General features: G+C 40.4%; 2 protein-coding genes and 1 long non-coding RNA gene across 7 annotated transcripts; 2 read left to right on the forward strand and 1 right to left on the reverse strand.

The window, feature by feature from the left end:
- Positions 1-2,019: 2,019 nt before the first annotated feature.
- LOC308194041 lies at positions 2,020-5,474 on the reverse strand. The gene is made up of 3 exons (XR_013950197.1): positions 5,049-5,474; positions 3,632-3,833; positions 2,020-3,479 (listed from the first exon to the last, which is right to left on the reverse strand). It is a non-coding gene; the product is annotated as an uncharacterized lncRNA (long non-coding RNA).
- Positions 5,475-5,657: 183 nt separating this feature from the next.
- Positions 5,658-7,983, forward strand: NKX3-2 (NK3 homeobox 2). The gene is made up of 2 exons (XM_080591175.1): positions 5,658-6,304; positions 6,563-7,983. Exons 1-2 carry the CDS (start codon positions 5,893-5,895, stop codon positions 7,039-7,041), a joined length of 891 nt encoding a protein of 296 aa, XP_080447301.1. The 5' UTR covers positions 5,658-5,892; the 3' UTR covers positions 7,042-7,983.
- Positions 7,984-32,210: 24,227 nt separating this feature from the next.
- On the forward strand, positions 32,211-94,788 carry RAB28 (RAB28, member RAS oncogene family). Of its 5 annotated transcripts, none has more exons than XM_080589961.1 (7): positions 32,242-32,634; positions 39,442-39,538; positions 44,793-44,881; positions 51,551-51,680; positions 83,521-83,624; positions 86,488-86,565; positions 87,284-90,601. In XM_080589961.1, the coding sequence occupies exons 1-7, from the start codon at positions 32,557-32,559 to the stop codon at positions 87,479-87,481; spliced, it is 774 nt and encodes a 257-aa protein (XP_080446087.1). In that variant the 5' UTR covers positions 32,242-32,556; the 3' UTR covers positions 87,482-90,601. The 5 variants fall into 5 exon arrangements, with proteins under 5 accessions (XP_080446091.1, XP_080446087.1, XP_080446088.1 ...); XM_080589962.1 differs by lacking the exon at positions 87,284-90,601 and adding an exon at positions 92,776-93,785 and having other exon boundaries at positions 32,250-32,634; XM_080589964.1 differs by lacking the exon at positions 87,284-90,601 and adding an exon at positions 90,608-92,769 and having other exon boundaries at positions 32,250-32,634.
- The last annotated feature ends 49,391 nt before the right edge of the window (positions 94,789-144,179 follow it).

Genomic DNA, 144,179 nt, shown 5'->3' on the forward strand with positions numbered 1-144,179 from the left:
TTATAGAAACTGTTACTCCTATGGCAGTAACACCCTGAGGACCCACTCAGGCTATGTTCACTCAACACCATAATAACACCCAGCAGGAGACACCTTGAAGCCCAAAATCTCTAATTTTAGTTGAGAAAGCACTAAAAAACAAATGGAGCAAGGAATTCTGAGAGGGGAGAATGAGCTTCATAAGGACAAGGAAGCGTGCGTATTTGCAGTCATCCATAATCGACATGTTCAAAGTCTCTGTTCTCTAAGATGCACGCGGAAAATACGGACAATAACTGAACTGCCTGCAGACAATTCGTGTCGTGTTTGCTAATTTTCTGGCGGCCAATTAAATTTGCATATGACCTGAACAAACCAGGGCCATTAATTCATTTGTGAAGTCTATGTAAGTATTTGTATTATCACTGAGCCAGCCAAAAAAATTCATGATTTAATGTGAAAGCTGTGTTTAAATGAAATGTACGGTCACTGTTCATACAAAATGATTGCCAGTGGAAACAACTCCCACGGTGGAGCTGCTAATTGCCCTAACTTCATGAACAAAACACTGGATCCAAGGTCTCTGTGCTCCAACAGCTTGGCCTTGCTGCTCCACGGGTTATGGGGTGTGGATCACATCATGAGTGAGCTGCCCTTGTCCCCCTGCTGCACGGTGTGTCGAGCTGGGTGTCCTGCTTTCAGCCAGAGGTGTCAGAAAGCCCTCAGACAGGCTAGGATCCCTTTGGAGAGCTGACACACCGCAGGGTGAGATGTTTGGTCTGAACTGCCTGGCTTCAGGCTCTGCTCAGAGAAGGGATGGGTGCGCTCCCGGAGGTGCTGCTGGTGCTCATCCTGGGGTTGGGGGCTGCAGATGCTTGCCCAGGGGGAGGAACAGCACAGCCTGCCTGCCCAAATCCTCCTGCGAGGTGAGGTGGCCCAAGGGCATCAGGCACCAAGGGGAGCACCAGGCCACGGCAGCGTAAAGTGTCAGAATTCGCCAGGGCTCCTCCCTTTGCCTCAGTTTGACAGAGATCGGTGTTTACAAAAGACGCTCTTAACAGGAGATTGTACCCCTCTCTCCAGAAGTGAAGGAAATTCATTCTGGAAGGTAACTGCATGGGCCTGGATCGAAAACAGGACAGCAGGACCATGATTATCATCTCTGCAGCAAGTAATGTTTGGGCACCCAAGTTCCCTATCGGAATCCAGGCTCCTGCGTCTGAGACAGCCAGCTCTGCAAGCAGGAATCTGCCCAAGAAATAAATAAAAAAATAATAATAATTTAAAAAAAGGTTCTCTGTCTCCATAATTTAGGCTTCCAATTGAGTGAAAATGGTGTGAAAAGAGGGAATCGTTTATCTTAAATTCAATTTTGGGGGGTAATTGGTGTTTTGTGTAAATTTATAATATATAAGCCCCAAACCATCTCAGATATTAACTTTTATAGGTGATGAATAATAAAGGGATAGAAAAAATAGTATAAAATGACTATTGACTTGCTACCAATAAAGACATGACTCTTAGACAAAGATCTGTAATCACCTTGTAATTGTAAACAGTTCCAGTGTCCTGAGAGGCGTGCAGGTTTGCTTGATTTACGTAGCAGAAAATCGATTGTTTAAAATTTGCCTCAATAAGTTAGTTACCAAGTTAGTCCATCGTATGTGAAAAGTGAATTCAGCTACTTCAAAATTTAAAAAAAAAAAAATAGGATGAATTATTACTTATAGATTGAGGAGCAATAATAAAGGGAACCTGAACTTCACATGATGTTGCACCCAATAAACATCAAATGACTAATTTGTACTTTAAGTGTCCTTAAAAGCCTAAAGACTTGCACACCGCAAATGCATCTAGTGTGTTTTAGCAAATATTTATTAAAACGCTCCAGCAAATAGTAGGCAAAAAATCAAAACAAATAGATGGACCAGATACTGGATGGTGACTCACGCATGACTTCGGCATGTCATTCTGCTTCTATTCTTCTATCAGAAAGTGCAAATAAATTCCACTTTTATTGAATATAATATAATTTGAATATACGTATTGAATTTAACTTTATTAAAACAGATGAGAAGCTAAATACAGGAACAAAAAATCACAACATTTATTTCCCAGAAAAATTCAAAAGCTTTAATTAATGCTTACAAGACGCATCTGGCCATTTGGATACGACGGCTTGTTTTTTATTAGTAAATCAATTTAATCCTGCCCGGGCTGCATTTAACTACTTCAGAAGACGAGGAATATATAACCATTTACTTGGGTAGTAGGAAAATCGGCGTAAAAATAAGGAAAGAGTCAAGGAGAGGACTGACTTCAGGAGATGGTCTTGCCTGCAGACAGCTGTGAGGTTCCCAGCTGCGGGGGCTCCCGGTGTGTGCAGCTGGAGGTGGCCTCCTGGCACGGCGCTGGGCATCGACAAAGCATCTTCTCTCTTTCTTGGGAGCTCAAGGATTGGGTAATCCGTACGGTTTTTTCCTCCTGGGGGTCTTGCAAGGACGGATAGCTCGGGAGAAATGCTGCCACGCGGTGCTGACAGCGAAACGCTGGCAGCTTTGCTTCCTTGCTCGGTGGCCGGGCGTGCCAAACCCTGGCTTTTTATCCTAAAGGTGAAGCAGCAGGAAGGGGATCTGGGTCGGTTTTCCCAGGAGCAGCAGCTCCGAGCGATAACAGCGGGCCGAACCGTGTCACACCACCCGCCAGCCCCCGGTTTCCTCCCGTTCGGTTGTAAGCGGCGACAGGAATGCTCGCATCGCAGCCTCCCAGCCCTAAAGGACACGGGCTTTTCCCCATAAAAGGAGCATGGGAGAAGAAGGGGATCGCCTGCCAGCTATTAAAACCCGCTGAGATAATTTGCTAAGAGTTTGTCAAGTCGGTAAAATTAAACCCCTCGCTGTCAGCGTTATATTTGCACATTCTCCGGGCTTAATATTCGGTTGGGTTCCAAAAATCATTACTTTTTTCCCCTCTAATTTGTAGGTGTCGTGTCCTTCTGTCCCTGCAGTCCATAAACATCTCACTCTCGACACCTCAGCGGGCTCCTGACGTCAATTTACAAAGCGATTTGGGGGCTGAGTGTCGCAGCAGAGGTTTACGCGAGGTCCCCCGGGCACATATGGACGAATCCTGCCTGGGGCTTGTCTCAGAGGCACGCAGTTACAGCTGCGGTTACATCTGCCTGGAAATAGGCTGTTACTGTTTAAGAAATAGGGTCGAAACCCGTTCAAAAGCAGACGACCTGAGATTTTCCTGCAAAACCAGCGAGCTGCCCAGGGCACCTTTACATTCGTTTGGTGCGCAGCCAGGGAGAGGCACGGCCGAGGTAAAAGCCACGAACCGCATCTTCCCCGCCGGCAGCAGAGCCGGAGGGGGGCGAAACCCCCTTGCAGGAGGAATCCCCGTTTGTGCCATTGCCATCTTCCACCCGAGCCCCTGCGAGACCCGGCAGGAGGCTCCGTATTTCTGTAAGCACGTCGGGAGGTAAAACAGGGACGAGTCTGGGGAGGAAAAAAAAAAATCGCATCTGAATAAATACAGCAAAGGTACTGTGTCCCAAGCGCGGGGCAGCCCTGGGCCATGAAACTGAGGAAGGGTTTTGGGGCGGGTGGCCGGGACAGAAGCGGGTCTGCCCGGCAGGAGCAAATCCTACCCTGGAGGAAAAGCTGGAGCATCGCCTTCTCCCCGTGGGAGGTACTCCCACCCGGGAGAGCTTTTTTTATACATTATATATGGGGTGTGTGCCCTTGAGAGAGGTTTTGCAGCCGTCTTTTTCCTCTGCGTGTGTGCCGTCGACTCTTTCCTGAAGCATCAGGGCATCCTGACAGTGCTTCAGCGAGCGAGTTGCATCGCACCTGAAAAGAAAGATGGCCCGGCTGATTGCATTAATAATAATAAATAATAATTAAAAAAGTAGTAGAAAGGGCCGAGGGCAGGAGCAGCGGCGGCGGGCAGTGCGGCCGGGACGCCTCTAGATGGGGCAGCCCGCCCGCAGGCGGCCCCGGGCGCTGCGGAAGGCGGGCGGGGAGCCGGGAACCCTGCAGGGCGTCGGCTGAATCCCGGGGGGGGTCTCCAAAGAGGGTCCCCCCCGGGGAGAGGCAGGGATGGGGCAGAGAGGGGAGGCTTCATGCTCGGACTCCCCTCCGCCGCAGCCGGGCTGGCTGTGCATCCCCCCGGCAGGCTGTCCGTCCGTCCGTCCGTCCGTCCGTCCCGCTGCCCCTCTCCCCCGAGGGTCGGGGCGGGGGGGGGGGGGGGGCTCGGCGGGACCACCCAGCTGGCCCCCGGGCTCCGCAGCCCCCCGCCGGCCTCCCCCCGGCGCTGCTCGCTCCCCAGGCGTTTCCTCCCCCGAAATGTCCTTTTTTTTTTTTTTTTTTTTGGCCGGGAAGAGGGCGCAGAGATAGCCCGGGGAGGAGGAGGGAGGTGGTGGTGGGGATAAAGAGTAAAAAATAAAAAAATAAAAATAGAAAGATAAAAAAAAAAAAAAGGGACGGCAGGGAGGGAGGCTCGGTAAATCAGCGAAGAATCGCAGGCATTGTGAGTTAACCGCAGGTATTTCCAAAAGCTTGGAGGCGAAGCCCCACAAAGCAGGCACTCGGGGGGCTGCAAGCTAGCTCTTCCTCCTCCTCCTCCTCCTCCCCCTCGCCGCTCCCCGAGCCCCACAGCGGCTCTGCCCCTGCTCTGAGCCCACACACCTGAGCGGCGCCTGGACGAAGGAGCGCAGCCCGCTGCTCCCCGTCCCCTCCGCGCCCCAAAGCCTCCCCCCCGGCCCTGCCCCGCCTGCCCTTCCCCTTGTTCTCCCCCCCCCCCCCGCACTCACACGTCCCCTCTGACACCCCAAATTTCATCCCTCGGCTCTCCAGCACCCCTTAAACTCCCCGCGCAGGGCACCCTCCTACACACCTCCTCCTAAGGGGATCGCTCGCGGCTCCCCTCTTATTTCCCTCCATCTCTTAAAAAATCCCCTCGGACGTTTCCCGGCTGCATCGTGGCACGGGCGGCAGAGCCGGCAGCTTCCAGGGGAAATACCTGGGTGGGAAAACGGGAAAAAGAAAGGAGCCCCCCGGGGTTACCGGCGCGGAGGGATGAGCCCTCTTCTCCTCGAGCCAGGCGAAGACCATCTCCGGCGAGGCGCTGCGTACCGAGGCGGGGTTATCTATTGTCTTCATTTATTTTGTCCGCTAAGGACGGTGTGGGAAAACTTTTCCCTCTCGCCAAAGTCGTCGCGAACCGATTCCGGCGGGGCAGGAGGGTGCTGGAGGTGGGCGCCCGGCCGGGCAGGAGCAGGTCAAGGGCGCGTGGGTGCCCTTCGAGGGGCGAAACCGAGCCCGAGGGCCCCGCGTGGACGCGCTCTGCTCCGTTCCCCCGTGCCCCAAAAAAACCCGGGTGCCGCCCTCCCGTCCAGCAGCATCCCCCCGACGGCGCGGCCCCGTCCCGCTGCACACACACACACCCCCCCCACCCGCCCCGCCGCGGGCCGCAAGGGGTTAACCTCCGGGGCGCGCGTCTCCCCGCGGCGGGGAGCCAATCGGCGCGCCGCCTGCGCGCCCGCCGCCCAATGGGAAGGCGCGGGGCCGGCGCCGTCGCGCGGCGGCGAGGGCCGGCGGCGCCGGCGGGAGAAAAAGCAGAGGGCGGGCGGGGGCGGGACAGAGCGGGGCGGAGGCAGCGCCCGCGCCGCCAGGGACCCGCGGCGGAGCGCGGCGGCGGCGGCGGCCCCGGCGGCCCCGTCCCTATGGGCGGGCGGGCCGGTAGCGGCGCAGAGAGGCTGCCCCCGCTGCTGCCCCCGCTGCTGCCCGGCCTCCCGGCGGCGCACCAAGGCCCGGCACCGGCAGCGGCACCGGAGCGGCCGGCGGCGGCGATGCGGTCGCCCAGCTGAAGGCGCGGCGCCGTCGCTGCTCGCTGTCGCCCCGCCGGGCCATGGCCGTGCGCGGCGGCAACGCCCTGACGCCTTTCTCCATCCAGGCCATCCTCAACAAGAAGGAGGAGCGCGCCCGACACGCGGCGGGGCGGCCGCCGGGGCCGGCCGGGGGATGGAGGCTCTGCGGGGCCGCCGAGGGCCCGGTGCCGCCCGCCGGTGTCGGGGCCGGTGCCGCCCGCCCGGCCGCTGCCGCCCCGCGGACGCCGGCGGGCTGGGACTCGGACTCGGCGCTGAGCGAGGAGCCCGAGGGCGAGCGGCGCTCCGAGGAGGAGGGCGCCGGGGGCAGCGGCCGCCCCGCCGAGGCGGCGGGCGGCGGGGGGAGGCCGGCGGCGGCGGAGGCTCAGCCCCCGGAGGCGGCGGAGCGGGACAACGCCGGGCTCAGTGACAGCGAGATGTCGGCGGCCGTCTCAGGTACGGGACGGGGCGGGAGGAGGGGTCGCCCTCCGGTGCGTCGCGGGTGGGAGGCGGCCGCGGGGCTCTTGTGCCGAGGGCCCGGACCGGAGGGGTGGGGGGGAAGGGGTCGGAGACGGGCCCAGGAGGCCGAAACCCCCCCGGTGCCGTCGGGCCCCCGGTGCCGTCGGGCCGGAGCTCCCGGGGCGCGGGGGACCGGGGAAGGGGGCGTCCCGGTGGCTGCCCGCCGTGACCGCCGTGCTGTCGCCCTGCCCGCAGATCGCAGCCCGCCGGAGGAGGAGGACGGAGCGGGCAAGTGCGGGAAGCTGCTGCCGGCGGAGGACGAGGCGGCGGCGGCGCCGAAGCCGCGCAAGAAGCGCTCCCGGGCCGCCTTCTCCCACGCGCAGGTCTTCGAGCTGGAGCGGCGCTTCAACCACCAGCGCTACCTGTCGGGGCCCGAGCGGGCCGACCTGGCCGCCTCGCTGAAGCTCACCGAGACGCAGGTGAAGATCTGGTTCCAGAACCGGCGCTACAAGACCAAGAGGCGGCAGATGGCCGCAGACCTGCTGGCCGCCGCGCCCGCCGCCAAGAAGGTGGCCGTCAAGGTGCTGGTGCGAGACGACCAGAGACAGTACCACCCCGGCGAGGTGCTGCGGCCGCCCTCGCTGCTCTCCCTCCAGCCCTCCTACTACTACCCCTACTACTGCCTGCCCGGCTGGGCTCTGTCCACCTGCGCCGCAGCCGCCGGCACCCAGTGAGGGGCACCCAGCGTGCGCCCCCCGCAGCACCCCGGGGAGCCCAGCCCGTCTCCCGCCCCCCCACCCCGCTTCCCATCCAGAGCCCCAGCCGCAGCTCTCGGTGCCTCGGACAGTATTTATTATTATTTTATTGTTATTTTTATTATTAATATTATTTGGACGGTCCCTCACCCGCTCCTCTCCCAGCGTAGGACTTCTCAGCCACCCCCTCACCCCATCCCCGCCCCGGCAGCCGAGGACTCTTGCAATTCGGCACGACTAGTTCATGGTATCCATGTTGTCAGTGTATTTGGTGTAGACTTTTTTGTTTTTTGTTTGTTTGATTTCGCTTCGGATCGGTAGAGACTCGATCTTGTGTGGGAGAGAGAAAGAGAGAGAGAGAAAAAAAAGGAAAGGAAAAAAAAAAAAACACCACCAACAACAAAACGCCGCGAAACCAAATGCAGCTCCAAAGAGGAGATCAAGGACTCCCTCGGTGGATTGTAAGGAAGCTTATTTTTGACGTCTGTTTGAGTCCTTGATCTTCCAGCTCGTTGCAAACTGAGTGTGCCTTGTATGGTGCTGAATGTAAGGAAGCCTCTTTCAGATCCCCCCTGCTCTTGTTGCCCATGTTATTCCTGTACTCCATGATCCCTGGCAAAGGATAAATATGTCACAAAAGGGTGAGACTTATATCGCAACTCCAGACTTCTTTTTTTTTCTTTTTTTTTTTTTTGTTTTCCTGAGATCTTTCCGTGTTCGGGGAGGGAGGAGTTACGGATTTTTCGCACTTTCCAGTTGTATTAAAGTTGTTGTTATTATTATTTTTATATTCAATGTGAATATTTCTAGTCAGGCTTTAAAAAAAAACAAAAATCGATGTAACGGGAAATCTTAATACCATCAGTGCCTTTCACAGTTCTTCTGCAGCCCTCTCCTTCAGGGGCGGGGATTTCCGATCTGCTCAGCAATGTAATTACACTTTCTTTCATTCAAGGTAACTCGTCGCTTTTTTTTTTTTCTTTAATTTTTTTTCCTCCCTTTCTCTTTTAATGGCACTGTGCACTCAACTAGAGTATTTACTTCAAATGAATTGTGAATGTTTGTAAGCTACCCGCTGTACCTTTTTTTTTTTTTTTTTTTTTTTTAATTTATAAACTTTAGTTTAACACCTCGCTCTGCCGCGTGTGTCGTTTCTGAGGGCTGGCAGGGATTTCCCCGGCGGCTTTTTCCCTCCCAGTTCTGCTCCTTTCCCTCCGTGCCCTGCTCCAAGGGCACCGGCAGCGGCTCCCGTTCCCCTCCGGGGGCTCGGCCGGGCAGGGCACGATGCTGTTGGTCCGTCCGGGACGGAGCAGAGCCCCCAGAGCCCCCCCAGCTCCCGGAGAGGAGGCTCCCGAGCGGCTCCCGGGGAGGATGCGGCGCGGTGCGGGGACCCCGGGACCGCCACGTCGGTTTTCCCGTGCGAGGGGCTCGCCCGCATCCCTCGAAAACCCGGGCGGCTCCTGAGGGAAGCGGATGGTGAGCGTTATTATTATTCCCCCGGGTCTGCGGGTTATTCCCTCCCTGCTGGAGCCTGCAGCCGGGCTCGTCCCGGCGGCCCGAGGCCGCACAGCCGCGACAGCCGCTTGGGGCAGCCTCCTGCTTTGGAGAGCGGCCCCCGGGGCCGGCCCTACAGTGAGCGTCCTGCGAAGGGCAGCTCCCCCCCGGGGGGACGGGACGGGCCGGGCAGGGATGCGCAGCCCCTCGTTTTTCCATCCGATTTTGCCTCGCCCCTCTCCCGGGCACCCCCCCTGCCCCCCCCGGCTCCCCGCAGCGAGCGGCCCCGGGCGGATTTGCAGCCCCACCGCGCTGCTGCCGAGCCTCGAGTCCTCCGAGCAGCCTCAGGAGGCCTCCGGGCAGCTTCCTCAGCAAACCCCCTCGCCCCCCCCGGTCGTAATTTCGCCCCGAGAGCAGCGCTGCGGGCTGCGGCTCGCTCCCAGCCAGGCTCCCCGCGGCGTGGGCAGGGGCAGAGGGGTCGGGGGCGAGCGGGTCGCTCCTAAAGCTGGCGGTGTCGGTGGCACGGAGGGCTCCGCTCTGAGTTCGGGGCTTTAGCTGTGCCCCGCCGGGCGGATTGGGGCCGAGGGAAAGGTGGTTTGTAGCGAAAATCTTGGCGGATGCGGGAGGAACGACATTTGTTAGCCCCGACCCTGAAATATATTTTTTCCTTCCTTCTTTCCCTTTTTATTTATTTTTATTTTTATTTTTATTTTTATTTTTAACTGTCTCCTCCCGCCTTTCCCTCCTGGGAAAACGAAAGCTGTAGGTGGCTGGAGCAGGGATGGCTCCGAGGGGACAATTTGCAAGAGCGGAGGGGCCGGGGGGGGACACGAAATTTCTATCGCGACCGGGGGGGGCTTTCGGAGAAGCTGCTCACTGCCCCTCTCGGGCTCCGGGATGGAGAGGGGGAATTATTTCGAAGCCTTTCCCGTAGGTGACCGGGTTTTGTTATTTTTCTCCGTGCTTGCTGACGGATGGAGCGCTGCAGGGAATCGCCTGATGTGAAAAGAAAGCGTCGGTCACGAGAGCTTCCCCGGGGCCCTTCGGGTTGTGCCACCGGGTAACAGCCGCGGGGCAAAGCCGCAACCTATTTTTCTTTGAATCGAGTAAAATTAAGATGCGTTTTATTCGAGACAGAAATCGCTGAACAGGGTGATCCGGGCGAAGTTACCCGGGACGCTAGGACGAGGTTCGATATCGAATATTTCAGTTTCGCTGCTGCAATCGTTTGGCGTTGGCAAAATCTGGTATTGGAGGAACGTCAGTGTTTTACATCGGGGGGTTTTAACTGGTAATTTAATGGAATTTTACGGCACTTTGGAGGCTTTCCTATTCCTGCTTCTACCGATAATTTTACACTTTGAAATATAAAGCAATCGCTCCGAGTCTTTTTGCCTTTTCTTAATGACAAAATCCCCAGTAAACCGCGCGTAACTGCACCAAGGCCGAAGGAATTAGTCTGGATTTTCGACGGTTCAGTTCACAGCAAAACCCGGGCTCTAGCGTGCTCTCTCCATCCCCCCCGACCACATACTCGGCTCTACAGCACATCCACTGCTGCACCACGACAATAACCTCCCCATCGGTCTGTCCCGGCCTCTCTCCCCGAGCCCGGATCGGTGCAGGAGCCGTGGGAACACTTTTCCATCCGGCCACCGGCAGGCTACGGTCAGAAAGAAGGAAAAAAAAGCAGTCGCAATAGGGAGAGAGAGAAACTACCGCAGCTACGAGAAATTCGATTGTTGAAATGTAATGTAAATTGTGTATATCTTTGCATATGTCTCCACAGGCGCTCGTGTTTGTGTATGCAACACTCGCACAGGCGCAGAGACCAGCCCTGCGACCAGAAGGCTGCCTATATTTAGATCCCTCCTGCTCGCTCGCAGGGCAATAAAACAGGAAACCACGTAGGTTTCCCTTCTCACACGCGCTTGTCAGGTAGAAACCGGCGGAGAAGAAGGAGGCTCCGGGCTCGGGTGCTCGGATGCCCGCCGTGCCCGCTGCCTGCTCCCGACGGCGCGACACCTGCCCGGCCTCCCGGCGGCAACCGGCAGCGGAGGGCAAAGGTGGCCCGGGGGTTAAGGGCCTGTCCCCAGCCGGAGAGGGGCTTTGCAGGCCCCGTTCCGCTCCGCTTCTCCCGTCGGTGGGGAGAGAGGAGCCCCGAGGGCGGCCGCACGCCTGCCGTCGAGGGTGGCGGGGTGCTCGGCCGGGAGGGACCCTTCTCCGCCGTCTGCAGCTGCGAAGGTGCCGGGATCAAGCGGCTCCGTGAGACGGGGCTGGAGGTGTCCGAGGAGGCCGGGCAGCGCTGGGGACCCTGCCCGAGAAGGGAGCGGGGGCGCCGGGCACCGGGGCGGCCCCGACGGGGGCAGAGCGGGAGCCCCGACGCCGGGCAGAGCCGAGCCCTTGGAGGGAGCTTGGAGGTACAAAGCCGGAGCCCTGCGGCCAGGGGAGCCCCGAGGTGGTGGCAGCGGTGGTGGCAGCGGTGGTGGCAGCGGGGAGCTTGGTTTTGGCCGAGGTGATGCCACAAATCCGGGGCGCTTCTTCCTCGTCCCATCCCCGGGGCTGCCACCGCTGCCAGCCTTGACGAGTCCTTTTCTCCCGTCCGAAAGTCGCCCAAAAACGAAATGCGGGCTGTGCCCTGCCGTTGCCCGTTGCAGGGGGAGCAGCACCGGCAGCCAGGGAGCAAAGGCAGCGCGTCCCCTGCCGAGTCGCACGGCGCCGGGACCGCGCACCGCACCGCGCCGGGGCAGCGCTCTCCAGCCTCGGCAGGGCTCCCCCCATCCCCGGGGGCGAGCAGAGAGGTCGGTGGGCGAGGGGGCTCTGCCCGGACCCCCCCGGCCCGGCTGGAGATGCCTGCAGGGCCCTGCGCACCCCGGGTGCCGCATTTCCCCCCGACGGCTGCCGGTGCCTTGGCGAGGAGGGGGCGGAAAGTCCCCCGCAGGTGGGATTTGCTCTTTTTATTTATTCCTTTATTTAGTTTTATTCTAAGTATTGGCGTTTACGGTCTTTCTTTTTTGCAAAATAGGAAGGAGCCTGGAGCTGCCGGGAGGAGGCCGCGGGGCCGAGCGGGAGGGCACGGCCGGGGGGCGACAGCGGCGGTGCCCGGCGCGATCCGGCACCATTCCGGGGCAGGGCGGGTGGGGGGGGGGGCCAGGGCTGCCCCCTCCCACCCTGCCCAGGGCTCGGCCGGGACCCTAGGGCCCGAGCAGAAAGCCCAGGGGAGCTTTAGTCCTGGAGCTGGGAGCGCTCGGCTGCCCGGAGCCCGTGGGGAGGCTGGGGAAGAAGCATCCCAGCCTCCTCGCCGGAGGGCTGGAGAGGTGTGACCCCACGGCTGGTCCCCAAAGGGATCCTGGCGAGCAGTGCCACTGGCGGGGGGCTCCTTGGAAATAAGAGCTGGGGCTGCGGAGCTGCGGCGTTTGCATCCCTTGGGCTCTGAGGTGCGCCCGTGGCTTTTAGCCTCAAGTGAGGCTCGGTAGCAAAAGAGGCCGGCGTTTGGGCTCCCCGAAACCCCCGCCGGTTAGGGACACCGCTGGTGATAAAATATAAATCTCTGTAGCAGGGCTCGTGGATAATTCAAACATTTATTTTAACTATTATTATTGCTCTTATTTATTTTAAAAAGAACCCAAGGCGGGGGCTCGGAAGGCTCCACGCAGCTTTTTCTTACACGGCCGACCGCAGAGCAGCCCGGTGCTCCCCCGCGAGCGACAACGTCCAGAGAACGGGGAACAGGGCTCTCCTGCGACACAAGCCCCGAGCTGAAAAACCGTGGCAAGGCTGGGAAAACGCACAAGTGCCCGATCTGCAGCTTCTCGGGGCCGGACGGCGGCAGTGGGCGAGCGGGGGCTCGGCTGGGCAAGGGCAGAGGGGCGGCGGGGGGGTTGGGGGGAGTTATTTGGGATTGTATTGGGGCGAGAGCCCACGGGGCAGCAGGCGGCTGCTGGGCGGCGCGGCTTGCGGCTTTGTTTCCTCGATTGCTCTGTGGGGAAAGCAAATCCTGCTAGCGATGATGGCTCGGGAAGAAAAAAAAAAAAAAAAAAAAGGAAAGGAAAAAAAAAAAAGAAAAAAAAAAACTGGTTCAGAGGCGAGCCCTGCCTTTCTGCTCCGGAGGGAGGTGGCTGTTTGACGACCCCGCTCGCCGTCGGTGCTCAGCTCCCCGCTGCAGCCGCCCTGTAGCGGGACCCCCCCAGCCCCAGGCTTTTCTCCGGAGCAGGGGCAAAACCCAAACTCTCTGCCCGTGGATCCGCGCTCCGAGCAGCCGGGGAAAGTCTTTGTGTCGCAAAGGACTCGAGTGATAATTAGGGATGAAATGCGCGTGGAGAGGACTAATATTATTTTTGGCTTGGGTGGGAATAATACAGATTTGCAACCCGTAAGAATAAAGCCGGGGTAAGGCTGGGAGAGGAGGGAGGGAGGGGAGGCGGCTCCGCTCGCCGCCGGCAGCACCGGGTGTTGATGGCGAGCTGCGTGCCGGGCGCTTCGGCTTGGGACAGCGACGGGCAAACGCTGCCGTGCTTGGGATTTGCCTCTTGGGGTCTCTGGGGAAGGCGGCCGGGGCAGGGCTGGTGCCGGGGCGGGGGGGAACGGGGCCCTTTGGCTCTCGGGCGGCTGCCGCGAACGGATTTACCGAGGCTGCGGTGCCCAAGGCGATCAGAGCAAACAAATACTGTGCCTCCGGTAACTAAAAAATAGTAATAATAATAATAAAGTGTCCGTTCGCAGCTCCATTTATTCGGTTAGGAACAAATACTGATCACAAACGGGGAATTTGTGCGGCCGCACTGCGTTTTCCCAGCGAGCGCACCGGGAAGGGAATATCTGCGCTCCTCTGCTGCTTACAGGCACCGCTCTGCAGGGCTGCGGGCTGTCGTTTTGTCAAGGGTCTCCGAGGTTGCTTTAATTTCTTACAAATCTGGCTAATTTATCGGATTTAAAAAACCCAGATGATGCCTGGAAGGAAAGGACGCTTTTCCTCTCTCCCAGGGCGCTTTTCCTCTCTCCCTCTTGCGCGCTGTGGGCTCGCGGAACCCGGGGAGCTGCGCGTGGATGGCCCCGTGTCAGGCTGTCGGGGATCACCTTGGCATGGTTTTTACCAGCAACGCCTCCCGAAGACGCTGAAATATCGGCTTCGCCTTTGCGAACAACTGATTTCGCCGAAGAAGGATTAGAAGCGAAGGGAGAAGGCACAGAGAGGAAAAAAAAAAACAAAAAAAAACACACACAAAAAAACACCAATTCAATCTCCAGCCCTCGCCGTAAGGGGGGAACTTTAAAAGGAAAGAAACGACACTTTCTCTCGGAAAAAAAAAATACGCAAGCCTCGCAAAGCGCAAATTGCTCGCGAATTGGTCTCGCCTCGGGAAGGATGCCGTGTGCCAAAAGCCCCTTGGCCAGGAGGGCACCGGGGGGCTCGGAGGGAGCGTGGTGCCGGCCGTCCCTTCGTGCTGGAGCAGGGGGCTCAGACGGGTCCCCCTCGTGGACGGCATCCCCCAGCAGCACCCCACAACCTCTGCCCTCCGGGGGGTGCCAGCAGCACCCACGGGCTCCCCGAGGTGCTGCCGGCCTCCCCCGGCCGGCGGGGAGGGTGCCCTCAATGCCAGGCCTGTGCGCTTGGAGCTTGATTTCGCACGTCAAGGGTAATTTCTCCATACAACTTAATGGACGCGGCTTGACATCCATAATGATCGCTAATCATTCAAATTATTTTTGCTAGCGCCCAGACATGTTCCAGTTGTTGTGATAGATCGCGTTTCACCCATAATGACGGACAATTACCATTTCTAATTCGCCGGCTTTTGACACCTAAATCCACCCACCATATGTGGCTGAAACGCTCGGCGGCGAGGCCCCGATGCCGTTTGCACCGAGCCCCTCTCCTCGAGGGAGGGCCGGCCTCCGGCCTCCACGGCCTCCACGGCCTCCACGGCCTCCCCCTCGGCCCCCTCCCGAGCCCCTCCGGCTGCCTCTTTACGGGACGAACGTCGGAGAAAACCCGGCTGGAAAACCCCCAAACCCGAGCCGCCTCCTCGGGCTGGTTTTCCTGGCTCTCCTCGACGTGAGGATGCGCAGGGGGAGAGAAGGACGGGCTCGGGGGGAGGATCAGCGGTCAAACGAAGGGGCCCGGGGCCACTTTCCGTTAAGAGCATCCCCGTACCGCCGCCCCGTGCCCTGGAAATGCGATGCTCCCGACGGCCCCAGCCCCTCTGCACCCCGGGTGACTTTTTAATCTCTTCCTTTATTTTTCGCGAACGCCTCCGTGCCAAGCGCTGCAGGGCGAGAAGACCCCCCCTCGCCGCCGTCTCCGCGTGCCCTAAATATTTCTGCCGCCCTGACGGTGGAAAAATCCCCCTGGGCAGGGATAACTGCCCGTGGGTATCTCCGGCGCAGCCGCCAGGCAGGGCAGCGAGGAGCAGAGGCGGACGGATGCTGATGCCGCCGTGCTCTGCCTCGCCGCGAACTGCTCTCGGAGGCAGCCCGAGGCCCAGGCAGGGCCGGGGCCAGGCAGAGCCACGCGTGTCTGGGGCAGACCCGAGCCAGGGCTGCCCGCTCGCGACACGCCCGAGACGCCGCGGGATCGCCCTCCGCCTCGTGGGGCATCCCCTAAGCGACCCTACAAAAACACCCGCAGACTCGCCTCTCCCCTTGCCCGTTTCCCTCGTTTCCCCGACTCGCAAAAACTTCGAACCCACGCGAACCCGACAGCTCCGCTTTAACTGCCCTTTTCTTTATTCTTTTTCTTCCTTTTCTCTTTTTTCTTGTTTCTTTTTATTCTTTTGTTTTGTTTTGTTTGTTTTTCATTTTTTCTTTTCTTTTTCTCTTCTTTTTTCCTTTTTTTTCTTTTTTTCCCATGTTCCATTTCCTTTTTTCCTTTTTTCTTTTTCCTATTTCCTTTCCCTTTTTCTTCTTCCTATTTCTTTTTCTTTTTCTTTCTCTTTTTCTTTTTTTTTGTTTTTCTTTTTCTTCTTTCTTTTTCTTTTTCTTTTTTTTCTTTTTCTATTTTTCTTTTTCTTTTATTTTTCCCTTTCACTTTTTTATTTTTTCCTTTTTCTTTTTTCTTATTTCTTTTATCTTTTTTTTTCTTGTCTCTTTCTTCTTTCGTCTTTTTTCTTTTGTTTCTTTTTCTTCTTTTTTCTTTCTTTTTTCCTTTTTCTCTTTCTTTCATTTTTTTCTTTTTTTTTTCTTTTTCTCTCCCTTCTCCTTTTCCTTTTTTTTCCTTTTCCCTTTTTTCCTTTTCCCCTTTTCCCTTTTTTCCTTTTCCCCTTTTCCCTTTTCCCTTTTCCCCTTTTCCCTTTTTTTCTTTTTCTTTTTCTTTTTCTTTTTCTTTTTCTTTTTCTTTTTCTTTTTCTTTTTCTTTTTCTTTTTCTTTTTCTTTTTCTTTTTCTTTTTCTTTTTCTTTTTCTTTTTCTTTTTCTTTTTCTTTTTCTTTTTCTTTTTCTTTTTCTTTTTCTTTTTTTTTCTTTTTCTTTTTTTCTTTTTCTTTTTCTTTTTTTCCTTTTTTCCTTTTTTCCTTTTTTTCCCCGTTTGCTGCAAGGCACACCCCGACGGCAGCGCTGCTGCCTGGAGCCTCGGCGGGGCGGCAGGGGCCGAAGGGAGCGGCAGGGCCGGGGGCGTGCAGCCAGCGGGCTGAGGAAGGGCTGCCGTCGGGTGACAGCTCGGGGCGGTCACCAGGAACTGTCAGCGACCGGAAAGTGCTGAATTTTGACAGATTCTCGCAAGTCCCGCCTGAAGTTGGCACCCCCGAGGTGACTCCAGCGAAACGGCCCCACCAAGAGCAAGCCCGGCGAGCCAGGCACTGAAGTGTTTCGGCCACCACAGTGTCTTTTTAACGAAGAAAGCTGGAGATTTTCTCTTTTTCTATGCATTTCAAATTTAGCACTAGCGTGAGTCGCCTGCCTGAGTTTTCTTGGTTCACAGATAGGTATGTGGGTGAGGAGGGGCTGGCTTCTAATTAAACATCCACGGCATGGCTGTGGTGTATTGCCATTTCCCCAAGAACTAAATGCATCTCTCACACTTTTTACAAGTTAAATATCAGGTGCCGAGTGACCGTCCTCCGTGAGGGAAGGCTGCCCCGAAGCACATCCCATGGCAAGGCGATGGGGCAGCCAGGGAGTGCTCGAGCAGGATCCCTGCCCTTTATCCTTGTCCCCATACCGAATGCAGGAAGCATTGCGTCCCCTCCCTCCCGTCCCTTTGCTATCTGCTGCCCTGGGTGCTTTAACCCCCAGCCCTTTTTTTTCTGGAGGGTCCCCACCAGTGCTTGGACCACCTGGCTCCTCAGCCAGCTTCTTGTCCTTCCTCCTCTTGCTCCCAGTGGATCATCCTGGTTTTAGGTCAACTGGAGAAGTGCATAAGCTTGAGCAGTACGTGGCACCTTGGTAGAGCAGCATCACTGCAAAAATCAGTCCTCGTTCAAGTGCACTGTCTTAGGATGGCGTCTGGCCAGGCCATGGAGCTGAGGTGGGAAGAGAGATTGAGGCATGGAGCAGTGCAGGGTCAGTCTTTCTCTGGGAAAGTCATGAATCCCCCCATTTCTGAACCATTCCTGGGATGTGAGACGGGATGGGATGGGATGGGATGGCATGGCATGGCATGGCATGGGATCAAACTGCTACAACATGGGTCTCACCAGAGACCCCTGGAAGACTGGTCTCATGGGACTCACTGCCCTGGTCCCTGGTGCCAGCAGCAGTGCCTGATCACCCCACCTGCTCCCACCACCAGTGACCGAGCACTGCCTCCACCCTAATCACTACAGTTTTGTAGGACAGGGCCCTCCCTGCCTCTGTATCCTTCCGGTAGCACCAACCACTGGGTGCTTACCTGGCTTTGGGGTGCGTGGGTCAGAACAGGACCTCCAGCCCCAGACAGACTTCTGCAGCAGCAAATGCTCTTATACTTAAGCTCTTACAACATATATATTTTACAAGTTCATGTTGGCTAACTTTCTTCACCCCAGTAAGAAGCCCCAAACTCAGCAGAACAGGGAGTGTTAATTGCCATAGTTGGGTTTGGACATACTGGTACGGTTAAAGGGTCTTTAAAGTCTCCGTCCCTACCGAGACCTTATCAGGTGTCTGGACTCCAGAAAGGTTCATTTCTGCCAGGTCTGAGCTGGAGCTTTGGCCACAGGTTTAAATCATGTTTGCTCTTTCACCACCCTCACCTACACATTAGTTGTAGTGAGCTTCCAAAAGCAAGCAACAAAACCAAACCATAGCATTTAAGAACTAATAAATAAACTTTCCTGTATTCCTTTGACAAAGATTGGGTTCTTACTACATGTGTCGCTCTAGCCAGCTACGGTGAGAGGTAAGTATTTTGAAAAATAAAATAAATAATAATAATAAAAAAAAACACCCTAGATTCTGTTCTCTGCTAAGATAAGCACAGGGAAAAGAAAAGCAAAATTCCAGTGGTCAGTTTTCCCTGATAAATTTGGAAGGCATATATTATTTTACATTCAACAGACTGTCTTAAAACGTAGAGATCCCAGATATCTGCAAGGAAGCAAGACCAGTTCTGCAGCAAATACTGTTTCTTCATCCCTTCTGCAGGGTATTTTCTAGGTATTCGGGGAACAAAGATGTCTCTTAACTTCCTAGGAAGATTTCCACAGGGGTATCAAGGAGAGCACCAAGTCCTCCGTGCTGCCCGCTCCTGCTCCCCCTCCCAGGAGATGCAGCTGAACCAGCCTGCAGTCCCCTGCTGCCCTGGCACATTGCGTCTGACACTGCCATCTTGTGTCCTAGAGTTTAACCTATTATTTACAAAACCAGAGTCTTTGTCACTGTTTCAACGAAAAGGTGTAATTGCAAAGAAAAATCGTAGCTGAGTCTGCAGACAGTCTGATACGTGCTCTCAGAAGGAAATGCCAAGTGCCGGTTTTATTTAAGACACTGAATTTCAATATGTTAGCTGCTAGCCAAAGAGGAAAGGTTTAAGCGTACTTTGAGCCTGTTGGATCTGGAAGGATGAGCAGGTATTTCTGTGTCTATCATGGTTAGACTCAGGCTTTTGCTGAACTCCCAGGTCTCTCCAGTGGCACTTTTCTTCCAGCCATGTTCACCATCCCCCAGGAAGAAACCAGGAAATCTGATTTGCCCTTTGTAGACAAGAGCATGAGGGTCATGGCAATACCTTCCCGCACATTTTCTGTCTTTGCTGCCACCGCTGTAACCTCCAACAGATCTCTGCAGACTCACTACTCTACTAACCATGCAGTTCTGGTGTGTGACTTCAGTGGGTATAGCTGCATAAGAGACAAGCAAAGGAAAAAAATCTCAAACAAGCTAAGACAAGGAAGACGGTACCCTCGCTTTATCATCACTCTTAACACTCATGCCGAAGAGAACTGCCCTGCTGTACACATGGAAAGGGGAATTTACCATGGATTGGCAGAAACATCTGGACAGGGAAGACAGTTGAGGTGAACCAAGGGTGATATGCTTGTTTTATGCCCAGTAGGAAACACCAAAACATTTGGGGGAGCTGGAAAGGGATGAGTGAAATGGGGACAACAGAGACATATCTGGAAATGCAGAAAGCTCGTCAAATTGTGTCTTCACTTTTAAGTTATCTCTCTCTCTCTATATATATTTCTCCTTACAGAGAAGGCCTAGTAGCATGTTAATGAGAATGAACCAAAGTTTATTTAATGTTTCCTGACTTTATTTCTTTCCTTTTTTTTTTTTTTTGTATGCTATGACCTAGATTACTTAAACAGAGTTGTCTTTTTTAATTAAAATAAGTATAGATTGCAAATCACTGTATCCTTTTAAAAGTATTACAGTCACATAAGAATGGTGTAATTAGAGTAAGTGATGAAAACTTTCTGGTAAGGACTTCAAAACACGTCAGATTAATAATGAACAACTTGAGGAAGGCGTTGCAAATAATGTTAATTAAAAATGTCCACGTGCAGTCCCTTTGAGGGCATGTGAATAAATATCTAAGAGCTTCTATTGGGGTCTCAGTTTATACTGAAAATGAGGAAGTCTTTATAATTCATAACTATTTGGAGGTTTTATGAACAGTCTTTCTCATATTTCCCACTGGAAACCATTAGATAATCTGTTTTTATTATACAGAGCCAAACATTAGGCTTAATATTTTTGTTTTAGAACAGACCACAGAATCATGGGGATATTAGCCATCTCATAATTTTTAGGGGTGTCTTAAACCATGTACATTTATTCCCGTCTTGAGAGTTTCTTAATGTTACAATCTTTGATCCCTGTTCTCCTAAAAATGTTGCCCAAGATACATATAAAACAGGCATTAAAGGAGTTTCCTACTCTATGTTTCTTCATTAACCATCTACCTTACCACCCACCAATCTACTGGATTTAAGAGCCTACATAACCGAGTCCGTAAATTAACAAAAACTCCAGGCAGCTGGAGCAACCAAGCAGTAGATGGTACATTGGCCCTAATGTTCTCATGTTAGCACATTAAACAAGCAGGCAGGGAGCTTTTAATTATTATTATTATTATTATTTTTTACAGACAAGGTGCATGTCTTTCCTTGACCTTCTTTCTTGCAAGCCAGTTCTTTTTTGGGGCCAAATCTGAATTAACGGAGATGACAAAAGGCCTTGGATTGAAAGATTATTCTGAGTTTCTGAGGAACATTGTAAATGGGAAGTAATGAACTTCAGGCGCAAACAGAACTGGTGTTCGGTATTCTAACCGATGAGTTATTCAGCATGTCAAACTGACAGCTTGTAAATGTAAATTTTATTAAACGCAGAGCAATAAATATTTCTAAGTTTCTGTCATTTTGAATTTTAGTGGCTCACCTTGAGGCCTCCAGCCTTTTAAATCACAACTTGTACGAGCACAGCTCTGTACCAGTCACTATTCTCAAACGCCTGCTTTTAAAAGCCTCATTATTGCATTTGCTCACAAAACATCCTTGTCAGAATCCAGGTATGCATGTCTCATGTCAGTGATAGGCTGACAGGCTCATGCCCGCTGTTGTGTTTACATTGTATGTTGTATAAAGCTTTCTCCTCTTCATTCTCACTAGGCAGAAAATAAAACAGGGTTAGCCGTGATATCATCCTTCAGACCAGCCAGATTTTCTCCTTTGATCTCACAAAAATGCTTTGCATGTGCATGGCAAGAGTCTGGCTCAAGGATCCTTGTTTTGCAGTTGAGACAGTCACTGAAGGATTCAGGACAAACGAAAACACACCAACACATATCAATTAATGCTAAAATCCACCAGGAAATATTTGGGGAAAGTTCTTGCGTGACACAGTGAGATCAGTGGAGACCTCTGGTAACACTTTAATGCATTAACAGAGCTTGAGGAGGAGGCAGTTTGGTGTAGGGAAAGGATCTCAGGAACTCGGCCAAACAGCTCAGACATTTATGAGAGCAATTTTTTTTTTCAGAAGATTACAGCTGCCACTGAAGCACCAAAGCAAAGTGACAGAATTGCACAGCCTCCAACAGGTTTATGATTGCCAGTGAGAATCTAAAATCCAGCCACTTCACTTGATGTGCTCCAACAGTCACACAGAAAATGCACGTCTGTGTGTGCAGCTTGAGAGTGAGTGTGTTTGCCCAAGTAAGGGAACACTATCAATACAAATATCATTTTTTTTTATAAAAATGGTTACTCTAGTTAAAAGTAACCATAGTAAATCACAACAAACATTTCAAATTGTGTTGCACGGTGAGAAAAATTAAAGACTCTACACGTCCAATTGTATGTCTGAATCTTGGTTCTCTTAGCACTCTAGATGTGTATTTTTTCACAGTATTTAATTTTCATTGTATTCCATAGTATTTCACTTGCAATACACTGTACAAATTTTTTATTTAATATATTGACAAGCTAAAAATTTATTCATGTATTTATTTATTTATTAATCAGCAAGAATTTCCCCTGAGAAATAACTTAGCAAAACCAACAGGTTTAGATTCTATTAGATTATTCTATTATAGTCAACAACTATTAGATTCTACAGGGATATATGATGAAAGCCTCAAGACATTGAAAAGAACACCTAATATCTTATTAGTAGCACCTGCATATCCTCAAAACCTTAACAGCGGTCTACTTGAGTACAGAACTAGTTACGTAAATTCTGTCATAGTCTTTGCTTTTAATTTTTCCTGGTGTGCTTCCCCTTACAATCTCTTACTCACTGACCATTTTCTATACTCCTCTGGCTGCTAACAGTTTGGCTGACATAGATCTGACATAATCACATCATAAAGCTAATCCAGCTCTGTCAAGAACACCTATAGTTTTGGCAGTGGTAAATTAAGAGGCCTCAAAGATATGAGGAGGAAATTAGTTTGGGAGCACATAGACTAGCACTGAATGGAAGCATTTTGGGTAAGTCATGAGTTTTGATAACATACGAGAAGAGAGTTTTGCAAATCAGTTATCCCAGACACTATTTTGATGGTCAGACTCACTTAGGTATTATTAGCAGTTCATTCTCATTTTAGTTTGTTGTGTGCAATAAGATAGATGGACAGAAAGTCTCTGAAACTCTAGCCCCTTGTCATTCCAGCTGAGATACATTATCTCTGAACTGCAAGCTTTACTGTGTTAAATAACACCAATAATATCCAAGAGAGTATGTTTACTAGAGCTATGACAGGCCAGCTGCTGAATTTGTCCGCCCTCCCCAGCTGCCCAGCCAGGACATCAGCTGCCGGCTTGCTGGGTAGCCAAGATGGCAGGAGGGATGGATATGTGCCCAGCCTCGCTGCTCACAGGGGGCTGAGGTGTGACTGAGGTATGGGTACACATTCATTTTTCCCAAACCTCCCGTGGTGGTGGTAACCGCGGGCAGAGGTGTGGTAGAAAATAACGGAGGGAGCGGGGATGATAACATCTCGAACTGCTGCAGCTGTTTGCGCTCCGATGTGTCAGAGCCCTCTGTCACTGGTTGGTGACAAGAATGCCTCTTGGGCACAACAGACATTTCAGAGCTGATTAAGACTTGCTACATTTGGTTATTGAAATGGGGATCACTTTTCTGGCAAAGCACACGGGGGTATTTAATATCGCAGTCGTCTTTGCCTCTGTTTGCTGACAGGTTGCGCTGACGTGGCTCGGCGGATGAGTGGCTGGATGGTTTGCGGAGGAAACATCAGGCCCATCGTCTCGTGTAGTCAGCAGCAACACATAGCGTGAGTGGGAGGCTAATAAATGACACTTTACAGACATTTCAAACTCATTTTGGACTGGAATAATTGTCTGGTCAAGAAAATCAAGCTCGGTTGTCTGCAGTCAGTGCAAACCTATGTCTCCATGAAGGTGTCACAGAAAAACATGCATCCAGCTAAGTAATTAGACTAAGTAATTACTTATATATATATTATAAAATCAGACTGAGGTGTACAACTGACTGACTACATTGGTTGTATAGTTAAGGCGGCCCAAAACTCCTTGTCAGGGATGAGGATTTCAGTCCACTAAGTGATTTACACAACCAAAGCCATTGGCTCATATTTGTTCCATAAAAAAATGCAACTTGCAAGCTAGGCATAAAGAAAGAAACAGGAACTTGCCACAGTCATAGAGCAGAACCAGGAAACAACGAGGCAGTTTTATTCAACAGGATAGATGACTGTACTGGATCACCAGTACCTTCCAGTTAAGATATTTATAGACAAGCAGGTGGAGCTGTGAATGAGAGGAGTAACAGATTTTCATCTCTTCACATCCGAGTCTCTGTGTAATTGGACTGATTTTTCCCATACAGTATGGGGTCTTCTTGAAGAGCTCTGCAGATGCATAACCATGAGCATAACGAACATCATTAAAGACTGCAGAGATCTCTTGCTGAAAAAAAAGCTGCTGGAACAGAGGTTCAGGTTTTTCCAAGCAGATCATAACCCAGGCTATTTTTTCTGTGCTATTCAGAGACTAGTAAAAGAAAGCCTAAGAGTCTAGGGAACCAATTAGTTTAGAGCACACTGAAAGCATGGTTGGCATGTGCTGTAGTGAACACAGAATTGCCTGTTTAGATAGAGCAGTCATGACTGTAACACCTGCAGTTTAGTGACGGAGATAAATGTATTTCTGGAGAGGTCAAGGTAGGAGGCCCTAAGCTCTAATCTTGCCTTTGACGCTGACATCATGTAGGACTTTTAGCAGGTCCGTTAGGCTTGGCAGAAAAGGGATGGTAGTGAATTTCCCAGGTCAAGATTCATTCAGCTCATGTATGTGCAGTTCTTGGGACAGATATCAATAAGGAATGGTAATTGTTGGAGAGGCCAACCATAAAAATGTTGAAAAGGATAAATTCACTATCATGGACATTTTAACAATCGTTTGCAATTAATAATTTCTTCAGAAAACTGAATTTTTCTTCTTGTTCACGAATTGTTCATAAGTAGATCATATCTTCACAGATTGATAGACTATATAAAAGCATTTACTGATGTACTTCCAAGGGATTTCTCTTGGCATAAAGTGCAGTGTGAGAAAAGAATAATTAATAAGGACCCCCAGGCAAGTAGAAAATAGGATACATTGCAACACAGGTTTATTTCAGGTAGATTGTGTCAGATTGACGTGACAGTTTTCTTTGCTGAAAGATTTTTTAGACAAGAGGTATATAGTAGGTATCATCTATGTGGACTTTGATAAAGACGGGGCAGCTACTCATCAAGTTAGAAAGGTGGAAATCAGTAAATGATCTGTAAGATGGGTGGATTAGCTAAAGGGAAAATGATTATGGTATTACTGAAAGAAGTATCATGTTGGAAGGGTTGGGCTACCTCAAGGAGCTCTAAGCTTCAGCTGCAATCTTGCATTTCTTGATGAGGTGACTACAAAAAGAAGGATTAGTCTGACTAATTGATAAGAGGATGTTCAAAAGCTATAGCAGTGTCTCAAGATATTGGGCCAAAAGAACTGGTTGACTGTGGGATAAGATTCAGCCATATATAAACAGCTGCACTTGGAAACTAGCAACTGAATCTTCAGGAGAAGATAACACACCATAGCTAACAATTAAATAAGGGAATGCATTGGCTGCTAGGTCTATTGGAACTATCTGTCACCCCTGTGATTTATCTTTGAAAAAAAAAAACACAAATGCAATCCTAGCATTTATCTGCAGAGAGACTTAAGACAGAGAGAAGGGAGTTGCACAAAAGACTGCTGTTATCTGACCCTCTAACGTACTTACTCGGAGGGACTGGTAAATTGGACTAGAACAAGTGCAGGGAACTGTTAAGATGATCAAGGGATAGGGGACACTGAAGGGAAACTAGACTAGAAATAAAAGAAAAGACTGAAGGGCAGTATTTTGGTTAGACTGATAAAATTAAAGATTAAAGAGTACAAGACTGCTGAAGCTACAGGATGAATAAAGCATCAGACAGGAAGCTACAAGACAGTTTAAGCACCAAACATAACGACAGAAAGCTCTGATCGATGAGTTTAGCTTATGGTTTAATTTGTAGGCACTAGTTTTGGAGTGTACTGAGTCTGGCTGGGATGGAGTTAATTTTCTTCATAGCAGCCAGTAGGGTGCTATGTTTTGGATTGTTGACTAAAACAGCATTGATAACACCCTGATGTTTAACAGCATTTGTATAACTTCAAGGCCTTTTCTTTTCCCCATTCTGCCAACCTAGCGAGTACGCTGGGGGTAAGCAATAGGCTGGGAGGGGACACAGCCAGGCCAGCTGACTCCAGCTGACCAACGGGATATTCCTTACTGTATGATGTTCGGCAATAAGAGCTGGAGGAAAGGAGGAGGAAGGGAGAACGTTCAGGACTATGGCATTTGTCTTCCCATGTAACTGTTACATGTGTTGAGGCTCTGCCTTCCATGATGTAGCTAAATATCTGCCTGCTGATGGGCAGTAGTGAAGGAATCCCTAATTTTACTTTGCTTGTGTGTGTAGTTCTGCTTCACTTACTGTACTGTCTTTATCTCAGCCCATGAGTTTTTCTTGGTTTTGCCCTTTTGATTATTCTGATTCTACAAGAGGATTACTGATGACTCAGGTGTTTTCTTCCAATCCTGGCTTCTTAGATGCTATAAAATAGGCCAAGAATTATTTTCCTTAATTGTTGTAAAGGGAAGAAAACTTTCATGGCATGGCCTTTCACTAGACTGTCATCAGGCCAACACTGTGAGAAAGACAGCTTTCTCTGTTATTCGAACAAGCACTGTGGTTTATAGACAAGGAACAGAAGTTCTTCTTGATCCCTGGTGTTCAGGCAAGAAATTTCAAATTTACGTGACTCAGTAGCAGTTAGACTTTCTTTGTGTGAATGCAAGTTGCCTCTCCTCTAGATAAGTTATTGTTCTGAAGGTCTTTCTGACCTCTTTTGTTTCCCTAGCTGTTGTTGTAATTTACCCTGGCTGTAGCTGAATTTTCTGCTCTGAGTTGGCTAGCGTGCTTTCCTTCAACAGCGAGAAAAAATGTTTACCACAGTGAAAATGTGGTGTGGCTTTAGTAGCAAATATGGCTAATGGAAAGACCAGAGAACTTGTTTGTGAGTTCACACAACTGGAGAGCAAGTTTCCAATGTGGGTTTTTCGGGTTAGCTGCGGCCAGAATTACTGTTGGTGTCTTAAGTACTGGCCAGGTGTTATTTAGCTATTTCCCTTTTCACAGCGCAGGGAAAATTTAGCACCTTACACAAAGAAAAAAAAAAGAAAAAAAAAACAACAAAACAACACCATACTATTTAATTTACTCTTCTCTCACCAGCACAGACTGGGTAGAAGGAGATGTGCTGTTTAGGACCAAACGCCTTGTTCACTTTTGCGGTGAGGAAGATGAGGTTAGCCTTCTCTTAAACATTTAGCTTGGCCTCCATACTCTTGTGCCTGGTGAACCTCACTGGTCCTGTTTTACTGGTTATTTTGTGGGGAACAGCTGGCTAGCGGTTCTTCCCTGTTTTATTATGCAATGTAGTTCATAAAAGTTGCGGCCTTCAGTTTAACCATATTCCTGTGTGGAAAGTCTTGTTCACTGCAGCGTCTGGGCCAGAGACATTTACATCACTGTAATCAACAAGCACTTAAAGCAGTTATTCCTTAAACAACCTTGGCTTAGCAGAAAGCAAGATGGAAGAATGCCCTTCCAAAAGCAAGGATTTCCAACTTGAGTAGGAACTGTTTTTTTACATGTATTAAAAACAAATGATTATTTGCCATTTCCGTTCAGTTGCCAGTCTAGTCAGCTGTGTTCATCACTCAGCCTGACTCAAGGCACAATAATCAAACAGCACAGAAGAAAGATGATCTGGTAAAGACATTAGAGATGATACCAATGAAGAAGAAACCATTTGTTGCTGTTGTTTGTTTGTTTGTTTTGTTTTTATTTGGAAATCTCTACTGCAATGAAAACTAACAACTGCTTTCTAGTCTGGTCTGGAGCAGGGTGCTAAGATCAGCATAATAATAGATCTGTTACTTATTTTTTATTGATGCACATACCACCTATTTCTGCAACATGTTCACTTTTCAAGAAGGACACGTTCCTCATTCAAACAGATGTAACAGGAATTTCCATCTTGAAGATTAGGAGGATCTATGGATCTCAACTGCAAAGGACTTGAAACAGAAGAACTGGTCTGAATGAAGTATGTTAGGAAATGTGTGTGTGTGCAAGCACAATAAGAAACAGCAGAACAAAAGTTAAAGGAGGGGCTTGTACTGGTAACAGAGGCCACAGTTCCCACACAATCAAACTGAGAAATGTGTTATTTCCATCAAGATCTGAAGACGACAGCATCAGTGACTTGCTAGCTAAAGACCCTGAATTCTTGACGAGGGTGGCAGAAAGGTTGCAGAATCTCACGCATGCCGTTCCTTTTTCCATCAGTCCAGATTTCTACCTCATGGAGCTTGATTCACAACTATTACCAGACTGTGAGAAACGTCCACAGGTCTGACACAGGGAAGGATGACGCAAATGATTGATTCTTACTATGGATATTTCCTATGAGAGTAGTGATTTTAGTTTGCAGCAGCAGCAATAAAAATAAACAAACAAAGCCTTGTGGACTCTTGAAAGTCTCAGTTGAAAGTGGAAACCTATGTTGACTAAATTTAAGCCTTCTGACATTTGGTTTACTCTTCTCAGCAACCTCTCAGGGACTTCTGCAAGGTGTTTCAAAATGCTAAGGCTCCACTGATCAAGAACCATCACGTTAGGGAATTGAAATTCCCTCCCTTTATCTGAAGTATAGACATAGAAAACTCTACATACTGTTTGGTTTCATATACTGAAGAAGTTGATTTAATTCAGTAGAAAATGTTAAAGCCAAGTAATAGGCCAAGACGTGACAGAGGATGAGGTTACAATTAGTTTCATATTTAGAACCTAAATGAAATATGGGGATTTGCAAATTGCTTCCATATAACTTATAATTCAAAATATTCTCGGGACCATCAGGGGAATTTCTTCATAAAGGAATAATATAAAGTACAATGTAAAGTAGAGAGTATAATGAATAACAAAAGAGTAAATATGAAAATACTGACTGAATATCTACTAAACACTATATAATTTTCCATGTCATTGGGTGTTCCAGGCATTTTTACATGAAAGTTCTATTCTGAGGCACTGCTCAAGATTTTTTTCTTAGTATTCTAAAACTGCTGAAAAAAAAAAAGTGACTGCAGTGTGTTCAGTTTGTTAATTCCAGGTCTTTTCAACAGAGTTCATAATATACTTCCTTTACCTTTATAGTATCAGACAATCCAAGACTAGCTTCTTTTCACCTATAAAATTTGTTGACACTGAGCAAATAACAAACTAGTTAAGATTGCAATGACAAAAACATTTGAATTTCTCCCTAGAGGGCCTGCTGGAACCAACAACCTGTATCACTCTGTAAAATAACCACAGCACAGTGCTAATGTGCTTACTGAACATTGACAAATAAGATATATAAAGACTTGTACCCTGATTGTCCTCTCTGTTATGGTAGTATAAATCAAAATAATGGTAAATAATCCTGTTTGGTATTTCTATTTTCAATTAAAGCTTTAACTGCACCAGGCAGCTTTAACCTCATACACTGGTTTTCCTATGGCCATAAAGGATTTTGGTACCTCACTGTTTTCCATGCACTTAACAACTGCAAGGAGGCTTCGGGAGTTGAGCTGTCTGCTTATGTTACCCCTCTGTCTCCTGGGGTAGTTTGCATTCACCTTTTCTGGTGGTCAATAACAAACATCAATTTTTTACCCATAACAAGTTTTTTTTTTATTTGCAAAATAATGCTTTAATATATAAACATTTATTTAAGCAGATCAGTTATGCAGCCTTAAGACAACTTTAAGGACATGACAAAATAGTTCTGTATTGTTCACTCACTTGGGTGAGGAAGCTAACTTTTAATAAGTTCAGATGATTTTCTAGAGGACAAATGAATGTACTGTAGGAATAAAATTAAGTTTGGGGATATGTATTATAACACAGATGTTTCTTTGTCATATTTCAAGTGAGAATGCATGGAGCCTAGAACACCTTCCCCTCTGACTGTCCTGCTTTTGCACTTGTGGCCCCAAACCACGCTAAATTATCTTAATTGTCTTCTCTCAGAAACGAAAAAGCAGTGGGGAATTTTTATGTCTCTGGGGTTTAACAACCTGCCTCCCTCATGCCTTCTCCTCAGCCTCCGCCCCTGCACCCCGAGGGGAGCAGCACGTGCGCCCAAGGGCTGCCATGCCCCCCCTGCCTCCTGGCAGGTGCCCTGTCAGCACAGGGTGGCCATCCTCCCCCACGGCCCAGCTCCTCCCCTTCTGGGCTGGGAGCCCTGATCTCCCAAAAGTGAGTTCTCCAAGGGTTGGGGCTGCTGTAAGGTCGTGGGACCTGCATGGAAAAGCTTCCCCTAACAGAGCTACGGACCTTTGTGAGGAAAAGTTTAAAGCTGAGCTCCTGGTGGAAAAAAAAAATGGAATGAAGGATGAGGAGCCTGGCTGTGTTTTCACTTGCTAACCCGTGCTATGAGAGCACTGATATAAACATCTCTTCTGGAGGAACGAGGAAAAAAACGCCCTTTTTGTTCATGAGTTTTAGGTAACTTAATTGGGAAGCTTTGAATTCATCCGTTCTGTTCTTTCTTAAGGTGACTGAGGCAGAATCAGGAGGGTTGTGGATGGTTCCACCAATATTTCCAGTGGTTTACTGAAGCATGTGTCTGCCCTGATGAGAGATGTGGAACTTTTAAATGCCTAATGGTAAGTGTACAACAGCTCTGTGTCAGAAGTCTTCAAGGAAAATTCCACATTTGTTGTCCCCATTGCTCTTTCTCCTGAGAGCTGCCATTCAGCTGGGCCCTGGTGCTGATCTTGCTGAAGTTCCTACTTAGGATAACTTGCAGTATAATTAGGCCAAAAGATGATTTGAAGTGGAAAATAGTTGATGAGTAACACGCTTAATTTGTTTTCAAGTATAGAGAGAAAGTGACATAGATGTGTGTCTGTCTGGTTTTCCATTAGAAATTAGTCTCTCTTTTTTTTTTTTTTTTTTTTTTTAAGAATGTCACTGGGAAAGCATTTAGCCTCAATTCTGCAGATGCATGAATACATGAGTAATTTCTTTTTTTTTTTTTTTTTTTTTTTTTTGCATAAGGAACCTTGATCCCATTGAGGATTCAGTAAAACTGCATACTCGTAAGATTGGAAACTTCTGGCATACATTCCAAGCACAAAACCTGAAAGGGATTGAAACAGGAATTATTTCTATTCAGATGTTATACAAAGTTGTTTTAAATATTCATAGCTTGTTAAAGTACATCTATACTTTATACAGCTTATGTTGTCTCTTTTGTTCAACTTGCTTAAAGCCTGTTCAAAGAATTGTTATCACTTGTCATACTGGAAGGATATGTCAAGTAGGGGAGTGTGGTGATCTGGCATTATCGCATGTTTTATGACTTTGGAATAAAGCAATACGATTCTTAAATTTACATGTAAAACCAAGTTGGGAGATGTAGCATGCATTTTGGAGGACAGTACAATGAATAAAATTATATCGACAAATTTTATAAGTAAACTGAAATATAGGATGAAATTCCATGGGGACATGTAGAAAGCACCACAGTTAAATAGGAATAAAACCTTAAGTGTATGAAATTCTGATAACAGGAGAGGATTCAGAGGTTGTGGTGTGCTTTTTTTTTTCTTTTTTTTTTTTTCAGTAAATCAGAAACAGTATGAGTCAGCAATGTCATACCGTGAAGAAAGCAAACATCATACTGGGATATATAAACAGGAGTCTTGTATGTAAGACACATGAAGTAATACTTCCACTCTACTCAGCACGTATAAGGCCTCAACCAAAGTACTGTGTCCAGTTTTTGGCACAACACTTGAGGAAAATGGAGAGGGGCCAAAGGAAAAAACCAAGAATAATCAGAAGTCTAGAAAAGACAACACAGGGAAAGACTGAAAGAAGAGGAGTTGTTTAGTCTACAGAAAAGAAGACTGAAAACATACTAACAGTTTTCAAATATGTGAAAGATTGCTGTAAAGAGAAGGATATAAACCATTGGCCATTGTGCATAACAAAATAATGGTTTAAAATTTGGTTGGGGTAAGGTTTTACTACCACTTATCTATAGGGATAAAAAAAGTTCCGAGTAGATAGCCTAAGGAAACTGTGATGTCTCTGTCTGGTGGCTTTTGGAGGCTAGAGAAACAGCTGTCAAGAACGGCTGAACTGCAACTTGAGGAAAATAGGCTGGCCTAGGTGTGGTGCTTGCTATTGTATTTGTTTTCTATGCTAGTACAACATTTTTAAATAAATATTAATCTATCTTGTTGCTGTGTGAAAGCCCAACCAAACAACACAACAAAGAGCCTTAGCCATGCAAGATGATCGAGCTAGAATGAAAACATAGCTCCACTGTCAAAATACATTACTTTCTGTTAAGAAGGCTCACAGACCATGTATTTTGTGCTTCCAAAGGGAATCTCCTGGGGACTTGCTCATTTTTTATTTTCCTTTTGTAAGTCTTACAGTGACCGGTCAGAAGGTGCCTTTCACTGGAGGCCTGTAGGCTAACAAGGTATGCGAGGACGCGGCAGGACACGAGGTGGCCATCCCAGTGGGACAAGCGACATGAAGTAAGATGGTCAATGATTTGGACTTAGTGAGCTGCTGGCTGGGTGCAAGATGGTTGAAATTGCGCCGGTAGGTTATAAACTGAGTTTGCCTTAATCCAGCGCTTCTTAACTAACTTTCTTGGACATCTGTCGTTTCTTATACATTAAAAAAAAAAAAAAAAAAACGCCAAGGAAAAGGTTTGAATTGTGTGGGAATTACGGCAGTGGGAAAGAAGTATAATTATCTGAGTGCATAACTTTGTGACGTGATGATCGCTCAGACCAGGAATTAATTATATGAGCGCAGAACTTCGTCATACGTGACGATCACTCGGACCAGGAATTAATTCTGAGCGCAGAACTTCGTGACATCCGACGAACTACCGACCCGAGATCCCTCGGGCCGGGCGCGGGGCGCTCCCACGCCGAATGGCGGCAGCGGGCGGGCGGCCAGCAGCGCAGCCCGGCTCCCGGCTCCCGGCTCCCGGCCCCCGGCCCCGCGCTCCCGCCACTGCCCCGGGCGGCGGGCAGGCGGCTGAGGGGGCAGGGGCGGGGCGGGAGGCGGGGCCACAGCGGACCGTTAGCCCCGCCCCCGAGGCGTGGCTGGCGGTGGCCCCGCCCCCGCCCCTCGTTGCTTAGTTACAGCGCCGGGCGTCACTCGGCGCCGGGCCGAACCACTCTCCCACCCGCCGCGGGGGGGGGAGGAAAGAGAGCGAGCCGCGGCTGCTCCCAAGTGCGGCTGCGGGGCTCGCTGTCGGGATCCCCTCTCCCCCCTCCCCTCCGCTGTCCCGTTGGTTTCGCCCAGCGCGGCCCTTAGCGACGGCGGGGGCGCCGAGGGAAGATGGCGGCTCCGTGACCGCGCCGCCGCCGGCTCCGTTCCCCTTCCGCCGCTGCGCCCCGCGCCTGCCGCCCGCCCTCCCCGCCGGGGCCGGGGGCCATGTCGGACTCGGAGGAGGAGGAGGGCCCGGACCGCCAGCTCAAGCTCGTGGTGCTGGGGGACGGCACCTGTGGTAAGGTCAGTGCCGGCCCCGCCGCCGGCGCCCCGGGCCCCTCCCGGCCTTCCCTATCGCCTGGCGCTGTCGCGACATCGGGCGGCGTGACCCCTTCGGGTGGTCGCCCCGGTGGAGCTGCTGGAAGGGCGCTGAGGTGGCCTGGGGGTGCCCGGCAGGCTGCGGGGGCCGAGGGCTCGGGGCCCGGCCCGCGAATCCGGTGCGAATCCGGTGTTCGGCCGCAGCGACGAGCGGGGACAGGCCGCTGGTGGCTCTGTGCAGGGTGGTTCCGGAGCTAAACACCTGCACAGGGGTACGGAGCGTTTTGCAGCTATTCCGGTTACTGTTTCAGGGTTTGGAAAGGCACCTCTGGGCTGTTTTAGAGTGTTTGTGGCTTTTGTTTTTATTTTGTTTCCCCTAGTCGATATAAGCGTCTTTACAAACAGTTTCTGAGTGTATGTAAACATCTTGTGATGTTTGCAAGGTGCTTGTGATCATATCTATTGTAATACGTAGCCTAAATCGCTTTGTGAGTTGCACCCACAAATATTCCTTTGATTGTGTATTAGACAAGTGTACTTCTGTCATTAACTTGTGTATCTGAAAAATACAGTCATACCTCTGTCATTAACCTCTCATAATGAAGAGGGGCAGGAGGTCTTCCTCACAGGTCAGATGTAAAGTAGAAATATTCACAGAGGTGGTTTAAACGAACTGCCTGCCATTAATAGAAAGAAGCCCTTAGCAAAACCATGCACGTTTTCACTCACGCAGAGCCCTGTGAAGAAACAAAAGAAATGTTGTCTTTAATGATTCTAAACCCAGCCTGAAGTCGTGTTGTGCTCATGTGAGTCAGTAGGTACAATTCCAAGTGACTGTGTGAGGAGAGCATAATAAATGCCTAGGACTGACAGCCGGAGTGCTGTTTCACTGGTAGCTTTCCCCAGGAGTCTTCTATTGAAACTGAGGAATCCTTTCACTACTCCTGTTCAGCACCACGTGGCAAGACCTCTCGCCGAACATGGATTTTCAAGCATTCTTGAGTTTTGATGTGTATGCCTGCTGGTTCCTACCTCTCACTCAGGAGCTGCCATTCATTGAGTCTCCTGCAGGCTCTAGGAATCCTGTACTTCAAGTGCAGCTTATTTTCCATGAGCAGCAGCTAAATTGTGGTGGGCTGCTTTTCCTCCTGTCCCCCCTAGATGATGCTGTAATAGAGGCTTCTTCCACTCATCCTGATGGCCTGGCAGCAAACACTGCAATAATATATTTAGTGTAAGATATTGGAAAATAAAGAAGTGATTTGGTCTTGAAATGGAAGGGTAAATGTGCATAGTGCCATTTCAAGCACCTCAGAAGACTAAATTGTTGAGGTTCCTCTCCTTCATTGCTTACTAATTTGTTTCAGTTGTTGAAGCATGTGTATATGTCTATATGTTTTCAACTCTGTCTTACCTCTCATGTCTGTGTTACAGCTGGTCTGTATGCCGTACGTACTTAGCTTCACATTTACTGTGCAAAACATTGATTTTTCTCTTCTTCTGTCACTGGGACCATTGGACAGGAGAAGTGTAGGAAATAATATAATATGTCTTTGAAATATCACATGTCATGTGTTTAGTGTGAGATTTTCAAATTTGACCTTTTCTCATTGCTTGCTCCCTCCTGCCTTTAAACAAAGTTATTTTACTTATTCACTCTTGGTCATCTGGGGCTGGCTGATCTTCAGTTTCCAGAAAAAAAAAATGATGTTTTTGTGCATCAGTGAGCTGAAGGTGAAAACTTGCATTCTTTTTCCTCTTCTGGTATCACACATCGTGTAGAAGCAATGTGATTCACGTTCTGTGGACATGCTGATGGCAGTTTTAAAACAAATCAGTATCAGTTCTAAGCTAAGGGTAATGTTTATGTTTCCACTAGCTAGGAATTCCTGTCTGTGAGGCAAGGGAGGGATATTGTGCTTCTTTCTATTCTTTTTTTTTTTTTTTGTGTGTGGTTTTAGTGAGTGGTGGGATACTTTGGGAGTTGTAATGCAAGGAGTAAGCATGGCTGGAGCAAGCTCGAAGGAGATAAGATTAGTAAAGGAAGAAGGAATGAGAGGGGTGTGAGAGTAGAATCTGAAAAAACGTTAGAATAAAATGGAGAGAGTAAGGAAATGGTAGGTGGTTGAAAACAAAAATTAGGAAGGCAAGATTGGTCAGTAAGAGAATGGTTTTCTAGTTTGTGTAGGTCACCAAAATCAACCTGAAGGCAGATCTGAAACTGGAGGTGGGGATAACTTGATAAAAAAAATCCATCAATTATTAATAGCAATCAGTTCCTCGATTTTGATGACAAGGAGGAACATAGTTGCATTAGGCTGTTGATGAAGGTTTTAAATCAACCCACTCTTCCCAAGTCCAAATGATTTTCCATTAAAATAAACCAGCAGTGCAAGTATGAATTGGGGTGTGGGGGGTTGGAATGTGGTCATCTAGATATTTCTACTCTTGATGCACACGGATTGGTGTGATATTGGAGTATATAATGGTGCTGATTTGAACTAGAACTGTTAAATAAAAACAGTTGTAGTTCAAATTGTAAAAATTGCTAACATTGTAAAAAGTTTTGTGCCTCTGGGAGCTATTCATGGTCAAGGAGGTCCTGAAAACCAGGTGTGTGGGAGGAGGAAAGCAGCCAAGGTTCTGTCTTCCTGCTGTCCCTTGCAACTGGAAACCGAAGGGTGTTAGCAGAGACCCCTTCTGTCTTCCAGCAGGTGGATGATGATAAAGTAGCAGGTAATGGTCAGCTCGGTGTGGGAACTTGCAGGAGTTGAAGCACAGGCTGGAATACAGAGGGTTGTTCTACTCCCTTGAGGATTTGGTGGGATAGCATCTTTATTTATTTATTTTTTAAATTGTTCTGCTAATTCTGGATCTAGTTGTCATGCTTGGGCTCGAAAACTTGGTAAATGTTGACCAGAAGTAGCCGCTGTTCAGTCTTGCAAATGGAAAACTGCATCAGGTCTCGTGTGCACGCTGGCCCATCTTCATAGCCTGGCCTATCTTCATGTCTAATTTGCGAAAGTTTTGGTATTCTCTACTTCAGCGAGCAAAGTTTCATCAGTAGTTAGGAGTGGAAAGGCTTCACCTTTAGATGACAGAACTGCTTCCTCTGTTAGTATTCCTCAAAATACTTCCCTACTTCCCGCCTCTCACCCCGCAAAGCGAGGCTGTTCTGTCAGAATTTCTCTGTGTTGGGCAAATACGAGTTTTTGTGCTAGGTGAAGCATTTCGTTAGTTGGCCTAACTTCTTCACTTTGCATGTCTTAAGCTTCTTGCCAGTAGGGATGGTATGTGCACATTGCCGCGCTTGGAGAAGTAGACCTGGGTGTTTGAGAAGGGAGGGAGGGAAGGAATAGATGGATGTTGCTGATGGAAAGTGGGTTTTCTCAATTGGTTGGTGAAGTTGGTATGTGAATGGAGATTTGTGACTCTAGGACTCTGTGCTTGCATCCTGCTGAATTTTGGCTTTGGTTTTAATTTCTCACAACTATGATACTGTCCTCTGGCTTCACTTTCTGAAAGTGTTCTTCTGTAGGAATCTACTCAAAGAATTGCCTTTGGCAGGGTGAGTAGTCGGAGCTGCCTATCATTACTTGTTCTATTTGGCTCGGCTGCTACTATTTCATCAATGTTTTTTCTTTTTCTGTTTCTCAGTATGTAGGTATTTAGGAACGGCGTGTCGGCACAATTTATAGAGTTAGCTGATCTGCACTGAAAAATACAAACAAGAAATTGTCTTGCCTCACCTGCAAAGTTTAATTGTGTCTTGGTTTATTTCCAGAAGAACCTCCCAAAAAGCCCATTGTATTTCACGATTAGAATAGTGTATTTTTTTTTATATTTGTAATTATTTTTTTTTTTTAGCGTGCCTTGATTGCTGTGGGTTAGAACCCAGAGAACTTTTATTATCTGAGAGGGGTGTTTGTAAGATTCACTAGTGTCTTGCTGTTCACAACAACACGTGAAGATTGTTTGAAGGTTATTAAGAGAAATGTGCAAGCCTGCCAAACCGGGTCTCATGGCAAGTCTGCTGTGAGAGGTGATGGCTTGGTTGTCACAGTAGAGATGTCAAGGAATGAGGCCTTCTTGACAGCATGATGAACCTCTGATGAACCATATCTTTTTTTTTTTTAAAGTGTTCTGATCATTTTAGTTCTATTTAAAGCTACAGTTCTGCTGAACCATTATTTAACTTCCATTGTATTTTTACACAGATCATACCCATCATATCTTTGCAGGCAAAGCTGTTATGCAGAGTCTTTCATGAGAAGCATGGTAGAGAACAATTTTAGGACTGAGGGGAGTATTTGCATTGTAGAGGTACCTGGATATACATTGAGATAACTGCTCTGGCTGGTGTGGAGGAGTTTGAACTGTTGCTCGTTTTGTGGATAAATGGTTTTTCTGTGAATGAATAGAGAATTCCAGTCTGGTAACCCAACGCCTTCCGTGAGCACTAACATTCATTAGAAAAAAATTAAAAAGGAGTTAGTCAATGATTTTTCTGCTATAAATTCCTTTGCATTTGAGAGCACAGTAGAAGAAAACTATTTAAGAGAACTTTGCCATGCTGTTGATTACTTGCCGCTATTATGGGCTGGCTGTTAATTGAATGGATGTTGTTTATTTTTACTAACACCCTTAGAAGCCCTCAGGGAATATTGAGTGTCACAGAGTGATAAAGCTAATATTTACCGAGCCCTTAAAACAAGAAGGGAGTGGTTGCTTATATCATGGGGATCTAAATTAGCATGTTGGAGAATACAGCACGCTGTGATAGAGCCATATGATATTTTTATCTGTGCTTTGGTACTGGTTTCCTTTTATGAAAGGGAAAAATTCAGGAAGACTCCACAGTGTATTTGTTTCTGCAGTGTTCTTATTCTTATCTATATCTTTAAGGTCCGAACAGATTAAAAATGTCTTGTAATCTAGAAATTCATCTATTAAGACTTTCGATAGTGTTTATTTTTAGTGTTACAGTCTAAGTTTGTATTGAATTTAATTTGTGCGTGAAGTTGGTAATACTGTTACATAGCTGTAGGCAGAAGAATCTTCTCACGATTCATCCTCTGTGGTCTTTATCCTTTCCACAGTGATATAAATATATAAGCATACTTGTGCTATTTCTAGTTTACTTGCCTTTTTTTTTTTCCCCATTTACTTATTTATTTTTAATTCTCTCTGGGCTTGAGTTCAGTGAAGTAAATGAAAATGCTGCCATAGTCTTTAAGTGATTTTTTTTGGATTACTTCCTAAACTGTATCTTCTGATCCCAAAATACCACTTATGTGTATTCCTATCACTGTCATATTTAATGTGATTAAAACCAAGAAAACAGTATATCATCTGTTATTTACTTCACAAGTAATTGTGTAGTTGAATAGATGTTTGTCTTTTCACACTAGAGCTTTAATGCTGGAGCTCTTGTGGTCATGTTTTCGTGCAGAAAAAGAGTAAGTTACCTTTTCTTCCTGTGTGTGCTTGACACATTACTAGTATAATTTAGATCTTTGTTATAACAGTTCTATTAACAGAACTTGCCTATTCTCATTATTTTTAGAACTGTTGGCGCTATTTTGCTATTGCATTTTTAACTAAATGTGCTCTAACAGCAATTTCTAATAACACTTCACGTGAATCCCTTCTTCAGGCCTTGCTGAACTGAAATCTGGAGAAAAAAAATTCTTTCTTGCTTATTTATTTATTTTTTATGACTATTTTTTATTATTGTTCCAGGGCTTTTGTGAGGCTCTCAGGCTTCCCTCCCGTACATGCAAAAGCATATTTTTTTATCTTTTTCTGCAATTAGTTTGTTTTTATAATTTCAGATGTCACACCAACAAGAAATTTCTAAGCACGTGCCACAGCTGGATGTAGGATATATGTTAGCTACCTGGCATTCACGTTTAATACAGTATTTTATTTCTTTTTCCACAACATGAACTCGTGTATTCTTTGTAATTGCATTTCTCTCCTTTTTTTAATGCTAGATTATGGGGCTTCTGTCTGTCTAGAAGTCTTAAATTGCTAGTGAAGGATAGAAATGCCTTGCTTTGTTACTTTATGTAAGTTGGGTATCCTTTCAGCAGTATGTAGCAAAACCTGATACCAACAGTGTATTTAATAAATCCATATAACATAAATTGAAGAAATAAGATTCCAGAGCTCTCTTTAGAGGAACGTTTCTGTAAATATGCATTCTTAACCTGAGTTTAGTAGTTTCTCTGTAAAAATGTGTGCAGTCTCTCTTCGTATCTTAGACAGCATGTAGTTGCTGATCCGGAAGCTTTGATGTCCAGGGGCAGGAATCCTGCCACACTTCGGAGCCCCTCTGGGACTCTGCACTGTGCAGATATCCCTTCCCTCACACAAAGTTGGTCTGGGATCGTGGTGTTCTGCAGCAGGGATGGACCCTTGCTTGGGAAATGAACACTTATTAAAAACAGTGAGCTGTGCAGGTATGGATATTGTCACTTAGATTTGAGTCAAGTTGAGCTTGCTGTTGGCACCTTACTCAATTTTGTGTAATATTTTGTGATATGAATATCACAGTGTCTTTGAAATGCAAAGGAAATATGCGCCTTGCTGATTTTTGTGTAAATTAGTAGCCATTGCCACCTGCTGTTACTAAGTTGAAGCTGGCTGGAATGCTTATCAATATAAATTCATGAACACTGGCAGCATGCATTGATGTAAAACTTCTTAACTGTGTTTTGTACTCGTGGTTTAATATCAAGTGTTTTGCTGTTTAAAATGACAACTTAATGTGATATTGTTCTTTTTTAGACATCCTTAGCCACACGTTTTGCCCAAGAAACTTTTGGAAAACAGTACAAACAAACCATAGGACTGGATTTCTTCTTGAAAAGGATAATATTGCCAGGTAAGAGAATAAAGATTCTTAATGCTGAAAGGTTGAGATGCAGTAAGACTGGCAGAAACAGTCTTCAAAGTAATGTATACTAAATAAGCTTAGTAGAGTGCTTTTTATGGCAAAGTAAAATAGACTATTTAGAGAAAATTTACTTAGTATGTTCTTGCCAGGTGACAAAGGGTTATGTATTTGCAACATATCTTTAAGTATTTAAGTTAAGCACTGCATTCAAGTAAAAGGAATGCTATGCTATCTGTATTCATGATTTTTATTATCTCTGCTTGAGCGTACTCTCTGTTTGTGTGAATAGTGCAGCATAAAACAATGAAGTAGAACTTTAAATATATTCATTGAAAATGTATATGTGTTTTGAAAGAAATAGTTTATTATTATTATTATGTTTTTAATGAAATACACAACTTGTATTCGGCTTGTGTGTGAGAAGCATAATACAGCTATGGAATCGCAGCGCTCTAATATGTGAATGCTGTTTTATGCAAGGCAGCATGAAATTGCTGGCATTTAATAGACCACTAAAATTTAGGGTCCCTCGGCACTCATAAAAATACAGTTTGAGCATTCAAGATGTTTCACTTCACGACGGCAAAGAAACTATTTAGATGCCAGTTGCAGCACACTGCATGGAAAAGGCAAAGAAATAATTAAAAAAGAATAGTTGCTGCTAGAAGCTTGTTTCTGAACAATCGGAGGTTTAAAATAAGGCTTTTCACTGATTGGAAACTGAGCAACAGAGCAAGCATGGAAGTTTTTTCAGTATAAGCAATTCTTCCTGTTTTCTGAAATAAAAGTTGGAAAAAATATGTTTAATGGTTAAAGTTGTAGTGAGATTTGATAAAGTTGATGCAAATTCTGTGTTTTTTCCTTGCGGGTTGGTGGGAGAAGCAAACTCAGATATTTAATATTTCAGCTGTAACCTGACGTCATAAGAAAATACAAGATCCCTGAACTTATTGTGTTAAAAATTATATTGCCAATAATCTTGTGATTATATGTTACTTTGCATAAACAGAGCAATCTAGTCAGAATATTCCTGTAAGCACCGTTTTGGTTTGGCCACTTTGCTGTACTTCTTCAGTATCTGCTGAGCAATATAGTACCAAACTTCAGTGCTTATTTCTCCATATCATCAACAGAATGCTTTTCTTATTGTCCTGCTCATTCCTTTAAAAATATCAGAATGCAGATTGCTTACAGCAGTACTTGCAAATGGAATGTGTACACAAATCATGCAGTGTGAATGCTTAGAACTTGTATTTTGCAAATTTTTTTTTCCAGCTGCTAAGCATACAGAAGCTATTAGTACATTACTGGGATTCTAAATATTCTTGTTGAATAGAAAAATTAGAAAAATATCAACTGTTGACCCATTTATAATTTACTTTGTTCTAATTTATTTAATAAAATCAGAATGTAGATGCAAATAAGACAACAACAAAGTCTTCGCATCCATTTTCCTTGTTTATCAGCAACAAAATACTAACAGACAGGGAATGTTTTCATATTTAGGAAAAAGCATTTTTCTATAGGTTGTCATTCAGTTTTTACCTATGCCTATGAATGTACTTAGGGAGATATAAATTTGTGTGTTTTATAGGTAACCTGGACTGGTGGGGGGAGTGAGAGGAAAGTAAGGGGGGAGGTAATATTTCTAAATACTGGTATGGAAAGCATTACTTAAGTAAAGGGATTTTTCTAATTTCTTGATTAGTTCTGGGTTTGCAGAGCTGCTATGTTTACTTGTAACGTTAATTCGTACCACTGCACGGGATTTATAATCTGTATATCTGTAGGTAAAAGAGCCCTCATTTCTCTTCTTTAGTAGGATAGTTAACAATTAACTATGTTACAGTGCTTGAAATGTGTTTTTCTCCTTTAAATGTAAGCAAACACTTCAGAAGTTAAAATTACTGATTTCTGGAATTGCACAGAAGTTTATATAACGATACATTAGAAGTCCATTTTAACTTGTAAAATAAAGTACTGGTATTATAATTTTTAATAAAAGGTCTATTTATCTCCAGTTCTTTTAGTAACTGATGCAGTCTTACAGTGAAAAAGGAAAATACTTGGTAAAATGGTATGAGTTAATACAAACAGCAATTTGACTACTATTTATTTGATTACTATTTACTTAAATAATGATTTAAACTGATCTTTGATTAATTATGTACAATATGATGTATTATTCAGGTGCTGAAAAATTCTTTTCATGCAGTTTATTTGAAGTATTTTTCTCAAATGCAAATCAATTTCAGTATATTTTGTGATGCAGTATGTTGTATAGTCTGGATGCAACCACGGTGCAGATTTTAGTGCTTAAACAGCATATGTGTTAATCTGAGGTTCTGCTGATAGAGACCCTTAAGAGCCATAGTCAGAAACTTTCAGGAGGGTTGTGGATGCAGTCCAGTAAACAAGATTCTTCCCTGAAAAGGATTTTTTAAGTCGTCAGTGCAAGAAGTGGGCAGACTTGTGTTTTTAGCTCCATCTTGACTGTGCAGCACTTCGAGTAAGGTTAACCAGTGCACCAAGTGTACCTCTGCAGGGTCGCTGTTGAATCATCCCAGTGGCTTTAGTTCATACCAAAAATGATCTGGAAACCTGCACTGTGTTGCCTCAGCTATTTTATCTTTGTGCTTGAACAGAGTAAAGAAGTGTTATAGTTTTCTTGTTCAGTGTATTATTATTGTTCTGGGATTCTTCTGTTATTTTTGTTGTGTGTTAACTTGGTTTCTAAGAGCTGTCTTAATTTATGCCTTGTTAGGTTCTCTTTATTTTGTTCCTGTTCTCTCCAGTTTGTATATTCCTTTTTAATACATATTAAAAACAAACAAAAACATAAGATTTCAAACTTTTTGCAGAAAATTTCATCTGTTGTCCTCATAGTTATTAATTGAATATTTGCTAGGCAAATGATCTGGTACTTTTCCTTCTGTCAAAATAATTTTAACCTCCTTCTTTCTCCCCCAAAATCAATTTGAGCACCAAGCAAATACTACAGGACCTGTTTTTTAAAAAGGGGAAAGTAAAACATTGCACAAGGGACAATCACCATGAATTTCGGTAGTTAGCGAGGTCTTAATAAAGAACCATTTCATGCAAATGAACATTCCAGACTTTTTTCTCCAGTCTTTCTTCCGTTGTTAGTAAAGGAAAGTAAATAACAGTAGATTTTTAAGTAGAGGAGTCACTGGCAGACCATTTAATTTAACGTCCTGTAATAAAGTTTCCCAGATAATCTCCGTATCCAGGTACTAAGCCCAGTTTGCTGTGCATGGTTGCTGTTCTTGGGGGAGAGATAGAGAATGAAGTTAGATTTAAAGCATTTGAACACAAAATTAGGCATCCGGAAGTTATTGGGTTTGAAAGTGGTAATGTTTCTAAAGCTTTTTTTTCTAAATAGATGGTATGAATGATGTGCTAAATTTCCAGTAGACTACATGCAACCAGATTTGGGTAGAATACTTCAGCATTGTGGGCTTCTTGAGCACGTTTAATTTGTTTACCCACTGAGGATGCGTGGTCACTTCAGGCTGTGGCAGCTGATAAGACCTGCTTATCCATGGCAGGTGCTCTGTGGAAGACTTACCTGCATTGTCTGCAGTCACTCCTGCTCTAAGCTTTAAAAAGAATCAATTAATAAATTGCAGTAGATGCACTGTCAAAAGAAACAAACTTCTTACTCTGTAAAAGGTTGCCTTTACTGGACTGGAGTGTTTTACGTATTTACTAAGATCCATTTGGAATTTCTTTATCTTAACGTTAGGTAAAACTTAATGCAGCTTAAAAGTACTCTGACCATATTGTCCCATGTTCATCCCTGCATATTTGAGACCAAGTTACCGGCTTGAGAAATCTGTGCTTTTAACCAGATAAAAGCAAGATGCATCATAAAAATGTAGTATATTTAATACCACAAGTAGCATATATTCAGCTATATAGTTCTAATTTGTTCTTATAGTCACTGAGTGCTGGGATATATTTCCATGGAGTGCATTCACTTGCATAACTAATGTGCAAGGTGGTTTGTTTTAAACTGATGGCTGAACAGGTCACCTTGTATAAAATACGGTTGTTAATAACACAAAATAACTGAATTAAAAGCATACCTTGGAATCCCCAAATACCCTTTTCACTCAACTCAAATTCTGTGATGGGAAATTTCTGGCTATCTATATATTTAGGAATAAAATTCATAGGGAGTTACAATTGTTTTTGAGTACATAGGATTGTTATTAATGTGGTTTTATGGAGATTAGAAAAAAATAATCAGATCTTACTGCATTAGTTTGGTACTTCCAAGTAATCAGTACAGTTTTGTAGTTCTCACTGCAAAATGAGTCAGATTATACTTTAAAATCTGTAAGCATGTCGTGACAGATTTCTATGTGCCCATGTTTAGTCTGTGGGTTTGCAGGATATGTATGACTTGTAGAATATTAAATATTCTGCATTTACAGTGAATTTTTTCTTGTAACTATGTTTTGAAAACCCGTTAACAGTTTCAACATAGTTTTAATATCGATTCTGAAGACTGTTTAGAGTAGAAAGGAAGATCTGTTCTTGGTGCAGATTCTTGGAAGATGAAATTATGTAAATTACATTCGGCTTAGTTGCCTGCTTTGGGGTGGTGGATGGAGGAAATAATCATAGTCTGCATCCTCAGTGTAGACTTGTATTGGCATATCCAGTTTAATCTGTCAACTATATAATTCTTTGTAGTACTACTAAGAGCATCATTACTAAAATACAATTACTCTGCATTTTTCACACTTCTAAATTTTCCTCTCAGATTTTGGAGGTGGAAGAGAAAGGGGACACAGTATTACCTAATGTGGTTAGGTTGATATTAATTGCATTAACTTTCATTTCCAAGTGCTGCCCTATAGAACTTGCTTTCTCTGCAAAGTTTTACGCATTTCTTTAGTAAAGTATGTTGTATAATTTCTAGTTAGGAATCTTTATGCAATTTTAATTCTTTTCTGCGAGTTTCCTATATTGGGATGTTAATATTTAGCTATGGTTTTATGGCATTGTAATGAACTACCTGGACACAAGTGACTTTTTTTCCCAAGTGATAGTCATCTTTATCTTTAAATTTGGTTACTATTTGTGCTATACTCATAAAAAGCTATTGCTGTTGATATGCTATGTTGTATTACCTGCCATGATAATATATCTTTAACTTATTTCTATCTCAATTTTCCAGGTTACACAATATCTATATAATTTTCTTTTCCAGGAAATTTGAATGTTACTCTTCAAGTGTGGGATGTCGGGGGGCAAACAATAGGAGGCAAGATGCTGGATAAATATATTTATGGAGCTCAGGTACAGTATAAATGATGATAATTATATCTGTAGCAATTATATAGAATTAATTAAAACTTTATGCTGCAAGATACCCATAATTTTGAGGATATTGTTTTCTAGATCTCAAATGTTGAATCTTTCTTGAATCTAAACTTAATTGATATAAATATACATTTTTTTGGTGTTGATTTAAAAAGAAAAGGAACGGTGTGCGTTTGTAGATCTGAACAACTCAAGAACAGATGTATGTTTCCATGCTTTTTGTCTTGAGTTAAGAAAAGCAATCATACTAAATAGTAAGAGCTATTTGGATATCCACATGGTAGATATAGTGGCTGCTTTTAGAGCAGATGCCTCCTGGGGGGAAGAAGTAGAAGGAGGAAATTAAGAGCAATCCTACACCATTAAACTCATACGTGCAACTGAGGTTATAGGAGAGCAAACAAAAGGAGGCAACCAGGTAGCTAAATGTTTTTGCAGAACTCCAATCCAATGAAAATTTATTTTATTTTTAGGTTAACTAAGCAGTATAAAGTGAGTGGTAGGTTTAGGTGAGGGCTAAATGCTATAATAGTATCTTGAGTTATGAGCTGATTTAGGAGGATGCACTGTATGCCAGACTTTCTAAAATGATTAATCCTAAAATGTACTCTGTTATTTAATTTGGAGCTTGTAATAAGAACAATAAGCACGATATGTTTCATTATATATTACATTTATCAGAAAATAAATGTATTTTTTTCCTGCAATAATTTATGAAGTATGGAATCCTAAAACTTGATTTGGATAGAACCTTTGTGCTGATAAGTGCAGCACAGGAATGGCTAATCTTAAGAAGATTAGGAATTACTAACTGATTGGATAAAGATAAACTTAATATTTTGTCACTTTCAAAAACAAATGTGTTTTTAGCCGTTGCATCTGTTTTATAAGTTTTTCTTATTATTTTTAATAAAAAACACTTTGCTGCCCTGCGAAAGATATATCAAGCAACAGGAGAAACTGGCTTCCATGACAGAGAATTTGATTAATCACAAATTGTTGCCATATGCCCAAAGTGAACTCAGTGAATGAAATAAAAGGCTGTTAACCTTTTTCCTGCACTGCATTTGGTGATAAACTCAGGAGTTCCTTATTCCTTGTTCCTTGATAGTACATCAAAAATTAATGCCAGTACCCCAAAGTAGGTGAAAAAGTTGATATCAGTAAGTCTAAAGTCAGAATAATATGACTTTTAGCCATTCTGATCATATTAACAGCAAAAAACCCTACATCCAATCTCTTCTTCGTTTCTCTTCTATTAAACCCCCTCCACATCATTGCAAACCTATTTTTTTAAGGAACTAATGGCCGTTCTCACTCCTGGTATTGGTGAACAATGTCAATTTCTGTAACAGGCTTCTTATCATTGGAGCTGACTTTCAAGACACTTCTCTATTAGTTTTGTAACAGCATCTTTGAAAGACAGATTAAACTGATCTTTATTTTTCAGCTATTCATGAAACACCATGAATAATTCTGAAATTCTGCTTGCAGTTTATTTCCAGGCAGAAGCTTATTTCATGTGGAGCATCTGTAGCTTTGTAGAAGAAATAGGGGAAAGATGAAGTAGAACAAGTAGGAATACTTAGAAGGCAAATTCCTTCTGTGTACATAGAAAAATTCCTGTGAATGGATGGCAAAGCGACAAGAAAGTAATTAGGAAGAGCTAGCATGGAATTATCAAGGGTAAATTTTGCCCAACCAATTCGATTGCCTGCTGTGGTAAGATGACCAGCTCTGTGGAGAGGAGAGCAGTGGATGTTGTTTACCTTGACTTCAGCAAGACCTTTGATGTAATTTCTCCTGGTAGTCATACAGACAAAATGTATAGATGTAGATTAGATGGATGGACCATAAGGTGACTGAAAAACTGGACAGACAGCTGGACTTAAAGGGAGGTGGTCCACAGCTCTGTGTCTGGTGTCTGGTTATGAGTTGCATTCCTTAGGGGTTGATACTATTTCATGTCTTATTAATCCTGTGAACAATGGAACAAAAGATTGTAGGTTTACAAATGATTCCAAACGGGAGGAAGGGTCACTGTGCTGGAGGTGAGGGCTGATACTGCAAGAGACTATGACAAACAAAAGGAATGGGTCAACAGAAATGTTATGAAGTTCAGCGAAGGCAAATGAAAAGTGCTGCACCTGAGACAGAATAACCTTGGCCAACAGTACAGGCTGGGAATTGACTGCCAGAGAGCCAGCTGGAGAGTGTCCAGCGGAGGACCACCAAGCTGCTTAATGTACTGGCGCATCACACGTGAGGAAAGGTAGAGAGAGCTGTGACTGAGTTTGGAGAAGATAAGGCTCATCAGTGTGTATAAATACATGAAAGAAGGGGGCTAAGAAGACAGCCAAGCTCCTTTCAGTGGTATTCAGTGACAGACAGTGGTCACAAACAAACACAGGACCATCTGAACATCAGGAAATACTGAGGGTGTACTGAGGGTGACCAAGCACTGGCACAGGTGAAAATGTGAAAATAACATTTCTGTAGATTTGCAAGGTATCATAATGAGGTTACTCTACTAAAGTTAATATTAGAAAAAAAAAATTACAGTTTTGCTCTAACACTTCATGAACATTAAAAAATAAAAGGAAAATTTAGTTAATTCATACTGAAATCCCTCATAAGAGGAGGGCAGCTGAGGATAAGCCTGAAGACCAAAACAAGTGTTTTTAGTTACTGCTCTCTGTAACTTTCTTTTATGTCCAAGATTTATCACAATAAAATTGACACCTTTTAAATGGTGATTGTCCAGTATTCAACCAGTCAATATATTCATACTGTTACGACACTTCCATAATTGCAGTTCTGTTGTATAATAGCACTGCTGCTGTTTGTGTAGTAAATATTTCAGGACCACTCCTATCTCTCAGCTGTAATTGCTGACCCTATCCATGTATCTAGTTTAAAGTATCTTTAAAAGCTGGCATATGCTACCTCATAAATTGGCTTGTTAATAGTAGTAAAAGTACTGCAGGCTCTACCTTCTCTAGGGACCAGCAAATCATTTCTGCAATATTCTAAGTTTCCAGTGGCCTATTTTTTGAACATATTCTATAATTCTGAAACAAAAAGCACTCACATATGCACTAATGTAAGCAAAATGTCTCTATTACTGAACTGCAATTATGCAAGCAGGGACTATTTGCCACATTGCTGGAGACTAGAGAATTAGTATACTGTTCTCGGCATGTTGTCCTCCATATGTTTCAAACCTTTTTCATGGCAGTGAAATGTGCTAATTATTTAAAATAATAATAATAATAAAAAGCCAGTGTTAATTTTCCATCTCAATTCCTCATGCATAATAGGGAAATAGCAGGCTTTATACTGTCTACTCATTCCATAGTAGTCCATATGCTGTAAGTTGGTGGAAAATAATGCATTTTTTGGGAAAGCAATGATGGGTTTTCTATCTTAAATAAAAAAAAAAAAAAATTTTAGATGTGGAGTTATGGCTAGTCCTTTATTCACATCACATTAAGTTGCTTACAAAGTGCTTTTTTGACAGAACTTAGGCAGGAAGTATTTTTTGTGACCTGGATGCTGTGGTGCCTTTTTTCCTCTCTCTGAGATATTGTATCTGTCAAGTACAACAAGTATTCAGAAGATTTAAAAAGAGAGTAGTTAAGAAAAGAATATGCTTTCATGGCATTGTGTTAGGTCATGGAGAAAGGTGAAAAAAAAAAAAGGAAGCTAGTTCTAAACTTTGTTCAATAATATCTTTCACGGTAAATCTACAATGAATGCCCTTTCTTCTGAAGGAATTGGCTACACTTGACTCAATGATCTGTAGCAGTGTAGCATTTTGATGAAGAATTAGTAGAAACAGCCAACATTAAGTGCTTAACTTGTCAGTGCTGAAGGTGCTTTAGATTTTTGCAAGGTGGTGGGAAGAAGACTTGACTGCTGGTGAAAGAAATGAGAAAATGCACACAGCACATTTACAGCTTTCAACCTGTTTTTTTTTTTTGCCTTTACAATACCTGTCCTTCAGCTCGAATTTCTTTTCCACCAAGCGTTTAATAACACTGGTATATCTTTTCTAAAACAAGGCTTATATTATGAAAGGCATATATACATGCGAAGTCATTTGGATAGTTAGAAAAATGTTCAGGAGTTACTGAGACAAGATACTAAGGGATAAATTGTAGAAAAGTTGGACGAAGGAAGTGGATGTTTAATATTAGATTTGATTGGTGAAATAAAGGGAGAAAGATAGGGAAAAGATGGGTGTCACAATTCTTAACTTTCTTAAACTAGTGAAAGCTGTTCTTCAGAAGTAATAGTAGACATACCAATATAAGTCACAAGAACTCAGTTTGCCAAGGAGTTGATGGCATTGCAGGAAAAGGGGGATTGCTGCGTGTTTTACTGATCACAGAATCATAAGAAGGTTCAGGCTGGAAGGGGTCTCAGGAGGTCTCTAGTTAACCTTCTGCTCAAAGTAGGGTCAGCTGTGAGATGAGATTAAATTACTCCAGTTCCTTCTAGAAATCTCTGGGATGGAGACTTCACAACCTCTTTGTACAACCTATTCCACTGCTTGGTTCTCCTCATACTGAAAAAGCTTTTCCTTGTCTATAGTTAGAATCTCTCATTTCAACTTTCAAACCCATTGTTTTTCATGCTCTTGCCACACACTATTGTGATTCCATCTTCTTGACAGCCTTCTCCTGGGTCTGGGAAGGCTGCTTTTAGGTCCCTGCAAAGCCATCTCTTCTGCATAATGAACAAGTTTCGTTCCTTCAGCTTTTCCTGATAGGACAAACGCTCCAGCTTCTGGTCATCTCATGACCTTCCACTGAACTTACTCCAGCTTACTGATGTCTTGTGGTACCGAAGACTGGAGTTTAGATGTGATTTGACACGTGCAGCTATTAACATGTCCCTCAGTCTAGTGGCTGTGCTCCTGCTAATGCAGCCCAGAATCCTGTTGGCCATCCTTGCTACCAGGGATCATTGCTGGCTCCTATTTGGCTTGCTGTCTACCAAGACCTGAAGGTCACTTTCAGTTGCTCCCAGCCTGCACTGTTTATTCCTCCTCAGCTGCGGGACTTTGCATTTGTCCTTGCTGAATGTTGAAAGGTTCTTGTTTGACCATTTATTGTGTCCACGTGCAGAATGTAGCCCTGCCCTTAAGTATGTTGGCTGGTCCTCTGAATTCAGTGGTGTCTGCAGACTATGCATAAAAGCATATAAAAAGAGAACTACTGATATCTTCTCTTCAAACTTTTACCAGCATCATCATGCCCTTCATCAGTCTTGTGTTTGTTGAAGCATTCCGTTTTTTTCAACTTTCTGATGTTCGTCATGTTTTCTAAACCTCTGATACTCTTAGTTATCTTCTAGCCTATCCTTTTCTTGACATCGTGACCAGAGTTGGACGCATTATTTCACCTGAGGTGTTTCGTGCCAGTGTGATATTTGCCTTTTTCGTTAAAAAAACAAAAAGCTTGATTTATATTCAACTGTGATCTACTGTAACTCCTTGATCCTTTTCTATAGAACCTGCTACAAAGCCAGATGTTTCCTATCCTCGTGCAGCTGATTATTGCTTCCTTTGAACTTGTCATGGTACTTATTGAATTGCGTCCTATTATTTTTAGATTTTTTCTCATTTTATAATCTAAACTGTCTTCAGATACTCTTGTAGTCTTTACCAGTTTGTATAGTCTGTGAAATTAATTTAATGTGTACGTTATATTTTGTGATCTAAGGCAGTCCTTATGAAACTAGCAAGTAAAGCTGGGCCCAGACAAGCCTCTGAAAGGCTTGACTTGAAAAATCTGTATGTATTTGTATGAATTGTATTTATTAATTATTATTATTTTGAAAAAAATCCATTAAATTTTAATATGAGAAACAGTGCTCAGTTGCAGGGATCTTTTCCAGATGTGAACATGAAAACAAGCACACCAGAATCCAATTCTAACGTTATTCCTTGTATACAAGATTCTCAGGAATGCCTGTTTTGAGTATTCATTACCTGCAGCCTGGTCCACAGCCTCTGAAATACATGGAATACATGGAACTACCCTCTTCTTGACTTCTGACCATTTTTAATTTGTCCTTTGAAAATTAAAAAGATTGTCAGTACTTCTTGCTTGCCTTCTACAGCAGTAAAGGAAGGGAGGTTGACTTTCTTCCCAAAGGAAAGCAGAGATGCAACAAGTTGGGCAATGTGCGGAAATGTATGATTAAGCTGTTTTTTTCTTTTTTTCTCAGAAAGAGAACAGTAAACTACAAATACGATTAGCTAAAATAAAAGTCCTTCTCCAGTGTGATTTTTCTCTTACTATTAGTATGAAATGCTTTTTGGATTTTTCATAATGCATATGCAATTTGACATATTTCTAATATAACTCATTGTACTCTTTCCTGAATTGCCATATTTTTCTCCCTTTGTAGTTCAGCTAGTGTCTGAATTTGGAACACATGGAATGCAGAAGTACTGTAGTAAAATTTGTTTATTACAGTGGCTTACACAGACTCTTGTTTAATTCATGAGAAGATAAAATGCCATTAATTGTAAATGCCCTATCTTATTATAATAATAAATTAGACTAATGCAGATTTTGCCATATTAAAATATTTTTACAACTTGTAGCATTTTAAATGTATCTTTTTCTTTAGGGTATTCTTTTGGTTTATGATATTACCAACTGCCAGAGCTTTGAAAATTTAGAGGACTGGTATAATGTGGTAAAAAAAGTGACTGAAGAATCAGAAACACAGCCACTTGTGGCCTTGGTTGGAAATAAAAGTAAGTTACTCATATTTAAATATTAATTGGAATACTCTGGATGTTGCTCTCTAGTGAAGAAATGTCACAGGGCATATATCATTAGTAAAATGAAACTAAATAATACTGTCTTGTGCACTATTGCCATGTACAGATGTCATATTTGGGTGTACCTCAGGGTTCTGGGCAGTTAGGTTGAGGAACTTGTTGCAGCCTATCTGCCTGTGTTTTCTTTACTTGGAGAGCAGCACACAGGAATGGAGAGATGTCTCACCCATGTTTGAGTTTGATAGGGCTTCAGGATACAGCCCTGGCATGCATCTAGAATGCAGACCTGAGAAGCGTTCCCGGCTCTAATAACAGATACATTTCATGGTTCTGTAGGTCAAGAGGCTGGTATATTAAGCTCTTAATCTGTTACTTAAAGTAACTAGACACAATAGTTGAGTTGTTAATTAGGCCTTTTTACATGCTATCTCTGATTTTGCACGAGTTTACTTATTTCCTGTTGTTCTGTGGGATTTTTTTTAAACTTGTCCTCTTTTTGATCCTTTTTGATCACGTAAGTATGATATAATCCTTTTCTTCTGACAACTAAAATATGCCCCTTTAAATAACCATCGCCTCATTAGTTCCCTAATTAGCTGGATAACAAATTCCCCCATTTCCAGTTAAGAAATTTTCAGAAATATTATTATTAGCATATCTGAGGTCTTGATCCTTGTTCTATTACCCTTTTTCTATCGAAGATAAGAGCAACATAATTTTATAAACAAAGCCAAGTGGTAGAAGCAGGTACCCATTTTTAACAATTTAAATATATTTATTTGAACAACATACAACAGACTTTTTCTTTTGACTTTGCAATTCCTTTGCGTCCATGTCACAATGTCCACAAGAACAAATCTGGAAAAAAAACCCACACTCATCCAGAAAGGTAGTATTGTTTAAAAGAATTTTAATACAATGTAGAGACAACACTTTCATTCAGAAGCATTAATGTAGTGTTGCTACTACAATGCTATAACATTTTATGATCTTCATTGTGAGACTGTGAAGAAAACAGAGAAGCTCTTAGAGTTACAATATACAGATAACACTTGTAAAAGTATAACATAGACAGTGTTGTCCTGCAGCAGACCAGAATCAATAATACAGATTCTGTTGAAATTCATATGAAAAACACATTTCACTGACTTACATTTTGTCCCAAAACTGTACTTGCTAACTGGAGTTCTGCAAATCTTATGAGGTATTTGCAGTAGGATACTTTGTAACATAGGATAAGTAAAATTCTTTTGCTAGAATGACAGCACAGAGGTAGTAGATCAAACTCTGTTTTTCATTTGCAATTAAAGGACTTTGTTTTGTAATTATACCTTTAGTATATATTTTTTTCTCATATACGTGCCTATGATTCTTTAAAATCCAAATATTTCCTGGGGAGCATCTGCAAACAAAATACAGTTTTGTAGGTGAGTTTCCAGATAAAGATTGATGCTGACTAGGGAAATGGTTTTAGTTTCATGATGATGGCAGCTGAAGGAATAGTGTACTTGCTACCTTGCTTTTCACCAGAAACGGTATATAAAGAAAAAAAGCAAGCTATTGCTTTCGTGTGGTCCTAAGGATGCTTGTTGTTTTTGCACACATTGAACCCCTTGGTATCTCTCAAAAGAAAGCAGGCAGGAGATACTTTTACAGTGGTCATGCTTTTAATTTTATTTCAGCATGATAAAAAGTTCAGCTTTTAGAACTGCATTATTTTTATGAATTTGGTAAAACAGAAGAATATCTAGGAGGGCTTCCCTCTCAATACTTCAGTGGCCTGTGAGAGGTTACTGATGTTACAGAAATAACAAACAAGGTAAGTGTTTATATAGAAGTATGGTATTGATTCTTGCATATTATGAAAGTATAAAGCTACTGATAACAAGTTCTTCAGATGGAATCACTGTGTTCAGAATAGCTCAGCTTACTCAGTAAATTATAAGAGATCTATGCATAACATAAGAGCAATAGGTTTGAAGTCAGTAAAAGCCATTTGATGAACTAACGAACTTATTTGACCTTGTACATTGTAAAGAACAAATAATTTCAGTCAGTAGTTTGTCTCAGAACTGTACTTGTTTTTTGGAGCTATTTGTGTGTTTTAGAAAAACATCCAACTATATTCACACCCTCAGGCAAGTGATTCAGAGAATCACAGAATGGCTTGGGTTGGAAGGGACCTTAAAGATCGCCCAGTTCCAACCCTGTTGCTGTGGGCAGGGACACCTCCCACTAGACCAGGTCATTCAAAGCCCCATCCAGCCTGGCCTTGGTGTCATTGTCAAACTTGCTGAGGGTGCACTCAATCCCACCGTCCATGTCACCGACAAAGATGTTAAATCAAGCAGGTCCCAATACCAACCCCAGCAGAATGCCACTCATTGCTGGTCTCCACCTGGGCATTGAGCTGTTGACCTCAACTCTTTTGAGTGTGATCATCCAGCCAATTCCTTATCAACCAAGTGGTCCATCTGTTAAATCCGTCTCTCTCCAATTAGAAGACAAAGATGTCGTGTGGGACAGTGTCTAATGCTTTGTATAAGTCCAGGTAGATGGTGTCAGTTGCTTTTCCCATATCCACCAACCCTGTAGCCCTGTCATAGAACATCACCCATTTGCGAGGCATGATCTGCCCTTAGTGAAGCCATTTTGGCTGTCACCAATCACCTCGCTATTTTCCATGTGCCTTGGCATACTTTCCAGGAGGATCTGCTCCATGGTCTTGCCAGGCACAGAGGTGAGATTGAGTGGCCTGTAGTTCCCCGGGTCTTCCTTTTTTCTCTTTTTAAGAATGGGGGGTTATGTTTCTAACAGTCAGTCTAACACTGTTCTAATATCTTTCTGATAAAAGTTTTAAAAATATTGCCAAGAATGAATGAAGATAACTGCGTGGCATTTGAAAAGTTGGGCCAGCATTCAGATACCTCAATAAGAATTTTGTAGAGTCCTGCACTTGGGAAGGAACAACCACATGAATCAGTACAGACTGGGGTATGACCTGCTGGAGAGGAGCTCTGCGGAGAAGGACCTGGGGGTCCTGGTGGACGACAGGTTGGCCATGAGCCAACAGTGTGCCCTGGTGGCCAAGAAGGCCAACGGCATCCTGGCATGCATTAAAAGAAGCGTGGCCAGCAGGTCAAGGGAGATAGATGATCCTCCCCGTCTACTCTGCTCTGGCCAGGCCTCACCTGGAGTACTGCGTCCAGTTCTGGGCTCTCCAGTACAAAAAAGAGATCTGGATAGAGTGCAGCGGAGGGCCACCAAGATGATACGGGGCCTGGAGCATCTCCCCTGTGAGGAAAGGGTGAGAGACCTGGGTCTGTTCAGCCTTGAGAAAAGGAAGACTGAGAGGGGACCTTATCAATGTGTATAAACACCTGAAGTGTGGGAGACAGAGGAGTTTGGCCAACCTCTTCAGTGGTCTGTGGGGACAGAACAAGGGGCAATGGCCACAAAATGGAGCCCAGGAAGTTCCGCACCAACACGTGAAAGAACTTCTTCACGGTGAGGGTGCCAGAGCACTGGAACAGGCTGACCAGGGAGGTTGTGGAGTCTCCTTCTCTGGAGATATTCAAGGCCCATCTGGACGCCTACCTGGGCAGCCTGCTCTAGGGAACCTGCTTTGGCAGAGGGGTTGGACTCGATGATCTCTTGAGGTCCCTCCCAACCCCTACAATTCTCTGATTCTGTGATTTGTGCATTTGATAAACAACAAATAGAATTGTAAAGTTGAATTTCTTTTTTATGTTAGTTATAAATTGTAAGATCATAATTATCCTAAAGTTTACAGTTAGTGTGGAATCTTAAATTTAACTTCCTTTGTAACTTACTTTGCAGTAGTTTTATTTAATATAATGTATATTTGAACCGTGCTTATTTCTGTGTTGCTGTGTACAACTTCAATTGCACCAGATATAAAGGTTTGAGCCTTACTGTGAAGATTAACAAATACCTTTGAGCTTCAGTGCACTAACGTTTATAGACATGTTACCATGAAATACTTTTGAGTTATATTGTGTAGTATAAATAAAGCTGTGGTCATCAAGTGAATGAAGTGTATTTTTTCACTTAAGATCTTTGCTTAAACTTAGGATTGATTTAAAGTTCAGTAATTCACAATGGATCTTCTAGCTGTTAGTGTGAGTTAGAGAGGTTTTATGGTGTTATGCGTGACTGATGTGTTTCTTTCCTTTCTACCTTCACTACTACTATATATATTTTCCTCTGCACTAATCTACAAGCAGAGTCCTCAAGTGTCCTACCAACTTTTTCAGTGGATATATTGTAAACAAAAATTAACCCAGGTTGCATGGGAGCTACACTCATTTTGATTTATAGCTACCTAGATGGTCTTAGGGCGGTGGTTATCTGTAGCTTATATGGGGACTAGGAATTATCAGGTACCGTTGTATAGTGGATGGATGAATGATTTCTATCCCTAGAGATATTAACCAGATCCACTCCTCAATAAAGACTAATAACTCAGATTTTTAAACAGTCTTCATGACAGATGAGGGCACAGAGGAGAATGCATCAACACTAATTAAGAATGTTGACCATTTGTTCGTCTTAGCCATGATTAATTGATCTTGGAGTGCTATCTCTGAACAGGAAGTGATATGCTGTTACACTGGGAAGTTGAAAGGTTACATTTTAGTGTACCCTTTAACTTGCATTTACATACAATGTAAAATCTTTTTACCTATCTTATCTGAGTGCAGAAAGAAACATTTTCCAGCCCTGATCCCAATGAACATTTGGCGTACTGTGTACTAATGTGAGTCTGGCTGGTAACAGGACATACCCAGCCTGCATTTGGACTCGGTTACTGCCTTAGCCACTTAGTCTCCCCAGTTGTACTGAGAACACTACTTCATTAATACTCTTTTTGGGTCTGGCATATTAAAGTTCAGCTCTACACATTTATTCTCTTGTCCCTCCCCACCTCCCCCAGCTGTTTTCTGTTCTGTTTCCTGTGGGCTTGCACTTGTTAGGTCCTTCACCTGTAATTAAGACAAGTGTTGAACAGCAAATGCAAAGACCCCTGTTCGAGTCTTATGCCTGATTAAACTAAAGTTCCTGTATGTCTGACAGCAGGTCCCATATGTGCTCCTGGGATTGCAGGGTAAACTACTTGCATGTAGAGACTCCCTTAAAAAGAAAACCTTGTCCTATGCTACGGTCAATTTACCAACTCATTTGAATAAATGTAGAATGCTACCCTGTTTTAAAATATGTATAGAATGTTTGTCTCGACTAACTTGTAAGATTAGTAGAAAATCACAGTCTTATGTATTTGTTTCTTTCAGTGGTCAGTTAACTCTTTAAAAATTATTTTTATTAAGAAACTTAAATTAATGAATGGGAAAATCACAGGTGAAAATGGTCTTTTATTCACCATAATGATAAATTCCCAACACAGTGTCTGAATGTATTCTGTATTACTTTAGAGGTGGGAGCAAGGTGAAAACATACAAATTCTGGAGTGATAAAGTTGCATTGCTTGTCTGGGAAAACATCTGTCATGCAAGATTTTGATCCTAAATCGTGCTTGGTGTAATAGTAGTGGAGCTGGCTGCCTTCAGTGCCAAAATGGTCTATTTAATTTTCTCTGTTACATTGCTACGTGGGCAATAGTAAACTGTGATATATGTCACACAGGGATAGAAGCCCCAAGTGTGATTCCTTAGAAGGTAACTAAGCTAACAGAAATTTGTACAGAACAAAAGGAAAGGAGTGTGTGGGGAAAGTTTATTGCTGTTCTGTAGATTTACTTAGTATTCCATTGTCTGAGAAGGGAAACCAGTTGACAGGTTATGTCACAAGGATCTGGACATACATACGTACTGTATTCTGGCCCAGATCTGTTGTGATAAATGTTGCATCTGGCCACAAATTAAATCACAGAATTGTAGGGGTTGGAAGGGACCTGCTGAGAAGTAGACTCCACAGCCTCCCTGGGCAGCCTGTTCCAGTGGCCCTTTGTGGCCCTCCACTGGGCTCTGATATAAACAGGTATAATACTATGAAAGTCAACAAATTTGTGTTCATTTGAATCAGGGCAGATTAGATACTGTGGAAACTGCTTGCTGAAAATGACATTTCCTCATTCTAATTTTATGGTGCTTTAACAAAAAAGGAGGGTAGTTATGAACTAGTCCAGCCAATAGACTGTCCTTATGTTATGCTTTCTTACTTCAGTGAGTGTGGGTAACTTGGTTTCTTCTCCTTCCTGCACTTAATCCTGAGTCCGCTTGTCACTTTTTTTCATTTGCTCACATAAGTTTTGCCTGCTAAGACCAACCAAGAACTGAGATCAATTTCAAAGACCTGGTAGAATATTATTAGTGTGGTTGGAACTCAAATGCTAATGTGACAGAAGTGCCAGTAAATAATATATTCTCATTCACTAACAGTTATGCTTAAATTCAGAAAAATCTTAAAGATGTCATTGAAAAATAGAAATAGAAGTAAACCGTTTAAATACAAAGGTTAGAACAGTATATGTATCCTATTTTTACAATAATACACAAACGAAATGCTGAGAGATCTCTTACTGTTTCCATGGATTTTGTCTGTAGTTTATTTAGCAATGTAGACACACGTCTAATAAAAAAGATGCTGCATAAACCATAGTCCAGGCTGAATGTGCTTCTGTTTTTGGTTTAGGTAGAAATGTTTTTTCTGGCTGCGTCCTTCATACTTAGGTCTTCTTACAACAAATGGAAAGCCCTTAATTGTACCTAAGGGAATAGTTAATCTACGGTGGACATATGGTGGACAAAAGCTGAGTCTAGTAAATGAAAAAAATTATAAACAGAAAATGTGTGAATGTCTGCACAGTCTTGAGAGTCATGGGAGATATTGTGCTGTTGCATTTTAGCTTGTTATAAGTTATTTTGCTATTCTTTTCTGTTATGTTAATAGAAGTCAGTGCAGGATAAAATATGCGATTAAAAAAAACCAACCAAACAATTTCTTATCTATTTTATTGGATTGAAAAAAATACCTGTTTTTAAGATAGCACAGAATTTATTTTCTTTGCAAGTGTTCCTGCTCCCATCTTTGCCACATGCTGTAAATGCAGTTTAATTTCACTAGTGGAGTGAAGCTCTCTGAAATTTTTAAAAGTTATAGCTTCTGATTGGGGGCAGTTAATCAGTGTTAACCCTGAACAGCTCTTGGGCTTTATGGATTCAAGCATTATATGTGGTTGCACTGCTCCAGCAAAAGGTTAAGTATTAATGGAAAATGTTCACAGCTCTTTTACTCAAAGAAAACATGTTACTTGTAAGTTTTCTTTTGATTTTACTTTTACAGTTACATTGAATGTCTTCATTCATTTAGCCATCCATAAAGCAAATATTGTTGCACATGCAGTGGATAATAAGTCTTTTTAGGACTACTTGTGTGGTATGTCACAGATCATTAACTGCAAGTAACCACCTGACTTGAGGGAAGTCTGGAAGCATCATTACAGTGAAATAGGCTTTTATTTCTGTATCACTGCAGCACATTGATTTGTAGGAATGTCTCCATTAGCTACTGTGGAAATATATTCTCATATATTATTATTGAAGGAAGTCGATGATAGAGGATAACCAATGTTCAGGTGTGAATAGGACAGTAGTACTCAGATTTTGGACAAAGTGGGGAAAAGAGACAAGTGCTATTGTAGCGTTATTTTCAATTTAAAACCTAGATAAAACTAATCTTTTTTGTAATGACTCACGGTTTTAGAGTCAGACTAATAAAATATAGTAACAGTTGCACAGTATTTATGTGTACACTACAACTTTAACTGCAATGTATGCAGTAACTGAGTATGTTTACTACTCTGTACAGGCAGAAAGTGTGGAAGAGAAGTTTCTTCCTAACCAGCAAGGAAGACTTAAACTTTCTCTATTTAGTTCAACAAACCCTAAAAATTTAAGATTTGTATCGGAAGTAACCAGTAATTATTTCAGATCCAATTAGAGCCTATTAGATAGGATTAGAGCCTATTAGATAGGTTTTGTCAATTTGGAGGACAGTCATAACGGATAACCTCCATTAATATGTTTAACAGCAGTTTGTAGTATGCAAAATACAATTCTGACACAATGTCCTGAAAATACTTTAGAAAACTTGAAGTTCTTACAGAGAGTAAAGTTAAGATAATACTGTAGGATTATCTTGCTACGTTGATCTTTTGCAAAGTAATTTGCTGTGAGATCCCATCTCATCCAGATTGGTATTTTTAATGCTTAATTTTTTTTAACAGTGTAAAATGAGCTGTACCACATTTTCTGCATTCTTTTGTTCAGTGTGGGGAATTGGCTGTAAGATAAAAATTGCAGTTGGTTATGTAGATATAAACGTGGAGCAATTCTAGTGACTTTATTTGGGCTGCTCCGAGTTTACTTTGGTATTTACATGACTGGCTCATAGATTGTAATATTCTTGTGGATTACTTTTTTTATACATACCATGTGTTGTTTCTTTTTCATTAAATATCATCCAATAGGTTTACTTAATTTTGTATGATAATACTGTAGTTGTATGTGATGATAGAATCCATTAATATTTTGAAAAAAAAAATATATATATATAAGAGAAATAATATTATCTTTTTCTGAGACTAAAGAACCTATTCTTAAGCATTCCTACATTTATAGGATAAAAAATCATTTGAACACTGTCATCAGGCTTATTGCTCTTTTTTTTTTTTTTCAGATGCTGGACAAACAAATTCAGAAAAGGTGTAGGCTAAATAGCCTAGTGGAACACACAGAATAGTAAACTCTCTTAAGAAAGGCTTGCTTTTGGAAAATACTAGGAAAATTATTTTGGAAAATCATTATGTATATTGAGGGCAACTTTAAAATGCCTGTTTCTGAAATCTTAAACATTTTTGTGGTGGATAAGTTAATTTAGAATGAAGGCTGGAAAAAGGTTAAGATTTGTACTGATAGTGCACCTTTGATACTATTGCAAGAAGAGAAGAGAGACCCTCAGTTGCTAAATGTTTACTTTATACATTTACAGGAGAAGTTTGTATGAAAATTCATGTGGCGTAGTCATGCAAAGGAGAAAAGCAGGGTGTAAGAGTTGTTGGTCAGGCTGTTAAGTAGGACTGTTCCTAAAAATGTTTATGTTCTGATGTCCACATAGAAAATTGTGGCATTCTGGAGTCTACTGGACACTCTTCAAAACCATTACGGAAAATCTTTAAGTATTTTGATCTGGAGATGCCATTGCTATATCATGGGAAGTGGGATGCTTGTGCTTTTCTTCCTGTTCTCCTACAGGCTGGGCTCCTTATGCTGTGGTTATAAGGGCTGTTTTTGTTTTTGTTTTGGTTTGTTTTTGTTTTCTCTTTGCCTTCCATGAATGACGTATCACATCGTCTTAGGTATGATAGGACTTTGTCAGAGTAATGTGTTACAAATACTGTCTGATTGGCAAATCCAGACTTGGGAGAAAACGACAGTGCAAGACAAACAAAGGCCCCTCAGACTGAGCACCATAGAGATATTTCTGAAACAAACTGTTCTCCTGGTTGGATTTTTTTTAGGAAGTTAGTTTTGTTTGGGAAAAGGAACATTTTTGAGCAGAAAAAGCAGTTTTCAGTTAAAGAAAAAACACCAACTAGTAGTTCTGGCTAATGATTCTGGACTTGTCCAGTTGCAGAGTATTGACAGAGTTTTTTTTTTATTTTGATCCACTGTTCAATTCTAAGAATGCTGTTGGGGTAGTTTATTTTAATAATATAACCTGTACTTGCACATATTAGGGGCAAAATAAAAGCCTTGTCTGGCTATATTGCAATTCTGTGAGCTTAAAAAATATTTTGAATGAAAGGTATCAACAGCTCTTTAAGAGGAATATTCAGTAACTATTCATCATGTTGTAAAGACACTTTCTAGAAAGCACAGTATAAGGAGTTATAAAGTATGCAATACAAGTACAGGCTGTAGAAAAGTTATGGGTTTTCCTAGAAGTTATTTATTGTTTTCTTTACTCTGTTAATTTTTTTTATGCTATAGTAACTGTAACTTTCTACAACACTACTGATGTCTATAAAGAGCAATTACTGAAAATATCTGTAATTAATGACATTTGAACTTGCAGTTGTTTTGTTTGTTTGTTTGTTTGGGAGGTGTTTTTAAAGTGAAGGCTTTTTACTTCTTAAGTTGTCCCAAGCTACAAAGTACAAGTAATGGAAACAATATAATGGAAGAATAAAGAATGATCATTGTAGAAATCTCTGCATTGCCAGCTAATACAGTGCAAAATTGATAATTATTAATTTTCTTGAACTGGCTTTTTAAAGAACGTACATTAAGAGCTTCTCTTCGTACACAGTAAGTTTTGCAGTTTAATTTTGGGAATGGTGCATCCAAAGGGTTTTTAGAGAATAGTTACTGGTGTAGTTGCATGTTTAAGTGGTTGATCACTAGAGCAATAATGCTGGTTTCTGAGCACAGCCAGTACTTTTTCCAGCTGCTTTATAGTGATATCTTGAAGCTTAAAATGTAATCTATATGGGTAAGCCACAAAAGCCACTATATATTAAAGCAGACTCTGACAGTAAATCAAAATTGAACAGCTGGCAACACTACTAAAGTCATAAACTTATTTATTAAAAAAACTAAACAGAAGAATTATATTAAAAAGAGAGGAATATGTTCTACAGACCAGTGGATATAGCTTAAAACCTGGAAAGTGCTGTAGATTAAGGGCCCAATTTATGAACATCTGTTCTGGCAGTTTCTGTAAGATTCTCATGTTCTTTACAATAAAAGTGTGAAACATGTTCCCCCCCCCTCCCCATACTAATCATGCTTTTCTGCAGTTCATAAAAACTTGCACTGAGCCTTATGTAACTGGGCCTGTCTGCTTTACGCACTTGCTGGAGTAATTACTATTCGTGAAAGAGTAAGGACTACAGCAACGTCACAGTCCCGCGGCATACAGTTCTCCTAGCTTGTTCCAAGCGGTCTTACAGACTTCAAAAGCACTGAATGAACACCAAAGTTTCCTTCATATATTTAGACTTAAAGTGTGGCAATGAATAATGCAGGCAGGCCACTAGAGAGCAAAACGGACAGAAAAAAACGTCTTGTACGTGGTCATGATGTTCTTGAAATGTACTTACAGCGCTGAAATGTACTTACAAATTAGCTGTTTTGCTCTAATATATTTCATATCTTCGGACATTTTAATAGTCACCAGAAATAACTGCTAACACCCCTCATCTTCTAATTTTGAAATAAATTATCCTATAATGAGTATTGTAATAACTTTAATAATTTTAATAACTTTGTTGATTGTGATATTTCCACTGAGTTCATTTTTGTCATATTGACAGCTGTCTGGGGATAAGCTTTAGGATGTTCTTGATTTTGCTTTGAGAGGGAACTGAAAAATAACGCATTCAAAACTGAATGTTTTGTTCCACAGTACTGCTGTTCCAGCAGTAGTGCTGTTTTGCCTTTGACATCAGTGTGACTAAGATTCATTTCAGAGATTTTAGCTACAAGCTCCTTTTTATAATCAAGTTTGACCCGTGCAGCACAGGTGATAATATTTTGTGCTCTAGTTCTTTCTTCATGTCTGGTGTTTAGATTGAACTAGAATAGATCATTGTGAAATGTTGTCGGTTTTATTCTCACCCAGTGCAGCATCTGCTAACATCCCAAGCACTGCTGCCATAAGGAGACAAAGTCAGTCTCCTTACAAAGTCAGAGCTTAGGAAACTGAGGCGCAAAGATACTACTGAGCAAATGCACAATAAAACCATTTTCTTTTCATTTGAACTTGATTAGTTTCACCACATTATGCCTTTGTTTATTAGGTTGGATATATGTTATTATAATTGTTCAACCTGAGGAGAACACTTCTAGTTTACAGCAGGGAAAATAGAGTATTTCTGGTATCCTTTCGACAAAGAAATATCGTATGGGAACGAGGGATTTTCTGTTTCCATGCCATCCACTTTTGAGCATTTTATAATGTGAATACATCCCTGTGGTCCTATTTATTGGGCATATCCATTTCTCAGAACATTTAGCCATTTTTTTTTCTTTTTTTAAGCTAACTTATGGAATATTAAGGAACTGTATTTCTGCCAAATCTTTATTGGTCATTGATAGCTCCTTTTGCCTTTTTATTAACTGATGCTATAATAATTGATTTATATGTATTTGTAGGGCTGAGGGGAGCGCTATTAGACAGCTAAACAAAAAGTTACTTTACTTAAAGTTACTTTTATAACCACTTCATAGTTATGAAAAACACAGTTAGGAAATTATTATTTTTTGGGTCTGTCTAATATGAAACATGTTTTGTTAGTTGGTTCACTGTGAATCATTTTGTCTGTCAGGGGTGTACAGTCTATTAATCTCAGTTCTCAAAGCATGCCTTCATTCAGAGAAGGTTCAGCAACATTAATGCTCTATTTGCTTTATCAGCATGTTTCCCTGTAGTGAACTTCTGTTTGTTGGGTTTGATATGTTGCAGTGCACAAATGTAATTTATATGCACCTGTAGAAAGTATTTCACGTGACCTTTGTTTCATTTTCAAATTGTGTCTTGGTTTCAGCAAGGGACTAACCCAATAGAAATCAAAGCTTCGTATCATCAAAGACGGTATCAAGTTATGTCCCTTAGGCAGGGGTCCGAGTTGTAGTGTGTTTATTGACCTGACTAGAATACTCTGGATTTCTGGTTTTGATTAGGTCAGCTGGTCAAATTTGTTGTGAATGCTTTACGTCTCATCCTTGAGTCTCTTATATGTGGGTGGACATGGGAAGGAACAGAGATCACTAAAATTTTCCACTTGCCTCCCTCTACTAGGCACTGCTGTCTGGGCTGGATTACTTCTCACTCTTCCTACGCTACTTTGTCCTTTCCATTCTCTCTACACCTAGTCCCTTGTACTTGGTGCAAAGGGAGTGCTCTTAATGTTGTTGCTTTTCTTTTTCATTCATAGATTGGCGCTTCCTCACCAGGTGTGGACACCAGGTTTTTGTTCTTTTTAATAGTATCTGTTTTTGAGAAGTACAGGTTGTTTTGCATACTTCTTTAGTATATTAGACATCTAAAAATTCTAGCAGCTTCTCTGGCTGAGTAAACTTGATAGATGCACTGTTAAGGTCTTCTGTTTTAAATAGTATATGTACCACTGCACTGGAAAAGATTTCTTCTGGAGCTGCTACAATCTACAGTGTATATAATCCATGGGAATTAATGTGGCATTTCCTTCATAATCCTATGAGTTTTCTGCCTTAAAAATATGTTTATGTTTTTCCTAAATGTTTGAGTAGAAAAGACCCTTAAAAAATACTGTGAAGATATCTAGAATTATTTTATTGTCATTGTGTGCTTTTGAACTTAATGTGTATATGTAGAACTATGTAGCTTGACATTTTTATTCTCCTTTAAAAAAAGGTCTATAGTGCTGTTTAGTAAGTAATATTAAACTTTCATGAGTTTGCCAGTGCTCAAAAATGTAGATAGCTGTCTGATGGGATTTTCAAATGTAGTTAAACCATTGCCTGGTTGCCCAGTAGTTGCTTTGGTGCTTTAAAATGTCCCTGTAGGCATGCCTGCTTGCATCTTTCAGTATCCCAGTACGTTTGCAAATCTGATTTAAAATGTTTAATTATTCCAAGAACAGATGTAAGTGCATGGGAAGTCAAATTCCTTTGAGAGGCAAAGCAGTAAATATATGGCAATATTAGTGAGCTAGTGCTGAGTTGTGTGTCACATAAGATGTATTTGGGAGTAATATTGGAACCTGTGAACCCACTTCATTCTGGAATTAATTTTAGGATTGCTCCGAGGGAAGAGCAGAGCAGATAGCCAAATTCTATTATATTTGCAAAATATGACAATTTAATTTTTGAAAAAATTTCTGAAGAAACATAGGGTTAACTTTCCATTAGCTAACAAAATCTCATAAGTGTGGTGTGCACTTAGTTTTGTGAAACTTACTTTGTGTGTTTACTCTGCCTCACTTCTTGTTCTGGAATTCTTTTCCCTAGCATCAGCACAGCTGCATCATCCATTTCCACGGTCCTTTTAACCTACGCTTTTAATTAAAAAAAATTAAATCAGATGCTGTTTAAAGCTTCCCGTTTAGTTTTGGGAAAATAAAAGTTCACATCTAGCTTAGGCGTGTGTGAACAGCTGTTAAAAGCCACAAGCAAAACGATACTTGTAAAAGTGGTGGGGGGAATTTTAAGAGCAAGCTGCCAGTCTGACTGTACCTTTCAATAGCTCTTCACTTTCAGCCAAATGGTTTTAACAATAATTTTCTTTGAAAAAAAAAAATCCAACCTGTGTTTTATAGAAGCAGCAGCCCAAGCAGTTAGGCCAGTGGTAATAGGAGGCAACTTGCCATTTCTCTTTAACTTTTTATGAAAATTTGCTTTGAATCTGGGGAAATTGCTCATTAGAGAGGTTGGAAGGGCTGATGTCCATCAGCGCCCACCCACTGTGTGGGTACATCTGTCTCCATCTGATTCTAATGAGGGGCCTTGTACACTGAAATTCCAGAGTTCCGAGTCTAGGCATAGGAGGGTAATACTTCACTTGCACTGTATTTTACAGGTATTATAGCCCTGTTCACGACCGCAGCATTTTAAAGTAATTATAGAATTTCTATTCTCAGTCTGAGTTACCAAATTTGGTTAATCTGCTGGATAGAAACATGCAAGGAACTTAATCAGATGCTGACTATTTAAAAGAAAGAGGAAAGACTTAGAAAGTTCTTTATCCGGTCCACAACTTTCAGAGGCAAAAAATAAAATAGATTTCCTCCAAAAACGCTTTGGCTTTACTGGTGGTGAGGGGCTACAGTGTGAAATACCCTGTGACCTAATACATTTATATATGTATCTCTAGAATTAGTATGAGAAGTTCTCTCTGGGCCTGTGATAGTCTGTTCTGTAAGCGAGGTGTATCCAGTGCAGCGCCTCCGAGACAGGCCTGCCCCGTCCCCCCACAGTGCAGCATGGCAGGGGGAGAATAAGTTGGCTTAGTTCAAGCTTCCCATGTCTCTATGCACTGGTACTCGTGCAGAGCATGCTTCTGGCTGTGGAATCGTCTTCATGCAGTTTGTAAGCCTGACAGATTTTTGGCTGTGGAACCGGCCTGGGCTATGTGTGGAATATGGATGTGAAGCGTCAGTGTGACAGAACAAGCTGGTGGTAACTCATGCTGAGCCACCGAGGTGAGAGGTCCGCTGAGCCACACTTTCTAATTAAGTCTCTTGACTTTAACATGGGGCAGCAGAATGATAATAAATGCTTTTCAAATCTCTGCAAAGCTGCAGTTTTTTTATTGAGGTTATTGAGGTGTCTGTTTTCTTTTAATCTCAGCGGATTATGGCCTGTGCTAACTGGTGCTGTCAGTAAAATGGCTTGGTATGTGTTGCTTTGTTGTACTGGTAGCTGCTGTGTTGGGGTTTCCACACTCATGCTATGCCTTCAGTATCACTTTTTTTCCCAAGAGTGTAGCCTGCAGTGTGCAGCCTAATGTTTTGTGTTTGAAGGCTCAGCATGGCTTTCGTTTGACATGGCTGTCTTTGCGGTATGCCAGTGCATTCTTTGCTTGAGCAGCTAGTGAAGAAGTATTGGGTAGCAGTGTTAACTCTATGAAATTATTTTGTCTTCACATCATTGTTAGCAAGCAAGAATCAAAAAGGTTGTTAATCATTTCCAACTTCTTGGCTGTCTCATTTTTGCATTGTTTAGTCAGAATTTTTAGTCAAAACTTTCCACCATCTTTTCTGAAAGGGAAAGAAGAGATGAATACAACAAACAAAATGCCAGATCAGTCATTTCTTCATTTGACAGTGAGTATCCCTCGTGCAGTATTGCAAAGCTCCTGTAGGACTCAGTCTATATTGGAATTAGAATTTTGTGTATACATTGCAGAATTATTCTCAAGAATTGGGAAAAGTTAAGATGATCCCAGCCTTCACAGTGCATATAGGAGAGCAACAACAATCAGAGGAATGGAACAGCTTTTGTATGAAGAGAGATGAAATAGTTGGATTCCTTGTCATTAGAAGAAGAGACAAATACATGTATAAAACTGTGAATGATGTGGAGAAGAGACTAAAGAACAATTATTTAGCATCTTGTCATGAGATTTCCTTAGTTTTTGAAATTTTGTTAAACAGCAAGCCTTAAACAGATTAAATTGTTTTCTCACATGGTAAGTAATTAAACTGTGAAGGCCAAATCACTGGCTGTTGTAAAAGCCATGCACGTGGGTTCAGAAAGGGACTGCAAAGATTTGGGAAGGGTTGAACCACCAGTGGCTAGTAAATATTTCAGCTGTATTTGTAGCAGGTCAGAGATGTAGTATCAGGCTGATGGTGTGTATCAAGGAACAGTCTCTGTATTAGCTTATTATTTGCTCATGTGGCTTTCTAAATATCTGTTACTGACTGCTCCATGAGGCAGGTTACTGACTGGGTAATACCAGACCTTCAAATATCAGATATAAAAAAAATCATGTATATATTCCTGACCTTGAGCAGTTACAACTCCTGCTCTCCAGCCCCTCCAGCCTTCCCCTGTACCTCCAAAATAACCAAAACAGCCAACAAAGCCAACCCACTCACTGTTTTGCCATTCAGTGCCTTACATTGTGTAGCTGAATTTATATATATTACTTTGTGGCTGGTTAGTGGGAACAATTGAGATAAGTGAATCTGGGTTCTGGCTGATGTTCAGTGGTCTTAATTGTTAAATACAACAGTTTTTGGATGAAATAATTAAGAAGTTTGTGGGCTAGAGAAAGGAACTGTATATTTCACTAGTGATTAATATTACGTCCTCAAGTTCTTTACGGTATCTGCTCTGAACACATTCAGCTGTGGTAGGTACTCAAACTCTTCTGAATACCCAGCTTCTTGTCTATAACGTGTTAAAAATGTTTGTTTCACTGAAAAGATCTAGAAACCTAATGTGTTGTTTAATACATTTTTATAAGTGTTTTTGATGGAAGTATGTTAAATTGTAGCCTAAATGGATGTCTAACCATTAGCTAAAGTCAAAGCGTCTTTGCCATCCTAATTCTGAAAATTTCAGCCATGGAGATTATGCCCTCTTAATATATTTTAAAAGAGGAGTGTATTAAGTGATAAAGAAAATAAGATATTATCAGGACTGTGCTAAAATTTTCATAGATAATATGTTAGGGTTGCATACCCCAAGATATTGTTAACTTCTTGACGCATTCTCCCTTTCCTTTTCAAACCTAGCAAAGGAAGTGTGGCTTATCATTGAGGGTTCCTACTTATAAAAAGTAGAGTGGGTTTGCTGAACTTTCCGAGGTTGTGACTGACCAAAATGATAAGGCAAAACACACTTACAGCATCTAAATTCCCCTGTAAGTCAGATGCAGCTGATTGCTTTTTTCTAACTTCAATAGAAATTGAATGAGGCAGAAACTCTTAAAATCCTCTTTGCTTTTAGAATGATTTAGGAAAAAAAAAGTTTTAAAAAGTTTCGAAATATAAGTCCCAGATGAACCTTAACTTGCCTGCTTAATATTTTCATATAAAAGTGATTCCTGACCAAAAAAAAAAAAAGCGCATACGTGTGAAATTCAACTGGTCTCAGTGTCTCCACAACACTCAGACTCTGAGAAGGTGATTTCACAACTGATTTAACCCAGTTTTGCTTTTGTCAGCTGTAGGCATGGTAGTACTGCACAGAGAGTTCAGTTCATTGATCCAACCTAAACTGAACGGAACAAAGGAAGGAGCTCTTATTTGAATGAACTTATGGATTTATCTTGTGCTGTGGTGGTGCTGTCACATGAGAAGGTTTGGAAATGCTTGGCCAGCAGCAGAGGGAAAGCCGGGACCATCCATTTGACTTGCAATTAGCTTAAACTGCTGAAGAAATGACCACTTTTCTAACCCTAATTTCAAGCTAGCATGAACAAGCTAGCTACTGAACATTTCTTGAAGTAGGTTTTTTTTTGTGGGAAACTAGCAGGGTCTGAGGGAATAGGATTGCTCTGCACAGCCAGGTGGCCGAGGTAGTTCGGAAAAAGAGTATAGAGGCTGCTTTGTTAAATCTATAACAATTAAATAATTTACAAAGTATTTTTCTTATGTCTTTGGATCCTGGATTATGTATTAATACATAATTACATAGCTTTTTAAGTCTTAGACAAAGTTTGGGTTTTTGTTCAGTCCCTTGTAACTAGCCTGATGAGTTGGTTCCCCTTGCTCATCTGGGACTGGTTAATACTGTAAAGTTGCAATATAAGTGTACTCTGTCTTAGTTTATCAACTAATTGATGTTTTTAGTTTGCTTAGAGAAATAGTAGATACAAATACGGCAGAAGATTTTTTACATTTTTTTCTTCAGTATATGAATCAATTATAGTTTTCAGTTAAGTTAATGAATTTTTGGACCGAAGTGTTCATATCATGATAGAAATTTGTCAAGAAGAAACAAGCTATATGCCCATTCTACCTGGAGATGAGAACAGCTTTTCACATACCATCATGAATCCCTTACTAGTAGATGTATTGAATGAAATTATTATTGTTATTATTATTATTATTATTTGCCTGGGTGACTGCTTAGTATATTAAAATATGTGAGATAGCAAATGTGAAAGATTTGTACAGATCTATGTCTACTGCCTGATCCTATTGTTGAAATATAAATAGTCTGAATTCAGTTCTTTGTAGCCTTTGAATTGCCATAGATTGATTTAACAAATAGCTCATAAATTTACTATCAACGATCTGAATATGTTTGATATTATTTTCTCATTTTATAGTTAAAGTATATTATGTTTCTTTACTAAGCAGTTTTACTTTTTTCTTATAAAATCTTTCTTATAAAATTTTTCACTGCCGGTTGAAAACAGGTTGGCTTGTTAATAATTAGTTACAAAAGCTTCCAAATGGAAGAAAAACTGGGCTGCTGTCAAGGAGGATTTGATACACATGGAACAGTTAAGCAGTAATAAATTGCTTAGTAACTGAGTAATTTCACTCAGATATGTGCCAATCTTGCATCTACATTGGAAAAAGTTTGGAAGAAGAACTGAAGTGATGTTTTAAATTGCTTAATGCTGGAGTTTTATTATAATAACAATAATACTGACTTGGACTGATCTTTGAACATTAAAGGCTTGTTTTTATATCCTAGTGAATGATTTCATGTTCATTTATAATTTTTGTTGTGGGAGAGCTCCCAGAGGGGTATGTAGGAGAAGCAGTAAGTGTCTCCAACCCATTATTACATCTTCTGGAAGCAACAATGGAATCAGGCATGGAAGGGCCCTGGAGGTGACCTGGGCTGGCTCTGTTAGGAGCAAGCAATTCAGAGTATTGGATGAAAGCACCACACTCAAGTTTTTTAACATGTCTGTTTGGCCTGAAATGAACAGAAATATACCTGGAGAAACAGTCTGTATAGATGGATGCAGCAGCGGCCATTAAGAATGCTGGAGTGGCTCCTGTGAGGAAGTGTTATTTATTAGGTCAATGCTTTTTATAGGAGGAAGTGTCTTATTAATGGTTCCTTTCCATGTCTTCATAAAATACATTACTCTGAGATTTGTTCCTACCCATTCTGTTAAGAAAACTGTTCCAGGAAGTGCTATGTAAGGATAAAGCGTTTACCTTGGTGTTGTAGTATGTCTGGACTTCCTATTTTTGGAAGAAATGACCTGTACAACTGTACCTTGCTTACAAGATGCTGTAGAATGCTTGAATATAGGCACAACTGCAAATGTGCCAAACACTTCAGTGTAATAAAAAACCAAACCAACCAACCAACCAACCAAACAAAAAAACAACACAAAGAACCATGTAATCACAAATTGCATCTAATCTCTTAATAAGGAGATACCTACTTTTAATAACATGAAAGATTTAATTTTCTGTATTCAGTAGTGAGACTGACTTTATTAACTTGCCTGCTCGTTTGAATGCTGACAGGAATTCAGCCCATCAGAGTTCCTGAAGGCTCTAGTTCCATGGTGGTTGGTTTTGTGATAAAGCTGGTTTACAGCTTGAAGTTAGCACTGGTACCCCACAGGAAATCAGATGGGTGACTTGATCTGGGTTAAACAGAAGATAGCAAAAAAGAAATGGCTATTTTTAACATGGATCAGCTCATTGAGCTTCATAAGCTCATACAAGCTGTGTGGCCTCGTAAGCTGGTGAGAAGAGAGTACGTGCATTGTGGCGTGAGGGTGGGAATGAACAACCAAGAGTGAGACAGGACAGTGATATTTGTTGAGCTTTGGTGCTGACGTTGGTTTGTCTTGAAACTGTGGCCAGAAACTCTTGTTGTTGCCTGTAGAAGACAGATGGGAGTGAGTGACTGCAGGTAGGATCTAAGAAACACAGAAGTCTTCAGAAAGATCCCAAGACCCTGAGCTGACAAAATTATAATGAAATTTATATTTGTTGGTTGTCAATCCACTAAATCTTTGTGAATTTCTGAATGATGAAATTATTTAGTAGCATTCTTAGCATTTAACTAAAGGTAATTATACCTTTTCCTGCTATTGATAAATTCAGCCATGAGGTAGTAGATACATCAAAATTAGTTAAAATATTTGAGAGATGAAGAGAAGCTGATCCATCTGTGGCTTGCAGATATATTGGACTAGCACCATCTTCTGAATGTTTGCTACATTACAACTTAATGTCTTCACTCAGGTATTAAAGACCACATTAAAAAAATCACTGAGCTTTGAATTTCAGTGATCATAGTACTGTAATACATTCCTTTTACACTCTATTGAGTTTATGAAATTGTTAAATTAAACCAAGATCAAGAACATCTCCACTTGAATTAATGAGAAATCCACATTTTTAAACACTTTGTTTTAATCTGTGTCCTAAAAAGCAGATCTAATATTACAAGGAGGGAAATTATTTTGTGAAGAAAGCTATTGAAATCTAGCAATTTGTCATTAGTAGTTCAACTCTATTGATATAAGCAGTTTCTAATGTTGTTTCAGTAATTCTGATTAAAAAAAGTTCATGCTGAATAAAAGCAGTTGTTGTTTTTCTGTCAGTAACTTTTGTTTCAGAGTGTTTGGTCAGTTATTAAAGTTCAGTGTGGGAAAATTGGAAAACTACTTCCAAAAATGTTAATGTGTAATCTAAAGAGCAGCATATGTTTTTGAAGTTAGTCTCATAGAAATTCATTTGCACAGAGGAGTTCATATGAACATTTAAAAATGCATATTGCAGTCATCAGTGTTAAAAATTTTCTTACAAGATTATGAACCAAGTATTCTGTACTTCTCATACGTTGTTCTGTGTTTCTGAGAGAAAATGTAGATTCTAAATGGCATAACTTTTTCTTTCAAAGTATTGCTGAAACACTGGCAATTAGAAAATGAAATACCATTTACAGCTTTTTTTGAGTGTTTATACTTAGTTATGTCGTTATGAAGGATGCTGGATATAAAAAGTGAAATATTGCATTTATTATTTGTAGAAACTTTTAAGTATGTGAGAAGAAATGCTGCAGCTGGAGTTCTAGAAATACGAAATAATTACTACAGATTTTTGTGCTGTATTTCAGTAGAGCTTCAGTATTTAATTAACAGAATTGCCATGTCCCTGAGATGGTCACCCTAATGCTATTATGGTATTATATCTAATTCCACTAGCCTTTTCATTGTCTAGTGCCAGTGTGTTAGAGTTGGCCGGAGGGGACTGGAATTCCAGTTCCTGTATGATGTGTTGATGCTGGGCATCCTGGATTATGGTTTGCGTGAGTATAGTTTGATTTGTTTTGTTCTGCTTTCTCGGCGTTGTTCAGTAAATAAGTCTTTCCTGACTGTGTTTGTGTGCCATGCTGGCCATTGTGCCTGCCCAGTGATTTCTATGGTTGAATTAATATAGCAAGGAAAATCCAGGTGGAGGTGTTCTTCTGGTCTGGCCACTCTCATTTCTTTTTATCTCCAGGAAATAGCTATTTATAAAGATGTTTGAGTCCAAATTAGCAGCTTTAACTTAATAAGGAAGAAGAACTAATTGCTATCAAAGTTCTTGTTGGCTCAAGGATTAGGAGACCCAGCCACAAGCATTAGCGAAGATGAAAGATGATTTAGTGCATAAAACGGTAAAATTATGGTTCAGTGAAACTTCATGTGATCTTAGGCAAGGCTTCAAATTTATCTTTTCATCAATGTTTCATTTTTCATTTGTAAAAATACGGATAGTCTTTGCCTAATTTACTTGGAAAAGAATTAGTCAGCAAATGATCTGTTAGTAATTGCAGAGCGCTTCTAAATGATGGTGATAAGGGCTGTGTAAGAATCTGACTGTCTAGATAAAAAACAACAGTGAACAAATGGTCTTTTTTCCTGGAGTAGTTTATAATCTTAGCACACATTTCATTGTGGAAAGTAAAAACTAATTAACCAAAGGTGTGAAAATAAAGAAGGTTAAAGCCCTGTGAGATGATGCTTTTGAGAGAGAGTGGCATCAATTTGCTCACACTAGGCTGTTCACTCTCCATAACACTATCCAGAAAAAATGTTTCATGTTCTTTCATTCACACCCGCACTTGATGTCTTAAACTTACCCTAAGGGCCTGCTTGTTTAGCTATGTACACTGCAGACAGTAAACAGAGGTACACGGTAAGTTCATCTGGGCTGCCGTGTCTACACCCTTTGTGACCAGGTTAATGCACTTACTTGGTCATCTCTTTGTTATGTCGCAGTCTGCAATACAGATATATCTTCAGTGCACTTAGTCTCACTGGAGTTGCAGGACGGGGAGATGCATTTCATCCTCCTCTTGCTTTATGTGTCTTTATGTTACCCTTGTAAAAGAAAAATAAATAAATAGGAGAGTCGTTCCAGTACTATTTTAATCCCAAGCTAATACTACAAGGTAGCTCAATTGCTATATTTGTTTAATAATATCTGTTTTGAATACTTGCTTCCAAAAACATCTTCACTAGGGGTAGGGATAAGGAGTTTAGGTGCCTAACAGTGGACATTGGATTGTAACTATTAGTGTAATCATAGTCTGTTCAAATGATAAATGGTTGCAAAAATTTCTGCCAAGAATGTATTGAAAAATAAAAATGGGAATTGTCTAACTGAGAAAAAAAATATGTATTCTCTTTAACTGTCTCTTCAAGCTGTGTCAGCTGATCATCAGCTTAGTTTTGAAAAGAAACTTTGGTGTATTTTTTTCCTCTTCACAATAAATTTTACTTTGGTATGAAAAGATGCCTGCTGTTTGTATTTGCAAAGGTTAACTTATCTTCTTAAAAATGACCTGTCAGCTACCAAACATTATACACGCTTGTTATTAGGTGAGAATCTTGTCCCACTGTGTCCTCCGTTGTCAGCTGCACTGGGTGTGCTGAGGTGGAAAGGCCTGCTTCTGGCTTTCTTTCATGTTATTTCCTACATCAGAAAGAACTATTAGGACCAACCGGATTTTATTCATTTATCTTTATCACATAAGCTCATCACAAATTTTGTGTTTTTTTATATGTTCTTCTTTGAGAGGAAAGAGAATTCCACATAAGCTCTGTACAAATAAATGCAGGCCCATAAGAGAGGTATGCCTGAAAGCAGGCAAACCTCACTTCATGGACAAGATGCCTTTCTGCTTTTAACTGAAGAGACCTGGGGATTGCACACCTTATATTTCCTGTATTAAGCATACATTTTTTTTTAGATTGTTTCTGTAGAAATTCATGTCTTGGATCAGAAAGAGCTCAGATCATAGATTTGACATTTATAAGGTTGACATACATGTTTGTTGATAATTCTGATTTTTTTTTAGAGGAGGAAGTGTTACAATGCTTTGTGTAAATCACAAGAGTTTTTAAGCTATCCATTTTTTTTCTTTCTGAAACCAGTGATTTCCTGTTGTAGCTGGAAATGTTAAGTATAGTTTTTTAAGTATTAAAGTACAGCACCAGCTATTATTATTCTGCCTTAGCAAGTCTTCTAATACAACATTTGATTTGTTACTACATCCTCATAGGGAAGCATCAGCAGCAGAGTGTACATGACAGTGAGAAAGTAAACACATGCTTGCAATCAAATTAATGTATTTCATCTGTCTTCAACTAATAACAATCTGTCATGCTATCTATCTGAGAAGGGGCATAAACAGTTTATTTTGTGTTTGGAATAACTTCCTGGAGGTAGTTAATGTGACACGTAGTTTGTCTGACATGAGTATAACCAGATCAACACTCTAGATGTTTTCTTGATAACCTAAAAAAATTACTGAGAAAATCTGTACTGGAACTATATTTATATTTCGTTGAGCTTCCTTAAATCAGACTAGAGGCATAGTTTTCAGGACTTCCATGAAGGAGTTTTCTTTTCTTGGCAGCTATACAATTTTAGTGTGAGAAAAAGATGGAAAGTATTAAAAAAAAAAAAAAACTACAAAATGTTGCAGTTTGCACTCTGGCATTTTGATTTTTGAAAATTAGCTGCTATATTAATTTAAAAGTACCAAATCAAAACTGATTTTTAAAAAGCTAGGTAATGTACAAAGTCTGATAATACTGCAGACTCGTTGCAATTGATTATTATTTCTGCACGATTCTGGTTAGTCTTATAGTATTATGTCAGAGATTAATTAGTTATAATTAGTAATAATATCAGATAATTATTGTAGCAGATAATTATTTACACAGAAAGAGCCTTTATGTCTAGAAAATGAAAGTGCACTTGCTTGAAGTTCCAAGTAACCCATTCAAATTCTCTTGAAAAATTAGGGCTTAATTAAATAGCTGCATCTTTTAGTGAGAAGGTTACTGGCAAGCTGGGCAATAAAAAGCTGGGGAAGTTCTTTTTTTTGTTGTTGCTTTTTTTTGCTATTTTATTCGGAGCGACGGCAGGGCTGGAAGAAAAGCTGGGTGGTATCGTCTAGTGCAGACGAGGCCTGGAGGGCTCTTGGTGGCCGGCGCTGTGGGGCCGACCAGGCCGGGCCCTGCTGAGGGGTCTGCAGAGCCCACTGCCCTGCTCCCAGCATGTGTAGGGATTTCTGCTTTATTGAATAGTGCACATCTCGGAGAAAGCCCCTTTATGTTCCCTTTCTCAGGCACTTTTACTTAGGTAGAGGCGAAGCAGAGCCTTCATGCTCTGCCTCAGCCGTGCATGCTGCGTGAAGACAATACCGTGTAGCACTGCTGTCTGCACTGGGCTGTCAGGGCTTCAGGTGCTCAGGCTAGGTTTGTTCTTAAGAAATCAGTCTGAAATTTTAACAGAAACAGGATGAAAAAAATGTCATATACAGCCCCCCCCCCTTTTTTTTTTTTACGACCCTGGAGTATTTTCAGAAGGGAAAATATGTACATAATTTTAAGCACATGTAAATCAAATTAATAAATTATTAAAGCATTTTACTTGTCATGTCTGTGTGGGCTAATCGTGATAGCTCATTATTTAAACATTATGTAATTGTATACCTTGTGTGAACAGCTGCAAATACTTTGCAGAAAGATTTATATTTCGTTTTTCACAGCACACTATAAAAGAATATATTTTTGTGCACTACCATAGATTAATATAGATGTTTACTCATAACTTTCAAACCACCCGTAATTATACTAAAATATAAAAGTTATGCATGATAATTATGGATCAAGATAGTTGTAAATTTATGTAAGTGTTAATACAAATTTTAATGGTAAATACTGTAATTATCAATGAATAAGTTCAGCTTAAACTGGAGAACCAGCCCTTTATAACAGATTCCCTCATAGGTATTACACTCGCAAGCTTTGAAAGTGAAAGACTGTCAGATTTGGGTGGAGAGGTGTCTTTTTTAACTGAAATACTCGGAACTCTAATGTTTCTTTTCATACACATGGTTTAGCAAGGTTAGTTATCACTGGTATTATCAACTGAAATGACTAAATAGTGCCTTATAGTTTGCAAGTATAATCTCAGGGTCCAGGAGAAATGCCAACAAACTATTAAACGTTCAGACTTGCTTAACATGCATAATGCATGCCACTCAGCTGTTTATGGCACTCTGAACAAGTACTGTCACTATTTTTTTCAGCTGCCTGGAAGTACCTGTAGAAGTTATATGTTTGTGTTTCTTCCAGACTTACCTGAAAGAATGATTCTTGAAAAAATGTGTGTTTTCTGACTTAAAGGAAGCTTCTAGTTTTACGTGGAGCTCTTCGTCAATGATGTTATGAAAGAAGACACTGGCAGTCCTCTGGGAAAGGGAGATAAATAGCAGAAGTAACAGCCTTTAGATTCTGCATAAATGATGTTCTGGTGTCTTTTTAAAGTATGTGCAGTTATTTGCTTTGGTGACAATATTTAAATCAAAATAAACTATTATTATTTGTGTTTTGAAAGATGATGAAACCAGAACATTCATCATTTCACTGGTTAATGATGCATATTTTAAAATGTTTACTGGCTTCCTGTTTTTCCCAGTTGTATTACTCTGTAAATTGTTATACATATTTTATTAATACCATAATTTTAGACAATACAGCTCTGGGATTTGATATCACACTTTATTACTTGAAGCATTACTTTATTACTTCTGGTGAGCTAATTATGTTTGTGGTAGTTCATTTCAGTGAACTAAACTAGTATTTATACTGCTTGACTATTGGGTTTCCACGTATAAGGTGTATTGGATGGAAATCGTAGAACCACAGAATATCCTGAGCTGGAAGGGACCCACAAGGATGATCTCTTGCTCCTGCACAGTGGTGTGAAGTGGCTTGTTGCAAGCCTCTGTTATCTTAGAGTGGTCTATACGTATAATAAAAATAGTGTAACAGAAACACATTTGACGTTAATTTGTTTACCTTTAGTAGTTTCAGAGTCTCAAGTAAAAATAGCAGAATTAATCAAGACTGAATTGCTATTGAACGGCTATGTGTGGTGGAGATTGTAAGACACTCATTTGTGTGTTAGCTAGCACTTCCTAGTGTCTTTGTATTTCCTTGCTGCTAACCAATAAAATCAGTTGTCTGGGGCTTACTCCTAAATACTCGTGTGAAGTTATATAAGAATTTGTCTTACAGTAGGCCAACTTATATTGTCTCAAGTGTTTGCTCAGATTTTTTTCAAATGTTATATATTTCTAGCCTTGCAGACAATCATTTAAAATATACATCTACTCTGTTTCCTTTTCTGTTTTAAGTTAGCATTGTCTCTCAGCGATGTATATCAGCAATTTGAAGGATGATGAAAAAGTTGTTTACATGTCACCTGAAGATAGGATCTAATCAATTTTCTCCAGTTCTGACTTAAACCTACTCTTTTATTCTTATCTTCTTTGAATTGTCATTTACTTTCCAAGAAGTGACAGTGATGATGTTTACATCATTTTCCTTATATTGATTCTGCAATTTTCTTCTTACCTGCTTTTCTTCAGGGATGTCTTGGAGGGAATATCTCTGGGACTTCTGTGGGAGATCCAGACCTCTCCCCTTGGTTCTCTTTTCTTTGTTCACTTCACTAGAACTCTGTTTGGTCTCACCTACAAATCAGAACTGAACTCTGCAGAGTTCATGAGAAGCAAGTCTTACAGCAAGTCTCATCCAATTCTGCAGCAGACTCTGATCTATTCTAGTTTCATCTGAGATCCACATGTATCTAGCTGAATTTATGAAGTTTCCAATCTACTTCCGTTGTGCCACGATCTTTATGGGATATCTGTGCATACTATATTTATAGATATGTTACTTAAGGAGCAGCAATTACCTGCAAGCTTTGCTTGAAGTGACTCTTCACACCAGACAATTTGAAGGTAAATGTTTAGTTTGATCCCTGAGAAACAAAAAGTTAGGTTCTTGACTAGGTAGAAACAGTTGCACAAGAGGAAAAATAAGACAATGGAGATAATTTTTGGAGCACATCTGGGAACAACGGTATTTCTGTAGTTGTCACACCAACTTTTAGTGTGTATTTCAAGAATAAAGAATGACCAAATGGCAGCAGCCTGTGTTGTTCTTAGAAGAGGACTTCAGTATGACTTTGGGGGCTGATGAGACCAAGACCAGGTTAGGTGAGGCCCTGAGCAAACTAATCTAGTGGGCAGCATCCCTGCCTATGGCAGGGGGGTTGGAACTACGTGATCTTCAAGGTCCCTCTTTCTGTCCTCATCTGGCCAGTCAGGGAAACGATACCGGGACCTTTCTCTCACTCCCGTTGGTTGTAATATTACTCTGCTTCTCCTGCTTTCAATTTTATTGTGGTCTATTACTCCATTTGATTTAAAAGTACTCCACTTAATGCAAATGTGCTAAGTGGTCCCTTTACAGCTGAGGAATTAATAATATTCTTGTACTCCTATTAGCTTTTAACTATTGCTTTACTTTAAAACTTTAGAGTTTTAAAGATGATAGATAAAAGAAATATTCGTGTTATATTCTGCAAAATTTACCCATCTTTTTTAGCTTTTTATGGACAGAAACCATTATTTATTAATAACACAGTTTGTATGCAAGTGCTTTAACTACGGTACCTGTTTGTAACATGTATGTATTTTAGGATTGCGATGTTTGTGAACAGATAAATCTCTTTTCCCTTTTCAAACAAAATCCTTGTGTCTCCTTTTGATATCTCATTGTGGATTTCTAGCCATAAACTTAAATTCTACTTGGTAAAAATGGAGCTATTAATTTCCTCTTGCTATTGTCTTCTCCCTTGTTCAGTTCAGATGAGGAGGATGATTGAACCATCTGGCAAGTAAACTTTTCTCTTGGCCTTTTTCTAAATGTTTGTGTTCAATCCATGTCCAAATCTTGCACATTCTTTCTTCGTGACCTTCATTAGATACGGCCTATGATAACTATCACAGTTAAAACGTTCTTCTTTTGCATTGTAATTGCTGAAATTCCTTCATTTTGGCAAATGCAATGTTATCTAGTCATTTAGAATATTCTGCAAGTTCATTTTCCTGGTTTGTAAAATCAAACAGTATTTATGTATATAATTCTCTTCTTTCTATCCAAAAGTTATTTGTCTTTGCCATTAAACTTTTCATGGCTTAAGTGCATCCTCGTTGTCATCCTTCATCCCAAAGATACCCGTTCCTGCTGTTAACTGGCTCATCATATCAGCCCATATTGGCCAGCTGTTTTTCTTTTTTTTCCTATGAATTTCCTACATTCCTTACAAACATCTATTCAGAAAATCGTTTTTCTTATCCAGATCCCTCCTACAGTCTTTTACTGTGATGTCTAAAAAAAAGAAGCTGGACAAGAGTTATCTCCTGGTAACCAGGAGTTCTGCCTGTTTAGCTGACCAATGTCAGATGTTCAAAAAATCAAAACAAAAGAAAAAAGAAAAGGACTGGAGGGTAATTATTCACTTCATTTTAGCTGATCTTCAGTGACTCTCTATGATTATGCCCTTAGCCTGTGGCAATGCAAGGTAATTTGAGTTAGCATAGTCGTCCTTCATTGACTGCAAACAGCAACTTTTTATAGTTAAATATTTATTAATGCTTGAAACCCTTTTCTTGTACTAAAACTGTGCCCTCTTTCATTGAGGGCTAATGTAACATGAATTGCCTTGCATTTACTGTGGGCTGAGAGTGTGCACATGGACAGTTACCTGGCAGTTATCTAGCATAACACTAACTGTACAGTTCACAGCAGACTGCCCATAATTCAGAAGGTATGAGCTGAAATACTCCTAAGTGGGGAGAGGGACTGAAAATTGCACGAAATTCAGAAATGCAATTTCACTTTGATTTTCACTTCCAGTCTGTTAGATTCTGGGATCATATGTGCTTTAATTTCTCTGCTATAGTAAAATATATGCTCCACTGACAATATATTATTTTTGATATTTGCTTGAATAGAAAATAGGAAGTATTTGGGGATATGATTTCCTAAATGGCAGAGGCATTTTCTTCTTGAAAATTCATTTACATTTCTGCATGCTCCTGTGTTCCTCTGGTCTGTATTCTTTCCTTCTTGGGGAAGAGATTGTAACTTGTAAGTCTGTAAGCACAAACTCACATAAGTATGCCATGGTATCATCAGATACCGTGTAAATATGATCAGTGGGTGTCTTTAAATTGTAATTGTGTGTGGGTTTTTGGAGTTGTGATATAGTTGAAGAAATACAATGATGTGAAATTTGGAGGTGGGGTTAAGGTTCTTCAAATGAAAATAAAGAAAATATTTATTGATTGATTTTTCCCAAAAGATTAATCTTACTGTTGTGCTTTCCAGGCTCCACTTAGCATAATATATAAAGAGTAAAATTAATAGTTAACAATGACATGGTTTAGACAGAATGCTGCGCTTTTTTTTTTTTGTTTTGTTTTCAGAAAGCGTTTCAACAGAGGCTCTCTCCTGGTAGTTATTTTTAAAGGAAAAAAGTTAAGTAGCTGTTACACAGACTGCATGAGTTTTTTTATCGACTTTGAGATTTAGCTTAATAAATGTATTTGTTCTTCCTATTTTTTGTGAAACTGTATAACCTACATTTAGTATTATGAAATACTGTACTACAAACGTTCGTGTTAATAGCTTAGTATTTTAGTCCTTCACAAATTAATGCCTGTGGTAACTGGGTGATTTTAGGCCTGTTCTTGTAAACAAGGCCTTACTGATGTGCAAGGAACAGTAATATGTGGCAAAAACTCCACATTAACCAAAGTAAGCAGTATAAATGGGGTATAGGAATCCCCTGTTAGACTAAAAATCTCCAAGAGAAAATCTCCAGAGCCTACAAATTAAAGACCTCCAATATCATTTTAAAATAAAGCCTTTTATGTAGTATGAGAGCATTTTTTCAGCTGATAATCAAATGACACTATTATGCAGGCTTACTAGATTTGCAAATTTACAAGTTTTTACAAGTCAGTTGGGTCCCTTCCTCAGGAAATCAGTTTAAGTTTTTTTTTCCTGTATTGACTCAAAGAGCCTGGTTGTCCTTAAATCCTTCTGAATATATTTGCCTTATAATTTGACGGCATTGAGTCAACACCCTTATAGGAACTGTAATGCAATAAAAAGAGAAACTGTTCAATATAGTTTCCAGTTACCTTAGGATCAGATTTGGAGAAACTGGAATGTACACAATAAAACCTGTGCGAGACTTGAGTTCCATGTTATGTTGTAAGCAACCAGGGCTTTTCAACAGAAAATACCATTTGAAAGCTTTACCCTGCTTCCAATGGTTATAAAATGATAAAAATGAAAATGTGTGAGACTCTTGAAATACGCATTTTACTATTCTTAATTTTTGGAACCATACCTTTGTGGTATTGAAAACTTCATGTACAAGTAAATAAGCACATCAATGTTTTTATTCAGGTCTTTTTTTATTATAGTGAATGTTTTTGCTCTACCATTTTCTGCAATAAAATTCTTTACAACTCATTTACATTTTTTAACTTAGAAAAAATATGTAGATTCAGCTGTACTTTGTGAACTCTATTTTAGAAGAGTCTTTAGATTACAATGGATATCCAGCATACATCATGCGTGCAAATAGAATGCACACAATTTAATTCAGTCTTGTTTTTTTTTTTTCCATGTAGTTAGCAGGAAAGTTTTTACAAATTGCTTGTGTGAATCCAGAAATAAATTTGTCCTTTAGTTCAGATATGAATTTGTTGCATTTGATTGCACAATTTTAATTGTGGTTTCATTTTTATTTATTATTATTGTTTTCTGACATAAGATTATAAAAAGAAATGTGCTTTTGCATACATCTGCAAAGAAAAAATACATTTGATGTATTTCCAATGAATATATTTTCTAAGACAGGTAACTAAATAAATGGTCTCTACTATAGTAATTTATCTTTTTTTGCACTTGCTTTTAGTTGATTTGGAGCATATGCGCACAGTGAAAGTTGACAAGCACCAACGATTTTGTCAAGAAAACAATTTCAGTAGCCATTTCGTGTCGGCCAAAACAGGAGATTCTGTAAGTATGAAAAATAAAGTCCTTGTAGATTTTTATTTTTATTTTTTAGAAAGCTGTTATTCTGAAATATGATGTAGCAGTTTTTATTATACTTCACATATCGAACACTGAAGAACTCTGGCTACTGCAGGTCCTTTTTGCCAGCCTGCTTGCATGAAAATAGATCTTTTTATGAGTGTGTATGTTCTTTACAGTGGCTTCTCATCTGATTTGTGGTTTGAGGTATAGATCTTAATATGGAAATGCTCTGGCTTATACGTCAGAATGAGAAATGAGACCTGCTGGATCTCTGCTGTCAGCCTTTAGCTAAACATATACCTTAGTTCCAGGTGAAGTTCCATCTCTAGAGCATCAGTACAGAAACTTTTAATAGTCAATAAAATCACAGGATCCTGTTATGATCAGTTTTTAATATGGGTCCTGAGCCAGGAGTCATTCTGTCTGTGGGTCCATTGAAATTTGAACATTCTGGTATTTGTAATGCTTTGCAGAGCACATTTTTGAACAATCATTTGACTCTGACCTAACTGGCATATTTGTTTTAGTTGGAAGTGTATGGAAGAAAAGGTTCTCTTTCAGTTGACTGTATCAGTCAGATTAAATCATGTTGTATTGTTTTGCTTGATTTCTGTCATATGCCCAATGACATTGTCATTCCCATGAAAAAAAAAATCTGTATCTGTCTCAGTAATGTTATTTATGACAACATAATTTGCTTTATTTTAATGTTATTGAACGGTAAGACCATGTTAAATTATACGGAAGTACAGTTCTGTAACACATGTGGACTCACTGATTGTCTTAAGATCTTTGATGAAAGATCATTTACTTCTACAATGGATTGCCAAATTTTATAAGTTAATTATTGTGTTATACTGCTGATACAAGTGCAGTGAATCCCGATTCTCCTTAGAATTTGTGTTAAATCTTTGGCATAATTTTTTGTTTAAATGTGAAAATGGCTATTTATGCTTGAAGAAGAAGAAAAATTTTATAATACTTTACGCAGTGAAGCTTGCATATGTTAAAATCTATTTATTTCTCAAGGAGACAACAGTTTGGTGGGAGCTGGTAGTAGGAAAACCAGCATTTTTTATAAGATTGATATAGTTAACATTATAAATTATGAAGGAATCTTTATTATGTCATTTTAATTGATTCATGAATTGCAGCAGCATCCCACTATATATACTGATTATACTTTTTAACTTGCTGTTTAAAAACAAAAGTAAATCTGAATATACCTAGAAAACATTAACCAGAAGTTTCTGTTTAAATGGCTACTAACAAAAGAAGCTATGAGCTATAGTTTACAGTAGTTCATTTTGAGTTTTGGTATAGATTTGAATTAACTCTACCTACCTACTACTGCACACTGGCTTTTCAAAATCTTCGTAGTTAATATATTTGGGTAGTTGTGTGGAAAAGACAGGGTGATTTGCCAGTGATTTGAGACGAGGCCATCAGTTAAGGTAGATGAAGTGATTTGTTTGGTTTACCTCAGATCTTTCCAACAAACTCATTTGCAGAAGATAATTTTATATACTTAGAAAAACCCAAATGTCTCCTCAGAGGAGAATTGATCTTCATGAAAGACTTGCTGCAGCTTAACCATCTCACTGTCCATCAAACTGCCTACCTAAAGGGCTGAGCTCACACCTCATGTTTTTGTGAACAAAACATCCTCATGGTAGGTGATCTAGTTTAGTACACCTGAGAGCCTGGTGCGGGTTAAAGTAGGTCTCTGGAGAAGGTCTGCCTGCTTCAGGTTGCCTTCCTTGCTGTGTGGGTGCTAGTAAAATAGACCAATACTAGACCAAGGAGGGCAGAGAAAGAAAAATGATTTTTGGAAGCTACTTTGGCTTGTTGGTTGTGCCACGTATGTGCTACCAATTTCCATCTGAGCTGTAAGAAAAGACTGCATGAATGGTATTTTTATTTGACTTTTAATTGAAAAGGAGTATAAGCACTTACACAGGCCTTACCTTTTGGGGGTGGTGTCTGTACGATGAAAAGCAAGGTATGCTGGTGGGTTAGATTGTGTGCACCATGGCACAGCCACGTAGGTAGTAGCTTGACAATGCAGTGAGTTCAGCAGCAGTACAATCGTAAGCTGTTCCTGTTTAATATCTGTTGTGTTCTTTAATGTGATTTAAAATGCAGCTGCCTAAACAGTAAGATTGGTGGACTGTATTGAGATGAAGTAAAGGAGTTATTTAAGATATCCTTGCCTCCCAATGTTATCTGTCAAACCATGTTTGAAGTCTAACTCTGCTAGGCTGCTTCATGCCACACAACATTTTGCTTATTTCCTAAATACTTCTGTTCAGTATAACACATTTAATGTTTTGTAAGGCTCTTGAACAAATGTATCATTGCTTGGCTTTCGTGTTCATAATGTTTTTAAAACGTGTGCAGCAGAGATTTTGGTGATATTGATGCACAGTTCTGTTGTTCTTAATTTCAGAAATCTACATCTCTGTTGCACAATACACCGGTAAAATATTTTTGTGCTAAACATTAGTGAATACCCTTATTCATATTTTATAGCACTGAGAGTGGTATTTGAGAGGTGGGTTGTGTAAAAGCTTGTTTAAACTTAGGTCTCTGGAGGCAGAGTAGAAGTGTTGCCTAACAATCTAGCATACTGTTCATTCCTCATACCATTGTTGAATTATTTTCTCCAATTTTTAAACAAAATTGAAAGTACCAGATGAGGTTATTTTCAGATCTGCTTTGCACAGGTCATAATTTTGTATATCTCATTGTTTACAGTTCAAGAATGGTTTGATATATTTGAAAGAACTTTGAGGATGTCTGTTTTTAATCATTTAAATGCGATTTAATTTTTTTTTTCCCGTAGGTCTTCCTGTGTTTTCAGAGAATTGCTGCTGACATCCTTGGCATCAAATTAAACAAAGCAGAAATGGAACAATCACAGGTGATTTCCACAAATACATGTTTTTCCTTAATATTTTGCTTAGTATTTAGAAAAAAAAAAAACAAAACACAAATCACATTGCAAATTATTAACTGTCCTATAAAGCAAACTACAGCCATTGTTTTAGAGACAATTATTTACTTTTACAACAGCCTTTTAAAAACATTATCATTCTTTATTTATCCATCATGATAAACTTGCTGAAGTAAGAAAATGTATGTTCAGAAAATAATAATAATAAAAAAGTTCTAGATCTGTTTGTTTAAAAATAGTACATAAAAGTTTCTTAGAAATTAAAATGTCTCTACATGTTTGCATATACAGGTAGCATGGAAGATACTCTTCTATATACATGAATTACTGTACACTGATGTCAGATACAGTTTTTATGACAACCCTTTTCCTTTTTAATTCCTTTACATATTAAATTTCATTTTAGAATACTACAAGCTTAAATGATAGAAGGCATAAATTGTGAATGGAAATCTTCTAAATCAATGTTCAGTGTAGAAATACAGGAAAAAAATATTATTTGTCAATCAGAGTCAGGAATTAACTATGTCAAATCCTTTGGTTGGTTAATCTCAGATTTTAGTCTTCATTGTGTGCCTATATAATACAGGATAAGGATACTTTCCTCAGTAGTGACTGCTTGCCTCAGGGAAAGAATGTTGATTTTTGTAAGAGCACTATTTCCCATTTTATTTCTGATCTGCAGATGAGAAATGAATCCTGTTCTGCTTCAGTATACCCATTCTCAACAGCATACATACCTGTGGAATCACGTTTGGATAGCTATTGTGGCTCCCTGCCATATGAAATTATTTTTCTCACCATACCAGTCCCAAATAATCTCCCCCTAAGGGAGTTGTGTAGTTTTCTTCCCTTGGACTTTGTGTTTTGTTCGTTGCAGTGAGTTGGGGATTTTCTACCATCTCCTCTGCTGTATGGAAGGGCTGAGAGAGAGGACAGTGCTTCCCAAAAATAGGTGGGAAGGTCGTTAAAAAGGATGCCCTTCATTCTCTTATATTGGTTAGTAGTGAGTGAGGGATGTGAATGCAGTGATTTTACTGTGCACACATGTCAAAACCCTGTTGCATGTCCTGCTTTGAACTGTAACAGCTTTTTTCTTTAAAGAGTATTTCATGTAATTGTTGCATGCAAAATAGCTCTAATGAGGGCAGTTTTATAACCTTTTAATTTAGTGGGGAAAAGATGTTTTCAGTATTTTTTTTTTAATTTGAACTCTGATTAGCTGCATTTAATAGAGTTTAAGCCATTTATTTAATATCAGGGAGTGTTCAAAAATGTGTTAATTGTTCAAATAAGCAAGCAAGCAAGACATTTTCCACTATAACTCCTTTTTCCTTACCACCTCCCTCTTCCTAGTTCCTGCCTCTAAAAATAACTTTGCTGCCAGGAAGATTCTATGTGCATAGGTTTAAACCAAAAGGGTTTTACATAAAACCAGTTTCAGAAACCTCAGAAACAAAGACTATACTACTGAGGCAACCTTTACTATATAAGGACATTTAAGATTACAATACACTTATTTTAAATTTATTTATTAAACTAAAAGGTGGCTGAGCTGCTGGCATAGTATCCTGGAATTGCTACTTGCTGTTAATATTAAAAAAGTACTCCAAAAAAAAGTCAAGTTTACTTAACAAACAAACAAAAAACAGCACAAAACACTTCTTGTGTATACAGGTTGGTCTCCTGCTTTTTGAAATATACAATAAATATGTAATTTCTGAAAGTGTTTCACCATGACAGTGTTTACAATCATTGTGGAAGTGGTCAAGAAAACTGTATTGCAAACAGTAAAATGGCAAAATATACTTAGAGTGCACATCTAACAAGTAAAGCAAAAAAGCTTCAAAAATGTATGATTTATAAGTAGAGAAATATGGAGTGTGTCTTTTCAATATTCTTTTACTACTAAGTCACCATCTTTCTATTGTTCTGAACCCTATAATGGTTACTACATAAATAATGTATCACATAAATAGTTCTTTAATTTTTCTTTGGCTGTTTAGCTTGCATTGGAAGAGTAGACTCAGATCTCTTGTGCTGACTGCTGTTGTGTCCTCATAACTCAGGTGTAAACTTGTAGATAGGTATGAAAATGCCTTCAATTATAAAGAGAAGGTGAGGTACGAGGTTATACAGAATATTGTAGCTTTCTAGAGAAAGTGTCTGTTTATAGGTTCTTTTTAAGGTAACTGATACTGGCTTCTTCCTACCTTAGTATAATAATCACAATTTTTAATTATGTTGACCAGATCAATGGAATATGCAATATGAGGGTAGGACAAAGTTGATATTAAGCAATTTACAGTAGCAATAGCCTCTAAATAATGTTCATAATATAAATACTCACTGTGGCCCACACGTTACTGTTAATGTGAATCCAAGCTGTCAGAATTAAAAAGTAAATAAATCCGAACATAAACAGCAAAACCACCAACAGAAAAAGAAACAAAGCCTGTAAATGGAAGTGGATAGAAAAGAAACTTTATTGTCTCATCATTCAGGTACAGCAGAAGTCACTGTATGGTGATATGCTGCATGTAGCTGAAGGGTGTAAAGAAACAGTCTGGCTTTGAAAGCTTCTTCTAATCAACCATAGTATCAATATATTCTAAATAAGCAATAATTTGTTGTCAACGGTATAATGTTTGCTTGAGAGTGCTATTTTGAGTGGGCAGTAGGAATTGTCCATAATTAAGTCAATGAGAAACCAATGATAATTGTATTTGAGAGTTCATCTGTTAGCTTTATCTTAAGGTTCATTGTTGTATGGAACCAAATACTCTGGTCACTTCCTAAGAAAGGAAAGGAAAAGTCTGCTTAAAATTGGGGAAGGAAAACGTTAACCTTCACAGCTTCAGAGAGAGAAATAGAAGGATGTTTCTTGAGAGAAATTTATTAGTCTGCAGTGGAAAAGCCTAACTGAAGTAATGTGTAGATGCTGTTGTCCAAAAGCATGGAGCTGGTCTTTTGGCTGGGAGGAGGTGATGTTAAATGATATTACCATTACTTGGGTACTGGTTTACTACAAATGTTTCTGTATGATAGGTACAGATTCTATAGTGTGCGTGTGTAAGGGGGGATGTTTGTTTTTAAATTTCTCTCAAGCGGGCGTTAGGCTTCCTTAAATTGTAGAATGGCTATATGGTCATGCTCCTAAAAATTTCTGGGAGTTTAATATTCTACCTATTGTACTATAAAAGTAGATAGATGGGTAGATGCTATAAAGGAACAAAACAAAACACAAAAATAAGTGTGACTTATCGTTATCTCAGTAAATACATGAGTAATGAATTGGATTTCATCTTTGATCAAAGAGTAGAACACATTTTAGTTTTACAAAAGTGCACTGTTTACTACCTGGATTATATCTTTGAATTTTCAGTATTTTGTGTAATGTGAGGTTTCTTCATTTTGAAAAATAAGAAGGTGTCTGCTTGAGTATGTTTGTCAGAGAAATTCAGCCTAGGAGGTGACAAAGTATAAAATGAAACACTGAATTTGAGTAAAACACGAACAGTGGAATGCTATATGCTAGTTACAATCTGTTATGTATTTATTCATTATTACTGATTGTCTAATATTGAGAGTATTCTTTAAAAATTATTTCTAGCACTTGTGATTCTATGGCTGAAGATGCTGTTTCCTTTGTTTAGAAACCAAATCTAATTGTCGCAGTCAATAAGAGGACCCTAGAAGTGAGTCACTTGGTTAGAAATAATAGGCATCCTAAACACGTTATTGAAACTGGTGTGAATCTGGGGGGGTTGACTCATGTCTTCTGAGCTTTGATAACTCGCAGAACTGCAGAAATTCTTGTGGAAAGTGGATGGGGTTCTTGGTCCTCTTCAAATTAACTGCTAAACCGTTAATTAAGTGCAAGAACAAACCCTAGCAATTGAACTATTTACTATGCATTGTTATAGAAAATGGCTGCAGCAGTTTAACATGTAAATGTGACCAAAGCTATTTGTTACTGCCCTTTTGCTGGAATTTATCGCTCCCACAGCAGAATCACAAAATGGAAGGCGATCATGTGCCTTGGCCACATCAGGGTGAAGTTCAGCAGCTTAGCTTAAACTGCTGATGAAAGTTATTTTTAAGTGAAGTTGCCAGACTTTGTGCTGAAGCGGATGAGGTGCAAGTACACGTTACATTCCACCAGCTCTCCTTTGGCAGCAGTGATCTCCAGCAGAGGACTAGAACAGACATTTGGGGGTGGTAAGTTTTTAAGCTATCTCAGCTAGAGCTACTAAATCTTGTCTGTTCACATGCTGAGATGACTGTTAATCAAACCTTTATTTGGTCAAAACTGTGGTGAAACAAAGGAATAGACTACTGTTTGTGTGTGACTGGAACGTGTTTTTGAAATGGAACAGTTCCAAAGTAAGAAAATTGCAGATTCTGACTTATTTTCAGTCCTCAAATTCCTCTCTTTTAAATCACAAGGGTCTGATGAAATTTGAGGAAATAGCTCCTTTACTAATCAAATGTTTTTCTTTCTATATTTTTTACTTTCAACCATAGTATAAAGACTGTATGGGGTACAGCTTTGTTCCTTGGCATTGGCAAGAGGTAGCATTTTTGTAAGTGATGTGTAGTTTTCTCTTTAACTACATGCCAGTTCAGCAAATGAGGGTGTGCGTGTGCCAGCTTTGTACAATAAAACGTTTGGCAGATAAGTCAGATTGGGAATTCAGAGCACCTGCACCAAGTAAGTTTCTTTCTCATTACTGACAGTGGTTTGAACCTTGGCAATGATATGGTTTCTATAGATATGGATACAAAGAGGTTTTTAATTACTGTGGAGTTAATAAAATAAATGCTTCAGTGTTGTTTTTTTTTTTTTTTAAACACTTATTTAGGTGAAATTCCTTGAGAAAATCCACGTCATTTATGTTAGTCAGCTTCTTGCTACAATGTGCCTAAACAGGGGTCACTAACCTAGCTCTGTTTACACGATGGGATTTAGACCAATGTTTTGAGGAACAATTAATTGCCTACTGATTGCAAGATTTTTTTCTCAGCTCCAGTCAAAAGATTGGTATGAAGAAACTAGGTCCTGTGAGGTCAGATAACACTGTTTAACGCTAAAACTCCTACTACTGCCTTACATGGGATTTGGCAACCTTTCCCTTGATAACATCAGGCCAGGAGTCTAGTAAATCATGAGCGTTGTCTACTAGATAAGATAATACCAATGTGATCAATTAAACTCAAGAAGAGTACATCAGCAGCTAATAAATCCAGATCCTTTACCAGGCTATCTAATTACTATTACTTGTTTGACATACAGGTTTTATGTACAGTGGTAATCTTTAACATGTACTGCTTATATGTTCATATAATCCATTTTATGTATTGTTTCCTTCAAAATAATAACATAATTTCATTTATCCTAACCTTGAAAACATTTTATGTAAAAATCAAAGTATTTTAAGAAAAAAGCATTAAATTGGTTTAGCATATCTTTCATAGCAGACCACCTCTGTAGGTTTTTTGCTCAAGTTATAGTATGAGCTTTTCTCCCCTTTGTATAAACACTGTGTTAATAAAAAGCTCTTAACAGTTTTGTTTGCCTTTAAGGGGAAAAATGACTTTTTTATGTTTTTGAATGAAGTAAAAATCAAAGCTTCCAGCACTTTGATGTGAGGTTTTTAATTTGTCACTGTTTTTTGATTAATATTTGGTTATAATGTAATAGCTATGTAATGGAAAAATTCATGCATACCTCTAGTAGACTTGTTACAGTTGCTGATAGGAAGCTGACTACTGTAAAAAATTTATGTACCTTATGCTTAAAAGAAGAGGCCATTGTCATCTTTCCTTCCACTGTATTGCTTTGCCTTTTATTCTGTCCCTTCCCCTCCTTTAACACCTTTTGTTGATTGCATGTATGAATATTTCACTTTGGTGCTTTGAAAGTTGCATGTCCTTGAAGAAGCTTGAGAACCAGCTCAGATGCTGTTAGTGATGCCTTCAGCTAAACACGTTGCTCTTGTTCAGCATTTGACCTGAAAATAAATGCATTTTGTTTTTGCTTCTGCATTGTCATTTTATGTCATTCATTCTTTCTCTTCAGCTACTGATCAGTCTTTCCATTTTTTTCCTTCTCTTTTCTTTTTGCCTTCTTCTCCTTCACCTCTATCCATTGTGTTGATACATGATTAACAACAGCATGTTGTCAGGGCAGAACTAGTGAAATATCCTGAAGAAGATAACCAACATCACAACACTTCCAACTGCCAGAGCAAAGTCTGCTCAATGCAGTAGTTCAGGTATTGATGTAAAACTTGTTTTTTTCAAGCTGCTTTGCTTTTACATGAAGTAAGATTTACAGTAAGTTCTATTAGAAAAACATATATCTGTAAGCAGTAATAATAATAGTGTATTAATTTGAAACTATGCAATTATGTGGTATTTCTAATAACTGGTTAGTTCATAGAAAATCTGTAATAATTCACAATAGTATTAGGAAGGGCTTTCAGTGCTGTATGTTCAAAATGTTACACTGCTGCCTCAAATGGAAATGGACACAAAATTGGAATCTCGTTTCTCTCTCCTCAAGCAGGAGAGACCAACAGTCCTGTCAAATGCTTTGTAAATAGAATGGGTAACATCTGTTGGATTTATAATCGAAAATAAATATTTATAGTATGCAGAAGTTCTTTTTATGTTAATCTTTAGTCTACATGCCTGTTGAAGCTTTTTTTTTGAAGTATGGTTGTATGTGAAATTTGCATTGCATTCTGTTAGTATTTCCTCTGAAAGTGCTTATAGCAAAGAGTGAAAGACAAACTTGCCTACAATTTCCAGTTATCATTAAGGGAGTTATTCTTAAAGAATGCATACTATAGTCTTTGTAAACTTCTATTATTTACATACAAAACAATTCTCATGGAAGAATAACTGTATTCATTGCTTTTGCAAAGGAGTTCTGTTTTGTATTAGTCCTGTAAAATTGTTATGAAAACCAACCTTCCTTCTGCTTAGTATGAATAGACTGGTATTTAGACTGAGACCTGGTACCTGATAAGACTTTCTATAAGGTACTGAAGAGAACTGAACTGTGACTGTTTTGCCTAATTGCTTTTTTTTCTCTTATGTTTCGTAGTAAAATATCTCTTGAATGCTTTGCCAGCATCAATATTGTATTTTGTTTCTGATTGTTGCTGTGTTTTCTTTTATGACAGAGGGTGGTGAAGGCAGATATTGTCAACTACAGTCAGGAGCCTGTGACAAGAACCGTTAATCCTCCTAGAAGCTCAATGTGTGCAGTTCAATGACCATATTATTTTCCTTTTGTTTGATACCTTTGACTGTCCTCCTACCTTGACACAGGCTCTGGGATTGCCAGGAACTTTTAACAGTGACCATCGCTACAGTGCAGTTCAAAAACATGTTGTACCATTGTACATTGAGAAGCAGCAGGCATTTTTTTGACCGACTGAAATGAAATGTTAGACCACACACTTTGAAAAATTGAGATCTATATTCTTTTAAATTATATTTCAATAAAACAGTATAACTGTGTTTATAGGTTTTCTCCTACCTATTTGACTCATACTGGAATACAAATGGATGAAGAAGTCCTGCATTTGAAATAGTTTTAAAAGCATCGCTACGGAAGGGTATTTTGCCAAAGTGTTTTTTTTTTTTTTTTTTTTTTTTTTTTTTGCTTCTGTGATCTAAACTAACATTCAGCAAACTGTTACTTGGGAAAGCTATTGCTGGAATAATTTTAGACACTAATATATTTTATCAGGATTATTTGGAAAATACTCCATAAATATATCTACATAGTGCGAAATGTATAAATTGTATCCAGGAAGAAGCAGTGCTTGAAATAAAGCTGTAATATAAAAATAGTTACTTTTCTGAAGTCTCAAGTTGTCTTCATGGATGCTCTGGAAAATGCTAATGTTTTGTGTATTTTTATTACCACATCAGCATTACTTCTTGCAGCAGCAGATAGGCTCATATGTCTTCATGAATATGGATGAACCTCAGTAGGCAGTTTGGGCTGTAAATGTTGAGTGATATATTCAGCATGCATTAGAAACTGTTGATAGATCAATTAGGATCAGTCATTTTTAATAACTAACTGAATGACTTACTTTTGGACTGGTACTCTTTTCTTTCTAGTTCAGAGTAAAAAACAAATAAAAGCTGGCTCGTCCGTGATCATCACATTTCTACTCTGTTCTTTTTCTATCAGTCTCTTTTAGACATGCAGTTCTCTCCTGCCACATCTAAATATAAAGGTAAGGTGAGAAAAAAAAAATCAAGCCAACCTAATTCCAAGCTAGAAAGCTTTTCCTGCTTTAACTCTAGAATGTGTTTTCTTACAAAGTATGACAACACATTATGAGATTTAGAAAATTAATGAGGTTGAGCAAAGGAAACTTGTATATTGCAAGTGGAAAAAATGAAAAGGTCCTTCAAGAAAATATTCTTGTTGAGCTGTTCAAGAAAGGGACTAATAGTTGGAACAAATATGTTAAAAAAATTACAAATGGCAAGAATACGCTATTTGTTATCATTTTGGTATACTCAAAGTTAATTGAAAAGCTAAATCCATTTTTAAACTGTTCAGGATACAGCTTGATGCATAGCTCTATAACTTCATGATAATGACTTTGTGTTGTGATATTTTAGCATTCAAATGCGGGAAGTTTTCTGAAACAATCTGTGTTACTGGGAAATTGTACACTAGAGGTAGGTGTGAATTTTCAATAGATTATTCATTTCCGGATTACGGTCTGTGTTGTTGCTTCTGTCCCATGGAGCTCATGTCCCACTGTATAGCATTTACCTTACAGTTAAATGAAACTGAAAGGTGAACTATTTTCCACTTGCCACCAGATGAGAACATCTGCCTCAAACGTTTATTCTGAAGTAGCCAATGAGTTTACAAGTTTATGTTCTCCAAAGCATGTGGTAAGTTTTTTTTGAACCCTCGGATTTTTTTTGTGTTTGTGTCCTGAAGACTGCCCATATGCTCAGATATTCATGAGAACCTCTCTGAGATCTCCCTGGATCTTTCTCTGGCACGTGAGTCAACTTCATAGTCCTGCTTCCCAAGTAATGTGTAATATGGTCTTAAAATGTGAGTATTTTTGGCATTTCAAGAACTTTTCTCCACATTTTATAGTAAGCTAAAATCAAGGACTTTTAACAAAGCTATGTTAAAAATGGTAGAAATAAGATGCCTATCAGTTTGTATTGAAAGCCTGTCAAAGATGTTCAGGTACTTAACTGGCAGTTGTCTTACACTCTGTTCACTCTGTTGGTGTTGATGTTAAGGAGGTTCTGTGTGCAGGACCAAGACAAGCAAATGCTATGAAAGTTGTTTGCTCCCTGTATGCTTTTGGCATGCAGGTTCAGATGATGGGAGGATTCATAGTCATACAGGTCTGCTGAGGCTTTTTAGCAATGTAAACTGAGGCATCCAACTCTGAGGTGCAGAAAGTCAACATGACAAGCCCTCAGCAAGTTTGATTAAATTAAAAAAAAAAAAGTTTGTTTCTCTTAAAACGTTTTTATCTCCCTTTTTCCTTTTTCACAAGAGAATATTTTTTCATAACTGGTTAAGCAAAGCCCCTTATTACCTGAATAATCAAAAACTTCTGCTTTTACGTTTAGGGTAACCCTGCACTGTGAAAGCTATGACATTTCCTAGTCTAGGCTATTTTACAGATGGATTTTATTTCTGTCCCTTTGTGATCTTTTATTCTCAACGTGTGTTTTTGTAGCAGTCTTTGACTTTTACTTCCTTTTGTGTTTTTTTCCCATTGATCTCTTCACCATTTTTTATGTTTCAGTCCTACCTCCTCTGAATGTATTTTGTTTACATTTGCAAGCCATTCTCATTCTTCCTCCCTAACATGCATGTGTATTATTTACGCTAACCATGAATCTCTTGTCTTCTATGCCCCCAGCCCCTCCTCGTGCTGCCCCTCTTAACCTCCTCAAAATTTCTGTGTTGTATACTCACTTCCACTCTCCCTGCCTTTCCCTACCTTAGCCACCCCATTTAGATCCATTACCTGTCCACATTTTAATCCTTACAAATGAGCTTTGCTCTTTTTTGCTCAGCCCTGGGGACCCCACCCTGAGCCTTCGGATTCCAGCTGCAGCCTAAATCCTTGGCGGTGGTAGCTGCCTTTGAAGTGTCGCAGCAGCTGTTGCTGGAGATTCACGGGTGCCTTTGCCATCTGTATGGCCTATGCTCCACCAAGCTGAGCAGAGAGGTCAGAGATAATTCTGGAGGATTAAGCAACGTGGAGAGAGGGAGTAGCCTGTTCTGCAGACAAAGCAAGGGCTATCTGGAGGCTGAATGATAGGGAGGAACCAGCTGAGCTGGAGAGGTGTGTAGTGGGGAAGCAGGCGAGCCAGCACCTCGTATCGTCTCCTTCTGCAGGTGATGTTGCAGATCCCCGGGGTGCACACGCAGCTGAATTTAAGCGTGTACCACATCAATGAACTTAAAAGTTTCTTGCAAGGTGAGAATGGGTTGAGAGCAATTCAACAAACAGTAATGAGGTTAAATAATGCAGCACTCTCCTGAAGTGAGGCGACATATGCTTAATGTCCATTGACATTGGGGGGCGGGGGGGCAAGCATGTTCTTTCCTGAAGCTGAGGCCAGATGAAGGGAAGAAACTTGTTTAGGCCCTGATCTTACACAGATGCACACTGATGAAGTGATCTGCCTGCTCAGAGCTGTTGTAAGTAATCACTGAAGTAACAGCTCTGCAGCTAAAAATTGTGTTTGAGTTCAGCTCGCCACTGCAGTCAGTCGCACGTGCTGTCCTGGATACCAGCGGCTATGTTCTGGCTGAGGGTATGTTCAACTACCAGTGCTTCTGAAACATGCATTTGAAATGTTGTTTTACACAGGCAACTTTTTTCTTTTGTGGTTCTAAAATTTGGTGGGACCAAATGTAGTCTTTTTCATGAAGTTATTTTCCCTTATGACTAACTGCAGTGAGTGCCAGAACCTCTGATGAGTCCTGGATCTCCTCTCTCAATATATTGTTCTTCTGACAGTTCATAAAAGCTATGAAAAGACATGAATTTCTTTTTAACCAAATAACTTTTTTTTTTTTTTTAAGCTTTAAAGGAAACACACAAGGTCAAAATTACACAAAGTGTGCTCTTCTGAGAGTTTGAAAATTGTTGGTGCTATCTATCTGCATCATTAGGCATCTATTTACCTTAAGAATCTGTTTCATAAAGCACTGTTTGGGTTTCAATGAAAGTAAAGGGCTTTTGGATCAGGTCGTTTCTTTGAAATGCAGAGCTAATTTGATTGTCATAGTAAGTGCTGGCAAATTCACCTCATGATGAACCTAGTAGACAAAGTTTTGTAATAATTTTATAATGAAAAAGAGCATAGTGATATTTAAAGTTGGCAATTCTTTTGCTTTTTTGATGATACGGTAATTTAAATAAGTCAATCTGTGTTTTTCCTTTTTACATCTACCCTGTGTTAGGAAAATGGCTGCGTTTTCATGAAGGAGCTTTGTAATTTTTGTTTCAAGATGATCATGACCTTTTCACAGTAGCTGTAGTATGGAGTACTGTTTAGGAGGGGGCCCTATTTCATCACTGGAACAGGTTGCCCAGAGAAGCTGTGGCTGCCCCATCCCTGGAGGTGTTCAAGGCCAGGCTGGATGGGGCTTTGGGCAACCTGGTCTGGTGGGAGGTGTCCCTGCCCATGGCAGGGGGTTGGAACTGGGTGGTATATAAGGTCCCTTCCAACCCAGACCATTCTATGATTCTGTGATTTGTGTGTTGATCTGAGACCAAGATTTAGGTCACTGGACAAGAGCAGCAGGTGGCACTGAAGCTTGGTCAGTATGTACCTTTGCTGTGGTTGGATCATGTCTCTGAGCTGGCACAACAACTGTAGTTTACTGGTGACAAAACAAAACCCCTTGTAACTTAGTGTCTTTAACTCTTTTGAAATGCATCTTGGTATATGTGACTGGAACTGTGCTGTTCTGTTTATCTTTTATCTTTGACCAAAGACTAAATTGCTGTTCCTTAACATAATTAACAATTCTACAAGTGGGATTTTTTTTATGAGAGGATTTTTCTCATTCAGAATACTTGCATTCATTCCTGATGGTAGTTGAAGAGTTTGTATGATGGTTGTGCTACAGATGTACTTAAAGCAGCAATGACTTTTACAGAAATTGTATTTGCAAAACTGACATGATTAACTACTGTCTTCTTTCTTCTGGAATTTTAGCGTTATTTCCCAAGCAAAGATTTTCTTCTACAATGTTGGACTTGCATTCTTCTTCTTCTCAGTTCAAGTACTACTGCTTAACATATCATCCGATTTCTTTAGGCTGTCTTTATTTAAAAACGACTCATAACCACTTAAAATGTCAAAATAGCTGAATGCTGCTGAAAAGAAGCAGCCAAAACATATCCATGTTTGTGTAGGGGTAATGGCATACATATGAGATTAAAACACCAGTCCAGATAATTATCTGTAGGAAGCAAATTTATACTCTGATTTCAGACACTATGAATAGAATGTGATTAGAATTTAATGTGCTACAGCTTTATTTACAAAATACACAGGTTCTATATAAAACCTCTTTTTATAATGTACTCTCAAGAAGCCTTGGGGATCCCTGTTTAACTTGCAAATGCCGAAGTTTGATCTTCCCCAAATAGAAGATAGTGAAGCTCCTGAGTTCCACGAACTGTGATTTCTATTTTCAGCTTCCCATAGAGAGCTGACTGTTCAGCCAATTTAAACTTTTTTCTACTCCACTTCATCTTCGTTCATTTTGGCACCGACGGGGCTTTTGAACTGGAAAATTTCCAGTTAGCTAATTGGCCATTTGCCTTGTTTTATGTGGGGGTGATGTCAAGTGCTGAAATAACCAATTGACTGAAAGCAATCTTGTTTCAAAGGTTGGTCAGAACCAAACCTAAGAAGGTACCAATTTCAGGTTTGTTTTGTATTTAACCGCTACACTGAGTTCCTTATTCTGGTGGACAAACCTCTGAGAAGAATATAGATTTGAGGTCAAGAGCTTGTGTTTGCTCAGATACCACATTTAGAGCACTGAATTCTAGGGGAAATAGCTAGGAATCCAGATCTTTTTTTAATTTCACTTTCAGGACTTTCTCTACATCTACTCACTAAAATCATATTGGCAATCAGCATTTTTATAAAGATATGGATTTGAGTCCCTGTTAAAAAAAAAAATGTGGTAAGTATACATTTGTTCAGGATTTTTTTTTAAGGATGAGTGGACCAAACTGCTTATGTTGTATGAGGTGTCACTGGCATAGGTGAAAGTGTTTGATACTTCTTAATAGCCAGCTGTACTAGTTATGACCTGCTGAATTTCCCGTATTCTGCTTTCTACTTTTCTTATTTTAAAATATGTCCTAGAATGATTATAAATGCCAAATAAGATACCAAACTGATTTTAGCTAGTTTCTGCCTCAGAAAAAATGGATCCTGTAAAGTGCTCCAGGCAAACATTTTTTCTTTGCCAGCTAAACTCCATTTCTGTCCTTTCCTGGGCTGATCCATACCAGGTAGCTTGCAAGATCATGACCTACTAATCCTTTTTGATTTCTGGTGAGCTTTTAAAAACAAAGTAGACCAAGAAACATCAAAGGAGGATTTAAAAGACACACACCGTGCCCTGAGAAGTAAATGTTGCTTTGGAAAGCATTCTCTCCTTTACAGAGACCTAAATGCTGTGGTTCAATACTATTCACCAAAAGCACTTAAGCATATGCTCAAAATTAAGCGCATATTTAAGTTCCCTTGAAGTCTACAAGATTTAAGTACACACTTGAAGTTAAATACATTCTGGCATACTTTGCTGACACAGAAATTCTGGCTCCATTGAAGTAAATGCCTTTGAGGCTAAAGTTCATTCAGGAATTTCAGTGTTGTTTCTGAAATTTACTATCCATTGTGAAGGGTATAACCTAAAACCACTCCCAAGTTCAAAAGAAAAAAAAAAAAAGAAAAAGGTGTTTTTCAGATATTCATTTACCTTTCTGATGCCTTTTCCTAGCAAGAATGACAGAGAATGTGGAGAGAGGAAAAAAAAGTGAGATACTGAAATGTGGTTCTTCTGTGATCAGAGCATTTACTTGTCATTGGGTGAGTTGCCATTTTTGGAACAGCTGTTCTTCAGATCCATAATGAACCAGAACCAGAGAAAAGAATCTGGAGAGGCTTGGTGTAGGCAAGTCACACTGAAATCTGAATGCCGGACCTATAGTGCAGCAAAACATATTTGTAGCGTCTGAATTGCAGATCTGACATGGAGGATAAACAAGAACTGGTACTTGTTGCTCAGATTTGGAGAGGTATTTGATCACCATTTTGGAAAAAAAATGAAGTGTGATTTCTGGATATATTCCAGTGTTTGTCAAAGAATGGTGAGGCAATGTTTAACTGCATAATGGAAACTGGAGAGAAATTTTGACATCCCACTCATCAATCCAATTGCTTTTTTATCTCCCCACTGTCTTGGAAAGAGAGCAAAGTGTAAACCAACATTTGGCACAAATGGGCTGTCTGTGCCGTTTAGCAGCAATTTGCATGTAATTGGTAACAATTATACAGACAACCCATTTATAACAGAGAGTGAGCTCACAACCTAGCATAAACTACAAGAAAACTAATCATATCCCTCAGGAATCACACACTGATGTAAGAAAGGAAATAGATGTCCTTCAGTTTAACATCTTTCCTGGTTTTATCACCCAGAAATTCAGGGATGCAAATTTGCCTATTCTTGGCAGATTACACATTCTCAAATTAAAAGTACAATTTGCATTTATGGCAAGTAAGCTTGAGTGCAATCAAGAGTCTTAAGAGAGAGCTCCCTATCTTTTTTCCCCTCTATGGTTCTGCTAAGCTTCCTCCTTTTAAAATCTCTTGTCTTGACTAATTTTTCTTTCTGACTAATTGGGCAACATTTGAAAGTCAGAATGTGAGTCTGTCGCCATGCAGTTAACAGCCTGATCTCCTCAGTTGAGAGGACCTGGTAGCCAGCCGGGTCCCCAGCAGCAGAGACTGAGATGACAGGCGGTGGTGTCATGCTTGGGGAAAGCTCAGCCAAGTTGTGCAGTTGCAGAACTGTATGTGATTAGTTTGACTTGTACACAGCAACCGGCAGCTGAATGTCTTCCACTGTCTTTTGGAGAAGGGACAAGCTGATATTTTTTAAGGGGAGTAGAAGTTTACTGTAGTTTTCTAATTACGACATCAGGCTGGATTTTTCTGCATCATCCTGGGTGTAGGCATAGTCTTCTTCTCTTTGGGTGAGAAAATCATAGCAGTATAAAGATGTTAACTGTACTGATTTTGCCTGCTTCTGTAGGTCTGGAAATTCCAGGTGAATGTTCCCATTTCACATGCAGAGTAAATCCAGTTCCTTGCAGCTATTACATAGGTACTTACATGATACCTGTGCTGTTATATCATACGTGATGTCATCTCCTTTTGTTGCTATATACATGTACTCCATAAGAATGTGTTTGAATTCATACAACTTAGCCCTGTTAATAGAGTTTCATTAAAATAGAAATAAGGGAAGAACTCCGAGTGAATGATAGAACTGAGGAAAATGCAACAATTTCAAAATGAAGGTGTTTTTGTGCACATCTGTTCATTTCCATACTGGCGTAAATCATGCATGTGAAAGAGGGTTGTGGTCAAGGTCCATGCAGAGCCTTCTGTTTCATGCAAGTCCTACACAGATTTGTGGAGCTGACCATGTGGAAAGGCAGAAAAATGCTAGACAGGATCAGCACAAGAACTGTGCTGTTGGCTCTGCATTTAATTATAGAATAAAGTCCTTTAACTGGTTTTGTACCCAGTTTTTGATACTTCAAAGTGACTAATCAAATTACTACTATTGTAAGTGCACATAAGCCTCCATTTTTTATTAGATATTTTTGCAGGCAGATTTTGTGTGTTTGGAGCTGGGCTTTGCAGGCAGGCATTTTCAGCAGAAATTGGCAAGACAGCATCTCTGGTGTACAAGGAGGAAGTACAAGTGCTTCCCGTGTGCCTTTGTACAGCACTCAAGCTGTCTGGATCTCAGGACTTTTTGCAGGGTGACTATAACCCTTCACCCAGCAGGACTGCCATGGACACAATGGGGGATGCCCTTTGCTTACATACTGTGGCTGTGGAGCTGTGGTTTTGACTGGTATCTTGCTGAGACATGGGAGGCGTCAAGCAATCTTATCTAGGTTTTATTGCTAATGCTTTCATTGTGCAACTACGCAGTCTGATGGTGTCTCTGCTATAATCACACGCACAGTGGAGAACTGGGCCAGATGTATTTCAAGTGGAAAATAGGTTCAAGTGTATAAAGTATCCCTGTGGAGTTAGCTGACTCTTTGCATCACACAAGCCATACAACATTAAAAAAGTCTATTTCTGTTATGCAAGTGATCGCTGAGGTATTTTGGCAAAGCCTGGGGATGGATGAATGGTTTGCTTGACTGCAAGCCATGTAAGTCAGTCTTGGGATTCTTTTGAATTAAAAAAAGAAAGACTAGTCTTTTTACTGTTTTGTCCCTTTCCCTAATTATTCTAGTAAAATCCAAGAATTTAACAAAACCACCTTGTTAGAATGCTTAACTCATTAGAGTTGTGGTCTCTCGTATATATGGCAACTTCAGTCATCCTAAACAGTAGCCATGTATCTACATAGATCTATTGAAGACATGTAACTGCAGAAGAATTGTTAATATTAGCTTATATTGTCTGATTTTTGTTGTTTGTTTTTGTTTTCGTAAGGCATTTGGTCTGAAATCTTTGGCTTTGTTTCAAACTGTGGCCGTTTCGGCTGCCATTTTTATGAAGAACAAACGTAGGGTTCATTTTCTTTGGAGTCTATTTTTTCTGCTCTTTATATCAAGCAGGTAATGTATAACCGATGCTTTCCTTATGCTTATCTCCCATTTAAGCATTAAACCTCCAATATGCACTTTTCAGTGGAAAATTAGAACTTGGATCTGCCTCATCCACAACTTGACTTTTGCAAGTTTACGAATACATCCCTCAGTTTCTTCTAAGCATGACTGACTCTTTTCTTGCTGTGCTCTTTAGTGGGACATTATATAGCTTATACCCACACAGATGTGTGTGTATAAATATATATAAACATGCATAGTCTTGCACATGTATATATGTCTTGGTAGTTGGTGTTAGCAAAGTTTTAGATAGATGGTTCTCTCCTCACTTGTCTTTTCTTACTGTTTTAACACAAGTTTTTCAGTACTGCTAAAAGCACATATTAGATCATGTGGCTAAAACTTGGAAATACTTACAATATTTTACACATAAGATCAATAATTATATTAAGTATAGCTGTCTCTACACTATGACTATATCGATACAGTAGATTAAGCAGCTCCAAGGAACACTGCTGAGCAGTGGTGCATTGTTGCTTACACTATTGTGGTGTAGACTTGACATGCCTGCTTAGAGCTCATTGACTTCTAATTGCGTGGTGGGTGCAATTGCATGGTGCTGGAATAAGTATAGAAATGGGAACATGGCTGGAGAATAATTGTCAAACCACGTCTTGTTCTCATTTCTCCAAAACACTTGGAAATTGCCAGTAGTATCGGCCTATAGTATTTCAAATCCTCCTTCCTCTCCACCATCTAAGGCAGCACAGTTATTTGTCTGGCCATGTTATAACCTGGACTAGAAAAATGACCCTGCCGAAAAACTGTGGAAGAGGAGCGTAAGAGAATCAGCTTTTATTAGAAAGCAGGAGCAGAGTGGGGAGCAACACACATTCGTTAAACATAGCTGAGGGAACAGGGAGCTGTGGCACAGGCATACCCTTGGTCAGTATTTCTGTGAAGGTAGCTTCTCATGGAATTGTAAACTTGGGAATATGTGCAGTTCTTTATGACCTGCATTCCTCAGGCCATACAGAAGTTGTAAGGAAAATTGACCTTCTTCTCACCACTGTATAACCTCCTCTTGACATCTATTCACCTGCAGAAAGTCAGTTTGCAAACACGTCCTTTCCTGGGCTCCCAGATACTCAATTCACAGTTCCTTGCATGTTGCTATTAATGGCAGGGGCACAGAAGACAATGATTTTCAAGAATTTCCTCTTCTTTTGCCAAGAGAGCTGGCTTATCAAAGAACTTCTGGCACAAAAAGACAGACCTCGCTTTGTTCCATATATGGGATATTTGTTTCGTGAGTATGTCTGGACAGGTGGAAATATCAAAAATAAGACACTGAATACCTGAGCATCTGACAGTAGGACTCGGGTTACTCCAAGTTTTACAAACTGATCTCTCTCACTTCTTTGTTCTATAAAATCTTGCTGTTTTTTTTTCTTTTTCTTTTTGTTTCTTCTTTTAATTCAATAAAGAAAGATAATTACGATAAACACAAAATGACCTATTCCTTCTCTTCTGCATCTCTACAGTGGTTTCTTGAAACAGCAAAGGAAAGAGCAAGAAATGCACTGGGATGCCCTTTCAGTCTGTCTAAAGTCTGTTATAAAGAAATACTTTAAATTCCTCTCTGGGTTTGCTGGCATATATATATATATATATTTTTCTTTTCATAAAAGGAACAGTTGCTGTTCTTAACATACCTGGCTTTTCTCTTTTTCTTCCATCTGATGGTGAATAACTGACTTGAGAAAGGGAGTGCAGTGTCATGCCAGTGATGGCTCTATACTGATTATAAGCTTTCTTGTTTAATTCTGCTCCTGGATCAAAAATGTGTGTGAGAAATGTGTATGTTTACTTCAGTATAGTAACCTGCATCTGAAGCTCATGTAATTGTGTCTACGTGCATCAAAGCTGAAGTTACCCTCTCAAATAGAAACCACAATACCTAGCCATAGCTTGTTAATTTATACTTTGGAGTATATGTTATGTACATAAATGCTTATGCCATGTAAATGACACACATTTAGTCAAATAATTCAAACCGAAGAGCATTCCCCTCCCCATTGTTTTGTGTGTGTTTGTTTTGGGAAGCATAGAAATACATTTAATTGTAATCTTTATCAAAAAGTGCTAAAAACTCTAACTGTGATCTGGAACTCCTGAAGCTATGTTGTTCAAATGCAGAAAGAAACACATTTGCCCCAAAGAGCTGCCATCATAGGCAAGAGTCAGGGGCCAAATGTGGATGTGGGATGATAAGTGTAAGGGGAGGGATAGTGTAACTGTACTGGTGGAAATGGGAAGCTCTGTAGGTTGGATTTATGGCCAATGCAAAAGCTCACTGTTCTGCTACATCTGGGATGCTTGGTGGCACTGATTTTGGTAATTAAAATTACTCATTGGACTCTACTAAAGACTGAGAAGCATTTCTGTTTACCACGGCTTCCATCCACACTCTCAAGGTGGAGACCGAGTGAGGCCTCCTGGATTCCCACAGAGACCACAGGGAGTCTGTCCTCAAGCTCCTGATATTCAGAAAAGTACATTCATGTGTGGCAAAAATGGTGATATCAGCATCATATATTCAGTGCGAAGGTCTTGTGCCTTGCACTGCAAAGCTGGATAGTGGTGTTACACGGAAGGTGAATAGCAGTGCTGCAAATATCTTCCATGTAGGAGCCCTTGGCTGGGATCCATGACTTGTGAGTTTGTTGGCATTGCCTGAACCGTCCCTGCTAAATTCAGAGAATGTGTTAGACACACAGGTGCTTCTGTGCTCCTGATGGAAAATTGTCCTGTTCTGTGCTTAACAGTGGCATCTAGTCAGATATGATAAGTGTTTTGTGTTAAGATTACGAGGTTTCTTTTATTTCAAGCCCACATTAATGCTTGACAACCCAAGGAGATAGCTGGAAATGTAATCAGGTGGGTTTACATCCTTCACCTGGAAAGCATCCATTTTAGAAAATGTTAAAACCACGAGCAGTACAACTAATTATGGTAAAAGAGCAGAGGCTCCTTGATTCCAGGTTGTTTCTACACTAAACTCGATGGTATAGCCTTCGGAAGGGTTGCTAAATTTTAATGAATAATAGAGCATAAAGGACAAAGAGTTTATCCATGCAGCTACACAGTACTTACTACTGAATCTAATACTGACTGTACTGAGTCAGGAGATGGATTTCATGGAGTTGGACTCCTGCCCCAGATTACTAATTGGTTACCATTTACACTCACAGAGTCATTGACCTTTCAATTTGTAATTTATGAGGGAGTCTTACATCTGATGATACTTCAAAATATTTTAGATCTTACTTTTTATCCAGGCCAGCTGAATAAATGTTCTAAAAAGTCACAGGGATTTGATAAAGCTGAAATAAACCCAAGCATATTATTTTTTGTCAGTGTGCTGCTATTTTTTTTTTTTTAACTTGAGGCATTTCATTTGGTCTTAAAGTTGCAAGTAGGAAAACTGTTTCTGTTGTGGTCTCTGATCTTACAAGTCTTCATGGCGCTTCCCATGAAGACTGAGTGCTCCTGGTTACTGTGAGATTTTTTGAATGCCTGTATGAATTTGACAAAAGGAAAAATTAATTTTGCCTCACACCTCTAACAGGGGTTTGCTACCAGTGCAGATACTGCACAGCGGAGGACCAGTACCTCTGTGCTCCCGTAGTCTCATTTCTTCTACAGATGAAGCTGCATAGCTGTAGATTGTGCAAGGACATACCAGGTGTCCTGGAGACAGCAGGAAGGGGAGCTTCAAAGGCACAACAGTGACCTAAGAAGTACAGACAGACCTCCGGCCTTTGGATTGAAGGCCGCCGATCTCTGCACTGAGCATCCACGCTCTGACCGTGAACTCTGGGATGTAAAGGCAGTGCCAGGATTTTCTTCAGACTCCAAGGCTTGAAGCAACCGGTGGGGATAGAGTGTCTGAGAGGTCTCTCTTCAGAAGCCCATAGAGAGCAGACTGCTTGATTTTAGGACAGTAAAGATTTAAATAAGCGTTTCCTAGACCCCTCTGATTTCTTCTTAGGATCCAACGTAATTGGTGTGCAGAGATCATAGAATCATAGAATCATAGAATATCCCAAGTTGGAAGGGACCCACAAGGATCATCAAGTCCAACTCCTGGCTCTACACAGGTCTACCCAAAAACTCAGACCATGTGACTAAGTGCACAGTCCAAACACTTCTTAAACTCCGACAGGCTTGGTGCTGTGACTACGTCCCTGGAGAGCCTGTTCCAGTGCGTGACAACCCTCTCAGTGAAGAACCTCTTCCTGATATCCAGATACTGCAGAAGGCGCATATTTGATCCAAGGCATACACCCACCACTGATGCATCTGTACTGGGCAGCTGTGTGTGTCTGGGTGAGGAGAACGTGCAGCAGGCGACGCAGAGAAACACAGGTTTTAAAAAATGGGTCTGTTCTTATGCTCATGGTTGACCAGCCCATCAGTGCAAGTTGTTCTTCAACATGCAGGAATGTGCTGATATGACCGCCAAAATGCAGGTTAATGTAAGAAATTTTCCAAAAATTCTTTTTCAATTACTGTAGAGATGAGAAATTGGAGCTTGTGGGAAAGGAGAAAAAAAAGTGTAATTTCATGTTACTGTTATTTTTACGAAACCTCAAATCTACAAAGATAGCAAGGGTTAACTCAGAATGTGCAATATACTCTGTCTTTTTGAAGAATTAAATAAATGTGCAGAATCAACACCTTTCACCACAACCATTAGCATTGCCTGCCTTCCATAGGATCATCTTTCTTTCCTCAGAAGGCTTTGCTGGGAACTGGCCCTTGAAGTGGTGCAAAACGAGGCACCCCTATCCTTGGAGGCTGTCTTTGCAAGCGAGTGCCTCTCTCTCTTCCAGGTGGTGATTTTAACCCTGTATGTTTTTTTTTTTTTTTTTTAATCAGTTCAAATTCCCTTTTCCTAGACATTAGTATTTTCTTTTGTAAAGACTGTCGGCAGAGCTGCTGCAGCTCCTGCGGTGATTTACCACGTTATGTTCCCCCTTTCAGTTCCCTGCTCTCAGTTCATAAAAAAAAAAAAAAAACTTTGCAGGAATGGGGAGAGGAATTTCACCAGCAGGGGTTCAAAGAAATCGGGAGAAAAACCTAAAGTGTTTTTTTGGCCAGAGTTGCAACTTGGATGGAAACCTCGCTGTCTAGGTGTGGCTCAGCCCAAGGCTGGATGAGGAATGGGGTGAGTGGGGCGTGAGAAAGCGTGGAAGGCAAGTGCCGGCCAAAGGGGCTGGGGCCGAGCGGGGTGACGGAGGATGGGGACTGGGGTGCCGCGAAGAGGCCAGAAGCAAGCAGGTTGCCGTGGTGATACTCAACACAAAATAGCCCGCGGAGGAAATGAATTCTGCCCTCACAGCAAGGTTTTCATTCGGGCTCAGTAAGAGAAGGATGCGTCACACCTCTCGGTGCCGTGTCTGAGGGAGGGCGCCCGGGAAAAAGAGCGAGCAGCTGCGTGATGGGAGATGGTGCCGTAATGCATGGGCATGAGTAGCCAGTGCTAGGGGGGAACAGGAGACCCTGACTCTGGCTTTCTGCTCACTTTTTGGTGTTTCGCTTCAGAGCCTTAAGGTTCCTTCCGATGGCGTCTTTGAATCCAATATATGTGGAACCTAATCCGCACGTATAAATAATTACTCTGGGGTGGAGCCAAGGCAGTAAGGCAACATGTAGTAGAATTTAAAGCAAATTATCTTGCGTCTTAATTGAGTTTTCAGATAGATTGCACTAACAACATTGTAAAAAGGGGCACTTTTAGCTTCTTAAAATATATCCTTCAAGGTTATTTCAAGTTACCGCAAACGGATTGTATGGGGAATGTGTTCATGTTCTTAACATTCAATCAGTAAGTAATCTGTGAAAATTCATTTTAGTCCATGTTATTTTTTTCGTCTTATACTGCTTGCTACAAATGATCCATGCCATATGATCGTTCCTTGGTTTTGCACATTATTCTTTTTGTTTCCTTATGGAAAGCTTAAGACTGAAAAATGTGCTATCTTGTTCTCTGTTTCCAAGTTGCCTAAGGATTTGTAATGGTTATTTCTATACTGTGGAATAACAGCTTTATTTTTCCTGTAAATGCAGAATGTGTATCCGCGGTTTGCATGGGATGGCTTTTGATCCGTGCGTGCATGGTCCCACTGGCTGGCTCCACGTGAGCAAGAGTTTGTGCACACAGGCGTGAGCAGGATCCAAGGCAGGAGGGAACAAGCAGGGTGCAAATACCAGTACAGTGAATCACCAGAAGAAATAATCGACAAGGGAATAGTATTTGCAAATAAATGTTGGCGTATTAACCTAGCACTATGAAATAAAAGATCTGGAAATATTAACTGCTGTGATTATCTGACAAGTGAGCAAAATTGCCAATAGTCACTACCAGTTAAGCTTGGAATTAGTTAGTCATAGCAGACTGAAGGGTAAAAAATTAAAGTACCAATATGAAATGCCAAAAATAACTCCAGATAAAACAGAATGTTAATTTTTTTAAACTTTCTCTGGCCTCCTTGCCCCGTCCCATCTGGTATTAATTTTGATTTTATTTTATTTTCAATAATCTTTAAGACATCAAGGGCATTAGGACTTTGCAGCTTTGGAGCTCTGCTTTTCACATTGAAGTGAAAAGAGCACACATTTGAAGTGCACTCATTCATGGTTCAGAAAGGAATAACCCCCCCCCCCCCCCCTTTTTTTTTCTTTTTAAACCTCAGAGATTTTAAATATTGTTTTGATAAATGAAGTTGGAAAATGTTTGGGAGCAGTTTTGTTTCCTCTTGAGCCTCGCATCAGCCCTGAAGGGAATGCTGCCAACTTAGAGATGGATGGAGAGATGCATCTAGCAAGTGAAAGATTTGAATGAAGTTCTTGCTCCCACCCAATTCTGTGTTGCACGGTCTGGATTGCACTGCATGCTACCTGCTCCTTAGCTCTCAAATTGCCTGGTACTTCCCTGAGTGCAGAACCGGGATGGTCACAACCACGAGACTGCATTTTTATGCCAGGCAAACTTTCTTCCTATGGCTTCTCCCACTCATGGTGCTTGAAAGAGTGAGAAGTACTGCTTCTCTCTCAAATGCATCTCATCGTAAAGCATACTGTGACAGCAGTACGGTAGCATGCTCCGCTAGGAAATAAGATTTTATTTTAAAGGTTGCCTAAATAGATATGATGCTCATTCTCAGTGAAGCAGTGAGTTTACATGTCCTCCTGCCTGGGAGGTCCAGGCTGTTCTAAAGTGAGGGACTTTCAGCTTATGCACCCAAACTCTTCTAAGAGAGCTGACTCTGGATGTGCCAAGGCCCAGTACCATGGTTATCGTGGTATCAAAGCTCAGGAGACCACGGAGCACTTCAGACTCCCTGGCTAGTGCTGCCAGGCGCTGCCTCCACGGGCAGTGCTGTGACATTTGCAGCAGGCTGCATAGGGTCAGCACTGACACGGTCCTCCCTCCTGCACAGCATAAATCATCTGTCGGAGCCTTCCCCAGGATAATATCACCTCCCCAGGTTGGATTTTGCTTTCATATTGCAGTATTTGCACATTTATTTATTTATTTATTAATGGAAAAAGTGAAATCAGGCAAGTGCTGTGATGTCACGTGGTAATGGTGATGCCTGCCTTTTAGGGATTTTCACTACTTGCTCATCCGTGTTAGTGTGAATTATGTTTCAGTACTGCAGTGCTACGAAGTTCTTTATATGAATAAAAGAAAATGTTTGAACAAGAACAGTGCGTGTGTATATATATATATATTTAACCTATCCTTTCTTTGCCATGGTTAAGAATGCTACATCATTAATATTCTATGTAGTAGATAGTTTTATGAGGAAGGGAGCTATTATAAGTGTAAGATTTACAATTCCTTTGTCTAACTTTGTGAAACAATATTAATTTCTCAAGCTACTGCCTAAAAGAAAACATGTCACTGTTGATTTATAGCCTTTGGTCAAATACTCGCATAGAGTTTGATCCATCTGCTAGATTGTACAAATTTTTAGAAAGATTAATTGAAGCATGTAAATTACATCTTGGTGAGGTTTCTCCTTGTCTAACTATGCATCTGTCAAATAGGTAATTACACTGATTAAATTTGTCAAAGAAAAGGAATTCTAACCAGATGCGTGAATAAATGCTTTGTGCTTTTATAACAATTAAAATCTTCCATTGATGCAACAATTTAAGGAAGCATTGAATTAATTAGACTTCATAAGAAGGGGGTACTTCCGTGAAACCACCCATGAGATTTTACAGAAACCAAAATATTTAAGATACATGTTACATTTCATTAGGATAGTTTCACATTTCCTCTATGATTCTCTCAGCTCAGAAATACAGGGCTTTGAACAAAAAAAATGCTCACCTGTTTTTAGTAATTGTATTCAGATGAGTAATGTCAGACCTGTTGTACTCAATATGTGATACAGTAGTGAGTTTATGGATTGACTTGTATTTATTTAGGGAGCAATCGAATCTTTAACTAACAGCAGAATAGAAAGCCATGGGAATCCCATAGGCTGTCATATGCTATGGAAAGCAGATGGGCCTGATAGATCCTTTGCACAAAGCAAAAAAATTTAGTGATGAGTAGTGAGAAGAGGAGAGAATAAAATGTAGAATAGTGATTAGCCACCATCAGCACAGTCCTGAATTCTTCATATATTAATTGAATAGTCCCAGTAATTGTGGTGAGACTGCTTATGGTAGTGAAGAGTTTCCTGCACATCGTGCCTGTGTTCGTTCATTCTGTTGCTATGCTTTTACAGCTATACGTGGCACAGGAAAAGTAAACCTATCCATTGTACATTCTCAATATATTTTTTTTTCCTCCAAAACCCCTTTATTGAAAAAAAAAAAAAAGCCTTTAAAATATTTTGCTATAAAATTCTAGATTCACCATTAACAAAGGCCAGCTAATTCAAAATGTGTGCGTGTCTGTTCGACTTAACAAGAAAATGAGAACAAAACTGTTGTCTTGAGATGTGAGGGGAAGCTCAGCAGAGCTGATTTCTAAGTATCAGGCACTAGGAGTATTTAATCTCCAAATTTCAGTGGATTTAGTATAAAAATTAGGATATGGACAAGTAAAACACCCTTATGGAACCAGCCCCGACCGAATTCCAGAGAAATAGCTGAAACTATGTGTGCCGACACAACGTGTCATTAGGTATCCTCATCTGGATACATGCATGGCATGACAGCTAAGCAAAAATAGCCTTAAGGATAGATTATTTAGTTGGTTATTATGATTTAAAAATAGTATGCTTGTGTTTCTGACTGTGTACATTAGTACAATTTAAATAACTGATCCAAAGCCTGTATCTTTTGAATCCTTCTAGAAGAATACAAGATCCTGCTGTTTGGATGCTCAGAAAATGGGAAAGTATTTATTGCTTTTACTCTACTTCAGCACTGGGAATGGACCATAGTGTTTAGTGTTACAACTGGTTTTCATCAAAATGACTCAGTCCTGTCTTCTTAAGGGAAGTACCAATTTTACCAGACTGTATTTCAGCAGTGGGGTAACTCTACCTATAATAGTCTAAAGAGTTTTTGTAATCTATCTCCATCTTTTGAGCAAAATTCATCTTTACTGAAACTTCATGTCAGGGATACATCTCACCCGATATTTGTCTTATGTTTGTGTATATGGGATAATCATAATTCTGAGCTATTATTATTATATAGAATTTAGGAGTCTGCAGTCCACTTGCTTGTAATTCATGGCATGCCGAAATTTAGTCTTGCTAAATGACCTCTCCATGATGAATTGCTCAATGCTATTTCTGGATAGAACAGCAGAATTGGAGTCAATTGGATTTTTACAGTAAACTTGAGAAACCCTCAGCTTCTAATAGAAGAGTAACTACAACTAGATTATTTCAATGTGCCTAACAGTACTTTTAAGACAAATTAGTTATTTTTAGTCCTGTCTATCATAAGGAATTTTACATGACAGCTGGCTGATGAGGCATAAATTGGCATTCTTCAGTGTAACTGAGACGACCCTTCCTTGCTTCCAGTCTTTGCCGTCCCTCTGCTAATCTGACAGCTCAACAAAGGTGACCGGTGTCTTTGGCTTTTAAAGGAGTTCAGGTGATCTAAGCCCAACAGCTGTGTGTTTTCTCCCAGGAACATCTGGCACTCATCGTGGTATGTATTGTTGTATGTTTTGTTTTACATGTGCCAATACTGCCTTAAAGCTACTAGAAGGCCAAAGTTTATTTTGGCTGAGTAGTCAACTATTTAGAATACACAATAATTTTAAATTGCTCATTTCCCTCCGAGCTCCTACAGCTGTTTTGATAAGTTGTAAAGCAAAGAGGAAAAACTAGACATGACTGCAACTATAAGATGGATTCTCTGGTGCATCTGCAGTGGGCTCACAGCTTGGGTGGTTGCAGGTCAGATATATAAAAGAAAAGGGATCATTTCACACTGGTATCCATCATTAGTAGTAACTTAGGACAAATATTAATATTAGTGAAATCAAAGCTCCTTGAGTTTTAAATGGGCTAGTTACATGTAATAAACTACTTAAAACATGATGAATAGCTTTAGAATTGTAGTGTCTTCAGCAATTAAATGTCCGTTAAATAAAATTTTGGATCTTTTTGATCACCAGAGTGGATTCATTAAAATTCAATATATTAAGAAGAATGCATTCATGGTAGTGATGGTCAACCTGCCCATGGTTAAAATAACGAAGCTTTTCCTGAGCAAAGCATGTATGGCTGAAAAATGATTCTGAGGTATTCTTTTATTATAATAATTTCTATACATTTTTTGACTGTAATAGCTTCTCTAACAGGGCTACCAAAAGAAAAATTCTTAAATAAGAATCTCCACAGAGATTTACTTCTGTCTAAATAAGATTCCTGAAAGAAAAAAAGATTAAGTCACAAAAAGTCTGATAGTGGGTCACCAAGGAGAAACTATTCCAGTCTGTTTGCAGAAATTCACATTTAATGTCATGGTAAAAATTTATTCAGTAGCCTGTAATGGAAACTTCAGGTGGTATGTTCTCTTGTTCTCTTTCACACATTCATCACAAATTACAGAACCACTCAATTCTGTGCAAGACACAAACTGGAAACAGTCCCCTGCTCATTGAGTTCAGTGCTTAAAGATGGAAAGAGAATATGCATTGGGAAGCCCACTGGAAGGATTAGTTTTCAAGTTATGTTTTTAGGCAGAAGAAGATGGAATTAATTCAGAAGTGAGGGTGGCATCATATTTATCATAAACTTCAGTTCTGTTATTCTGGTATGAAATGTGTCAAGTTCCCCATTGGACAAGCCATTTCACTTACAGGCCCTACAGGACTTGCCATCTTTGGGTACAGCACGGGGCAGAAAAGGCAGTTTAGCGTAGTACAGAAGCCTGCTAGCAATTATACATAGCAGGGGGAAATTAAAGTGTTTTTAAGAGGATTCTGTTCTTTTTTGGTTAGATGTTCCATTAACTTTATGGTAATGTGGAAAAAGCTGCAGTCAGAAATACATATGAGATGGGACAGCTAGAAGATACCGCTGTCTGGGTGAAGAAATGAGATGATTGTTAAGTGGTGCCTCGAAGGTAAAGACGAGCTTTGTTTTGCTTGGAAATGCTTAACATAAGGGTGTTAGGAGAAAACAGTAGTGGGTGTTTGTGTTAGATGGACTGGAAGGGAGAAGCATGGGAAAGTTGGGTGTGTTTTAAGTGTTTCTACATTGTACTTATACTTTCAAAGCTGTTATCCTGTCTCTTGGGTAAATAATATTTAGAAAATATTTTTAACATATACAGTCAACTTGATGTTTAGGTCTTTCAGAGCCTAGAAAAAGAAGGAAGTAGCAGTAGTGTTAACATAGTTCAACCCTTGTGTACTGAAATTGTAAACTCATGGAGGAAGAATTGTACAGGGATATGTTTGCACAGTGCCTGATACAGTGGGTTCCTGGCTTCTGTGTCTTATTATACTTCACATAGCAGACGAGAAACATAACTACATTACAGCCACTGCATTTTAAAATTATAGTTCAGACACTAGTGATCAAACTGGTTTTAAAATGGGCTTTCAGCCTGTATTTTCACATGTATAATTTGAAATTAAATCCTCAAATAAGCCAGGAGAAGTATAGCTGTAGTGGGAGCAGATGATTGGAGATCAGAGGCCAGATAGTTTAGTGGGAGGAAAAATGGGCTCTGGGGCTTCCTTTGTTTCACCCATGTATTTCTGTAACCCATATAGCTGCAAAATTACCTTAGTTGGCCAGATACTGCCTCCCTCTTCTCCCCCTTCTCTGCACATGGCCTCTTCCTACCCATACCAAGTGCAGCTGCAGAGCTGGTAGCATGCAGCACTAATGCTGGTGTTGCACCAGCCTTGTCATTCCCATGCTTATTCTCTGTAGTGCCTGCATGGAGCCTTGGTCCCTGAAAGTGAAGATTTTTCCCAAGCCTTTTACATTTTAAGTGCTTTTACATGCTGTTCTTAACACATATCCAAAGTATTCTATTGAAAGACACAGGACAGTATCCTTCCTTACCCAGTTGTATATATACATACATATATATATATATATTTCTGATGATGGCATGAGCAGATAAAATCTTGGTGAGATAGCACAATCAAGCCATTTATATGTGTGTTTGTTCTTTTCCACAGGCTTTTCCTGTTCTCTCATGTATATGACTGGACAGGCATACTTGTGTTTGCGATGCTGGAGAGATGTGAATGATTCAGTGCTGACATCCATGCTGGTCTTCCTGGGCAGCCTTGTTAAAATCCAACTTCTTCCCCTCTGGAGTCTCAGAGGTCTCTGCTGGGCTATTTTGCCTGCTTTGGTCGAGCAGGAATCCCACCGGCTCTGCCCACGGGAGGAGAGCAAACAGAGATGAAACCTGGTGTGCATGTGTAAGAGGGGAATTTTGCTTAAGGCACCTAAAGTATTGTGGGAGGCTTAAGATAAAAGTTGTTTTTGTTTTAGAAGTGCAGCTGTGGAATATCTGACCTAAGGCTCAATAGCTACCAGGGACTTTTACCTTCATCATTTGTTGGTATAAAGTTTCAAGAGTACCGATTCTGCCCTGCTAATGCCTTAGGTGCAGTGGATGCTGCCTCTAGTTCTTCAGATGACTTGGCTGGAGGGCATGATCTCAAGAATTTTTCTCTTCACTTTATTGGATAAGAGAGACTGACACTGGCTTTATGTGAGGATGAATTTTAAGTATCACTTCTTAAAAATCTCTTTTTCCACAAAGCCTACAAAAAGAGGCAGGTATCAGACAAGCCGAGACTGCTGTACCCCAGGACGACCAGTTCCATCTGTCCACCTGCATTTGTACCTTCTTGTCCCGTACCTCGTTGCAATGTTTCTGTTGCAGGGCCTTTCTGCTCAGGGTCTTGCTACACCTAACACACTCATGTCCATATCCAGCGCTTGTCTTCCCACAGTACAGATACAGACAAAAATGGGCTGAAGCATGCTTCAGGAGCTGCAGTTAGCTCTCTCACGCTGCTGATGCCTACGCTGGCTGTTGCTTACAGGTGCAGGCTAAATCCTCACAGTGTAATTCCTCTTGCATGCGTGTGTGCTCATATTCCTCTTAACACAATGCTTCACCTTACCAGAGGCCTGGGACTTGTTTGGTTTTTTGTTTGTTTGTTTTCACCCAGAGGAAAGCAGGAAGATATTCCCTGTCCCAAGGGGATGCAGAGCTGAAAGAGGAACATTTTGTCAGGTCAGGTCGAGCTGCAGAAATGGTACTCATGGTATCTTGTCTGCAGCTTCATTTTGTCTTTTTATAGCCATGATGCAAAGGTTATATTACTTGACTTGTTAAAAAATGGCTATACTCACTAAGAATCCAATGAAGTTTTAATTCAATCATCTGCATGAGCTCTCCCAGTGCAGTCCCAGCTGCTCTCAGTATCCCAAATACTGCACAAATTTATTGCAATAGCATTCTGTGCTGTTTGAAAATATAAGTCAGTTCCCAAATCTCCGTAAACAGGTTGACACCTTTCGACAAGCATTTAAATAGAGGGGAGAACTCTTTTGTCTTACTTCAAGCCCACTCAGATGTTGTGGCTTTTGAGGTTCAGCTGAAGTTTGAACATTACCATGTTCATGTTTCATTCCAAGACTGAGGTAGACAGAGAAAAAAAATTGCAGTGAGAATGTAAGCCTATTGAGTGCTTCTTCCTCTGGAAAAACAAATATGAAGGTGGTAAACGATAAAGAAACAGGACTAGGAAGGGAAGAAATCAGTTTGAAAATGTTCTCTGGACTGTGCGGGCCAGTCACTGGGCTGGGTGTGGAGAAGTCTCCCTCTCTGTGAAGAACAGTTTCCATTTAACTGAACGGTTGAAAATACATTACCCATACCATAACAAAAAAAGGTTTAAAGAGGAAAGAAAGAAAATTTTTGAAAACTTTGAGCACACTTAATACCAGTGTTCAGCAGGAGAACTTTCACAAACTTTTTAGCTTGGGAAAAGTTGTTCATCTCTTTAGATCAATGTTTCTTTTTCTTCAGTTTTCCAGCTGAACAGGTGCTGCATGTCTAAGTCTGGCTTGCTAAGGTGCGATAGGACTAGCTTTCAACACTTACATTACAGTCTTTTTCCCTATATTTCTCTTTCCCTATATCTCTTTTTCCTTAACCCTTTTTTACTACCTAATACGATATATGGCAATTGTGGTGCTACTTATTCTACTTGGTAAAAATAATTTGCAAGTATGTTTTGCTTTCTTGCTTGCTTGCAACATGTTGCTTATATTCCGTACTTGCAAAAAGTATGTGATGACTGTTGTCTACAGTTCAGCTAAGTACAAAGGACTGGCTGGGAACAGCTGAAGGCTGGAAAATTTATTTTGCTTTCAACTGGGCTTTTTATCTGAACTTTCTTTTGCCTTGTGTTTGGGGATCCCTGCTTCATGTGGGTGCATGGCCAGGGAAATATGGAGTGTGGAAGCCCTTGGAAAGAAGACTGGAAAATCACAGAATTGATACATGCACCCTGTTCTTCTCTCCAAATAATTCCCATATCTAGATGTTCACAATTTCTCTATTTTGTAGACAAAACTAATTGGACAGGATTATTATTTTGTGTCCATAACCACTGATTCTGTACTTGTGTCAGCCTGACAGGAGAGTTGACAATGACCACGTTTTTTGATTTCCAGTGTCAAAACCTAGCAAGGCTCAATAATCTTTTCATCCCATACTCCTAGACCTTACTTTCATGCTGTATTTTAACTGACTTGTAATATACCAGCACCCCTCTCTCTCTATGGACCCTGATACTATAATCCACTAACGGTATTTAGGGGCAATGTTAGGGGCAATGGTGTTCTGATTAGCTTCCAGTGGTGATTAATCTTTTTTTTCTCTCTCTCTCTCTCTCTCTTTTTTTTTTTTTCCCCTATTGGCAGTTGTTTATATCATTGGTAGCGCTCTTAGTTCTGACCAGCCTTTTCTTATCAGTCAAGTCCTTTTTCAACACCTGGACCTGGCAATGGATTTCATGCATCAATGCCTAAGAGCTATTTTTGAGCCATTAGCCACACCGGTGCTTACAAATGTAGATGCTGCTCTCTCGAAGCAACATCCTGCTCCCCAGTCTACATACTTCTCTTCCTTCCTCTCCCTATTCCCTCAAATAATTTTAAGGTAACCCCAAAAGTCAGACTAGCCTAGCACCTTTGGCAGCCGGTCCTGCCTTTCCAGTTTCCAACTGTATGTTGCCTTCAGTTGAGGAGGGAATGGGGCTCAGGGGGTCAGGAAAAGGATCTTTATTTTTCTGAAGCTGGTTTAAATATCTGCCTACTATTGGCACCGTCTCAATCTGGAAATTTAACAATGCTGTACTCGGGGTTGGCCAGTAGGTGTCAAAATAACCTGTCATTTGAACAACTGCAGTAAGTTACTGATAGGAAACTGATAATCTTTTGTCTTGGCTATTTTATGTTTTATGAAGAATTGGGGTCAGTGAGTATCTTGCATCCTTACCCAAGAACAGAGCTGATGTTGAGGCAATTTATGAAGAGTTTGGTCCTGCTGTAAAAAATAGTATTACAGACACTGTCTCAAATTTGGTTCAATAGGTATTGAATATTTACTTAGTACGCTGGATGTATGTTTTTTAATAGTCTGCATGCTGTGCTCCCATAAATTTGGATGAACACTTATCTTTGCTGGTCTTGTTGACTTTGCTTTCAGCCCTTTTGTCCCACCACATCTGACCTTAACCTGATTTCTTGAGCTTCTTGTGCCTGAGAGCAGACCACAGGAGATGAGCCCTCAGGGTGCAAGGTGGCTCTTGGTGACCCTAAGAAGTGAAATAGTTTATTCGGATTTGTTGTTTCACTGAAACACTAGGGAGCCTATTTACATTCTTGGTGCGTTTGGGTTAGGAACAACTCTCATGGTCTTTGAGCACTTTGGCTTAGAAAACAGAAAAATAATTGACTTTTTTTTTTTTTTCCTTCAAAATCAACAGCTCACATAACTTTCAGGTGTAAGTTTATTCTTTTCAGCCGGAAGTTTTCCTATTTAATAATGCATATGAGTATATTTTCTGGTCTCAGTGTACCTGTATGAAGGTGAGCATGGGTCTGCTGCTGCCCTAAAACTTCATCTGCTTGTGCAATTCTACTTTAGTATTATGAAGGGGAATGTTTATCTGCATCTATAATTGTAGATGTCATAAACAATTTTTTTTGTGTTTCGGTTTAAGGAACAGAGTGAAATACACAAGCAGTGAGCAGAGGTTTAACCTGTCTACTTTGGGATGGATTTTTATCTGATTTTCTAGTTTCCTCAAGAAGTCTTATATGTCTGTATATGGATTGCCTGACCTTTGTGAAGGGTGCTGCTACTATTAATTCCAGTTTATTTCAAGTTTGGTCACCCACATGTGGCAAAAGAGGCAGCCTTTTGGTTTCAATGAGGATTCCAGGCATAGGTCTGGCTGGAAGATCTCTCTCCTAAAAATCACCCCCCTGTCTCTGCTTACGATGGTGAGGGACTGAATTAGCTACAGTAGGGAAGAGAACTAATAACTTAGCAGAGGCTTCACTGAGGAAAAAATCTGGTTTTATTTGGAGTTTTCACTGAGAGGGAAAATAAAAACCAAGAACAACCTTAACATAAAGAACAGATGGATATAAATTGGTCATAAATGCAGCAAGACTGGAAATGAGAATGTTCCCACCCTTCAGAGCAGTGAATGTCTGAAACAGTCTTCTAACACAATGAATGGGAGAAACAAAACCCATGAAAACAAAACAAACCACAGATTATTTGAGATGAATAAAAACAATTACCTGAGTTGATACTTCTGAGAGCCAGAGCTGGATCTGATGACCTGAAGGGTACTTCCAAGCCTGCTTCTTTGGAAAACAATACTTGAATCTCTGTGTTGCCTCTCTCGTGCTACAGAAGAGCCTGTGTTCATGTCACAGGATTGCCTGGTGCTAAGTACCAGGTGCCATGCTGGCTTTGATGAGTGATCGGTGGAAGTCTGTTGGTTTCTCTCTCTGACACTGTTGCAGGAATGCAACCCTGAAACATCTTGCACAATGGTGGGCAACTTGGCAAAAATAAGCATGTTTATTATTGTTTTGACCTATGCTAATTCTTTGGCTTGTGTGTTCACAACTTGTGCTGGGTGTGTTCCTCCTTACTGCCTTAAGTTCATGGGTGATTTTTTTTTTTTCAGTTCATACGAGATCAAAATCAGTAGAAAATATTAATGTATGGAGGAAAAAATCAACTCTTTTTAAAAGAGTCCAGAAAATAACTCCCATAGGAGGCGTACAAAAGCTCAAAGGTCAAAGTGAATATCTTCAAGCAGCACAGTGATCAGCAGTGTTTGGTTTGAGCCAGAGAGTTCCAGCTGATGAGACCTTACAAGTCACACATCCAGGGGGGTCTGCTGGCACCTTGGCTCAGTGAGCAAAATATAATTAGTTTATTAAGATTTAAAATTGATGTACAATGCTTTGAGTAGTACTTTATAGTATTGAGTATTGAGCCCTTTCAACTTTCACTTTTTTTTTCAGATGAGTTTCTGATCCTTAATGCCACACTACAGTAACAATAAAAAAATCTTTTTAATACCTTATAGTAGCTGCCAGTAATAACACTGGTTTATAATGAAGCCAACAAATACTGAAATTTGAACAATTTGTGAAGTCAGTAGAAAATGTGTAACCACATACTCAGGCAAATAGGCTTTTCTTATATAATAATCACCCTGCTCTTATAAGAAGCAGATGCAATTTCAAAGCAATAGAAAATGCGTGCTGCATACTGGAACACACTTATTTAAGAAATCATCTCTCAAGAAGTCCACGGCTTCATGTTTACTGCCTCTGTCTCGTCCTTTTTCTCAGTGAGGTTGTTCTCTGGTTTCTCCCGCCACCCATCGAAGGTGCACACCACCCACCACGATCATGCTCCATTAAGCTCTTGCGTTAAACAAAAAAGTTCTACTGAGCTTTCATTTATCAACCTTCCCCCAAAGTGCTTTACGCATTTCATCAGGGATTTGCAAAACTATTCACGGCTTCGGAAGCACAGCGCTGGAGGACCGTGATCGATGGAGGAGGAATTCAGTAACTGCCCAGTGCTGTGGAGCAGTCCTGGGTAGTGGTTTGGGACAGGAAGTGAAAGAGCAGCAGATAACGAGCTGAGGTATTTGATAGGGTCCTTGTTTAAAATGCGTTGGGATTTTTAAGTGCTCTTAGTCATTAAAGACTCACTTTCAACTCTCGTTCAGAGGTGTTTGTTTTTGAGAAAGCCATAATTTAACACGCTGCTGGGTGTTGGTCCAGGCCTGTCCCAAGTAGATGTTCAACCCTGCAAAGCAAGACAAAGTACAAAAATATTTCATTTCTTCAGAATATTTCCTGTATTTATATACACTAATTTTATAAAGATGCTGATGGACAGTGGTAAGCACACATGTAAAACCCTGCAAAAGATGGATAGGACTGCTTCAGGACAGAAAGCCCTGTAAGCACAAAGTTTTGTTGTTTGGATTTAACTTAAGTGCTTCTACCAAATACAGTCACAGCTTAACACTGCTTGTCTTATTAATTAAAATAGAAATGCCTTTGAAGGCAACATTTTTGCCTTCTCTCTTTCTGGTGTAATGTTGGTGTGATCTTTCGGTGCTGGAATAAGGGGTTTTGTTCTTGCAAAGAGCTTCAGAGGGTGTCTGCCTGAGCCCCTTTATTCTGCAGTGTAGATGTTTGGAAAGCTGCCGCATCTCCTCAGCTGGGTATTCTCATTGCTTAGCACATTCCCCGCAGCCCCTGACAAGAACGTTACTGTGGGAACAGGGGAATGTCCAAAGCACACTATGTTCTGGCAAATCCCAGCTGGCAGGCAGCCCTCTGGGGTCATAGCTAGCCAGATGTGACGTGGGCTGCTCTAAATCAGACCATTGGCAGGCTCGAAGGACCAAGAAATTTTTTGCTGCATCCACTTACCCCCAGCAGATACTGGGGCAGCTGAGGTTAGAGGCTAACATAGTGCTTCTTAGCAATTTCGAGGTGGAACATCGATCACTGGTTTCCATGAAGAATTAAATGGTACATTGAGTTTATTGACAAGAGAGGATATATAAAAACATTTTCTCTCATACATGAGAGAGAAAATTACGATGCTTGAAGCATTCATTAAGTCCAGAATTTCTATCACAAAAACATGGGGCTGACAGTAATGTTGTTTACAATTTTAGTTAACACAGAATTAAATGGGACTGTTCTTGTGGCCGGCCATAAATAATGCTGAAGTCACTATAAATAGAAGTTAAATTATTTCTGGAAGCACCTGAATCTCGTATCCAGGATTGGGGTCCTGTTGTGCTGGTTATTTATAAGCATGGAATAGAAAATTCTTTCTGAGAAGTTACTGGCAAAAAAAGGACATGGCATGACATGGGCAAATAACCAACCAAAAAGTGAAATAACTAAGTGACCATACGAATGAATGAAATGATCCTCACAGCCCTACGTTAATACTCTTTTTCATGATCATAGGTAAAATTGTACTTACTATGAACAATCCACAGTTTTTTTTTAAAAGTACACATTTTATTTAAAAGCAAACAACAAACTACTGCAATGAAGGCACTGCAGAATTTTATTAAATATTATTCATTACAGTTTTTGTTAATTCTTATGTAGATGGTATTTGTCTTTTTATAAATGGTTATTTGCCATCTATTACTTCATTAAAACAGCTATGTTTTTTAATAAGCCTTTTAACTTTCTTTGGGATGTTTAGTTTAGTTGTGTTGTAATCACAACCCTACTCAAGTGGTGCAGAATAAATAGTAGATAACAATGATGAATGAAGTTGAGTATTGCAGAAAATAGGTGTTTTATCCAGCTTCTGCTGAAATCCATGAATAGATTCCTATTGACATTGGTGAAAATAAGTGGAGAAAAGATCTGTCGATTCAACTTGCAAGCTTTATGATAAGTTAGTATACAGAGTTAAACCACATAGACCCTCAGCCATAAGGAAGTAGTAGTGCTATAATTTTTAGACATTTAGAAAGGGATTATTAATGGAAAACTGTTTATTTGTCTGACAGTAGAAGAGTTGTCCTTTTACATTATTGATTATAGGTAATTTAGGAAGACCTGGGTGGTCTTATGAAGGTCAAAATAAATTATGCTGGAGATAATGTCTATGCGTGTATAGATGAGGTATACCTGTATGGTATACCATATAACAGCGCTATATGACAGTGAATTACATATTGCTTTTTATTTATTGCCTAAAAATACTATAACAGTTCTTAGTCAATAAATTTATATGATAAGAGAACAAGAGCAAAAACAATGTTTCTATGTCTTTCTGTGCAGTCCAATAGTGTTGCTTATTTATGGAATGTAATATTGTTGATTTTGAATGTTGATACAGTTGGTTTTCTTTATCTTCATAAATAAATGATTATGCCACATGTAAGTTCTAACATGCAGTAGTAGAAACTGCAGAATCAAAACTCCCCTGACAGGGGGCATTTGATGATACATCTTGATCATGCAAAACTGATAAAATCGTTCTGCTCAAGAACTTTCTCTGGATCACAAATTTAATTGTAGTTGTGTTCTGTTCCCTGAATGAGTTTTAATGTAATAGTGAATTGTTCTTTTTCTGTCCACTCTCTCTGAAACTTGCTTATTTCTAGGTGGGAGACAGAGTATTTTCCTGCTTAAACCTATTGGCTATACATAATTCTTGAAGTTCAGTTTGTCAGAAAACAGAATTTACATATAAATGACTTATTGAAATTTTCATGCTGAAGTCTGCGCCAGCTCTAGGAGAGGAGTTTTTTGAGGTAAGGGTTCACTAAAGGCTCTTTAACAAGTGGCAGAAAATTAGGGCACAGACCACAAAGATATGAGCAGCAAAGACATGAAGTGATGGGCACTTGAAGAAAGGTCTTGTTGATTAATCAACAAACAGATACTATTTTGATGATGTAAGAACAAAGACATATACTCGATGTGTAACCTGGCCATGGTGAAAATTACTCATAAAAACAATTGGAGGATGTGGAATCTTGATAGAGATGATAGATTATGCTAAACATATGGTTCCCTACAGAGAAGAAGGCCATCCAATACATGTTTTTTACTTGAAAACAACTCTGTAATGGGTCTGTAGACTGGAGAGGAAATGGAGATAGAAATGACAGCCAGTTTACATAGATATGGAAGCTCAAGTAGAAAAGGCAGGTAGAGGATAGAGTATTTGGATCATTTGCTGAAAGTGGGAATGAAAAGGAAGGAGAGATTCTGATTAACACACTGAATGCATAATCAAAAGGCAAAAAGTAAAAGATTAGATGTAAAGAAGAGAAGCACAGCAAAGGGTTTATAAAAGCATGTGAAAGTTGAGGGACCATGAAGGTAGGGCAGGCCCATCTAGATTCAGGTAGGAGGTATGCTTTGCTGTACCTGGAAGGATGTAATTTAAAAGGAGAAGCTAGGCTGGACTGAGTGAAGGATGAAGTCAGCAGGGAAGACTTCAACATAGGTTTTCATGGCAACTGTACAAAAGGTAGGATAAAAAGGTGGAAGCCAGGGGATTTTTTGTGTCTTTCTTCTTCACACAGTGGAGGAGATTAAGGCATGTTTGAGTCAAAAATGTGAGGAAAGTAATGCGAGTGAGAGGTTAAGGAAAGTCAGGGAGAGTAACAGGACAGCAGGGAGGATGGACTGGGTCACTGTCTGATGGTGGGATCATAACAGTCACTGTGACAGAGTGAAGGAGGAATAAAGTTAATATTAATAGCCTTCCCTTCCAGCGCGCTTGTTTCTCTAATGGCTTTACTATATGACACTGCTGATAGCCTTCTGACTCCCCCCAAAGTCACAGCCAAAAATATGAGCAGTCCGTAGGCTGTTCTCCTGTTATGCATACAATGCAGACTGTGTTCCAGTGTTGTGTCCAAGACTAATGTTAAAGGAAGGCTCTGCTTTTTATTTTCAAGGACTCAAGCTTTCAAGGCTTTGGACTGAGTGCCAAAAACAATTCATCAGGAACGCTTTACAACTCAGCAATACAAAACCTGTTAGGACACAGATCACCCACAAGACAGAGTTTGGGGAGGAAATATGTAAAGCACTGGTTGACCTCAGCATGATTAATGGTTTTTAACACATTGAACTCTGTTGCTTATGATGTGAATTTTTACACTGGCTCACCCATGGTTGTTTATTTTTATTTTTTGGAGGAGGGGGAACCTCCATTAATTTGTGAAACTTCCATTCATATAGAAGTTAATGACAGTCCATGTATAACAGCAAAATATTTATTTGAGACACAAATGTCCCAGCAGATTCTACTATTCCTCAGCAGTTTCTTCCCCTCAAAAGCAGCCCTTAACAATTACAGCCCTTTACGGACTTTGTGTCAATCATGTCTGTCCCGAAAGGATCGCTTACTGGATGAAGGCAATGAACAAGATCTCTTCCTATAACTACGAAGTCACTCAGTCCCAATCTCCTTGGATTAAGCCACTTGAAAGAAAAGATGAAATAATTTTGATCTCCTGGCATAACTCAGGCCTGTTGATAGTCAGTAGGCCTGATTAGGCGATTGTGATTCATAAAGCCCAAAAGCCTAATAAAGTGAATAAAAAAAGAGTTATTAATGTTGCATTTGGTGCCCTACATTTGAATGACCAACAGTACCTGTACATTTCTAGGTGCCAGTAGTGATGGGCTACATGTATTTGTTTGTAGTGACTGAATTCACCCTTCCTTCTGACCCTGCTTACATACAGGAGCTTGCTCATGAACATCTCTGTTCACAAGGCCTGCAAGAGGTTCCTTATGATGAAGAGAATTGCCATTTCACTTAATCTCACCATTCCCTGTACTCAGTGCTGCTGAGTGATATCTACTTGCTTTCCATGAACTACATACACAGTCACCTGGAGGGCTGGGTATCTTACAGAGATTTCTGCATCAGGGTGAAAAAATAGGGCTTGGTTCTCCTTCAAGTCATTTTAACATCACAGCAGCAAAACCCACGACCAGACAAAAAACTACTTTGTGAGAAATGTTCTGGTACTAGCTGAGAAGGAGGAAGGCAGCACCTGCTTCATATGTATGTACCTTTAACCTAGAGCTACAGCTTTCGTCTGGTTGACCCCTTATATAAGCAAAAAATCCAGACCTGTTTCCATAAGCCAGTGCTATCCATTTATCTCCCAAGAAGCCAGTCTCCAAATTTCACCCTTGCTCTGACTAATGTTACTGGTTAATCCCAAGCTAAGATTAGAAGAGTGAACATGTTACACAAGGTTAATACCAGCTAGTTCAAGTCTTTTAGCAGTTGATATCTTTGTAAATTCACTTAATGAAGAAGAAAAAATGTGACTCCTCTTCAGTTTTTTTATTTTTAATTTTTTTTGCATGTTAGACACCAACACTTTACCTCTTCATATATGTATTAACATTTTTCGTTATTGCTTAATTGCATGTTCAATAGTTACATGCTTAAGCTCCTTAGAAACAAAGATGTTTTTAGAAACACTACCTAAGATTTTGGAGGGTTTATTACTTGCTCTTTTTGTTAGGGAAATCAAGCAGTTGGAATTTTACAGAAAAGCAGTTACAGGCGTATCCATTTGCGATTTTGAAATGGTAATTCAGAGCCATGCCATTATGATACACTGTTGAAAAATATTAAAGTTCATATTGAAAAATTTACTGATACTATTTCAAGTGGTTAATACTACTGTCATCATTGTAATCTTTCATACTTGTTTACTACAGAAATCATCATAACCATGTGATCTACATTTTAGATATCAGGCATAATCTAGGAGGAAATGATACTATGCAGAAATATTTATATGCTCTTAGTTGGCTAAGGCTAAAGAATAATACTGTGTCACATCAGACCTACAGCAAACTGTTTTCCCTAGCAGCAAGATGAAGCATGCAAGAGCCCCTGAAGTCCTGAGTTTTAGCATGTTTTCTGCCTTTCTTTCTGAAGGATTCTATGGACTGCATGTTCAAGTGCAAGCATCGGGTTAATATCTAAAGAAAACATGGACCATGCCCATGGACACAAGGGGTGAGAAAAGTACATTTCTGCAAGCATAAAAGTTAATGGAGGTGCTAAAATAAAAGTCACATTTCAGATGAGGTAATCACCTTATGATGTCAATGTGCAACAGAAAGGTTTTGGGCAGGGTACAAAAGAGGAAGAGAGCATAATGCAGGGGTGAGGCCTTCAGGACAGATAGCAGTTTGTTAAGCCAAGACACTGCTCTGTTGAGCTCTGACATCAATCAGCTATCTAGATTCTTCTCTTAATGGTTCTGGACATGAAAGTTTCAGCTGGTTGGATATATTCTGATTACCCATTTATTGTTAGAGAACAACAGAATAGAATGGAAAACAAATTATCTTATCTAAAGAATAAGGGTACTTTGAGTACTGTAATTAAAACAAAACAAAACAATACTTTTCCCCTTGTTTAACTATTTTCCAAATGAAAGTGTGTCTGTGTGTGCAAAGTTGTTTTTTTCTGAAACTGCAGTTGAGCTATGAGGTGAAAAGTCCATATATTTAGCAGGTCAAACAACACGTATTTCAAAATGAACAGTTAAGTTAACCAGTATACTATTATTTATTTGTTAAACTTTTTTCATCGCCTTCACTTTTCATCCTATTTTGGACTGTCCAGCTATTTTGTTGTCTATGTGGAGTGCTTTTAGAAGATCAATGAATATTTAGAGAGATTTTCTTCTATTTGTGTTTATAACTCTTGACATTGTACATAGTTGCTGCTTTCTAAAGTAAAGTAAATGAAATTTTTTTTTCTTTGATTTACCTGCTGTGAAATGGGATAGACATGCAATGGGTGTTACAAGTGAATGGTTATTTTGAATTCCAAAGTAATCCTTTATTTTTTTTTATTTTTTTTTTCTGTTCCAGTGATTAGAATATGTAAAACCATGGCTTGGTTTCTGGTGTCCATTTGTAAATGGAGGGTGGATACAGCAACATAATAAAGATAGCATATATTTGATTTAACATAATGCTGTGATGACACTTGATACAAATTCTTCCTACTTCTTATTCAAACATGGCACTGATGCAAGAATAAAAGCTTTCCCCCTGCCTTTCATAGTCTGAATTTACCCAGTTCAGGGCGCAGTACTGCTGAGACCTCACAAAAGGGGTAGGTTGCTCTCTATTCCCAGACTCATGTACTCACTGTTTCTCACAGGAGTATCCTACACCATGAAAACTTGTGGAGGTAGAATTCAGCTCTAGTTCTGTAGCTGTAATTTCTCCCAAATACTGGGCTTTCTTTCCTTGTAAGTCTCCCATCTTGAGGTTTATCATTTTCTCTATTAATTCAAAATGAAGCTCTGGCCCACTATGTCTACTTTTAGGAAAGAGGAGGAAAAAGGAAAATAAAAGAAACCTCAAATAGAATATTCATTTCCATTTTTGAATTATATAAGGTGATATGTGGCATATAAAAGCCTCTATTGGTAGCTTGGGATCACATGCTTGTGTTTCTGCTCTCCCTCATCTGGAATGAACTTGGACTATCTGTGTTATGGTTTGGACTGGAGATGTTTTTTCCCCTTCTGTTAAACTGGTGACTACAGGATGTGGCAATTCTGATTATACTGAAAATTGCTGTAATTGTTATCAGGCAATAAACATTCAATATATTTTTGTAAGATTTAGAGCTTAGTGGATGTTTTCAAGTATTTGAGAATAATAACTGGAAGCAAAATGGTAAGGATACAAATTGAATTTGGACTTTACGTACTGAGAAAGTTGGCCTGCTTTATTCTGTTAAGAAACCAAGGATTACTGTAACACTGCAATGCAAGACATGTTCTCAGCTACGAAAGAATATGAATGTCTTTTTCGTATAAAAACACATTGTAAGTAGTGCAGGAATGCATACCTGTCATAAGCATAACTGCTGTACAGAAAACAGAACAGGAATGTGAATTAAATGTTCTTACAAAGGACATTATTTTCCTTTTTGGTTCTCTCATAGTCTATATATGGGCAACTTCTATCAAACAAACCTGCAATAAAAACTATGTATTGTGTGTTCACCTTTAAAGAAACCAATAGATAATGCTTGTATAATTTAGGTGAGAGCTCTTATTTATTACTCTGAAATTATAGTACTTTTTAAAGTACTCCATATGTGTAGATGGGAGTGAAGATTCTTAAGTTGTTAACATTTGATCTCCTGTTATAATTAATCAGATCCAGAATGTAGCTTAAATAATGTGTTTATATAGTGTTGTCTAAGAGTTTTACTTACAGTCCTGCTTTGAAACTGTCTGTGTTCAATGGGACTAAATATAGGTGCACTCTTTTTCCTTTTGATAAAACACATTTCCACCGGATATTCCTCTTACTTTATTTTAAGAATTGATGATTTTAGAAAAGGTAAAGCTAATTCAGAAATCCTGTAAGTATTTTATCGGCCTAGTAATGCCCATAACTCATTCACTTGAAACATTGCAGGATGGGAATTAGGTTCTTGGATTAAAAAGCTCCCTTTTAAAATAAACAGGAGGAAACATAGAGGAGAGACAGAAAAGTGTAACTTGTTTAACATTTAACAAGCCTCTTGATCCGTTTTCTGGACCAGTTACTATGCTTTTGAAGATAAAAGCAATTACATTAGATATGGGAGTGGTTTTTGTGCACTGAGGGTTGAGAGAAATTGGTTCTTTACAGAAGCAGGAATGTGAATGCCTGGCTCTGTCTCTGTGGTGATTTTTTGACCATTTTTTCTGAGTCCATCTGGGATAAATCCAGACCTCACTGAAATCAGTGAGACTTTGCTCATTGCCTTCAGCAGGGCCAGGATTTTATTTGTGAATTCTCTAGTTTTTAGTCACTGGCCAGCTCCAATGAAGCTACATTTAAGCTTTTCTTTTTTACTACTGCAAGTTGCCTCATCCTGGCCCTAGTCAGCAAAATGACTCCCAAGAAATTTTCTTTCTGGAAAGTACATCGTTGATGATCTTAGCATGGACTCTTGTTAGCTGGAGCACACCAATATTTTGATGAAAGACTAGGGACCCAGTAATAAAGTCTGAATGTTTGCTAGGCTGTGGGTTGTGTTAGGCTGTGCCGGGTCAAAGAGCTGTCTTGTAAATGTTGGCCAACCAGTGGAAAGCTTCCGCGTGGGATCTGAAAGTTGGCCAGGTCCTGTGGGATCTCTGTCAATGCCGTAACATAGCTAGCAGTGACATTAGATGGTGCAGGGGAGGATGTTTGAAATCTGCAGGTCTCGAACAGAGTGGGGTTTTTCTTTATACTGCCTCTGTGGAGAGAAAGAGACACATGCCGCCGATGCAAATTCATTCAACTTGGTGCACATCTCCAAAATGCTTTGTAGGAAACAATTTACAGAAGCCAACCCAGAGACTTAGGAACTTAAGGAATGTTTTTTGAAGTCTCAGGTGTTTAGCATAGCCCCACTGCAGGCCAGTGGATTTTGAAGTCCTTGATACATCATTTGTGTCTGAAAAAATGGACCTGGTCTCCAAAGTCATTTATCTACTGATAAGCAGAGGCGGAGAGGAGTTTCAGTGTTCCTGTGCATTGTCTGTGCCTGACCTCTGGCCCTCTGCTTTTAGGAGACAAATTTTCAAATTCAAGGTAGGTGCCAGGAGTCACCCCAGACATTGAATAAGGAGGATCAGGTACCAAAGATTGGGTTTGCAGAAGGTGAATGAGAGGTGAATGAGAGTTGAGTCATTCCATTTGGCTGTTGTTTGGTCCCTGCTGAGACCTGGATGTGGGATACGTATTTTGAAGGCCAGTAATGAAGTTACACACAGGAGGATGGTGCTGTAGGTACTTTACGAGGCCAAGGTGACCTGAGCAGTTGTGTCAGGCTGCGTTCTGGCCATGCAGCACTTTTGCCAGTATGCTGTCCCTGTTCAGCTTGGGTTCCCTTTCACTGCTAGGCTGCTGTATTTTCAGGTCTGACATTGTGGATCACTTTCTCTTCATTCTGGATTGTTTTGAGGGAAAAAAAAAAGAAAGAAAGAAAAAAAAAAGAGGTTGAATGAAAACTGAATTCCATAATTCCTTTTCCTATGATGTATCTTCAGTGGAAGAGTAAGCTGTCTTCCAAGATAACTCAAATACTATCACTCATCACAAATGTTACCTTCAAATTTCAAGTTACCTTCCTAATACAGTTACAGATCTGCTGCAAAGTCATCCAGTAGTTGGATGTCAATGTCTTCCAGTTTCTGCTAGTCACAGTATGTTCTTTGATTTTGGGAGGTTATGTAAAATTGTGATTGGTTGTGATCTCATTTTGTTATCTTGTATAGTTACTGGAGAGCATAAAGAAATGGGTGGTTATATGCAGTCTTTCTGATAATATGGAAGTGTTGAAAAAGGTAATTTAAGTTGCAGTGAGTACTCAAGGATTTAAAATACATAGTTTGCCCCTGCTAGCTTTCTCTCAATACTGGTAATGTGCTTTGGATTAAAAATATTCAAACAATTACAGTAACTGAAACTATTACAGCCCCCTCTGTGTGTTGTGAGTTTGCTGCTCTGCCATTCAAGTTTTGAGTCTGATGCAGTAAATAGAAACTTTATTTTTACTTTCCTTAGGCTCTGTGCAGCTTACCAGCCTGCTGTGTGTTAGCCACAAAACGAACTCAGTGGCAGGTCAAAAAGAAAGCTGGCAACTTTGCAGCTAGGACGCCTCTCTTCCAACTATTTAGGCTATTCCCTTCTCTTTCCTGGATGGCACTGGAGTTCCCAGGTCCTTATGACTCCTGTAGTGTTTTCCTCCTCTGGCAGGCCTCCGGGCTTCTTGGTTCCTCTGTTTCTCTGCCTACACGAAGCAGGTCTGCGGGGAAAGGCAAAGGGCTGCTTGAGAGTGGACAGTGTGTTTCAGATAAAGGAATGAAGGGGGTGAGGTGGCTCAATATATTACTCCAGGAGGGGTTTGCTGGAGCCAGGAAAATCCAGCTCGTCCAGACTGGCTCTGCTTTCCTTTCACCCCCTCCTGTGAGTAATGTGAGTTGTTTATTTCTTCATCCCTGTCCTTGCAGAGAACAACTAGGCGTTCATTTCTTTTCCCACCTCCTCCTCTCCTAGGCCCCTCTTTGTTCCTTGAAGAAGTGGGGAGGAGCACGGGAAGGGAGAATTCTGCAAGGAAAAACACTTTCGCTTCTTTTGCTCATTGAATCACAAGCCTGGGGGGGAGGGAGGGGAAGGCAGAATCAGATGAAGAAGAGCAAGGACACTGAGGGATTTGGAGTAATATCTTCATGTTAGGGGCATGCAGCCTGTCCCAAACCTCTTCTTCTCCCATACCCAGCATGGTGAGAGCCTTTTTGCTGCTCTACTGCCCCTTGTTGCTGCCCGTACATTTCCATACAGCACCCTATTGGAGATTTCTGCTAGGACAGGTTTTAAGATAAAATTGAGCCTTAACTTCCTGTTCCTCTAATAGTTCTCACTACCAATTTAATTACCCTGTTTTAAACTGTTTTAAGTAATTACTGAAATAGATGTTCACTTGATAATTTGCAGTTTAAAGAAGAGTTTGAAAATAAATTAATTTCATTAAATAGGAAGACACTATGTAATCTCTTCAGACATTCCAAGTTTCCTCTTAATATTTTACGGTATTTTTACTATTTACTTTGTATCTCTTTTCTTGGAAGTGTTTATTTTGGGTGGTCAAAACAAAATTCTCTCTATGTCTCTCATCAGCTGTAAGATGAATGCATGCAGTTGGAACAAGTTCCATTGAAGCCTTCATGCAGAATAAACAAAGTCCTGACCGAAGGCTTGAGTCATGATAGATCTTTAATGACTATTGTCATGAAAAAGTAGTTAACATGTTCTCCACCAGAAATAAAAGAAAAAAAAAGAAAAAGGGTGTAGCTTTGCTGCGGAGTCAGCAACACATCAAGATGGGGGCAACCAAGGGAGAGATTCAAAGGGCAAGGCTGATACGGCTGATGGGCATTGGAACGAGCATTAGCAGCTGTGTGTTCGTGAATGAGGGCAATGCAAGTGTGCTGGGGAGGCCAAGTATGTCACGGGGAATTTCTGGTGTTGCAGGCTCTTCAGATGGGATCAGCCTGCAAAAACGGGTATTACAGTAGGGTGCTGTAACTGTGGAGTCACCACTTACGTTTTTGTAGGCTGTATCATACTACCCTGCGGTAAAGCAATTTTGTCTCAAATGTTCCTGTACTCTGCGGGGAATCTGACATGGGGATTATTTTGGGAAGGGAGGTTTGGTATTTCTGCAGATGGAGCTAGAGAGCAGGGAGATGCCTATGAAATCGCAGCACATCCTTAAACAAAGCAGATCTGTTTCCACTGCCTTTCCTACTGGTGTGACAGTTAGCGTAACACTTGGCAGTCAACAAACGCCGCATGCTGCTCTTGTCATCATGCGGTGGGGCAGGAAAACTGCTGACATGGAAAAGTGCAGACAAAATCAAGCAAAATGATTCATGGCTTGGAAGGCTGCTGTGTCCTGGGGAAAGATTAATCAGAACTGGCCCAGAAACCTCGGGGATAGTAATATACATGTGTATTATAGTTACTGGGTGATAGAAAAATATCTCTGCATGGGCTGGGCCACATTCACAGATGCTAGTTTAGGAGGTACATTATTATTTTTTTGCAGTTAGGAAAAGTCTTTCTTGTAAAAGTCTAATCTCTCTGTGAGTGAGGGGCGAGGAAACCTGCCTTGTATAGCTTACAGACCTACGATGTTCATAAACAGTACTAAGGCAGGACTGGGTGGAAAGTCATAAAAAAATTGCACTTTCAGACCATTGCTTAGTGAAGAAAAGATGCCATGAGAGCTGTGGGACAAGCTTATCAACAGGAAATAAAACACTTTGGTTCTTTAAGAGTTCAAGGATCTGAGAGTGGTTCAAACTGTGATCTCATTCTCTGTGGCAGTGAGAGATTAAAATTCTCATCTTCATTTTAGTGCTCGATGATAATCTGTACATTTTGGTAAGGATGCATTTGTCTTTCTGTAGCCTTACCTATATTTGAGATGAAGGACTGGAAGAGGCAGTAATTGGAAGTCTCAAAGGTTTACAGATAGTTAGAAAGAGAGAAAACACCATTGTAACTAATGGGAAGATATACACAGGTGATCCGAGAGCAGGGAATATTTTAGACTAAATTTATAAGGGAATGAACTTAGTAAAATTGTTCTCCGATTTTGATTAGAGAAAAAAATTCAGAATAATAAACTCCAAACCTTCAGGCCAATTTTAACAAAACACCATTATTTTCTTAGAATTATTCAGTTGCTGTTTATTGTGAAAAAATAGAGCTAGGAAAGTCGTGAATACCCCTATGGAAGGAAAAGTTTCAATATGGACCATAAGCCAGTAAGCCTGCATATCCTGGCCAGCCAAACGGCACACACGGTGCTCAGAAACAGGCAGGGTGTGTGCTGCCTCTTGCGTGACCTGAAGCTGATGGATGTAGGAGGGATGGGGGGCAGTGTGGATTGCAGGGAGGGGAATTTATCAAAGGAATATGGAAAAGGGGCTTGGGTTGTTGCGCTATGGAGGGGGGAATGATGCAAGCCACAAATCTGTAGGAAACCGGGCTTTATTAGTTCCACTGCTTTTGGAACAACTTGTTTAAACTTCCCTTGTAGGTAATTAACTTTCTAATGGCACTGTGAGATAGGCCACCTGCAGAACCCTTGGGCAGGGGGATTCACAAGCATGTACGGTTCAAAATAGGGCCTCATGGAAAACTAGGCAAAAGTGTGTTAGAATAATATTTACATTCAGTAGCATTAAGTACATCTGTTTGTTATTAGTGGGAGGCTGAACTGGCTAAAAATCTTTCACAAGAGAGTGACCCAGCAGCAGAAGGCCAGGTACCTCTGACAGCTTTTCTACAGCTACCAATAGAGCTATTTTCAAAAGCTTGACAAGAGTTCCCTCGCAATATCAATTTGAATACAAAGGAGGTCAAATTTTGATTACTGGAATATGCAGATGTTTCTTTTCTGTCCCTTTAGGTCCCTGGTTTAGTACTTATTTCTTTGCTACAACGATGTTTACAGGGGTGTGCAGTTTTCATACAAATTACGGGAGTGCAGCTCTGGTTGAAATCAGTGAAAGCTAAAGGTGGTCAGCCTGTCTGAAAAATCAAGGGAGATGGGTCACAGTCTTAACCCTACTAATTTTAAACAATAATTTTAAGCTTCTCTAGAGTATTATTCAATGGAAAAATATTATTTTATCTTAATTAGTCAAAGTGAGACACAGTACAAGAGATTTTAATGTATATAATTCAGTTTAGTACTCCTGAACATAACTTTGATATCTGAAGATTGTACACATAATTGCTAACAAGGGTTACTGATTTCAGTGTAATTGTGATGATTCAAGCTACCTGGAAATAATGCTTAGTTGGAAACTCTGTCATAACTGAGTACAGTCTCTCAATCTTCTAATCATACATCTTAGATGTATGTTATGTTTATGTGTGTATGTACAAAACAGTATTAGAGAGATGGGCTATTATTGTTTAGGGTTTAGGAACTCTGTTGTAGTGGTATTGAGGCTTTTGTGTTGAATTTCCTACTTCACTATGGATTTGTTTGATGTAAAATTTAGTAACCACCTCCTGTTTTGTAATTGTTATAACATGTACCTCTTTGTCTTTTCTCTTGATTTGTAAAAGCTTGAAGGACAGGAAGAAAAAACACTCTTTGTGTATGTTTATATGTAACACACAGCACATAAAACAACGGAGCCCCCCACCTTTGCTAGCTGACTCTTTCAAATCTTATGTATCCATAAGTTGCAGAGAGGTTTCTAACTGAAAACTCTTATTGCAGACTCCTTTTAGTCACAGATTACTGTCATCTTTCCTCTCAATTCTTAAAAAAATATCTCCATCCAGCCACTTTGCAGGTTTCCTTTCCCTTTAGGTCAACACTCACTGCCAGGAAACAGCCTCATTCAGTAGTCCAGTGTCTTCTGTCTCAGATCACTGAATGTTTTGTATTTCCTGGCCAGTTTGCATCGTCAGTGTCTGCCAGGTATAAGTATGCCCAGAAATTATGATATTATGTTACTCCTTTGTCTCGCACCTACAGAGTCTTGTCCTATCCACTCTTTGGTATAGGGATCTTTGGATCGTTGTAGATAGGGATAGGAATCTTTGGGATCTTTTTCAGGCTGTGTAGTTTGTACAACATATTGAAAGCCTGATATAAATAATACAGATCTGTTCTGTCACACAGGCACTCATGCTATTTGAATTCTGTAGGGCATGTGAGACAGCTGTGCCGTAGAGGCAGACACGCTACAGGAGCTTTGAAGGACTTGTGTGCCCCTGGAAAGGAGTGCCCTTGCTATTGGAGGACATCTGGAATACCCAGAGGCATCTCCTGTGGCAGTCAGGACCCTTATTCGCTTACCTCAAATCATACAAGTAGACATTTATTATTTATGTAGCATTCTACAGTGTAAAACTCTCCCAGGGAACTCATTCCTGAAGAGAGGAAAAAGCAAAACCTCTTTTGATTTGACCAAATATGGAAGAAATCTATCTCAGTTATGCTCAAACTGAAATGAGCATTGGGAAGTAAAACATCTCCAAAGAGAATTAACACAATAGCAACAGATGTAAAGAGCTGTGTGTCTGGAGCTTAGCAGCAGAAGTAACCGCCTTATCAAGAGACTCAGAGTGTTGTTTTGTGGTTTAGAAAAGCAAGTAGGTATGACCAAAATGACTGTCCTTTGGGAAGACAGAGTCAAAGGGCACATGCTTGAGAGCCACAAATATGAGCTATTCAGAAAACAAACAAAGACCTCTAAACTAAAATGTGCAGGTGACTGAAAAGGTCACCCGGTGAAAAGCACAAAGAATGAAGCAAATCAAGGTGATGAGGTGTGCTCGAAACAGTGGCCTCATCTCCTGTGCAAGAGCACCAGATGAGGAGCGGTGTGGGTCAGTAGATCCCACACTGGGGTTGGGATCCTCCAAGCTCCTCCGGTCTGCACGGAGCACTGGGACACAGCTGCTCATTTAATGGCCAGTAATGTGGGTGGGTAATGTGTTCAAAATGTGTAGGTTTCTTGAGCTGTACTATTTAAACAGTGCAGAATGGCAAGACTTTGAAACAAATCCTAACGTTTTATAAGCTCTGTAGCTGCTTGAAAAAAAGGAAGCAAATATTCATTCAAAAAGGGGAGACCACCTACTTAAAATGTAACCCTGCAAGTAAGACAAGCATTTCTTAAATAAACTCAATGTGCAAGCGGTGAGTCACCCTTTCACTTCTGTAAATTTTTGTGTGGTGTGTTTCTATTGAAAGCCATTTGGTTTCAGAAAGGTGTGGACCTGATTCTCTCCTTTCTTGTGCTAACTCATATTCATACAAAGCAGGTAGATTACTCATTCAAGGGCTTACTCCCCCTCTGACCCTGCCAGCTGAAAGCTGATGCTGTGCTCTCTGATACCAGCTCCATGCAATGCTGCCACTTGTTTCTTATTAACCCTTTTCATGCTCAGTAAATCTGAAGGCTCTGCTGAAATCACACACCCTTTCTCAAATCGCATTTTATATAAGGTAAATTCAGCTACACTCAGATCTACCAGAGCTGCACTAGTATGCTTGCTTTCAGTGTGCTGTTTTCTTTATTCCTTTTATTTTTTTTTTCCTTTTATTTTTTTCCCCCTCAAGCGGTTACAACTATTTTGATGAGTCTCATTTTGTCCTGTGCGGTCACTTATCTGTTGCGACCCACTTAGTGGCTTCCACATGTTGCTAAAATGTGTTTGGAAGAGGGGATTAAGTTACTATTTCTAGCTGTGAGTTTGTTTGGTCACTTGGACACGTTCACTGGGATGTGAGATCCGAGAGCCCACGTAGAGCCTTCCAGTTTGAGATTTTCTATTTTCTTTCCTCGCTATGGGGGACCTCACACATGCTTCCCCTGTAAGTCCTGCTGCAAGGAAATGCATGTAGTGTCAGAAGTGAAATCCGTTCAGCCTAGCTTCTTGTTTCCACTGCCTTTGGGATGTTACTTGAGGTGCCTCCCTCCAGAGGTAGAAGAGGAAAAAAGGATTGTGAAAGGTCTCTCAAAACACTCAGGGTCTATTGCAGAAAATCTTTCTTGAATAATTCATGACAAAAATTGAGTGAAGACTTGCTTTTGTTTGAGTTAAAATTGGGAAATCAGAAATTCAAGAAGGATGTTTAGTAACCAAAAAAAGCTCCACTGTTCCCAGAATTTTTTATTATTATTATTATTTCTTTTTCCTGGATGTTCCCTTTTAGAATTATTTCCTACTAATTACAGTGCTTCTTTGAGAATGTAAGGGTTGTAAGCATTGACTAGGTCACATTTAATCAAACCTATTTCCTTGTGAGTGTTGTGACTCATCTAGATTTTACTCTTTACCATCTTTTTGCTGATGTCTTCGTATCAGAGGTTTTTGTACTTGAGGATGTTTGAGGAAGATGTTTTTTCTTGTGATTTCTCTTGTGATTCTTAGCAGTTAAATGTTTATAAAAATAAACAACATGCAGTGACATTGTTTTCATACAAACAGGGATACTTACACAGTTCTGCGTAATAGTCTTTGGCCATAGCTTGGGAGTGAAGAGTTAAAACAGAGGCAGAGATGAAGAATCTGCTTAATTTCAAGCCAAGTAAATAAACCTAAACAACACAAGAAGAGACAGGATAAGACTCTTTGGGCTCTGCTCTCGGTGGTATTTTGCATATATTATGCATGACACCTCAACTATCACCAGCATGGCCACATGTTGCAGTAGGAGAATCACCTTTATGGACAAGTGAGAGCATTGTTCAGGGTGTGATGCAGTGCAGGTTTGAGCTTCCTAGCCTGTTTCAGATAGGCTGCTCTTCTGGGTTTTCTACAGTTGTGTTCTTCCAGTACACTTGGAAGATACATTAATTTCCTTTGCATAGTATTGAACAAGACATAACTCAACAGCTTCCCAAGACCTCTAGTGATGGAATTATGAAATAAAAAACCCAAGAGGAACTACTGTTTTCTTTACAAATGCTGTTTGGAAATGTTTGCTGATTTGGAAATGAATGGATGCTGATGCAATGGAAACCAGAGAGTTCAGTCTCTGCTTGAATGGTAAAGTATCTGATTATTTACAGTAGTATTTTATCTGAAGACCTGGATATTAATTGATGGAATATGCAGCAGCTTCCTGAAGGCACCAGGCACCCAAGTAACTGAACAAGCATGTTATGAATTTGAATGTGACTTTCACATCTAGGGCTGTGTATGTACAGGCAATTACTTGTGTGAATGTGCAGAGGAAAACAGAATGTAATGTCTGCTAGGCAGCCAATAAACTTGAATTATATCTTTCTGTTTCCCTCAGCCAGGAAGTCACCCAGCTATTTTTAAATCTGTATCCATGAAAGTAGTCAGACATAAGGCTCTTTCTTGAGGAAAAAAAGGTCAGGAAAAGATTTAAAATATCCTGAAATTCCCTAGCCCTGTTTATCTGTTGCTGCCTCTCTCTTTCTCTCAGAGGGCTTACAGGTTGCATTTTTTTCCAGCCTGAAAGCAAGAGTTCAGGAGGTTTTTTTCCAGAAATGTACATTTTAAAGGGGTCTGTAATATCAAGTAGGCAATCAGTGAGTCTTTCACACAAGTGTTTCTACCTTTGGCACCTGGTGCATCTCTTGGCAAGTTCCTGGGACACTTGCTAATAGCTGGAAACTAGAGGATAGCGATGACAGTCAGATGACAGTAGTTTTTCACTGGAGTGGTCATTACTGTCTGGGGTAGTAGTCCGTGAGAACACACAGGTGTATGAGCTGTTCTCAGCTGCATTTTGCAAAGAGAAAAAAGAAAAGTGAAAATGTAAAATTTGATCTTTTAAATGGTTTCACAGGGGTGAAACCCACTTTTTTTTTTTTTTTTCTTGTTTATCACTGGAAGAGAAAGCTTAGCAGGTTAGTAAAATATCCAAGTTTAATTTGGGAGGTCTATTTTTATTTATTTATTTATTTATTTTTAACATCTGGCTCTAGAATAGAGAAAATATGTCACTTTGGGCAAATTACTCAAAGCCAATCATATAGTAGTAAAGCGCATGCGCGCACACACACACACACAAAAGAATTCCTTTATTCTTCACTGCTTTGAATGTACATTTTAAGGTAACATCTTTAGCTTGTGCAGCCCTTGGCACAAATGAGAGTCTATCTCCAGGAATTAAAATTGCAGGAGACAATTTTTAAATGAAAATAATTTCCTATGGAATTTGATATGCTGTTACTGTATGCATACACTAAATACACTAAATCAAGACAGACTTAGGAATTTTGGGGTGAAACACAGTATATCAAAAAAATTTAGCTTGTGGAAACAGAAGCTATCTGTGAGAAAAAAATGGTTTAGCTAAATTTCCTAATGCAAACTTTTTTAAAGAAGAGTTTTGGGATTATTGAAATATCTTTCTGACTTTTCTGAAAGATAACAAATTCCCTTTTTTCAGAAAACTTTTTATTATGAAATTTTAATGTGCACTGCTTGGTGAAAAATTTGTTAATCTGAATTTTTGTTCATTAGGGATGCAAAAGAGTTCAAAATGTTGAAAAACTTTTATGGAGTAACAAAACATATTCAATACAATGTTCCAAACTCTGAGGTCACCCAATGAATAAAAATGTAAGTTTCATTTTCAAACAGGCTGAGTTATCATGTCAGACTTCTTTATGTAGATTTGTCAATTCTGTTAAATATTTTAAATGGATAATAACGATTATATATATAAATATTATTAAAATTTCATTATTATTATTATTATTATTATTATTATTATTATTATTATTATTATTAATGTTGATTTCTTGCTAGAGGCATAGAGAATTTGCTTGCTTGCTACTACCTGGTGTTTATTAACAACAGGGGAAGGATGAGTCATATGTCCACTTTACAGTTTTCTTAAGGATTATTGTTTAGGCATATGTTTGCTTAAAAATCTGTACTACACGAGTGGTCACAATTTAATAGTAATGCATGTTTGTGCTAGAGGTAAAACTCCTTAAATCCAGCAAAGAACTTGGGTAAGTCACAGGAAATGTGCTGTCACACATCTCTGCGCATTGTAGAGTTTCTGTTTCAGTCTAGACTTGGAACCTCTCATTTGTGGGTAGTTCAGTAACTGAAGAAATCAAGGAGATCTGAGAAGTTCTCAGCATCATGCATCCCTTCCTGGATCTAACTGAAAAATATGTCTTTGTTAGGGAAACTAAGTAAATAGCTATTTTAATGAAATGCATATTGCTCCTGTGGTTACTTAGTAAGTGTATTGCCATTGTTGATAAAGAAGAGCTTTCAGTTATTTCAGTTCTTAGTATAGTGTATATTAAAACAAACAAACAAAAAAAAGACACCTTCTTTTGCCTTCCCACATGATGAGCACCGGTGTAGCATTGGAAAATTGGTTGATATTTCTGTTTAAGATGTAAAGTAAATAAAAAAATGTCCCTGGAGGGGATACGTCTTGCCGTGTTCTCTCGGAAGGCTCCTGATGGGACAGAGCTGCCCTCTGTCCACACACAGGCGCTGCGATCAAACACACATGGGGAGTTAATTCCAGCAGACTTTATAGCCACCCCTCCACAATAACAATAAATAATGAAATAAATGCAGAGCACTTTGGCTGGTTGGTTCTCAAAGCGCTCCACAGACCACTCACACAGTAGCGCATTGATTTTTCTCACTCCTGGAATACAGCAATCCAGTGTCAAAACATGGCTGCCATTTAACGGCACACAGCAAAACTACGCAGCGCTCAGGGCAGAAATTGGAACTCACTCTAAAAATGGCAGGACATTTATAATTATGCAACATATTGGAGTTATCAAATGCAGAATATGTCTGTCTTTTCTGATATATGTCTGTCTTTGCTGACTGACTTCAGAACGTGAAAAGAAAACTGAAGGAAATGGCTATATTATCAATGTGTAGTCAAGAAATTCTCTTGCTCTTCTGTGAATACCTTTTTTTTAAAAAAAAAATATATATATATTTATATTTATTTATTTATTCGTTTCTGGTACCGAAGTGCTCACACTGTTCATATCTACAGTCCCCCTCATACCAATAACTGAGCCTGATGAAGCCAGAGATGTGATCTCAGTGTTGTTGGCCATATTGGTCAATTTTACCCATCCAGCTGGGTACCAAGAGCAGAGGAACAGAGGTACCTGAGTCAGAGCAGCGAGCATGCCTCCGTGCTGTGATCATGCTTGTGAGTGCACAGCACAAGCCTCGTATGGTAACTTTCTATGTTTCACATAGCACTGAACTCTATGGATGTTAAGCTGTCAGCCCTTCTCTAGTGAGCTTGGAGCTACCACTTAAAAAGCCTTATTCAGTATGTTGTCTGATCCAAATGTATTTGTTTGCATTTGATTGGACTAAATGCAGATGTTTTTGTTTTTACTTGAAAATCTTAGTATCTTTTGGTTCTTCCACATTTATCTTAGTATTTCTTCTCAGTGAGGCCAGACTAAAAACTCATTAGCTTTTATTTCTCTTTTTCATGTGTGTATGAGTGCATATCTATCCGAGTTATTCAGTTTATAGATAAATGTTTTTCAAAACTTTCTTGCTAGTACTAACAGCTCCTCCTAAATTCTCTGAAATCCTGCATTAGGAATTTGAATGCGAGTACTTTTTGATTTCTCATACTGAGTTGCCTCACCACCATTTTCTCCATTGGCTCCTCCTTTATTTATAAGAGATGTATGGAAAAAGTCTAATAAACTTTACCTTTCTTTTATTTTTTAAGAAAGAAGGGGAAGAGTGTCAAAGTCTGAGTGGTCTCTTCCCCACCCTCGGCCCTGCTTTTATTTTCCCTGAGTCCTGAAATATCCTTGATAATGAATTCTCTGTCACTGAAGTTTAAGAATACATTTTTTACTGTTACCTCAGATAAAATTGTAAGATATTATTTATTTCCATTCCTACTTTTTTTTTTTAATTATTATTGTTTTTATTTTTAACGGTGAGCTCTAATGACACA

Source organism: Anser brachyrhynchus (assembly GCF_964034855.1).
Source record: "Anser brachyrhynchus genome assembly, chromosome: 4".
Classification (NCBI taxonomy): Eukaryota; Metazoa; Chordata; class Aves; order Anseriformes; family Anatidae; genus Anser; species Anser brachyrhynchus.

Excerpts from the sequence above, each read along its gene's own strand:
- RAB28 (XM_080589961.1), top strand. The coding sequence starts at position 32,557 with ATGTCGGACTCGGAGGAGGAGGAGGGCCCGGACCGCCAGCTCAAGCTC. Across the intron at positions 32,635-39,441 it reads GGGACGGCACCTGTGGTAAG|ACATCCTTAGCCACACGTTT; the intron begins GTCAGTGCCGGC and ends GTTCTTTTTTAG. Across the intron at positions 39,539-44,792 it reads GAAAAGGATAATATTGCCAG|GAAATTTGAATGTTACTCTT; the intron begins GTAAGAGAATAA and ends TTTCTTTTCCAG.
- NKX3-2 (XM_080591175.1), top strand. The coding sequence starts at position 5,893 with ATGGCCGTGCGCGGCGGCAACGCCCTGACGCCTTTCTCCATCCAGGCC. Across the intron at positions 6,305-6,562 it reads GATGTCGGCGGCCGTCTCAG|ATCGCAGCCCGCCGGAGGAG; the intron begins GTACGGGACGGG and ends CCCTGCCCGCAG.